Source organism: Rhinoraja longicauda, chromosome 2 (genome assembly GCF_053455715.1).
Source record: "Rhinoraja longicauda isolate Sanriku21f chromosome 2, sRhiLon1.1, whole genome shotgun sequence".
Lineage (NCBI taxonomy): Eukaryota > Metazoa > Chordata > Chondrichthyes > Rajiformes > Arhynchobatidae > Rhinoraja > Rhinoraja longicauda.
In genome coordinates this window covers 94,794,471-94,938,649 of record NC_135954.1, presented here as the reverse complement: position 1 = coordinate 94,938,649, position 144,179 = coordinate 94,794,471, and the positions used below count along the sequence as shown (strand labels likewise).

Here is a 144,179-nt window from a genome sequence, read left to right as displayed (position 1 = left end):
GCTGTCCCACTAAGCCTCTTGTGAGTGAATTTATGCACCTGGTTGAGTCCTTCAATCTGACTCTTCACACCACGGGACCCACTCACAAGTTAGGCCATACTCTCGACCTAGTGTTATCGTCCGGATTCCCAATCAACAACTGAAGCCTGTCTATCGGACCACAGCGCTATCATTTTTGACGCATCTCTGCCTTTATCTCTCGCAAAATCTCATCTCCCTGTTCGCTACTCCCGCGACATAAATTCATTGACTGCCAGTAAATTCTCCGAGGCTCTCACAGCTGCCCCCAACATCTGCACTGTTGAGGCTTCTCCCCCCCATCTCAGCATTGAGGATCTCGCCTCTTTATTTAATATCACTTGCTCTTCCATCCTGGATTCTATCGCTCCCCTTAAAATAAAAAAGCCTAAGCCCAAAGGTCGGCCTTGGCTCAATGACACCACCAAAGCCCTAAGAAGGGAGTGCAGAAAATCAGAAAGGAGGTGGAAATGTGACAAGCTTCAAATTTCCTTCGAAATTCTGAGAAACAATCTTCTCAAATACCAGGAGGCAGTAAAGTCTGCTAGAGCACAATACTTCTCCGACCTTATTTCCAAAAACTCTCATAACTCCAAGGTCCTATTTAGCACAATTACCTCTGTCATATGTCCTGCCCCCAGTACCAGCTTAGTTGGGTCCCCTGCTAAGTGCGAAGAATTCGCTAAATTTTTCACCAACAAAGTTGAGAACATTAGAATGAACATTTCCCCTCCCACCCGTGACCTAGCTGTCTCACTAGTCTGTTCATCTAAATTGGACTGCTTCCAACCCGTCACTCTATCCTCCCTTGCAAAGCTTGTCTCCGCTATGAAACCTGCAACCTGCCCCCTTGATCCTGCCCCCACTGCCCTTCTGAAGGATGTCATTGCAATAGCCGGTCCCAGCATCCTCTCTATTATCAACAGTTCTCTGGCCACTGGCACTGTTCCAACCAGTTTCAAGCACGCGGTGGTCCAGCCCCTACTGAAAAAACCTAACCTAGACCCCACCTTGCCTAGCAACTACAGACCCATTTCCAAACTGCCATTCCTGTCAAAAGTCCTTGAAAAGGCAATTCTAAACCAATTAGTGCCCTACCTGCACCAAAACACCATCCTGGAAAGTTTCCAGTCAGGTTTCAGAGCCCACCACAGCACAGAGTCTGCCTTGTTGAAGGTACACAACGACCTGCTTCTCGCCATCGACACCGGCGACTGTGCAATCCTGCTCCTTCTCGACCTCAGCGCAACGTTCGATACAGTGGACCACACCATCCTTATTGACCGTCTCCGGTACGCGGTTGGCATTGATGGCACTGCCCTGAGCTGGTTCGCTTCGTACCTCAAAGATAGGAGTTTCGCCATCAACATAGGCAGTTATTCCTCTGCTCCAGCTAGCCTCTCCTGCGGAGTTCCACAAGGCTCCATCCTAGGCCCCATTCTCTTCTCTCTATACATGCTCCCCCTTGGCCAAATCATTCAAAGGCACGGCATTTCTTTTCACTGCTATGCCGATGACACTCAGCTTTACCTCCCCCTGAAACCCAACAACCAGTCAAATTTAAACAGCCTCTCACACTGCCTTGAGGACATAAAATGTTGGATGGCACAGAACTTCCTCCAGTTAAATGAGAGCAAGTCTGAGGTCATCCTATTCGGCCCCCCCGACTCCATCAAATCGATAACAGGCAGTCTTGGAAGTCTATCCTGCCTAGTCAAACCGCATGTCAAAAACCTCGGCATGATATTTGACTCTGCATTAAAATTTGATAAGCAAGTCAACGCTGTGGTAAAAGCCAGCTTCTTCCAACTTCGAACCATAGCTAAAATCAAACCTTTCCTCCAATTCGACGACACAGAAAAAATCATTCACGCTTTCATTTCCTCCCGCCTAGACTACTGCAACTCCCTATACACTGGGATCAGCCAATATTCCCTGTCCCGCCTGCAACTGGTCCAAAACGCCGCAGCGAGACTCCTGACGGGTACCCGTAAAAGGGACCACATCACCCCGATTCTGGCCTCTCTCCACTGGCTCCCTGTACGGTACAGAATCAACTTCAAGCTCCTCCTATTCACGTATAAAGCCTTAAATGGACATCCCCCCCCCCCCACATCAAAAATCTTCTAACCCACCTCTCTAACTCCAGGTCCCTCAGGTCGGCCGACTTGGGGCTATTCACTATCCCGCGGTCTAGGCTTAAGCTCAGGGGTGACCGCGCTTTTGCGGTTGCAGCTCCTAGACTGTGGAACAGCATCCCTCTCCCCATCAGAACTGCCCCCTCCATCGACTCCTTTAAGTCCAGGCTCAAAACCTATTTCTACTCCCTAGCGTTTGAGGCTCATTGAGGAGGCGCTGTGAACTGTTTGCGTGCTACTGTATGTTTCATTTTTTTCCCTTAGTACCTAATCAGATGTACAGCACTTTGGTCAACGTGGGTTGTTTTTAAATGTGCTATACAAATAAAAATTGACTTGACTTGACTTGACTCTGTCAAAAGAAATTCCTTCTCATCTCCGTTCCGAAGGTATGTCCTTTTATTCTGACGCTGTGGCCTTTGGGCCTAGACTCTCCCACTAGTGGAAACTTCATTTGCTGCTAAGACCATCGGGCCTGAAAAGCAACACAATCTTTTCAGCTTCTGCTCCTATCTCCTTCTATCTCCTAAACTCTCAAGCCAAACAAGCAAAACATTCGTCCATATTTCAAAGGGCACTTTTAATTCCCCGTTACACCACTAGAAGAGAGGAGCACAGGGAATTATCTGCCATCAGTCATAGTGTAGGTCTGCTGCACAGCTCGGAAGCATCACAGATGCTGCTACTGATGATTCTAAGTTGCTGGCTGCTTTCTTTGCCAGTTTCATAGGGAATGTTCTGCAGGGTGCTGACAAATTACACAGATCGTTTTTGCATGCACAAGGAGGAATCAGAGGGCCAGCACAACGTTACGTACTACACTGCCAACAGATGCTTTCCTCTGTATAAAATAATAACCCCTACAGGTACGGAGATGTGCATGCAATTGCAGAGGGAGATCGAAGTTACAAAATGCTGACTGTTCTCGCCAACAAGCCTGATGCACTGTCAGATGTGATTTGTTTCCCTCTCCTGCTACTTAATATACCACCCCACTTGAAACCAGTGAAAATAGAGCACTTGCAACATTAGGTAAAGGTTACGTACAAATGATCATGGGAACTGGCTGAGCCTCTTCTTAGGCATTTAGGTAGATTTATTATTGTCACGTGTACTGAGGTAAGGTGAAAAGCCTTGTCCAAACAAATCAGATCATTCTGTACATAAATACAATCAGGCCAAACACACGCACAATAGGTAGAGCAAAGTAAACGGTGCAGAGAGAGGAAACTATATGCAGATCAGGCAACATCTCTGGAGAACATGGATAGGTGACATTTCGGGTTGAGACCCTTAGAAACATAGAAACATAGAAAATAGGTGCAGGAGTAGGCCATTCGGCCCTTCGAGCCTGCACCGCCATTCAATATGATCATGGCTGATCATCCAGCTCAGTAGCCTGTACCTGCCTTCTCTCCATACCCCCTGATCCCTTTAGCAAAAAGGGCCACATCTAACTCCCTCTTCAGACTCTTGTGTCCTTTTGTGTAGTAACCAGCATCTGCAGTTCCTTGGTTCCACATATTTCTCAGATCCGTGGTGCACCAGTCCCAGAGAAAAAGTCCAATCTCCGCAATGGAGTGGAGGTGAATCGGACAGTAGCCTAGCTAATGGAAGGAACGTTCAGAAGCCTGTTAATAGGTCCTTATAAGGTGACACAGCAGTGCAGCTGGTAGAGCTGCTGCCTCACAGAGCCAGAGACCTGGGTCTATCCCGACCTCGGGTGCTGTCTGTGTGGAGTTTACACGTTCTCTCTGTGACCACGTGGGTTTCCTTCCACATCCCAAAGACATGAGAATTTTGTAGATTAACTGGCGTCTGTAAGTTGCCCCGAGTGTGTTGGGAGCGGCTGAGAAAGTGGAATAACATCGTCTGCCTTATCTGCCTGTCATTGTGACCCGCGAATGACCAGCTTGGATCAGCCTAGAGCAACCCAACCAGGACAACCTCTGAACAACCCACTCCCCTACACAATGACCGCTTCCCAGTTGGCATCCCAATTCCTGAGGGCGAACCGGCAGAACGAGTTTGGCCCGGGTGGAGACCCCTGTGGCGTACATCTGCTCCAGTTTCCCAGGCAGCCTTGATCCACTGCAAGTCGCTGATTGCCACAAATGGCGCCACGTGGTGCAGTGGTAGAGTTGCTGCCTTACAGCGAATGCAGCGCCGGAGATCCGGGTTCGATCCCGACTAAGGGCACTGTCTGTGCTGAGCTTGTACGTTCTCCTCATGACCAGTATGGGTTTTCTCCGAGATCTTCGGCTCCCTCCCACACTCCAAAGACGTATAGGTATATAGGTTAATTGGCTTGTAAAAAATTGTAAATAATTGTCCCTAGTGGGTGTAGGATAGTGTTAATGTGCGGGGATCGCAGGTCGGTGCGGACCCGGTGGGCCAAAGGGTCTGTTTCCGCACTGTACCTCTAAACTGAACTAAACAAGGTCCAAGGTGGATGCCACCTCCCTAGCCCTACAGCCATGGGAAAGGTCAGTGGCACCACAGATGGATTAGTTGGTGAAGAAGGCATCTGAGATACTTGCCTTCATTGGCCATGGCATAGAATATAAGACCTGGGATATCATACTACAGCATCATAAAACAAAAGTTAGACCACACCAGGAGTACTGTGTGATGTTCTAGTCGCCACACCATAGAGTCTGTGACTTTTACTCTCTGATGGAATGTTAAAGATGAACAGAACTTGGTGTATTCTGTTAATTAAATGTCAATAATTAAGGAGACCTGACATTTCTTAAGCCCCTGACGCGCTGATCAACAGTAGCTTAATTATTAGTCTTGTCCAAGATCAAAGTTGTACAAGACAATACTCAATGAGTATTTCTCCTCTGTTTTTATGGGGAGAAGGACAAGAGGATTGAGGATAGACACAAAATGCTGGAGTAACTCAGTGGGACAGGCAGCTTCTCTGGAGGGAAGGAATGGGTGACGTTTGGGTCGAGACCCTTCTTCAGACTCGTTAATTGAGGATTGAGGAATTCAGGATTAAGGATCTTGGAGCAGCCATTGGAAGTGACGAGAGCAGTCAGTATTACGGTCAAAGAGGTGCTGAAGGTCCTGATGTGTATGAAGGTTGACAAATCTCCCGGGCCGGATCAGATATACCCGAGGATACTGTGGGAAGCTAGAGAGGGAAGTGCTGAAGCCCTGGCTAAAATCTACGAGTCATCATTAAATACAGGAGAGGTGCCGGAAGACTGGAGGGTGGCAAATGCTGTGCTTCTATTCATGAAGGGCTGCTGGGAAAAGGCTGGAAACTATAGGCCAGTGAGCTTAACATCTGTAGTTGGAAAGTTACTAGAGAGTATTCTGAGGAATAGGATATACAGGCATTTAGATAGACAAGGGTTGATTCGGAATAGTCAGCATGGTTTTTTACGTGGGCGGTCATGTCTAACGAATCTGATTGAGTTTTTTGAAGATGCGACCAGAAAAGACAGAGCTGTAGATGTTACATGTATGGACTTCAGCAAAGCATTCGACAAGGTTCCGCATGGTAGGCTGCTCTGGAAGGTTAGATCGTATGGGATCCAAGGAGAGATAGCTGAATGGATAGAAAATTGGCTTCATGGAAGGAAGCAGAGGGTGATGGTGGAAGGTTGCTTCTTGGACTGAAGGCCTGTGACTAGTATGGTAGCTCAGGGTTCGGTGCTGGGCCCATTGCTGTTTGTCATCTATATCAATGATTTAGAAGAGAACGTGCATGGCAAGATTAGCAAGTTTGCAGCTGATACAAAAGTGGGTGGTATTACAAATGCAGGCAGGTAGGACTAGTACAGACGGGAAATGTTCGTCAGTGTGGGAAAGTTGGGCCGAAGGGCCTGTTTCCACGCTGTATGACTCTATGACTATGACTCTATGACATTGGTGAGGCCACATTTGTAGTATTGTGTTCGATTTTGGTCACCCTATTATAGGAAAGATGGTGTTAAGCTGAAAAGGGAAGATTTAAGACTTTATTGCTTGGAGCACAGGAGGATGAGGGGTGATCTTACAGAGGTGTATAAGATCATGAGGGGAATGGATAGGGTAAATGCACAGAATCTTTTAACCAGAGTAGGGGAATCAAGAACCATAGGTTTAAGGCGAGAGGAGAAAGATTTAACAGGAACCTGAGAGGCAATTTCTTTCCACACAGAGCCACAGTGGGTAAATGGAACAAGCTGACGGAGGAAGTAGTTGGAGGCAGGTACTATAATAACATTTAAAAGACATTTGGATGGGGCTATGAGCCAAACGTAGGCAGGTGGGACTACTGTAGATGGGGCATCTCGGTTGGCATGGGCAAGTTGAGCCCAAGGGCCTGTTTCCATGCTGTATGATTATTTTACTCTAAAGATGTTAGGCTTCCAGAGGTGTTATTTTCAAATGGTCACACCAAACAAATCTGTACTTTGGTTTTATTGGGAATATATTGCATGTGAAGAAACATTGTGTTCAGTGATTCCACCCTCCCTTTCCCAAATATTTGCCCATCTAGATTTTTAACATGTGGAAGTGTACAGCTCATTTCTGAGATTATATAAAAAAAAGTATTTTTACAGGTGAAATAAAATTGAGGGCACCAGAGGTGACATCTTGCACACGACTAGGTGATGTAAGTCATCACAGGTCAACAATGCAAAGCACCTCACTTTAAATTAAATTGCAGAAACCAAGATCTCATCTGCCTCATCCGGATAGAATATCACACAACCTTCGCCTCCAAAGAACAATGCAGGATGCCCAGAAATTAATTGAAATTTCTCCCGGATAATGTGGCTATCAGCTGATGGGGGCTAGATCACAGAGTCAAAGAGATTCATAGTAATAGTAATAACACCAAGTAATAGGCATTTCACAGAATAGGGAGAAAGTAACTAACTAGAGTAGGGATATAGTCGGCAGCTCCCACGCTACCTCGTAAAGGTAGCCATTGAGTCATACAGCGTGGAAAAAGACCCAACTTGCCCACGCCATCTAACATGCCCTATCTACATTAGTCACACCTGCCTGCGTTTGGCCCATATCCCTCTAAACCTATCCCGTCCATGTACAGTACCTGTCCAAATTTTTTTTTTAAATCAGTACCTGCCTCAACTACCTCCTCCGGCAGCTTGTTCCATACACCCACCACCCTTTGTGTAAAAATGCTACCCCTCAGGTTCCTATTAAATCTTTTTTCCCCTCACGTTAAACCTACGTCCTAAACCAATCCAGCAATGGCTTTCATTTCATTACCTAATCCATGTGTGAATTTGCCTGTTCCCTGTGTCATATCCTGCCTTCTTTTTCCAAACCTTTTTCTCATTTTGACGCCTTTGTTTGAATTTGAGATGAGAGTCTGGATGCTCAGCTTTAAGACCAGAAGTTTACATATAGGCAGAGCTGCATTTCTGCATAAAAGCCATCAGCTCCGAGTTAAAAAAGGGATAGAGTTTCTATCACTTGGAGTTATTGGAGACTCTTGTCTCATTCATACATCTGAAGTTGTCTTTACATCGCAATGGTGTGGTCCTTGACACCCAGTTGGGTAGAGGACATAGAACATGGAACAGTGCAGCACAAGAACACGCCCCCAGCCCACAATATCTGTGCCGGACATGATGTCAAGACCTTTTCTTAACTACCTGTACATAATCCATATCCATCCCAAATTACCTTTATTGTCATTCAAAATGAATTGAACAAAAATCATTTGCCACGCAGCCACGACAGTACAGAGTAAAAGACACAAGACACACAATTTTAACACAAACATCCGTCACAGTGACTCCTCCAGACACCCCTTCACTGTGATGGAAAGCAAAAAAAAATCCTCTCTTCCCCCATGCTTCTCCCACGGACAGATAGTTCGACCTGCCGAGGTGACTGAGACTCCCGGCTCCATTCCCTACATATCCATATGCCTATTCAAAATCTCTTAAATGTCACTATCATATCTGCCTCAAACACCATCCCAGGTGGTGCATTCCAGGCACTCACCACCCTCTGTGTAAAAACATTGCCCCGCTCATCTCCTTTAAACTTTGCCCTCCTCACCTTAAAGCAATGCTCATTAGTATTTGATTTTTCCATCCTGGGAAAAGGCTCCGACTATCTATCCTACCGATGCCTCGCATAACTTTATATACTTCTGTCAGGACTCCCTACAGCCTCTGGCATTCCAGAGAAAAGAATCCAATTCTGAACAACCTCTCCCCGAAGCTTATGCTCCCTAATCCAGCATCATTCTGGTAATCAGCCTCTGCACCCTTTCCAAAACCTCTGCATCATTTCTGTAATGGCGCAACCAGAACTGCATGAAAAAATCCAAATTCGGCCTAACTAAAGTCCTGTAAAGCTGCATCATGACATCCTGATTCTTATACTCAATGCCTTGAGCAGTCCTACCCTCTCCCTAGATACCCTCTTGTTTTTAAGGTATGTGTAAAATACATTGGAATTCCCTTTAATCCAATTTGCCATTGACTTTTCATGACCCCCCTCTGGCCCTCTTAATTTCCCCACTTGAGTACTTTCCTGCTTTTTTAATATTCCTCAAAGGTCCTGCCCGATTTCATCTTCCCAAACCTTATAAATGCTGCATTTTCTTTTTTTGTCCAATCTCTTATGCTATGCAAGGTGTTCTTACCTTGCCATCCTTATCTCTTCTCCTAATCTCCAGAACAAGGGGCCACAGTTTAAGAATAAGGGGTAGGCCATTTAGAACGGAGATGAGGAAGAACTTTTTCAGTCAGAGAATGGTGAAGGTGTGGAATTCTCTGCCTCAGAAGGCAGTGGAGGCCAGTTCGTTGGATGCTTTCAAGAGAGAGCTGGATAGAGCTCTTAAGGATAGCGGAGTGAGGGGGTATGGGGAGAAGGCAGGAACGGGGTACTGATTGAGAGTGATCAGCCATGATCGCATTGAATGGCGGTGCTGGCTCGAAGGGCTGAATGGCCTACTCCTGCACCTATTGTCTATTGTCTATTGTCTATTGCCCATCAGAATCATATGGTGTCACATAATGTGTAGTGCATAGCGATATAGATTCTCAATCCTGGGATCTTGCTCACATCTACCTACATACTGAGAATTTCCAAATGATTTAGGCAGCCAATCAGCCCATTGAGTCTATGCCAGGCTACAGAGCTATCCCATTCCCCACTAATTTTCTCTACAACATATTCTCCCGACATTCTCAACAAATGTATCTGCACCTTGAGCAATTAATCTTCAATCCCATCTTGAGATATGGGAAGAAATTAAATCACCCATAAGAATATAAAACAATACTGCATAGGAATAAGCCCTTCGGCCCACAATGTGTGGGACTAACATGATTCCAAGTTAAACTGATCTCCTCTGCCTACCCATGATCACAGCAAGAACGTACAAACTCCACACAGAGAGCACTGGTCAGGATTGAATCTAAGTCCCCTGGAGCTGGGAGTTAGCAGCTCTACTAGTTAGTTGCACCATTGCACTATGCAAAAGAAAACTAAGTGCATGCTTTGGTACAAACACAATGTGCATTTACCGGAAAACAGAAGGATTTAATCTAATGAACTGAAAAGTTACAAAGACCGAGAGTGAGAAGATGTTTCTATTTGGATGGTCCAAAGAAAGATAGGCACCATTAAGAAATCAGAAAATCTTTTTAGTGCATTCTATGTTCTGTTACATAGAACTGTACACCATAGAAATGGATCCTCTGGCCCACAAAGTTTGTGCGGAAGTTAAACTGATCTCACCTGCCTGCACATGATCCATATGCCGTAATTCTCCATGTGCCGATCTGAAAGCCACTTAAACATCACTATCGTATCTGCCTCCACCACCACTGCTTGGCAGTGCGTTCCAGGCCCCCACCACACTCTGTGTAAAAAAACTTGCCCCACACATTTCTTTGAAACCTTGCCCCTCTAACCTAAGCAGTCCTGAGCTCCCATCTACCTCATTGGAGACCCTTGGACGATCATTAATCGGACTTTACTTTGCACCAAACGTTATTTCCTTTATCCTGTATCTGTACACTGTGGATGGCTTAATTGTAATCACTAACTTGATAGCACGTAAAAAAAGCTTTTCACTGTACCTCGGTACACAGGACAATAAACTTAACCTAACTAAAAGTGATGCCCTCTAGCGTTGGATATTTCCTCCCTGTGAAAAAGGTTCTGGCTGTCTATCCTATCTATGCTTCTTTATATACTTCTATCAGGTACCCCCTCAATCTCCAACGCTCCAGAACAAACGATTCCAGTCTATCCAACCTCTCCTTGTAGCTGAAACCCCCGAATCCAGACATCATTCTGGCAAACCTCTTCTGCGTCCTCTCCAGAGTCTGCACATCTTTCCTGTAATATGGTGACCAGAACTGCACACAATACTCCAAATGCAGACTAACCGAAGTCCAGTAGAGCCGCATCATGAAAAGAACATGGTGCAACATGAAGAACATCATGTTTAGAACACGGAATTTGCTAATAGGTTGAAGAAATTAGAAGGAATACAATGGATCTGTTTATGAAACCAAATAAACAAACAAGAGAGAAAGGAATCAAAGAATACAGCAATGTAGTTGTGTGGAGTATGAAGCGAGAGGGATTGTGTGAAACCTAATCATCAGTTAAAACCACTTGAGGCCATTGTCTGTTTTTTATGCACTTTAATTTATTTTTTGGAATTGCTAGATATTTTACTTTTTAGACTTTACTTTAGAAATACACCGAGGAAACAGGCCATGCAGCCCACCAAGTCCGTGCCGACCAGCGATCACTCCCAAACACAAGCACAATCCTGCACACTAGGGACAATTCACAATTCTTATCAAAGCCAATTAACCTACAAACTATACGTGTTTGGAGTGTGGGAGGAAACTGGAGCACCCGGAGAACACCCACGCGGCCACAGAGAGAACTACAAACTCCGTACAGACAGCACCCGTAGTCAGGATTGAGCCTGGGTCTCCTGTGCTGTAAGGCAGCAACTCTACCGCTGCGCCAATGTGCCACCCAGATAATCAGTTTGCTATTTGTCTGAGCTCTGAAGCAGAATTACTTTCTGAACTGTATATATTTTTAGATTTGCAGTTGCAAAAGCTGAATTTAAAATGACTGCTTGACTGAGTGGAACGCAACATCAGTCAAGGTGCCAATTATTAACGGGTTTGCACAATTGGCCATAGCTTGTTAAATAGACCATATCAGAAAGAAACAATTTACACCTTCTTTAATACAATTAAACGGTTCCTTGCCTGCTCCCAATACCAATTGATGTTTCTCTGTTGTTGCTGTAAGTCTTAATAAATGCTCATTAAACTTGGGTAATTTGTTAAACAGTTGATAATATGGTCTATAGCTCATGATAAATAAAATATTGGTTTTAAAGAAACAAAATGAATGAATAAATATTTATTCCCTCCCAAGAATAAAACGGTCAGCATCGATTCATTATTAAGAACCTGAAGATTTTTCATTTCTTTATTACAAAACCAAAGGGAAGACACAACACTGAATTGTTCACTGACCATACTGCTTACAACCAAATGGTGTTTCCTCTGTGTATTTCTAAAGTAAAGTCTAAAAAGTAAAATATCTAGCAATTCCAAAAAATAAATTAAAGTGCATAAAAAACAGACAATGGCCTCAAGTGGTGTGTTCTGTTTGGGTAGCTTACAACCCAACAAAATGAACATTGAATTCTCCAATTTTGAATAATACCCCTGCCCAACAACCCCCACCCCCCCGAGATCTTTCTCTGAGATCTTCTATTTCCTCCCCCACTCCAGACATACAGGTACAGTATGTAGATTAATTGGCTTGGTGTATGTGTTAAATTGTCCCTGGTGTGTATAGGATAACGTTAATGTGCGGGTGATCGCCGGTCAGTGCCGACTCGGTGGGTCGAATGGCCTGTTTCCGTGTTGTATCTCAACTCAACTAAACTAAACTAAACTAAACTAAAAATTGCCGGGCAGTAGGGAATGGCATTCTAAATCAATACAAATTAATTTTCAGTAAATAAACAATTCAGATAGCACGCTGAGCGTTAATATCCTGGAAATATTTTTCATAAACCAGGCATCAAGTGAGTCATTTCTATTTTGAATTCATTGTTATTGCATACTGTTGACAAAGTCTAATAAAAATACACCATTAAGACAGACATATTAATACTTCTGGAGATACAAGGAACTGCAGCTGCTGGTTTACAAAAGTAGACACTAAAAATGCTGGAGTAATTCAATGGGTCAGGCAGCATTTCTGGAGAACATAATAGGTGACGTTTTGGGTTGGGACTTCTTCGGATTGATTGTAGAGGGGTGGGGGGTAAAGAAAGCTGGAAGAAAAGCGGGGACGGGTGATAGGTGATGGCAAGTGATAGGTGGATACATGTAAGTGGGATTTTTGACTGGCAGATAGTTGGACAAAGGCCACAGGTGAAAAGGCAAAATTTGTGAGGTACAATGGAAGAGATGCAAATCATGAAGCCGGAGGAAGGAATATAGGTTGATGGAAGGAGGGGAAGGGGTGAAATAGGTGCAACTTCAGATGGGGCACAGGGAAGGGGGGAGGGGGGGGGAGGAGGGGGAGAAGGGAGCTGGTTGTTTGTAGTGGTGGTAGAATCTCTCATTTCTTGAGGGTGAGGATGACTGGACAAGATTGGTCTATCTTCACAGGTCTCTACCCTCTTGTTTTTTTGAGAGGTGTCCTCATTGAGACAGATAGGTCTCTGAGCGGGAGTCACAGAGCTGAAGGTGAGACATTTTTTCCTCATGCCAGTGAATGCAGGACTAGCGAACAGCCTCAGGCCACTTAGGACTGAGGTAAGGAACATTTGCTAAACACAGATGATTGAAAATCTTTGGAATTCTCCCCTTCAGAAGTCTGTGAATGCTCAGACATTGTGTCTATTTATGGGTAATAGCAACATTTTCTGGAGACCGAAGAGTCACATAGATCGTGGTAAAATATATCATGAGGATTATATCTTTGAGGATGTAACTAGGAAAATTGACAGGGGAGAGCCGGTGGATGTGGTGTACCTCGACTTTCAGAAAGCCTTCGACAAGGTTCCACATAGGAGATTGGTGGGCAAAATTAGAGCACATGGTATTGGAGGTAGGGTACTGACATGGATAGAAAATTGGTTGACAGACAGAAAGAAAAGAGTGGGGATAAATGGGTCCCTTTCAGAATGGCAGGCAGTAACTAGTGGGGTACCGCAAGGCTCGGTGCTGGGACCGCAGCTTTTTACAATATACATTAATGACTTGGATGAAGGGATTAAAAGTACCATTAGCAAATTTGCAGATGATATAAAGCTGGGTGGTAGTGTGAACTGTGAGGAAGATGCTATGAGGTTGCAAGGTGACTTGGACAGGTTGTGTGAGTGGACGGATGCATGGCAGATGCAGTTTAATGTGGATAAGTGTGAGGTTATCCACTTTGGTGGTAAGAATAGGAAGGCAGAGTATTTTCTGAATGGTGTCAAGTTAGGAAAAGGGGACGTACAACGAGATCTGGGTGTCCTAGTGCATCAGTCACTGAAAGGAAGCATGCAGGTACAGCAGGCAGTGAAGAAAGCCAATGGAATGTTGGCCTTCATAACAAGAGGAGTTGAGTATAGGTGCAAAGAGGTCCTTCTGCAGTTGTACAGGGCCCTAGTGAGACCGCACCTGGAGTACTGTGTGCAGCTTTGGTCTCCAAATTTGAGGAAGGATATTCATGCTATTGAGGGCATGCAGCGTAGGTTTACTAGGTTAATTCCCGGAATGGCGGGACTGTCATATGTTGAAAGACTGGAGCGACTAGGCTTGTATATACTGGAATTTAGTAGGATGAGAGGGGATCATCGAAACGTATAAGATTATTAAGGGGTTGGACACGTTAGAGGCAGGAAACATGTTCCCAATGTTGGGGGAGTCCAGAACAAGGGGCCACTGGTTAAAAGAATAAGGGGAACGGAGATGAGGAAAAACCTTTTTCAGTAAGAGAGTTATGAATCTGTGGAATTCTCTGCCTCAGAAGGCAGTGGAGGCCAATCCTCTGAATGCATTCAAGAGAGAGCTAGATAGAGCTCTTAAGGATAGTGGAGTCAGGGGGTATGGGGAGAAGGCAGGAACGGGGTATTGATTGAGAATGATCAGCCATGATCACATTGAACGGCGGTGCTGGCTCGAAGGGCCGAATGGCCTACTCCTGTACCTATTGTCTATTGTCTATTGTCTATAAAAATCCCCCCGGCCCACCTTGTCCATGCCAACCAAGTTGGTATATTTAGTTTAGTTTAGTTTAGTTTGGAGATAGAGCGCGGAAACAGGCCCTTCGGCCCTCTGGGTCCGTGCCGAGCAGCGATCCCCGCAGATTAGCACTATCCTACCAATTTTATTTACATTTATCAAGCCAATTAACCTACAGACCTGTACGTCTTTGGAGTGTGGGAGGAAACCGAAGATCTCGGAGAAAACCCATGCAGGTCGTGGGGAGAACGTACAAACTCCATACAGACAGCACCCGTAGTCAGGATCAAACCCGGGTGTCTGGCCCTGCATTCGCTGTAAGGCAGCAACTCTACCACCATATTGGGATAGTCCCATTTGCCTGCATTTGGCACAGAGCCCCCTGAAGCCTTCCTATCCATATATCTGTCTGAATATCTTTTAGAAAAGTCTTAATGGTACCCACTTCTATAGCTTCCTCCGGCAGTTCGTTTAAGATATGAGCTACCCTCTGAGTGAAAAAGATGAAACATCACCTGAATTTGCTTAGAAGCTAAATATAATTTTGCTTGATTACTGCCATTCTCTTTGTTCCACCCATCACCCTCCTCCACCACTTTGCAACTTAAACCAACTGGCTTTCTCTCTTTCTCAGTTCTAATGAAGGGGCTTCAATGTAACACAGTAACTAGTTTTTCTTTCCACAGATGCTGCTGGCTGAGTTCTTCCAGCAGATGGGTTTTCATTGATACCCATCTTCCTGTGCGCAAGATGTAACTACAGTACAAGCCATTCACTTCAGTTTTACCTGCGTTCCTTGATACCATACTTGGTCAAAGGCTGCCTTGCTGCCTTGGGTAGTTATCCACAGCCTGCCTCTGCAATTCCACGCAGATGGACGAGGCCTGGATCTGACGAAATCCAAACTTAACATCTGTGTGCACATCCGTGTGAACAAATGGCACCATTCTAACATTCCTTACACATTCCCACACTGACCTTTCTGTCCTGGACCTCCCCCATTGCCAGAGTGAGGCCACACACAAACTGGAGGAACAGCACCTCATATTCCACATGGGTAGCTTACAACCCAACAGTATTAACATTAAATCCTCCAATTTATGGTAACCTCTAAGTAACACCACCCCCTAACTTTCTCCCCCCCCCCTTCTCCCCCCCCCCCCCCCCCCCCCCCCCCCCCGCTACTTTCCTCCCTCTGGCTTCACAATTCGCATCTCTTCAATCCTGTCTCACACCTACTGTTTTGGTCTTTTTCCAGTCATCTGCCTATCAAACCCCGTGCCTGCATCTACCTATTGCCTGACATGCTTTGTCCTGCCTCTCCCCTCTTCCAGCTTTCTTCTTCTTCCTCCCCCCCCCCCCCCCCCCCCCCCCCCGTCAAAGATATACACAAAATGCTGGAGTATCCCAGTGGGACAGGCAGCTCGTCCAGAGAGAAGGAATGGGCGATGTTTCAGGTCGCGAGAGTCTCGACCCAAAAGATTACCCATTCCTTCTATCCAGGTTACCTATCCATGTTCTTGAGAGACACCGTCTGTCCTACGGAGTTACTCCAACACTTTGTGTCCTTTTCTCAACATCAGTGAGCAGGATATCCATACATGAGTGCCAGGACAGTGTCAGAACAATAGCAATAACAATTGATGATCGGGAGTAGACTGATTGGGGGGCAATGTATTTGTCCCGTACCCACTGCTTCTATTTAATGATGGTACATCTAACAAGTTAAAAATTCAATTCTCAAATATTTAGAATTTTGATTTTTATGCTCGTCAATTTAAAATCATCGTCTTTATTAGCATTAGTATCATTGTGTCATTGAATCATTGAATCATTGTATTACAAAAGGATTACTGAAGTTTAAAAAATAAAATTGAACCAGAAGATGGGGGTTAGTTTAGTTTAGTTTAAAGAGCGGAAACAGGTCCTTCGGCCCACGAGTCCATGCCGACCAGCGATCCCTGTATACTAGCACTGTCCTACGTACTAGGGGTAATTTCCCCGTTGTGGAACGAATAAAGGAATATATTATTATTATATTATTATAATTTGCAATCTTTACTGAAGCCAATTAATTTACAACCCTGCATGTCTTTGGAATGTGGGAGGAAACCGGAGTACCTGGAGAAAACCCATACGGTCACAAGGAGAATGTACAAACTCCGTACAGACAGCATCCATAGTCAGGATCGAACCCGGGTCTCTGGCGCTGTAAGGCAGCAACTCTACCGTTCCGCCACTGTGCCGCCCCAGGTTAAATTTCTGGGAGAAAATTATTCATAATTGTAGCTTAATTTTTAATTGATATGACTACTGGCACCTTTTTGTCTATTACCTATACCTCTGCATTATTTTTGCCTGCAAGCATATATCCAAATCCCTTTGAAATTCAATTTTAGATTTTGTTCCATTGCACATTCAAGCAGAGTATTCCAGAACAGGGCCGCTAGCTGTGTGACAGAAACCATCTTCAATACATTTGTGTTTTTGCTTAGTTTGCTTCTACAAGCTGAATCTAGACTGACATGCTCTAATGTTGATAAATATCAGGACATTGCCATTTCTTTTATAACCAGTCTGTCCTCAAAGGAAGTGTTGATACTGAGCTTGACAAGACTGTTAAGTGTGCTCTTTAGTCAAATTCAAGTATCCCTTAAGGAAAAAGCAAATGAGTCTGTCTCTACTATCAAGGAATGCCCGCGATAGGAACAATCGGTTTGAGGTGATGCATGGCTGAATTAACTCAAGCCTGCATTAATCGATAACCTTTAATCAGCAGGGCGTTCTAAAATGCAAATCACCGCTGCTTAAATATTTGAAGACTTTCCCCACCGCTAATCTTTCAGAGCAGTGTCAAAAAAACAAATTGGTGGAGTAACTCAGTGGGTCAAGCAGCATCTATGCAGGTAAAGGGATGGTAAAAGATTGGGATTCTGTCTTAGGACTGAACGGGTCACAGATTTTGCTTGACCCATTGAATTCAGCAGCCAGTTTGTTTTTTGCTCCAGATTCCAGAATCGGCAGTCTCTTGTGTCTCTATTTGTAATGGATGTCATAATATGTCTCCACTGCCCCACAAGTTGTCAAGGCAAGTTAAGTTTATTGCCATAGGAACAAGAACAGCGAGGTACAGGTATAGGTACAGGTGCTTCCAGCAGCAGCATCGGAGGTAGATCAACCACGCACAAAAACATAAATTATATACAAACTACACGTACATTCTACAAAGTAAAAGTTAAAAGTACAAGACTGCAAAACAAAACCAAGACATTAGTGTTAAAATCAGAAATCAAGTAAATGGAGTGCGATTGGAGGATTGGATTGGAGTTCCCCCTCCCATTTCTGTGCAATTGCTTTTGTTAATAATCTCTCATCTAATTACTTCTCAGGCAATATATTTCAACACCCATCTGTAGCAATGAGTTTCACAGATTCACCATCCTTAGGCTAAAGAAATTCCTCCTCAACTCCATTCTGAAGATACAGAATTTATTCTGAGGCTGTGCCCTCTGGTTCTAGTCTCCCCACTACTGAAAGCAACCTCTCCACATCCACTCTATTTGAGCCCTTCACTATCTGGTAGTTTGAGGTTGAGGTTGAGGTTCTGATTGAGGTTTGCGGATAAAGAGTCAAGGGTCCATTCACAAAGGAGGTACAGATGCCCAGGTGTTGTGTTTAGTAAACAGTGCATGTGTTCACTGCCAAGCTGTACAAGATGAACAGCAGCCTGACATGTGTGCTCCTGTTATTCAGATGGTTCAGAGCGGAGTGGAAAGACATTAAGATAGCATCTGCTGTTCACCTGTTGTGGCGATAGGTAAACTAATGTGGATCCAGGTCATTTCTGAGACTGGAATTAAGATCATAAACATGCACAAGTTCCTGAAAAAAATGTCAATAGACAATAGACAATAAACAATAGGTGCAGGAATAGGCCATTCGGCCCTTCGAGCCAGCACCACCATTCACTGCGATCATGGCTGATCATCCACAATTAGTACCCCATTCCTGCCTTCTCCCCATACCCCCTGACTCCGCTATCCTTAAGAGCTATATCTAACTCTCTCTTGAAAGCATCCAGAGAATCAGCCTCCACTGCCTTCTGAGGCAGAGAATTCCACAGATTCACAACTCCCTGGGTGAAACGTTTTTTCCTCATCTCCGTTCTAAATGGCCTACCCCTTATTCTTAAATTGTGGCCCCTGGTTCTGCACTCCCCCAACATCGGAAACATGTTTCCTGCCTCTAGCGTGTCCAATCTGTTAATAAGCTTATATGTTTCAATAAGATCCCCTCTCATCCTTCTAAATTCCAGCGTTTACAAGCTCAATCGCTCCATTCTTTCAACAGATGACAGTCCAGCCATCCCAGGAATTAACCTCGTGAACCTACACTGCACTCCCTCAATAGCAAGAATGTCCTTCCTCAAATTTGGAGACCAAAATTGCACACAATACTCCAGGTGTGTACAACTGCCAGTGTCCTGTACAACTGCAGAAGGACCTCTTTGCTCCTATACTCAACTCCTCTTGTTATGAAGGCCAACATGCCATTAGCTTTCTTCACTGCCTGCTGTACCTGCATGCTTACTTTCAGTGACTGATGTACAGGTCTCGTTGCACTTCCCCTTTTCCTAACTTGACACCATTCAGATAATAATCTGCCTTCCTGTTCTTGCCACCAAAGTGGATAACTTCACATTTATCCACATTATACTGCATCTGCCATGCATCTGCCCACTCACACAACCTGTCCAAGTCACCCTGCAACCTCACTGCATCTTCTTCACAGTTCACACTGCCACCCAGCTTTGTGTCATCTGCAAATTTGCTAATGTTAGTTTTAATCCCTTCATCTAAGTCATTAATTATATTGTAAATAGCTGCGGTCCCAGCACTGAGCCTTGCGGTACCCCATTAGTCACTGCCTGCCATTCTGAAAGGGACCCGTTAATCCCTACTCTTTGTTTCCTGTCTGCCTACCAATTTTCCATCCATGTCAGTACCCTACCCCCAATACCATGTGCTCTAATTTTGCCCACTAATCTCCTATGTGGGACTTTATCAAAAGCTTTCTGGAAGTCCAGGTACACTACATCCACTGGCTCTCCCTTGTCCATTTTCCTAGTTACATTCTCAGAAAATTCTAGAAGATTAGTCAAGCATGATTTCCCCTTCATAAAGTCATTGTCAGCAACAGGGCAGCATGGTGGTAGAGTTGCTGCCTTACAGCCCTAGAGACCCGGGTTCGATCCTGACTATGGGTGCTGTCTGTATGGAGTTTGTATGTTCTCCCCGTAACCTTTGTGGGTTTTCACCAGTTTCCTCACACACTCCAAAGAGTACAGGTTTGTAAGCTAATTGGTTTGGTAAACTGTAAATTGTCCCTAATGTGCAGGGTAGTGTTAGTGTGCGGGGATTGCAGGTTGGCGATAACTCGGTGGGCCAAAGGGCCTGTCTCCGCACTGTATCTCTAAAACTAAAATACGAAAAACATTGATAACAAGCTAACAATTGCAGCAAACCTTGAGATTAATTGGCTAATAATTTCGAAACATTCGCCAGCGAGCGCCTGCAGTTCAAAGTGCTGCAAGCTGAGAAAGAACAATGCAATCCACAAACACAGGGCATGTTACATAAACAAGATGTGCTAAACTATATGGCAGTGACAACCAAACACTAATGTTGTATTTCTTCCAATAGTCTGTAGATAGAGTCATAGAGTCATGGAACTGTGCACAGAAACATGACCTTCTGCCCAACTCGTCCATGCTGACCGAGTTCCCTAACTGAGCTAGTCCAACATGCTTGCACCTGTCCCATATCCCTCCAAATCTGTCCTGTCCATCTACCTGTCCGTGTCTTTTAAATGCCATAATTGTACCCACCGCTATCACTCCCTCTTGCATATGGTTCCATACACGCACCACTATGTCACCCCCTCTGGTACCTTTAAGTGCTTTCCCCGCTCACCTCAAGTTGTAGACTTCGCTACTCTGGGGAAAAGACTGTGGCACTTCACCTTGTCGACTTCTCTTGTGATTTTATAAACCTCTATCAGGTCAACATTCAGCCTCCAATATTGAGTCAAAAATCCCAGCTTATCCGGCCTCTCCTTCCGGAATGGATAACATCCTTGTTAAACTTTTTTTGCGCCCTTTGCAGTTTAATGATGGCAATTTGAAGTAAAATCTGAACATTATGAAGAGACATACAGACATCCTGCTTTCTACGTGGTCACAGATCTCGTCTGATCTTCTTTTCTTCCCTTCGTTATTGCATTTTAAAACACGTCCTAACTCACTATTTCCGTCACAGATGAAAGGTTTATCAGTTTAAAATGCCCGCTGTTTTCTCGCTCATGGATGTGCACTATTAAAAAGCCAAGACTTCTTTGGAAAATTCTCTATCAATCTCTTTCTCCCTGCCTCTACCTCGTATGCCAGTCGATAACAACCCCATGTCGCAAAGCTCCCCCCCAGTTCTGTGCAATCTCTTTTGCTAATAATCTCTCATCTATGACTCCCTCGGCAACATATTTCGCATTACAACAACTTTTCTTTTGAGTACGTTTTGTCTCCCTCATTTTTTTCCTCAAGTCTGTTCTGCTTAAGAGAAAATCAGTATGAGCATTGTCTTGTGATTCTCACAATGTTTTTTTGCAATTATATCCAGACCCCATCTCCACCAAATCCCACACATTGTAGAGACCCCTTAGATCTTGGATCACTGTTTTTCTGACCCATCCTGGTCTGAAGGGTCATGATTCGAGAACGTATTCCTCTTCTCCAGAGATGCTGTCCGACCCGCTGAGTTACACTAGTTTGTAGTGTCTATCTCCAGTTTAAACCAGCATCTGCAGTTCCTTCCTACACTGTTCCCTTCACCTGACTTGCCAGCTCATATCTACCTTTCATTCTCAACACTGACAAGACTAAGGAGTCAGTGGTGAACATTAGGAGGAGAGGAACACCCCTGTCCCCTGTCTCCATCAATGGTGTAGATGTGCAGTTTACCACGGAGCACAAATACCTTGGAGTTTACCTGGACAGTAAACTGGACTGGTCCAGGAACGCTAAGGCCCTGTACAAGAAGGGACAGAGCCGTCTGTACTTTTTGAGAAGGCTCCGCTCCTTCAACGTCTGCAGTGAGATGCTGCAGGTGTTCTGCCAATCGGCGGTAGCCAGTGCCAGCTTCTTCGCTGCCGCGTGCTGGGGCAGCAGGGCGAAGGCCGCGGACGCCAATAGAATTAACAAACTCATCAAGAAGGCTGGCTCAGTCCTGGGTCGGAGTTGGATTCATGGGAGGTGGTCCTGGAGGGGAGGATGCTCCTCAAACTGCGGAGCATCTTGGATAATACAGCTCACCCCCTCCATGACACACTGGTCAACCTGAGGAGTACCTTTAGCAACAGACTGGTTCCACCAAGATGCAGGACAGAACGCCACAGGAGATCCTTCGTCCATGTCAAACTGTACAATTCCTCCCCCTTCTATCGTGGGGTAGACTGACTCCTCCCCCCTCCCCAATCCTTGCACATACTCAATCTTTTCTACTCATCACTTTAATTTCATGTTTCATGTATCTTGTGTTTCATGACTGTTGGCAGATCAATTTCCCACCTGGGATAAATAAAGTTATATCGTTTTGTATCATATCGTATTTTCACCATGCAACCTGGAACCTTAACAATGTCTTAAGCAATATCAGAACTTTACCATTTACTTCATTTTCTCACTTGTTTCAACCATTCAACCATCCACTTCCAGTTCACCGCCCCTCCGATCACGCTGCTGCCTCTCTATAGTCTCTGTACTACTTGATTCAGCCTAGCAAGCATGGAAAGTGTCAAAAAAGACACAAAGTGCTGGAGTAACACAGCAGGTTAGGCAGCATCCCTGGATAAAATGGATGGTGAATATTTGAATCGAGACCCTTCCAAAGATTGAAGGTAGCTTTGGTATGTGGGAGAAAACCAGAGCTTCTGGAGGAAACCCAACCGATTTTTGGTTTTCTTGCCATTTTTGTTGCAAGATCTCTATCCAAATTATTAATTTATCCCATTCTCTGTTCTGTGCAAATTAAATATGCAAAGGGACATTTATTTCTTGCACATCATTGTTAAGCAAACCGTGGGTTTTTCCCTGGATTACTTGCTCTCTATTGTCTCAGTGCATCAAAGAAGAAAAAAAATCAGTTGACTCCTTCTAGTGGGCTAAGGCGCCTACAGTATTACAATGAATTAATATTTGAAATGGAAAATGTGCAGGCCAATGGGGAAAAAGTAAGAGAATGGAACAAACTGGACAACTCTTTCAGTGAGCTGGCACAACGACATTGAGGCATGCATTCCTCCATCTGTGAATATATGAGCGTTTCTTTGGCTGAGATCTCAAACACACAAGGAGCAGCAGGGTGGTATAGCTCAACAGTTCAACAGTTCAACAGAGCTTTATTTGTCATTCGGTACCAAGGTACCGAAAGAAACTACATAGCAGTCACACACAAAAAAGAACACAAGACACATGACCCCAACACAAACGTCCATCACAGTGACTCCAAACACCCCCTCACTGTGATGGAGGCAACAAAACTTCCACTCTCTTCCCCATGAACAGACAGCTCGTCCCCGACCGACCCGCACAGTCCCCGCAAGGGGATGGAAGTCCCCGCGGCCGAGTCGCACCGGGCGCTGAAACGTCTCGTGGCCGAGCCGGGCGATGGAAGGCCCCGCGACCGAGCCGTGCGCAGCTAAGTCCCGCGGCCGAGCCGCGCCGGGCGATGTTAGGCCCCGCGGCCGAGCCGCACCGGGCGATGGAAGGCCCCGCGGCCAAGCCGCACCGGGCACAAGGAGCAGCAGGGTGGTATAGCTCGTAGATCTACTGCATTTACATCCACCGTAACAAAAGTGCTTCGAGTGGTCAGTTATGGCATCAATCAAGTCCTGCCTCCGAAATGACCTGGATCTGTTCCAATTTGCCAATTACTACAGCCCTAGCCTGCCCAATCTCTCCCTTAAGCTGGACAGAATGCAGAAAAGATTTACGAAGACTCCAGAGACTAGGTTATAGGGTGAGGTTGGGCAGGCTGGGATGTTATTCCTTGGAGCGTAGCATGCTGAGGGATGATCTTGTAAAGGTATATAAAATCATGAGGGAAGTAGAGAGGGGGAATACACAATCTTTTTCCCAGGGTTCAGGACTCAAGAACTAGAGAGCGTTTGTTTAAGGTGAGATAGGAAAGATTTAATAGGAACCTGACGGGCAACTTTTTCACAAAGGATTGTGGGCATATGGAACAAGCTGCTGAAGGAAACAGCTAAGGCAGGTGCAGTAACAACATTTACAAAAGACATTTGGACAGGTACATGAATTTTTTAGTCAGAGTGTGGTGAATATGTGGAATTCATTGCCACAGATGGTTGTGGAGTAGGGTTGCTAACTTCCTCACTCCCAAATACGGGACAAGGTGACGTCACCGCCTCGCACCCCACGAGTCCTCACCCAGCCAGCGGCCATGTGCTCCCGCTCCACCAATGGCGGCCGCCCGGACCGGGAGGCGGGTTGCTGCACAGCCTCCGGATTCCGGGTGCAGGGGGTTTGGAACCGTCCGGGCCGCGTTCGAATCAAGCCATCAGTGGACCGTGCATAGGCTGAAGGACGCAGAATGAGCCTGTGAAAATAAACGCCCAGCGATTTTCTAAAACAAATCATAGAGAGGCCAGTGGTGGTTAAACTGAACTTGGGTGTGGATTACCAAGGCGTTTTAGCTTGTTTGGATGGATACATGAACATAGCACTGGAACAGACAGAAGGATATGTAAACGGTCAGCTTAAGAACAAATATGGAGATGCATTTATTCAAGGCAACAACGTATTGTACATCAGCACACAGAAGAGCAGACTAGATGATGTTGTAGACTGAAGATTAATTTTTGATTTGAAAGGCATAATTTTTTTAATGTAACAAAACTTTTCTTTAACTCTTTTGAAAATTTAGTTTTCTACACTACATAACTGGTGGATTCTCAATAAAGAATGATTTCATCCATATCTTAGTTTGGTTTACCAGATAATGGCTGTGATGTGTGTGTCAAATGTGATGTCTTATTCTGACTGGTACTGGTCTATTCTGGAAGTATTGTATACAATTAAAGGAACATGCATGTTTGAATGGAAGCTAATATACCGCTGAAAACATTGTGAATAAAGGACTTGATGTACATGTGAAAAGAAACCCTCCGTTGGGCGCAGGGGTGCCAACTATCTCACTCCCAAATAAGGAACAAGGAGACGTCACCGCCCCGTGCCCCATGTGACCTCACCCAGCCAGCGACCACGTGCTCCCGCTCCACCAATGGCGGCCATCCGGGCCAGGAGACAGGTTGCTATGCAACCTCCGTTAGGCAGCATCCGGGCTGACAGCGCCGCCCGGGCCTAATATGGGTCAAGTGCGTTCCTGTATGGGCCAAACCAATTTATCCCAAAATACGGGATGTCCCAGCTAATACGGGACAGTTGGCAACCCTGCTGTTGAGGCCAAGTGCTTGAGTATTTTTGAGGCGCAGTAAGGGTGTCAGGGGTTATGGGGAGAAGGCAGGAGAATGGGGTTGAGAGGGAAAGATAGATCAGCCATGATTGAATGGCAGAGTAGATTTGATAATAATAATAATATATTCCTTTATTCGTCCCACACCAGGGAAATTTACAAATGGGCTGAATGGTCTAATTTAACTTATGAACTTATGGACAGGAAAGATTTAGAGGGATGCGGGTCAAACACAGGCAAATGGAGCTAGTATATATGGGCATCTTGATCATCATTGACCAGTTGGGCCAAAAGGGCTTGTTTATGTGATGAAGGAATCTAAAACTCTATCAATCTATGACCCTTTGAGAATAATCTGGCAGGAGGTAAACTAATGTTACCACAGCTGCTCAGTTTCTGTACATTATAAGCATGAGTTGATAAGCTAAATGATCCCCTGTGTGGTAACGATAATGCTTTGATAAGTGTTGTGTGTTTGCCAATTTCATATCAGCACACACAAGAGCATCTTTTTAATCTGTATCAGTAGAAACCACAGTCCTAGTACCAAATGTAGGGAATGTAGGGAAAGCAAGGGCTATTTGATGTTAGAGAAGTCAATGTTCATACCGCTGGGGTGTAATGAATGAATGAATGAATGAATGAATGAATAAGTTTATTGGCCAAGTATGCATATACAAGGAATGTGCCTTGGTGCTCCGCTCACAAATGACAACACAAACATACAGTTAACAATTAAGAATAAAGCATAAACACATCAAAACAATAAGGATACACCATTACGGTCTAAACATGTGGGTGAAAATAAACCAGAGCAAAAAAGAGACTACAGACTTTGGTTATTGAGTAGAACTATCACTCGTGGGAAAAAAACTGTTTTTATGTCTGGCTGTGGCTGCTTTGACAGTCCGGAGTCACCTTCCAGAGGGAAGTGCTTCAAAGAGTTTGAGGCCAGGGTGAGAGGGGTCAGAGATGATCTTGCCCAGTCGCTTCCTGGCCCTTGCAGTGTACAGTTCGTCAATGGGGGGAAGGTTGCAGCCAACAACCTTCTCAATGATAGCAGTATAGAATTGGACCATCATTGCATGTGGCAGATTGTGTTTCCTCTGTTGGGCCTTTTTTACTGTGGAGTCGATGGTGGCCCCCCATTTAAGGTCCCTGGAGATGATGGTTCCAAGGAACTTAAATGACTCCACAGATGTGACTATGGTGTTGTTGATGGTGAGTGGGGGGAGGGGAGGGGGATCTCTTTGAAAGTCTACAATTAGTTCCATTGTCTTAAGAGCATTGAGCTCCAGGTTGTTGTGAAGGCACCAGGACGCCAGCTGTGTCACTTCCCTTCTGTAGGCAGATTCCTCCCCATCCTGGATCAGTCCAATCAGGGTAGTGTCATCTGCAAACTTGAGGAGCTTGACAGAGGATTCTGTGGAGGTGCAGTCGTCGGTGTAGAGAGAGTAAAGGAGAGGGGAGAGTACGCAGCCTTGCGGTGCTCCTATGCTGAGGGTCTGCAGGTCCGAGATGTGAATTTCCCAGCCTCACATGCTGCTTCCTGTCCGTCAGGAAGTTGATGATCCACTGACAGAGGGGTTCAGGCATAGTCAGCTAGGAGAGTTTGTTGTGTAGTAGCTTGGGTAAGCTACCCAAGCGAAATATGAGGTGCTGTTCCTCCAATTTGAGCGGGGCCTCAATCTGACAATGGAGGAGGCCCAGGACAGAAATGTCAGATCGGGAATGGGAGGGGGTTAAAGTGCTGAGCAACCGGGAGATCACGTTGGTTAAGGTGGACCAAGCGGAGGTGTTCAGCGAAACGATAGAGGTGGACTGAGCCTGCTCTTGGTCTCGCCGATATACAGGAGTTAACACCTGGAACAGTAGATGAGGTTGGAGGAGGTGCAAGTGAACCTCTGCCTCAACTGAAAAAACTGTCAGGATCCTTGGATGGAGTCGATGGGGGAGGTAAAGGAACAGGTGTTGCATCTCCTGCGGTTGCAGGGGAAATACCTGGGGAGGGGTGGTTTGGGTGTGAAGAGAGGAGTTGACCAGAGAGTTGCGGAGGGAACATCTCTGCGGAAAGCAGAAAGGGGAGATGGGAAGATGTGGACAGTAGTGGGATCCCATTGGAGGTGGCGAAAATGCTGGAGGATTATATGCTGCATGCGACAGCTAATGGGGTGGAAGGTGAGGACAAGGGGGACTCTGTCCTTGTTACGAATGGAGGGAAGGGGGAGCAAGAGCAGAGCTGTGGGATATCGAGGAGACCCTAGTGAGAGACTCATCTAGAATGGAAGAGGGAAAAGAGAGGACGTTTTTTTGCCTTCCATCACAGTGAGGGGGTGTTTGGAGTCACTGTGATGGATGTTTGTGTTGGGGTTGTGTGTCTTGTGTTCTTTGTTTTTTTGCTCTGTGACTGCTGGCAAATTAATCTCGTTCGGTAAAACGAATGACAATAAAGCTATTCTGTATTCTGTATTCTGTATTCTGTTCCCTAAAGAATGAGGACATCTCCGATGACCTGGTAAGGAAACCCTCGTCCTGGGTGCAGATGCGGCGTAGACGGAAGAACTGGGAGTAGGGGACAGAGTCTTTAAAGAAGCAAAGTGGGAAGAAATGTAGTCTAGATAGCTATGAGAGTCAGTGGGTTTGTAACAGATGTCAGTCAATAGTCTGTCTCCTGTGATGGAGACAGTGAGATCTATAAATGGTAGGGAGAAGTCGGAGATGGTCCAAATGAATTTGAGTGCAGGATGGAAATTAGTCATGAAGTTGATGAAGTCAGTGAGTTCTGCATGGGTGCAGGAGGCAGCACCAATGCAGTCGTCAATGTAGCAGAGGTAGAGTTCGGGGATGGGGTCAGTGTACGCCTTGAACAGTGATTGTTCGATGTACCTTACAAAGAGGCAGGCATAGCTGGGGCCCATGCGAGTGCCCATAGCTATACCTTGGATTTGAAGGAGGTAGGAGGAGTCAAAGGAGGTAGGAGTGTGGGTAGTTTGTCAGATGGTCAACTCTTTCCACTGTTTACATCAGGCTACTGTCTGCTCCTCATGCATTCACTGATGAGGCGCAGTGGCACAGCAGGTGGAGCTGCTTTCTCACTGCGACAGTGACCCAGGTTTGATCCGGACCTTGGATGTTGTCCGTGTGAAGTTTGCACGTTCTCCCTGTGACCAAGTGGGTTTCCTCCCACATCCCAAACACTTGCAGGTTTTTAGGTAATTGGCCTCTGCAAATTGCCCCTAATATGTAAGGACTGGATACGGAAGGGTAGAACTAGTGTTAACCTACAAACCTGTATGTCTTTGTAGTGTGGGAGAGAACCTGAGCACCCAGAGAAAACCCACTCCATCACAGGGAGAACATACAAACTCCGTACAGACAGCACCCATATTCAGGATTGAACCCAGGTCTCTGGCGCTGTCAGGCAACACCTCTACCGCTGCGCCACTGTACCGGCCCCCGCCAGTTGTATATTTGCACTGAACACCTTCTGAACAGCTTCTTAACACCTCTGTTGTGTTAGGTCATGGTTGATTTCTATCCTGTATTCATTGACCTTCTGTTTAATAAATGTTAATAAGGATAAAACCTATCGGTTGTCATTCTGAAATTCCCCAGAAATTCTATGCAAAACACATACAGGAGGTTACGCTCTATGTATATTCATGTGTTTCTGATTTTGTTTTCGGATGCCTTTCATGCTATAAAAATTAAATTATTTTATGCAGAGGACAGATTTGTTGAAAGTTCATCATGTGTAATAGACTATTTCACAAAGATGACACAAACTGCTGGAGGAACTCAGCAGGTCAGGCAGCAGTTCTGGAAAACGTGGATAGGTGACTACTGAGTCTGAAGAAGGGTCCCGATGCGAAACATTGACCATCCATGTTCTCCAGAGATGCTGACTGATCCACTGAGTTACTCCAGAACTTTGCAGTTTTTTTTATACCTGCATAGTCAGTTCCTTTTGTCGATATAATTCTCAAAGGTCCTTGAGCAGCATCTGTGGAGGGAATGGACGAGCGATGTTTTAGGTCAGGACCTTCTTCAGACTGATTGTGGCAGAGGGATAGAAAGGTGGAAAAGAGAAGTGGGGTCAGGACAAAGGCTGAATGTGCAGACAGGTAAATGTGCAGGCTGGGTGCAACAATGGACAAAGTGACAAATTTTGCCTGTGCCCTGGATAACACTTGTCCTTTATTCAACATCACTGAAGCAGATAATCTGGTCCCTCGCATCGGATGGTTTACGGAACCCTGATGTTCCCCACATTTCAGAAACTATTCCAATAATTGAAAAGTAATTTGGCATGCCTTGAAAATGATAAAGAAGCTCCATATAAATCTGTGTGTTTTTTACATTGTTTTTGGGATGTCGTTCATGCTATGAAAATGAAACAATTCTATGCAAAGGGGCCGAGTTATTGAAAGTTCATCATGTATCATAGACTACTTCACAAAGGTTCTTGCCTGAGGAAGCTTAATAACAAATGAAGAGATATAGTTTTCTTTCAGAAATGTCAAGTGATGAGCAAATATTTCAAAGGTGGTTTAATTTAAATAATCACATTCCCTTTCACATTCAAAGAAGTAATCCTAAAGGCAAATAATCTTAAGCCTTTGTGACAGCCTCCATTTCCCTTTCTAAATCTGTGACTGTGGCAATGGATGAGGGTACTCTCAACCAAAAGGCTGTGTTTTGAAAAGGTTACCAGCAATGATGTGTGACTGGGAAAGGTTGCAGATTAATTGAATGCCATTTTATTTTTAAAAGCCAGGTAAATTATGGAGCGATTGCTACATCAGTCCCCAAGTTTGCAATTATGTTTTCAAAGAAGCAGAAGAAGGCTTTCATTGCCAAACTTGGGCTGTGTGCTTTTAAATATAAGTACAAGGCTCCTACACCAGGCAAATATCAATACTTGTCAGATTACCCTTTATATTGCATCTTAGCTGTGCAGCTTTCACATGGCTGGATTACATTTTGTAATGTATTACAACAGAACTCCAATTATTCACCTCTAATAAAATTGCATGTTTTCATTAAATTGTTTTCTAATATGCGTTCTACATCCTGAAATACTGGAGGTCCTTGATATGTGCAATATTACTTTTGATAACCAGCCTAGTTCCAGTGTCCGTTATCACATTTAGAGAAGACACGAAAATAAATTAATTCCATTTCAAATGCAGTGATGAAACAAAAGTACAAAATGTACTATTTTTGTTCAAAGCAGTCCAGAAGCGAATAGCAAGAGCCCGAGATAAAGTTAGGAAAATTTTAAAGTTCTGAGAGGCGTAGATAAGGTAGACAGACAGAAACCTTTTTCCAAGGTTGAAATATAAAAGTCTCGAGGTCATTGTTTTAAGGTGAGAGTTGATGATGGGATGGTTCAGTTGCCTGATAACAGCTGTGAAGAAATTTTAAGGTGAGGGGGAGGAATGTTGGAGATGGGAGAAGAGGTCATCACTAGGCAGTGAGGAACCCTTCCCATAGAAAAAGGCTCAAATGCGGAGGTGACGGAAGAAAGGCTCTATGTCATGATGGGCCCAGAGCTTGTTGGGGTGGGGGTGGAGGGGTACAAAGGTAAGGTCTCTGTTGAGGACGACCTTTCTAAGTTGGAGAGAGGGAGGTCAAGGGGGATGGTGAAAATACAACAGGGGCAGAGGGATGAACGGAGGTTCAGGCAAGGTACTGTAGAGTGACGATGGGGGTTCAGAGAGGTGGGGGGGTGTATGAGGAGTGTTGTATGGGTGGGAGGTAGTAGGAGTAACGTGGTTTAAAATGGAGTAAGATCACAGGACCGCTGGAGCACCCAGTGGTACCATACTAAGGTGCCCTGTTTGAAGGAGAAATAGGAACCAGGAGATCACCAGGAGAGACAGACCACATGGTGGTGAAGTCAACAGCGTGGAGGCTCTTGGCCTGGAGCTCAGCCTGGAGCCTCCTCTCTCTCCCCCTCCTCTCTCTCTCTCCCTCTCTCTCCCCTAATCTCTCCCCCTCCCTCTCTCCCCCTTCCCTCTCTCTCTCTCTCCACCTCTTGCTATTAAAAGATATTTTATAAATTAAAGCTCGTAGATTTTTGAGTTTGATTGTGCATGTGTGACTCTCTCTCTCCCCCTCCTCTCTCCCCTCCTCTCTCCCCCTCCTCTCTCCCCCTCCTCTCCCTCTCCTCTCTCTCTCCTCTCTCTCCCTCCCTCCCTCTCTCCCTCCCTCCCTCTCTCTCCCAAACAAAAAACTACGAGCTTTAATTTATAAAATATCTTTTTAATAACTAGATTAAATAGCTCTCACCCTTCTCTATCCCCTCCTCTCTCTCTCCTGGAGCCTGGAGCTCAGCTGGACAACGCCTCTGGCCTGCTTGTGGGCAGGGGAGAGGCAAGGGTCGACAGTGTCAATGGTCATGGCCTGTGGAAGGTTGGTGCAGGTAAGGGTCGGCGGTGAAGTTGGCGTCAGTGGCCCTGGTCTGGGAGTGGCCGGGGAGGCGGTGAGGAATACAGTTATATCAGTTACAGATATGGGCTGAGAAATGGCAGATGGACTTTAATCCAGGCAAACATGGCCTGTTGCACTTTGGAAGGTCAAATCAAAGGAGAAAGCAACGAGAATATTAATGGTAAGACACTTAACATCATTGATGTTGGGGTCTTGGGGTCCAAGTCCAAAGCTCCATTAAAGTAGCAACAAAAGTAGATAGTGGTAAAGAAGGCATAAGGGATGCTTGCCCTCATCAGTTGGGGAATTGGGTATAAGAATCAAGAACTCATGTTGCAGCTATCTAAGACTTTGGTCAGGCCACATTTGGAGTATTGTGAGCAGTTCTGGTCACCCCATTCCAGGAGCTATGTGGAGGCTTTGGAGAGGGTGCAGAATAAGTTTACCAAAATGATTCCAGGGTTAGAGGCTATTAGCTGTCAGGGGAGGTTGGACACACTTGGATTGCTTTCTCTCGAGCTTCAGAGGCTGTGGGGAAACCTGTATGAAGTTTATAAAATTATGAAAGTTTATAAAAGGCAGACAGTCTGAACTTTTTTTCCCAGGCTGGAATGTCAAATACCAGAGGGCATAGTTGTAAGGTGAGAGGAAGAAATTTAAAGGAGATTTGCATGGCATGTTTTTTACATAGAGAGTGGTAGATGCATGGAACACACTGCCAGGAGAGATGGTACAGGTCCATCACAGATTGTCCGGCAACTGCTGGTCCAGCATCTCCTTTAATCCGGGCAAAAATACAAGAGCCTACTTGAAATGTCCCCGGAAGTTCCCCCGAAAGTGTGGCGCCTAAGCTGGAGGAGGGGGCTGATCTCAATCTCGTCGGGACCTCCATAGCTTCCAGGTCAAATTGGGGCTCTGGAACTCCGGCCTGGCCAGAGCCAGCAGATCCTTTCCTATAGCTGACTACCAAGGTTGACTTTGCGGTATCTCAGCTCTCCGGTGGCCAAGGCCAACCGTTCCAGTACTGTTCGACTCCTTTCGGACTGTGTGACCTCCGTTGGTCTGGCAAAACAGATAATCCAGAAAGGCTCTGGAAGCAAGGGTCCCGGAAAATCAGTGGTGGACTTGTATAAGCATATACAACAGTTGGACTTAAGAAGCTCTTAAATAGACACTTGAATAGGCAGGGAATAGAGGGATATGGAGGCAATAGGGATTAGTTTAATTTGGCATCATCCACACAGAAATTGTAGGCCGAGAGGGCCGTTCCTGTGCTGCACTGTTCTATGGTGCATGTTCTACCTCCATCTTCACCGGGTTCCAACTATCGCCTGTCAGACCCTGCCCCAACCCTCCCTCTCTCCTCTTTATACGGGTTATCGCCCTTCTGTAACGCCTGCCCTGAGACAGGGACTTGACTCGAAGCATCAATTACACCTTTGGATTTGTCACTGCACTTTCCAGTACTGTTGTTGTTCAAAATCATTAACAATTATTTACTAATGTGAGACAAGCCCTGCATAATTTAATGGTTCCTTCGAGCCTTATTTATCAATAGCTAGTGTTCTTTCCTCACCTTCAGGCCTCATACATGTATTAATAATAACTTCATGGCCAATATTTATAGAAACAGTGCTTGTTATTTACATCAATGTCCTTGACAAAGGTCTGAAAAAGGATCTCGACCCGAAACATCACCTAGACATTTTTTCCAGAGATGCTGCCTGACCTGTTGAGTTACTCCAGCATTTGGTGTCTATCTTTGCTGTAAACCAGCATCAGCAGTTCCTTTTTATTACATTAACCCACTTTGTCCTCCACTTTCTGCTGAAATAATTCATTTAAAAAAAAATATACATATAAACATTTCCTTTTATTACAGTTGGATAATAAGTTCCATTACTATTGCATTATAAGATGAGCCTAATAGTTGAGGGCAATTAGATAACATGGATCCTGTGTGTTGGGTTATTGATTAGCTTTGAAAATGACTTGCTAATAAGTGGAAACATAAGGAACTGCAGATGCTGGAATCTTGAGCAAAACGCATAAGTGCCAAAGGATCTCAGCAGGTCAGGCAGCATCTCTGGAGGACATCATTTCGGGTCGGATTGATTGTAATAGGGGGAGAAAACTGTAAAAGCCCTACTACCTGGAAAGCCCTAAACCGCCTCCACACTGGAGTGGGACGTTGTGGGCTCAACCTGAAGAAGTGGGGCTTCTTGGACTCTGACAAATGCAACTGTGGAGAGGTACAGACAATGGCCCACCTACTGACTTGCGGTGGAGAGGCATGCACTGCGGACGATCTCCGCAGAGGCACAGATGTGGCACTGGCTGTGGCAAAGCGATGGCAGAATGTCGTCTGACACACGAGCGGGAACAAATAAAGATACTGGCCAGGTGGAGATAGCATTATTTCTTCTTGTCCTTTCAACTGGGCAGTACTTAGCAACAGTCCAGGTAAATAAATGTGCTGTTTTAAAAAGGAAGCAATTTAACCATAATGAGTGTAATTTCTTCCAGTAGATTACCTCTTTGGATGGATACGATTCTAACATTTCTATTCATGGATGAAATGAAGGTGCCAAGATGAACCACTTTATTTAACGAGTGTCAAGTCAAGAGTGTTTAATTGTTATATACACTGGGTATGAACCGGAACAATGAAATTCTTACTTGCTGCCGCTTTGCAGACACATTAAGCACAACACAATAAATATACAGTAAATTATTAGTTATTCTAAGTGAACTAGACCATGATAGTGCAAAAACCAAGCACGTAGAGCGACAATGGTGGTGCAAAGTCGGTAGTGGGTCGGTGCTGAGGTAGGGTTGTGGTTAGGGTTGTGCAGGGTGGTTAAGGAACCTGATGGTTAATGAGAAGAAGCTGTCCTTGAAACTGGAGGCCACGTTCCCAGGCTCCCCTAGCTTCTTGCCAATGGTAGCAGCAAGAAGAGAACGTGGCCACGATGGTGTGAGTCACTGATGATATTTGCTACCTTCTTCAGGCAGCATTTCCTGTTTACTCTATCACATGCATCTATTTACTCGTTGATTATTTTAGGCGTGTACAAAAGGCAATTAATTCATTTGTTTCCTGTTTCTGTGGAGTATGACTCTATGGGCAAATAGGGACTAGCTTAGCGGGGGCATCTTGGTCAGCATGGACGAGTTGGCCGGAAGAGCCTGTTTCCGTGTTGTATGACTATGAGTCTATGACCTGCAAATCTTTGGGGAAACCAGAGAACCCGGAGGGAACCCACTAGGTCACAGAGAGAAGGTGCAAACTCCACACAGATGGTCCGAGGTCAGGAACGAATGTGGAGCTGCGAGACAAGAGCAGATCCTGCTGTGCAATCATGTCTAACCCAGCTGGTGGTTTGGTGACTGAATCAGATTGCCTGCCATTCTCATGTCATCACCCAAGCTGAATATACTTTATATTTTAAAAAAAGGCACAAGGAACTGGAGGAAATCCACAAGTCCAAAATTCAAAGGTATTTTATTGTCACGTGTACCAATTAAGGCACAGTGACACTCGATTTACCATATAGTCATACTGAAAAAAGCAACAAGACACACAACTACATAAAAGTTAACATAAAGATCCACCACAGCAGATTCCCCACATTCCTCACTATAATGGAAGGCAATAAAGTCTAGTCTTCTTCCTCCTTCTTCTCCCACAGTCGGGGCAGTCGAACTATCCGCAGTCGGGGCGATCGAAGCTCCCGCAGCCGACAATAGAAGCCCCCGTATCGGGGCGATCGAAGCCCCAGCGTCAGGGTGTTCGAGGCTCCTGCGGTTGGAGCTTCCGAAGTCGGTCGCTAACCAACTTCGAGCTCCACGATGTTAAGACCGCAGGCTCCCACGGTTGGAGCTCCCAAAGTCGATCCCCAGCAAGAGGCTGCAGATAAGGAAAAAGGTCTCATCTCCGTCGAGTAAGAGATTTAAAAAAGTTTCCCCTAACCCCACCCCCCACCACTCCCCACATAAAACAAAGCTAAAGAACACTAAAACATACATTTAACACATAGTAAAAAAACAATAAAGAGAAAAGGACGAGACAGACTGTTGGCAAGGCAGCCATTGCAGCGCCATCCGGTGGTTGTTAGGTAGGTTAGGCAGCATCTCTGAAGAACACATCTGGGCGATGTTTCAGGTTGTGACCCTTCTTCAGACTGATTGCAGTAGGTGGGGAGAAAGCTGGAAGAGAGGCAGAGGGGGGGGGAGGGGGGGGAGGGGGGGGAGGGGGGGGGAGGGGGGGGAGGGGGGGGAGGGGGGGGAGGGGGGGGCAAAAGTCTGGCAAGTGGTCAGTGGAGGAAAGAATTGCAAATGCTAGTTTACACTGAAGATCAGTGGGTCAGGCAGCATCTCTGGACTAAGAGACATTTAGCGCTTGAAGAAGGGTTCCAACCCAAAATGTCATCTTTTCTCCAGAGATGCTGCCTGAACCGCTGAGTTACTCCAGCATTTTGGATCTATCTTAAGTGATAGGTGGATACAAAGTGAGTGGGGGCATTGATTTGCAGATGGTTGAACAAAGGACAGAGATGAAAAGAAAAAAAGTGTGAGATAAGGAGATAAGGATAGAAGGGATGCAAAATGTGAATCCAGAGGAATAAATGTAGGTGGATGGAGATGGGAGGAATGGGAAAGGGAGAAATGGCTGGGTATCCATGTGGTATACCAGGAAGAAAAGGGGCAGGGGAAGGGTGGGGGGGTGTAGGGGGTTGTAGGTTAGTCACCTAAAATAGGAGAATTAAATGTTCATACCGTTGGATTATGAGCTATTCAAATGGAATATGAGGGACTGTTCTTTTGGGCATGAAATGCATAATAAGCAGACGCACTTTCCTCTTATCTCTTTAAAGAACAAAAGACTTTCTCTCATAAATATTCATTTGAAATCTTATTCCATAGTTATGAATATCAATTATTGCAATCTTGATTATCTTAATTATAGTTTCAAAATTTTGAAACAAATGTTTCTCTTTTGGATTTCTTTTGGTGACAGTAATTAGGATGACAGGTTTTCCTGTTTTCCTCCTGCTATTAAAATAAAGCAATTTGATTGATCCATTCGTTAAGCATTCACAATATATGAAAGTCTTCTCAATTGCATTTAATAACCCGCTTCACTGTGGCAGGATTTTGCACCTGTTGAAAAGCATTAAAGCAGACCTTATACACTCATTACTATGATGCGGGCACTGTGACTTGACCCTGTGCTTACAACTATTAATTCCCTTCTGTGGGAAGGCCAAGGCTAAGTATCAGCTTTTCTTTAAAGAGGAGCCCGTCACCAGATGACCATTAAAGACCAGACTGCTTCATTCAGTGTGGTTGTTTAACACACCCGCAGAACTGTGCAGTGTTTTTGTACAAACAGATGTTATCATAATATTCTGCCCGTCCAATGGATGGATGTAGTAAAGTATCGTAAAGCATGGAGAGACCACAATCTAACAAAATGGGTCTGCCGGCAAAACCTCCCCAGGTCTCAACAGGCTTCCATTCCAGAGAACTGTTCAAAACCCAGGCAGTTTGCAAGTTAGAAAGAATGAAGAATCAAGAGTATTTCATTGCCATATGCACAGGAGCAATGAAACTCTTGCGTACAAGGAACTGCAGATGCTGGTTCACAATCAAAGACACAGAGTGCTGCATTAACTTATCTCTGGAGAATGTGGATAGGTGACGTTTTGGGTAGACGCCCTTGTTCAGACTGCCGCTTATGTACCGAGAGTCAAGAGTGTTTTATTGTTATATGGCCCAAAACGGAACAATTTAATTCTTACTTGCAGCAGCACAACAGATATAGAGGTTCTGGTGTTTAATAGTTGATGGCTGTCAGAAAGAGGCTGCTCCTACACCTGGACATTGCAGTTTTCAGGCTCTTATACTTTCTTCCCGATGGCAGGAGTGAAATGAGTGTGTGGCCAGGGTGGTGTGGGTCACTGATGATGCCTTTTTGAGGCTTGCACGGTGTGCATCATGAAGGTTCACCGTGATTTCCCTGTGCTTATACTCTAGGCCTCCACTGATCAAGCTCAGGGTCCTTCTATCACAATCTCAACCTTGCCTAGAATATATCCTAAATTATCTCTGTCCTTGCTTCCTTTTTACAATTGTGTCTTCCCACATATATTGCCAGATGAAAAATGCCTAATTGTAGAATTATAATTTGTTTTAACACAATAATACCGCAAAAATACAATAAATGATTCTAGGCAAACCAGGGCATGTTTGTGCAAGGCAAATTAGTTTTAGTTTTTACTTTTAGAGATATGACTCTGCAACTCTATGACTCGATGTCCCAAATGCTCGTTTGCTGCTGCAGGCTGGACATCGATATCAGCATAGACGTGATGAGCTGAATGACTTATCAGGCAGGTTTGCAGCCTGGGGAACACTTAGAACAAAGAGTTGGGCATTCAGGTAGGATTGCAACAGTAGAGAAGGATGGTGGACACATTACTTCATCGATTCAATGCCACCATGACCGGGCCTTAAAGTGAACTATGTAATAAATTGCATCGCTCTTTGAAGAGAGAGTTAGTTTTAGCTCTTCGGGCTAAAGCAATCAAGGGATATGGGGAAAAAGCAGGAACGGGGCACTGATTTTAGATGATCAGCCATGATCATATTGAATGGCGGTGCTGGCTTGACAGGCCAAATGGCCTCCTCCTGCACCTATTTTTCTATGTTTCTATGTTTTCTATGTTTCTATGAACCAAGATCGGATATTTCAGAGGCTTGGAAGTTGCAAGATGGCACCGATATGTGGTGACTTTCTGCGTGCTCTTTTAGAAGACGATCTATTGTTCTCATGCAAGGTGTGATCTGATGGAAGTGCACAAAATTATGAGATAATGATGGCATAAGTAGGGTAGACAATTAGAACCTCTTTCCCAGGATAGAAATATTACACAGCAGAGGGTAGCTTTTAAGCAAGAGGGGCAAAGTTTAAAGGAGATAAGTTTCTTTTTTGCACAGACGGTGGTTGTCTAAATGCACTGCTGGAGTGGTGGATGAGGCAGATACGATAGTGGCATTTAAGAGACTTTCAGATGGATACAGTGATATGCAGGGAATGGAGGGATATGGACTATTTGCAGGCAGATCTTAGTCTTGGCATCATATTTGGCACAGATATTATGTGTTGTGTGCCTGTGCCTGAACAATTCTATGTTCTATGTTCTATGATTTGATCAATAACATGCAGAACTAGCTTTTCACCTTATCTCTGCACACGTGACAAATAAAAAAACACACTGAACCATTGAACGACCATTGAAGCAAAGTAAAGGTTTGGTTTAGTTTAATTTATTGTCACGTGTACTGAGGTACAGTGAAAAGCTTTTTTTGTTGTGTGCTTTCTAGTCAGTGGAAAGACCATACCTGATTACAAACAAATCGTCCACAATGTACAAATACAGGATAACGGGAATAACGTTTGGTGCAAGATAAAGTCCGATTAAAGATAGTCCGAGGGTCTCCAATGAGGTAAATGGCACGTTAGGACCGCTCTCTAGTTGGTGATAGGTTTCAGTTGCCTGATAACAACTGTGCCTGAAAGTGAGATATGTAATAAACTGCATTTCTCCAAGAGCCAAGTTAGGACATTTCAGAGACTTTAGGGAGAGAATTATGTACCTGGACAATTGATGACAATTGACACTGAAGAGTGGGATGCACAAGAGGCCAGAGTGAGCTGGAATGATGGGGATTGATTGTATATGGCTGCAGCCGGTCATGTAGATAGGAAATAAACCAGGAAAAGACTTAAATGTAAAATTTCCTGAGATGCTGCCTGACCTGCTGAGTTACTCCAGCATTTTGTGAATAAATACCTTCGATTTGTACCAGCATCTGCAGTTATTTTCTTACACTAAATGTAAAATGAGTTCAATTACTATGGCATAAAGATGATTAAAATAGAATACATCTGATTGTGCTTAGCTCAGCAGGCCAGTTTCACAAGCATTTACAACAGTTGCTTGATCTCGGAACAAAGCACTGTCCTGGCATCAGTGGTCTGGATGCCTCAAGGCAATTACATGAAGGGTAGGCTCAATGAAGTAAGTTACAAGTCAACATCACTTTGCATTACTCAGTTTGACATCTTCCCGGCGGTGGAGAGCATTAACATAGAAAGTTTGACAGGGTAGATGCTGAGTTGCAGACTTATGAGGCTAGAACTCAGGGACATAGTCACAGGATAAGGGATTGCTCATTTATAATGGAGGCAAGGAAAGGTTTCTTCACTCAGAGGGCATTGAATCTTTGTGGCAGTGAATGCTCCGTTTAGTTTAGTTTAGTTTAGTTTAGTTTAGTTTAGTTTAGTTTAGTTTAGTTTAGTTTAGAGATACAGCATTGAAGCAGGTCCTTTGGACCATTGAGTCCACTCCGACCATCGATAGCCTATTTACACTAGTTCTGTGTTTCCCACTTTCTCATTAACACACCCCACACGCTAAGGGCAATTTTGCAGAGGCCACTTAACCTACAAACCGACACGTCTTTGGGATGTGGGAGAAAACCGGAGCACTCCCCCGGAGGAAACAGGGAAAAGGTGCAAATCTCCAAACAGGGAGAGCATGCAAAATCCTCACAGGGAGAATATGCAAACTGCAGAAGGAGCTTGAGAAGGACATCCAATTGATCAGGGTGTATTTAAAAATGGCATCAGTAGGATTTTGTGTAGATTTCAAATTCAATGGACATGGGGTTAGTGAGAAAGTGGACTTGGGAAAGGCCTTGTCATTGTTGTATTGAATGACAAAGTAGCTTAAAGAGCTCCTCTAAGGCGCACTGTGGCCCCAGTTTCCCTGCTCCATCGAGCCTCACTCCCTGTGAGGCTTGGAGGAGCAATGGCCTCAGTTCTCCCAAACACTGGGGTCCTGGTTCCTGCAAAGATCCTCTCTTGAGACCCATTAGGACCCCATTTCCTGCAAGGACCTTATTTCTCCCGTTCCCCTGAGACTCACTGGGAACCCCGGACCGCAGGTTCCCCTGATCTTTCAAGACCCACGGGCCCTGTTCCTGCGTGGGTCCCTGCCCCAAACTCCCCCGAGACTCACTGCTGCCCTGCTTCCTCCAAGGCCCCCAGTTCCTCCGCCTCCTTCTAGAACTTAATTGGACCCCATTCTTTGCAAGGGCCCCAGTTCCCTCACTCAGTAGTAAGACTCAGTAGAGGCTCAGTCCATACAAGGCCCCTGGCTCCCCCACTACCCAAGACACACTGGGACCCCAATCCTTGCCTGAGCCCTGATGTCGCTGATCTCCCGAGTCCCACTTGTGCCCAAGTCTCTGTAAGAGCCCCAGTTTCTCCGTTCCCCTGAGTATGAATAGTGCAAGGTCTGGATAGACGGGATGTGGAGATGTTTCCACTAGTGGGAGAATCTAGGACCAGAGGACACAGCCTCAAAATAAAAGGACGCACTTTGAGAAAGGGGATGGAGGAATTTCTTTAGCCTGACGGTGGTGAACCTGTGGAATTCATTATCACAGTCGGCTGTGGAGGCCACATCATTGGATATTTTTAAAGCTGATATCGATGGGTTCTTGATTAGTAGGGGTGTCAAAGGTTATGGGGAGAAGGCTTTAGAATGGGGTTGACAGGGACAGATCAGCCATGATTGAATGGCAGAGTAGACATGATGGGCTGAATGACCTAATTCTGCTCCTATAATTTATGAACATTAACTTATGCCCCAGATTCTGCATTCCTCTGAAATTTACCGAGTTCACTGGAGAATTAGCATCTCAAAAAAATTAAAATTCTGTATTAATTAACCACCAATAATGTTTTTAAAGTTACCAGTCCAGTATCATCAAACTCCTGAGCATGCCAGATTATCAGAGTTTCATTGTAATCTCTACATTTGCACTGCAATTTTTTGTGACAAAAGTTTCCCTCAGTTCTGACCCTTCCCCACATCAAAATATTTTCTTTCAAGCCTTCTTCATAATCATGAGGAATCCTATTAAATTAGTCAGTGGTTACAACTAAATCAGCCTTGCATAAAATGAGATATTTTTAATTACTGAAGGACATTGTTAAATCCCAATGTTTCTGGGCAATTTGTTTTTTAAATTGCGCTACCAAAATGTCAGTATGATTTTATCTGTAACGGATATTAAATGCGCTATTATCTTGTGCTTCTTATATATATTAATGCGGTTGAAGATATCAAGACTGAGCTTCCAAATTATGATAGAAATATCTTTGCTTTGAGAATATTAAGGCTTTGGTATTGACAACTAAGCTAATCCAAGAATCCAATTTTACTGCAACTACATTTAATTCATAAAGACTAGTCTGATTAGGTCTACAAATAATAACAACTCATATTTATCTCACACCTTGATCATAGCAGTAAGTTCAAACATGATTCCCAGGAGGGTAAACAGCAAAGATAATTGAAGCTGGGTTAAAGGGGATATTATAGCAAGGGTCAGTTTTTACATAGCACATAATAAGCACAAACTTGCAGCTAAAAGAAAATGAAGAGTTTCATTGCCTTACAAAGAGAGCAATTTTATTTTACCACCTCAGAATTTATATTCTTTTTAATTACCTTATGCACATTCAGTGCTCATGGATGACAAAATGCAGCAAATCGAAATTACTCTGGTTAAAAGGTCATGTTCAGTTGCAGGAAGGAAGCATCTTTCACGATGATTGCTACAGCTGTATATATGTGCAGCCAGCTGTTAAAAGAAGTGCAATGCAATCTTCCCGGGTGACATTTATGTATTGTTTTGCCAGCGTCTGTTAAATGTATCTCGTACAAAGAACAGAACGAAGTGCTGACATGGCAACGTTTTCAACAAATGAACATTAGCCACTTTCGCAAATTCAATCAGCTTAGAGTGGTGTTACCTCGGCAGAAAATAGGCTGTCCCTCGTAGTACAAAAGAGAGGAATGCCCTATAACAATGCATTGTACAATAATGGCTGAAATATATGGGAGACAATAGCAGCTACTTGTATCTTTTAGTTTAGAGATACAGGGTTAAAACTGGCCCTTCGGCACTGACCAGCAATCACCTGTACACTAGTTCTATCCTATACATACACAAGCGGCAATATACAGAAGCCAATTAACCTAAAAACCTGTACATCTTTGGAGTGTGTGAGGAAACCGGAGCACCTGGAGGCAAGCCACATGGTGACAGGGAGAACCTACAAACTCCATTCAGTCAGCACCGTAGTCAGGATCGAACCCGGGTCTCTGGCGCTGTAAGCCAGGAACTCAAGTGCTGTGCTGTATCTGTAGCCAAATAATGCATACATACAAGTATTTGTATGAGAGCCCGTGCACTTTTTAAGAGGAGGTGGATATTACTTGCAAAGCCACTTTCAATTTATTATCCATCTTTAATTTCTCATGAACTGAGAAAGTTCCACAACCATTTCACCAAATTAGAATCTATTGTTGGGAAATCAGATCCGGTAAGGTTCGGAGATTTCCTTCCAAGAAAGATATTTCTGATGCGAATAGATTTTTACAGCTATTTTCATCTAATTACTAGTCCATAACAAATAGTTGATAGATTGCAATAGGACGGAACTGCAGGTGCTGTTTTTCCGCACAGAAAGCAATCACAATCTACCAACCATAGACACAAATGGCTGAATTAACTCCACAGACTGCATCTGTGGTGAGCTTGGAAAGGTGACGATTTGAAGAAGGGTCCCGACCTGAACGTCACCCATCCTGTTTCTCCAGAGATGCTGCCTGACCTGCTGAGTTACTCCAGCACTTTGTGAATATGGTTGGGAGATTGTGATTGCTTTCTGTAATTACAAGACCAAGTCACACACAGGAGGACACAAAATGCTGGTGCTACTCAGCAGTTCAGGCAACATCCCTGGAGAACATGGAATAGGTAACGTTTCGGGTTGGGACCCTTCTTCGGAACGTCACCTTTCCATGTTCTCCAGAGATACTGCCTGGCCTACTGAGTTAATCCAGCACTTTGTGTCCTTTTGGGGGTCAACCAGCATCCCCAGTTCTTTGTTTCTGCAAGTCACACAAAGGAATAGGGCAGCATGGTGGTGCATCTAGTAGACCCGCAGTCTCACAGTGTCAGTGATCAGGTTTCAACCCTGACCTCAACTGCTGACTGTGTGGAGTTTGCACGTACTCCCTGCAACTGAATGGATTTCCCCAGGGTATTCCAGCTTCCTCCCACAGCCCAAAGACACGCAGTTTGGGAGGTTAATTTCCAACAGTGTGTAGGCAAGTGGTAGAATATGGGGAGAGTTGATGACAATGTGGGAAGGATAAAAACTAGATGAATGTTTGAATAGTGTAAATGGGTGGTTGTAGGTCAGTGTGCACTAAGGGGGCTGAAGGGCCTTTTTCCATGCTGTATCCCATTGTGATTCTCGGGAAAGGGCCAGGCAATGGACATTTCACAGAATAAGGAAAAAGTAACTAACTAAAGCACGGATATAGTCCCCAATTCCCAGCCTACCTCATTGCGACCGTAGAATTTGTTTATCTAAACTCTGGAGCTGTAACACTGTAACGCTGCAGCACAATATTCTGCATTCTGTTGTACTTGTGCAAGGATTAATTTTCCTCATGGAGAGTATGATTTGACTGAATGGCACACAAATAAATGTTTTCCCTGTACCTCGGTACCAAAGATAATAGAGCAGAGCAAGATAGACCACTCGACCCTCGTATCTAAAGACTGAAGCAAAGTCTAAAATGTCTACAGTTCCCACGTTAGCATCATCAGTCATGGCAAACTCCCTGAGAATAAAGAATTAGTACATTTTTCTGCCACGCGATAACACCGATATTATAACAATCTGCAGCCCTTATTAGCTATCTGCATCAGTAGATTCTGCATGGACCACGAGTGACTGGTAAGCATTCTTATAAGTAGACCCAAGGAAAAGCAGATGGTGGTCTACAAAAACACAACGTGCTGGAGTCACGCAACATCTCTGGAGGAGACACAAGAGTTCTGCAGTAGCTCAGTGGGTCAAGCATAATCTCTGGAGAACGTGGATAGATGATGTTTTGGGTAGGGTTCTGACCCAAGACGTCACCTATCCATGTTGTTCAGAGATGCTGCCTGACCCGGAGTTACTCCAACACTTTGTCCCCTTCTGGGCATGAAATGGGGATGCATTTTCCTCTTATTTCTTTCTTTTCCTCTTGTTCTAAATTCTTTAATAGATTCACGGGTGATAACCTTACTACTGTTAACATCATGATCAATTAGATCATGTATGGCTTTTGTTTTTAAACAAGGCAAGCGACATACCTAGGTTATACCATTCGAAAGTCTCTTCGAAAAAGACGGTTTGCTTTGAACAAGTTGAGCTAAATATCGTCAGATGGATTCCAGATGGAACAAAGTTAATGCCTTGAGCAAATTTAATACAAGGGTAGTGGAGAAACAAAACATTAAATCAAGTACCATTTATAAGCAATAACTGGCGGTACAACCAGCCAATTAATTAAATTAATAAGGTGATGATATTGAGTGTGGGACTCATATTTAAATAATTACACCATTTCACATAGAATCCATAGACCAAATAAATAGTATTCACAAAAGCGCCTCCCATTTCCACTAATCACTGCTCTGGTTTTCTCAGACAATACAGTGGATTAATCATTCTATTTCTCTTACCCTCATATACTTACCCAGCACTGTTAAATCCATGGATGTTTTTATGGCTTAATTAAAGATTTCCACCACTGGAGAATGCTCTTCTGCATTCTTTGTTGGATGTATGAGTGACCATCTTATATTTACTATTTACTTACTTACTGTGGCACATAGAAACCATTCAGCCCATTGCCAACCGCCTGTAGAGCAATCCCATCAGTCCCATTCCCCGATCAGTCTCCAGTCAATCTGAAGAAGGGTCCTGACCCGATCCATGTAGACTTGATGGGCCGAATGGCCTAATTCTGCTCCTGTCACTTATAATCTTATGAAGCCTGACTCCAGGTTTCTGAAACTTTGCTGGGACCACCTCGCCCTCCTGCCTGACTTCAGACTCCCCTCGCTCTGCAGGTCTTTGTCCTTCCGCCCCTTCCACCACTCTCATCATGCAAACCCCACCCACAAAGGCAAATATACCATACGCCTTCTTCACAATGACAAGTCTAGCTCAAGCAGTTGGTAAGGATCCCCAAGCAGCTACCAACTCACAGAAACTTTCCATTTAGTTAGGCCTATAATTGACCGTGATTTATTTAGACCACTTTCCCAGAGGGAATGCCCAAATAGGACTGCAAATGGATAGACTAGGTTAAGCACTAATCCATCTTAACAATTGAATGTCGCAGTGTGCTCCAGGCTTAGTCTATTTCTGACTGATATTCCAGAAGATCAGGTAGTGATCTATGATTTCATTGATGATCGAGCGCTACTTAATTCCTGACTGATCTTTCTCAGTCCTACCAGAATGCATTATACATATTGCATTTTCGTAATTACTTTGTTTCGTTGGTTGCCTGGTGATATGGGAGCACAGAGCGTGACGAACAATTCTAAATTAATGTTTTACAACGACCTGCAGGAATACATTTCCGTGCACAGAAATCAGATGCTTTTCGGCACAAATGATTCAGAAGTTTGGCTAACCTTACAACACAGGGCCCAAGGCCTCTATATCAAAGACTTTCTTTGAAATCTCTGCTCTAATTCAACCTCAGTATAATTTGTGGCTATGTTACCTGAGTAATGACTGAAACTTGTTTGCACCAGCCAATGTCACTTACCATCAAAGTCAAAAAAGATTAGTGGTCAACTGTGTAATAACAAGGAGCTACAGATGCTGGTTTATTTCAAAGATAGATACAAAGTGCTGCAGTAACTCAGCGGGTCAGGCAACATCTCTCTGAAAAAAATGGATAGGTGACTTTTCGCGTCGGGACCCTTCTTCAGTCTGAAGGGATCTAGGGATCACAACTTAAAATAAGGGATCCACAATTCAGGACAGAGATTGAACAAAATGTCTTCAGCAAGAAGATACATTTTTGAAATCCTTGAGTCAAGAATGCTGTGGAAGTTCAGTTGCTGAGTGTATTCAAAGTGTATTCAATGCATAGATCAACTGATGTTAGGGGAATGAAGGGATATGGGATTAGTGCAGGAAAGCAGTGGTGAGATGAGACATAACCTTCTTGAATGTGAAACAGCCATGAGGGACCAAACAGCCTCGTCCTGCTTCTAATGAATTTGTTCTAATGTTCCAAGTGTCAGTACACGGTGTGGCACAGCTTACAGCACCAGAGACCCGGGTTCAATCCTAATTATGGGTACTGTCTGTATGGAGATTGTACGTTCTCCCTGTGACCGCATGGGTTTCCTCCAGGTGCTCTGGTTTCCTCCCACATTCCAAAGGGTTTGTCGGTGAAATTGGCTTCTGTAAAATTGTCCCTATTGTGCAGGATGTGAAAGTGGGACAACATAGAACTTGTATACGGTGTGATCGTTGGTCAGTGCAGACTCGGTATGCTGAGGGCCTGTTTCCACGCTGTATCTCTGAACTACACTAAACACTACAGTTACTTGATGGGCCATATGGTATCATTTTTGTGTCAAGATGTTTCTTGAACTTTTCTTCAAACTAACTTTATTGAGGAGATTAAAAATGGACAGACAGATAGACAGACAGACAGAGAGAGACAGACAGAGAGACAGACAGAGAGACAGAGAGAGAGACAGACAGAAAGAGAGACAAAAAGAGAGACAGACAGACAGACAGTCAGAGAGACAGACAGACAGAGAGAGAGAGACAGAGAGACAGACAGACAGAGAGAGAGACAGACAGAGAGACAGACAGAGAGACAGACAGAGAGACAGACAGAGAGACAGACAGAGAGACAGACAGAGAGACAGACAGAAAGAGACAGAGAGCGAGAGAGAGTGAGAGAGAGAGCTCTATGACAATTTTTTCCTCGTTTCATTTTGGGTCTCCTAAACAAGTTAATTTTGAACAAAAATCAGAGAACCGTCACGGCACAAAAATTCCATGTCTATGAACTCCCCATTGATTTTCTTGCCACTTACTACACTTTGTGGTATTTACAGCAACCAATTAACATACCAGCATGGCTTTGCGATGTGGGAGAAAGTTGGAATAGCCAGGGAAAAGATATGTAATATAATATGTAAACAGGTAGATTTCAGAGACTGTAACCAAGGTCAGGTTTGACCCATGGAGCAGGGAGGCAGCAGAACTCATTACTCCACCATGGAGCCAATGGCTAGTCAGCTGAGGGCGGCACGGTGGCACAGCGGTAGAGTTGCTGTCTTACAGCGAATGCAGCGCCGGAGACTCAGGTTCGATCCTGACTACAGGCGCTGTCTGTACGGAATTTGTACGTTCTCCCCGTGACCTGCGTGGGTTTTCTCCGAGATCTTCGGTTTCCTCCCACACTCCAAAGATGTACAGATATGTAGGTTAATTGGCTGGGCATCTGTAAAAATTGACCCTAGTGGGTGTAGGATAGTGTTAATGTGCGGGGATCGCTGGGCGACGCGGACCCGGTGGGCCGAAGGGCCTGTTTCTGCGCTGTATCTCCAAAATCTAAAAAAAAATATTTAAATCTGACTTTACTCTTAAGCAGGTTCTTGAAGAGGTTTCAGAGCTCTGTTGTTGGAGGAAATTACTGGGCGGATAGATAAAAAGATTCCAAGGATATGCTCAAAGCTTCCCTGCAACATCCCCCTGGCCCATGACTGCTCAAAGTGGAGAAGCTTTCAGAATGGAACCTGCCTCCCTTCCATTGACTCCATTTATACCTCACGCTGCCTCTGCAAGGCCAGCAGCATAATCAAGGATGAGTCGCAGCCTGGCCACTCCCTCTTCTTCCCTCTCCCATCGGGAAAAATGTATGGAAGTGTGAAAACGCACAGCGCCAGATTCAGGGACAGTTTCTTCCCAGCTGTTATCAGGCAACTCAACCATCCTACTGCAAATAGAGAACAGTTCTAAACTAATATCTACCTCATTGAAGATTGGGTTTTATCTTGTCCTTATCATGTATCTGTACAGTGTGAATGGCTCGATTGTAATCATGTATTGTCTTTTTGCTGACTGGTTAGCGCGCAACTAAAGCTTTTCACTGTACCTCGGTACACGTGACAGTAAACTAAACTAAACTAAACTGAACTGGTATTGAGGATCTCAAAGGCATTCTTCAGGAAGCATACACGGTAGAAGGCGTAAACCCTTCACGAGCTGCTCACCCTGGCAGAAAGCTTTGCCCCATCTGTGGATGAGTATGCAGTTCCAACATTGGGAAGAACATGCAAACTTCACACAGTCAGCAACCAAGGCCCAGTTTGAAGCCGGATCCATAGAATAGTGAGGCAACAGAACTAACTGCTATGCCACCGTATCAGTTTAGTTTAGTTTTGTTTACTGATACAGGGTGAAAACAGACCCTCTGGCCCACCAAGTCTGGGCCGACCAATGATCACCTGTACACTAGTTCTATCCTATGCATTACTTCTAACTGACAATTTATAGAAGCCAATTAACCTACAAACATGCACATCTTTAGAATGAGGGAGGGAAACTGGATGACCCGAAGAAAACCCACGCGGTCACAGGGAGAACGTACAAACTCCATACAGACCCATAGTCAGGATCAAACCCGTGTCTCTGGCGCTGTAAGGCAGCAGCTCTTCCGCTGCGCCACCATGTTGCCTTCAGTGTCCTCAAATCCCACAAAATTAAAATGGCTGCAAGTCATCCTTGATCTCAAGGGGTTGTCTAAGAGGATCATTCTGGACTATTAGTATATTCATCAGAATCATTAAAAACAATTCAAAAATAACTTTCAGTGGAGTGTTGAGTCCTCAACATCACAGAATAAAATGATTTGAGTTTGTTAGCTTTATTATTATCATCACGTGCACTGAGGTACCGTGAAAAGCTTTGTTTTGCAAACAATTCAAACAGACCGGGTAAACCACACATAGATACAATCAAATGAAACTCAAGTACAATAGATAGAGCGAAGGAGAAGATAGAGCGTGTGGAATATAGTCCTCAGCATAGTGCGCATCTGTACGATAGACCAAGTCCAAGTCCTCAATGGGGTAGAGGTTAATCAGACAGTGTCCAAGCTGATTGAACAGTACCCTAGTAAAAAATACAAAGGCAAATCTTCAAAGTGATTCCTTTGACTCCTCCCACTTCCTCCAAACCAGAGACGTAGCTATGGGCACTCGCAAGGGCCCTAGCTATGCCTGCCTCTTTGTCGGATATGTCGAACAATCCCTGTTCCGGGCGTACACCGGCCCCATCCCCAAACTCTACCTCCGCTACATCGACGACTGCATTGGTGCTACCTCTTGTACCCATGCAGAACTCACTGACCATACACTTCACTTCCAATTTCCATCCTGCCCTTAAATATACCTGGACTATCTCCAACATCTCCCTCCCGTTTCTGGACCTCACCATCTCCATCACAGGAGACAGACTAGTGACTGACATCTACTATAAGCCCACTGACTCGCACAGCTATCTGGACTACACTTCTTCGCACCCGGTCTCCTGCAAAAAGTCTATCCCCTACTCCCAATTCCTCCGTCTACGCCGCATCAGCGCCCGGGATGAGGTGTTTCACACTAGGGCGTCAGAGATGTCCTCATTCTTCAGGAAACGGGGCTTCCCCTATTCCATTATAGATGAGGCTCTCACGAGGGTCTCTTCTACATCCCGCAGCTCTGCTCTTGCTCCCCCTCCCCCCACTCGCAACAAGGACAGAATCCCCCTCGTTCTCACCTTCCACCCCACCAGCCAGCAGATCTAACAAATCATCCGCCAACATTTCCGTCACCTACAATGGAACCCCACCACTGGCCATATCTTCCCATCCCCTCCCCTCCGTAACTCCCTGGTCCACTCTTCCGTTCCTACCTAACCCACCCCATCCCCGGGCACTTTCCCCTGCAACCGCACAAGATGCAACACCTGTCCCCTTACCTCCCCCCTCAACTCCATCCAAGGACCCAAACAGTCTTTCCAGGTGAGACAGAGGTTCACCTGCATCTCCTCCAACCTCATCTATTGCATCTGCTGCTCCAGATGTCAACTTATTTACATCGGCGAAACCAAGCGCAGGCTCGGCAATCGCTTCACTCAACACCTGCGCTCGGTCCGCGTTGGCCAAACTGATCTCCCGGTGGCCGAGCACTTCAACTCCCCCTCCCATTCCCAGTCTGACCTTTCTGTCATGGGCCTCCTCCAGTGCCATAGTGAGGCCCACCGGAAATTGGAGGAACAGCACCTCATATTTCGCCTGGGCAGTTTGCAGCCCAATGGTATGAACATCGACTTCTCCAACTTTAGATAGTTCTTCTGTCCCTCTCTTCCCCTCCTCCTTCCCAGATCTCCCTCTATCTTCCTGTCTCCACCTATATCCTTCCTTTGTCCCGCCCCCCTGACATCAGTCTGAAGAAGGGTCTCGACCCGAAACGTCACCCATTCCTTCTCTCCTGAGATGCTGCCTGACCTGCTGAGTTACTCCAGCAGTTTGTGAATAAATACCTTCGATTTGTACCAGCATCTGCAGTTATTTTCTTAATCTTCAAAGTGTAATCATTCCGTAGCTTATTTATGATCACATTAGGCTGGACATCAATGACCAAATTTCTCACATTTCTGAAGAGGTGCTAAAGAAACTGGCAAGAATTAGCACTAATACAACAGGAGACTCAGAGGTTTCCCCCTCCCTTCCACCTATAGTCCTCCCAAGGCCCTCACAATTCACACCACTTCTAACCTTTTGTCCTTTCCTCTCTGGCCTTTGTCCAACCATCTGCCTATTAAACCCCCTCCCTCACCTGTATCCACCTATCGCTCGCCGTGCTTTGTCCTGCTCCTCCTCTCTTCTCGCTTTCTCTTCCCTCTCCCTCCTCCAGCACAATCAGTCTGAAGAAAGGTCCCAATACAAAACGTCACCAATCCATGCTCTCGAGAGATGTTGCCTGCCTGTTGAAGACTCTAGCACTTTGTGTATTTTTTCCTTACTTTGTGTTGATGATTTGGACTGAGGTGAACCAAGAAATGATTCTTGTAGAATGGATGATAATCATCACCTGACTGAATCTGATTTAAAACCAGAAGGAAAGATTTTAAAAATTATAATTTTATGTGAAGTTGATGATTTCGAACGATTAAATCATTGAGAAGAACTTTAGTTAATGATCCACAGTCATATTCTGGCTTGATAGTTAATGAGATAATTACTCATTGCCAATCACAAATAACATGCCAAGAGGTTAGAGCAAATCAGCATAAATCACTGAGACATTCTTCCCAACCTATTTAGAAAAAACATTTTTACACTTGAAATCAGGTTCAAACATAATTGCACAAAGATGTTTAATTTAATTACCCAAGACATTTCTAGCCCTTGAATAATTTCTGAAAACTATTCATTTTGTTATAGATTCATTCTTACGATATGACATTGTTAGTGATTGAGAATGATCAGCCATGATCACATTGAATGGCGGTGCTGGCTCGAAGGTCCGAATGGCCTCCTCCTGCACCTATTGTCTATTAGCAAAAGCTGATGTTTACGTAATCCTTCGTAACAGTTGTGTCGGAGGGAAAATCTGAAGAAGGATCTTGACCTGAAACGTCACCCATTCCTTCTCTCTAGAGATGCTGCGTGTCCCGCTGTCATTCCAGCGTTTTGTGTCTACCTTCTTTAGATTGACCCGCTGAGTTACCCCAGCATTTTGTGTCTACCTTCAGTGTAAACCAGCATCTGCAGTTTCTTCCTACACATAAGGAACTAGAGAACTAGAAAAGCGAGTCTTTTCGTAACTCAGCAGGTCAGGCAGCATGACCCGCTGAGTTGCTCTAGCACTTTGTAACTTTTAGGTCGTTTTGGAAGAGAATGTAAAATAATTGCAACTTGTGGACTGATGCAACTCATATACCAGTGTGCACATTGATTAAAAATTAAATGACACAAGAAAATACAGATACTGCAGTCTTGAGCAAAATACAATGTGCTAGAACTTAGCAATTCAGACAGCATGATGACAATTTATCTACTCTCATTTGCCTGTCTATATCTCACTATTCCCAGCCTGTTTGTGTATCTATCTAAGTGCATGAAATGTTGCTATCATATTTCCTCCCATCGACTTCTCCTGACAGCGCACTCTCTGTGTTCAAAAACTTGCCTTACACAGGGGCTGCACAGTGGCACAGCGGTAGAGTTGCTGCCTTACACAGGGGCTGCACAGTGGCACAGCGGTAGAGTTGCTGCCTTACACCACGGAGACCCGGGTTCAATTTTCCTGTTTTCGCACTGCATCGCTAAAGTCTAAAGTCAAGACATCTCCTTTAAACTCAACTTAATCCTAAACCTTAAAGTATTTGATATTTTCACCAAGGGAAAAAGAGTGACTATCTACCTTATCCATGCCACCTATAATTGTAGGTGATTCTATCATGACATTCCTCAGTCTCCGACACATCAAAGAAAATAAATGTATCCAACATTCCCTTATACCTAATGCACTCTATTGGAAGCAATATCTTTGTGAAACTCTTCTGCACCATCACCAAAACCTCCACATCCTTCCTGTAATGTGCAAATGAGAACTGCACACAATACTCCAAATGTGACATCACTAAAAGATTTTATACAGCTGCAACATGACTTGCTGTCATCTAGACTGAATGCCTTTACTGATGAAGGTAAGCTGCCGTATACCTTATTTACCACTTTATCCACTTGTATTGCCACTTTGAAGGAGTTATGGACTTTTACCCCCAAATCCCTTTGAACATCCTTGCTCCTTGGGTCCATGCCATTTACTCTCTATTTGACTTCCCAAAATACAACACCTCACAATTGTCCATCTGCTATTCCTCTGCCCAAATTTCCAACTGAACTTTATCCTATCGCATCCTTTCACTACCTTCCACAACTCCACCCTTTATCAAGTCTTTTGCAAGCTTACTAATCACACCACCAATATTTATATATATATATATATATATATATATATATATATTATATATATATATGTTTGTGTGTATCACAGTCATTGTCGACCTGGTGTCATTTTTGGTGCCACTATATATATATACACACATATAGTGGAACCGGGGATGACACTGGGTCAACAATGACTACACTGGCACATGCGGCTAGGGTGAACTCACGTGATATGCTTTATTTTTAGTGAATGACGATAGTGATGAGATCTGGGTCCACATGGCAGCGCAGTCCCTCACCATCTGTGTGCTTCTGAGGAGGTGCTGGTGATCTCAGATTTGTCCCAGCTGCTAAGTCTTGGCCTTGAAAAGTAGGCCCTGGCTGTCTAGGGCTTGTCCTGGCTGCTCAATCTTCCCCCAAGTGCAGGCGCAGTTCCTTGTTGTCTTGGCCTCAAAGAGAGCACTGGCTGTCTGAGCCTTGTATCGGCAACTCAGTGTTGACTTCAAAAGAGGCACTGGTGATCTCTGGTGAGATGGGTTTGTCCCAGTGGATTAGTATTTCTCCAAGCCTGCAGAAGGGAAACACACCGAGTAGGGAAGCACTTCACTTCCTCTCTTCCGTTTTGGTTTTTTTCTCACTCCCTCACTTTGGCTGAAACTGCCTTGGTTTTTAAGGAGGAGGGTGATGAGGTGCAGGTGGGTCCCTCCATTAACAGCTAATTTGATGCATCTGTTGCTCCCCTGCCCGTGGCCTCAGCTCAGTCCAGATGACCACCCAGGGTGCCGGTACTTTCCATCAAGCACGCGCTGTTCACAGCGCTGGTCTTCCACTCCTCCTGGCCTGTCCGCACCATTGCACCATTCCTACACACACACACTCACACATATCTATATACACACACACACACACACACACACACACACACATATATATATATATATATATATATACATCTTAATACTCTTAGATCTTAATTTAAAGATCCCTACTGTTCCAGGCCTAGGCCTTATTTTGCCCTGAAGAGAAAAAGCCTTGTCCTTTTCCACCTGTTCTTATGTTTCTGTAACCTGGAGATTGGGGGTAAGTATACACACACATGAGACAGCATGTTGGAATGGATCCCTGGGCTGAGTGCTAAGGTCAACCATTCCACTTTGGGAGACATGAAATTCAGCACAGAATAGTGATCAAGTCTCTTTCAATGTCCTCCAGAGATGCTGCCTGACCCATTGAGTTACTCCAGCATTTTGTGCCAAATCTGATACCCCTCCAACTTTGCGCTCAATTTAACAAATGCATCTACAGAGGCATCTAGAAAACTGTTTTAAAGTTTCCAAACCAGACTGATAAAAGAGCCCGTTATCTCTTGGCATAAGGTTATAAATTCAGCCTCAGTGCTTTGCTAACTTTGTTTGAAGCAAAACAGATTAAATGTGAAAACAACATAATCTCTGTCTGCTGGGATCATTTTATTCACTGGCAACAGATAATAATGTTGACTGCTACTAAGTTTCTTGCTAGAAAGCAGAAATCCTTCTTCTCCCTGGAGCCAAGAGTCCAGAGACCAATATTAGATGGATTTTCCCAATCGCACCTGGGAAATCAAGGTTCATAAATGTGAATGCTTATGCTTAACGAACTCACTAAAAAAGTTATGCAGAAGAATCAAGAATTATAGATTGCAGAAAAATAAGCCCCTTAAAATGAACATGAATGAAGTGATCTTTAGACTTCAGAGATGCAGCGTGGAAACAGGCCTTTGGGCCCACCGGGTCCACACCGACTAGCAATCACCCGTACATTAGCACTATCCAACACACTGGGGACAATGTACAATTTTACCGAAGCCAATTAACCTACAAACCTGCACATCTTTAGAATGTGGGAGGAATCCAGAGAACACTGGGAAAGCCTACGCGGTCACAGGGAGAACATACAAGCTCCGTACAGACAGCACCCGTAGTCAGGATCAAACCCGGGTCTCTGGCGCTGTAAAGCAGCAACTCTACTGCTGCGCCACTGTGATCTCACTGAATGCATTTTACAAAACTTGGCTTGCTCCTCAACAAGCAGAATGGCATTCGGATTGTTACTTTTTCCCTCTAATAGAGTCAGAATTGTACAGCATAGAAATGTGTCCATCAGTGCACTACAACCATGCCGACCATTTGGGCCATTTACAATGATTTCATTTATCCACTTTAAATCTGCTATTTTCTATGCCTATTTTCATGTTCCTGTATAGATATCTCTTAAATGTAGTGATTGCATCTGAATCCACCATTTTCTCAAACAACTGAAGAGCCAGGCCAAGGAATGCAAAGTTCATAGGTATATAAGTTATAGGAGCAGAATTAGGCCATTCGGCCCATCAAGTCTGTCAAATTCCGCCTTAAAAATAGCCAGTGACTTGGCCTCCACAGTCTTCTGTGGCAATGAATTCCACAGATTCACCACCCTCTGACTAAATGAATTCCTACTTGTCTCTTTTCTAAAGATATATCCTTTTATTCTGAGGCTCTGGACTCTTCCACACGTGGAAACATCCTCTCCACATCTACTCTATCCAGGCGTTTCACTGTCCGGTAAGTTTCAATGAGGACCCTGCTCATCCCTCTAAACTCCAGCGAGTACAGGCCCAGTGCCGTCAAAAACTCATCATATGTTAACCCAATCATTCCAGGCATCATTCGTGTATCCAACGTATTCAAACGTTTCTTGTAGGTGTTAACTTCAAGATATGAGGTAGGGTAATTTAGGAGGTGGAACCATACTTAATTGCAATCTCATACTTCTGAGCACACTTGCATGCAAGGCATGCACCCAAATAAGATAACAGGATCATTAATGCTGTAAAATGAAATTAAATCACTGCAGTAATTCAAAGTAAGTGTCTTCCATTATAAAAGCATATCAAATCTTATCAGAACATTTCAGCGCATGCATTTGCAATATGGTCAAGATATGAAAAATATTTCAACACCACACCAAAAATCTAGGTCATTTAGCTCAAAAAAGGATTGTACAAAATTGAATAATCTTAGAAGAATCAAGGGTTGAGGTCCATACTTTCAGAAATGCATCCAGTAAGTAGCCTAGGGAAAATTATCAGCTTTATACAGATTGAGTCATAGTCATAGAGTCTTACAGCATGGAAACAGGCCCTTCGGCCCAATTTGCCCACACTGGCCAATATGTCCTATCTACACCAGTCCTACCAGCCAGCGTTTGGCCCATATCCTTCTAAATCTGTCCTATCCATGTACCTGTCAAAATGTTTCTTAAATGTTACAATAGTACCTGCCTCAACTACCTCCTTCGGCAGCTCGTTCCGTACACCCATCATCCTTTGTGTGAAAAAGTTAACCCTCAGGTTCCTTTTAAATCTCCCCCCCCCCCCCCTTCATCTTAATCCTATGTCCTCTGGTTCTTGTTTCCTCTACTCTGGGCAAGAGAATCTGTGCATCTACCCGATCTATTCCTCTCATGATTTTGTAGACGAATACGTCTATAAGGTGACCAAGGCTGGGAACAGAAGAATTAAGGGCATTTGACATTTTGGAAGAAGATTGGGGAGTTCTGTTAATGACGAATGAGATAAATCCAATGATGTCAATGCAGAAGCTCAAGATGCAGAATCATTCCGGGTGGGGATACAAAATGGTACGGGTAAGAAGTCACTTCAGGGTGTAAAGGATAGGCCCCCTAATTGTAGCCAGAAGACAGAGTATAAATCAAGAACGCCACTGGAGGTTTGTAAGGGTGATATTGCCACAATGACAGGCAATTTTAATCATCACATATATTAGACAAATCAAATTGGCAATTAAGGATGAGTTCATGGGATGTATTCAAGATGATTTATTATGGCAATCTGTTGAGGAACCAACTAGGGAGCAAGCTCTTGGGTAAAATGGTAGCTTACCAGTCTCAGACATGCAAGGAGATGTTTCATAAATCACTGCAAAATTATATTCCGGCGAGAAGGAAAGATTCTACAAGAAGAATGCATCATCTGTGATTAACCGAGGTTAAGGATATATCAAATTAAAAGAAACGGCATACAATATTGTGAGGATTCCAGGGAAGACAGAGAATTGGGAACCAACAAAGGACAACCAGAAAATATATAAATAGTATAAAAATATATAACCTTTTGCAAGTAATTAAAAAGGGAGTAGCTAAAATATGGTGCCTGCCTGACCCTCTGAGTTACTCCAGCACTTTGTGTATATCTTTGATATAAACCAGCATCTGTGGTTCTTTGTTTCCACGTTCAAGCTAAAATATTCAGTTCAGCTTTATTGTGACGTGTACCGAGGTACAGTGAAAGAGGTAGATCAAAGAGGTACCGAGGAACATCAAATAGGTAGATCGTAGTTCAGCACTACCATGGAGTAGTCTCTAAAATGTGGACAGCACAGGTAATAAATGAATGTAGGAGGTGTGATTAGTAAGTTTGCGGATGACACAGAACCTGGTGGTTTTGTGGATAGCGAGGATGGTTATTAAAGGCTACTTTAGGATATTGGTTAGATGGAAAGTTGGGCAAATTGCTAGCAAATGAAATTTGATCCCACAAAGTGTTTGTGTAGTTATGCATTTTGGGAAGATTAAATAGGAATAAGACATATACAGATAATGTTAGGGCACCAAGGAATGTTGATGAACAGCAAGATCTAGGGGATCCAAGTCCATAGTTCCCTAAAATTGACAACATCGTAGGGTGGTGAGGAAGGCCTATGGCATGCTTGCCTTTATAGATTATAGCATAAGTACTTCATCTTGGGAGGTCAACTAGTGGTAGAATATGGAGTAGATGGCATGAATCTTAGGAGCTTTGATGTACAGTGAAACCTAGTGGCATAGGTTTATTGTTTCCCACACTGGTGAATAAGATAGTGAAAAAGACATTGGGTATGCTTGCCTTTACATGTTGAAGCATTGAGTACGAGTCGGAATATCAAGTAGCAGTTGTACAAAACTCTGGTTAGACTATACTTAGAGTATTATGTACAGTTCTGTTTGCCATACTACATGAAGGATGTGACAGCAGTACATAGAGAAGAAGAGATTCACTGGGATGTTGCCTGAAATGATGGGCTATAGTTATAAAGAGAGATTAGATCGGGTTAACCTGCCAGTCTTCTCTCCCAGCTTCTTTCCCCACCCCCTCACAATCAGTCTGAAGAAGTGTTCTGACCCAAAACGTCTTTGGACTTGACTTTAGACTTTAGAGACACAGTGTGGAAACAGGCCCTTCAGCCCACCGAGTCTGCGCCACCTCGCGATCACCCCATACACTACACATGTATCAATCCTACAAACCTGTGCATCTTTGGAATGCGGGAAAAAACCAGAGCACCCGGAGAAAATCTATGCGGTCACAGGGAGGTCTTACAAACTCCATACAGACAGCACCCGTAGTCGGGATCGAACCCGGGTCTCTGGCGTTGTAGGGCAGCAACTCAATTCGCTGCGCCACTGTGCTGGCCCTTATCTGCCTTCTCCAGAGATGCTGCCTGACCCGTTGAGTTATACCAGCAGGATCATATAGGGTAGGGTAGACAGTCAGAACCTTTTTTCCCAGAGTGGAACTGTCAAGGGCTAGAGGGCACAGCTTTAAGGTGAGAGAGGCAAAGTTTATAGGAGATGTGCGGGGCTCACACAGAGTGTGGTGGGTGCGTGGAATGCACTGATAAGAGGTGGTGGATGAGGCAGACATGATGGTGACAGTTTTGGATGGGCACATGGATATGTGGGGAATGGGGGGACCACGTGCAGGCAGAGGAGATTAGTTTAACTTTGCATCATGTTAGGCATGGACACTGTTAATTAGGTTAGTTTATTGTCCTGTGTCCCAAGGCTCAGTGAAAATCGTTTGATGCGTGCTAACCAGTCAGCAGAAAGACTGTACATGATTACAATCGAGCCATCCACAGTGTACAGATACATGGTAAAGGGAATAACATTTAAAAAAACAGATAAAAGGGCCTGTACTTTATGTTCTATGTTCTACTGCAAAATTAATAATTTCACCTGCAAAAAAAAACATTTATTGAAAATGCCAGATCAGCCTTTGATCTTACAGCTTTGATCCATTGCACTACAGTCCCTGGGAAGAAGAACCACTGAATTGCACAGCAAAATTGAACATCTCTGTCGATAATCTCGAAACCTTTTATGTTAACATCCTCCATTTTGTCCCCCCTGGCATAGGCAACTCCTATCTGTCCAACTGTTAGCGTTAACTGCAGGTGAAAATTTCCAAATGATAACACAGTGTTAAAATTTCCACAAACCTCACAGCAATTACTCAAAATATCAAGATCAGCATAATTTTACACTGCAAAGTGGCATCGCACAAACAACATTTCTGCAGTTGTAGGAACACAGGAGTCATCACATTCTACAGGGTACTTGATTGTTTGTGTTCCTAATTATCTTTTAGGAGCTTCACACCCATTATTAAGCAGGCATTTATCTTCCTCATTTTAAAAAGGAGTTAACAGAACGTAATTGGTTTTGCTGGGAGCCTGTTCCAAACCTTTGCGCAATAATGGGTGAAAATAAAAAGTATTCTAATCTCCAATAACACTGCAGGCTTGTTAATTTTGTGTTCCCATTCCTTGCACCTGTAATCAATCCAAGTTGCACACTTTAGTTGTATCGGCATTATCCACTCCTCTGAATTTTAAATGCTTGAATTGTGCCTCATTACCATTCATCTCCAAAATAAAATTTCTGGAAAGTATCTCTTACGTTGGATGACCCTGAATGCATGAAGGAGCATGCTCAAGCAAATATAGATGTCAAAAAAATTGAGATTCTTGCAACTAACTACCTTTTGCCCATCAATTTCGTGTAGAGATACTCCCTGACTTACGCAATAGGTGACTTACGTAAACTCACACTTAGGTGAACAATCCTGTACTTAGTCCCGAGTGTAACCGGGACAGTTTGTAATTTCCAGAACACTGTACGATCACTCACGTTTACAACGGAAACAAGCCACAATGGCGGCGGCGCTTACTCAGAAGGCCGCGCACTGCAGAAAGTGCCCCGGATGCAGCAGAGCGCTGCAGAGCGCTGCAGAGACAGTTAATAATCTCAGTGAGTTATATCTGGCAGGAGATGCAGATGGCGATTCCGACTTTTGTAAAATCTGACATATGCAAGAGTTCATGGAACATAACCTTTATGGTGTGCCTGTATTTTTCCTTTAAGGACAACAGGCCTTAAAGTGAGAATGTAAGGAATTGCATGTCTCTTTAGGCCAATATCCTAGATTTGGAAGTTGCAAGATGGCACCAGAACATGGGGACTCCAGCGTTCTGTTCCAGGAAAGGATCTATTGTATCACTGGATAGTATGCAGAGCTAGCTTTTCGCTGCAGCTTAGTGCACATGGTTTAATATTGTCACGTGTACCAAGACACAGTGGAAAGCTTTGTTTTGCATTCTATCCAAACAGATCAGATACACCATACTTCAGTTCAAACTCAAGTACAATAGATAGAGTAAAGGGGAAGATACAGAGTGCATAATATAGTTCTCAGTATTTATACTTTAGATACTTTAGACTTGAGAGATACTTTAGAGATACAGCACGGAAACAGGCCCGTTAGTTCACCGAATCCGCGCTGACTAGCCATCATAAACACTATCCTACCACGAGGGCCAATTTGCAATTTTACCAAAGCCAATTAACCTACAAACCTGTTTCCCTGCCCTATCTTTCACTCATTCAATTCGGCCTTTGAAGAAATTCTACTGTAACCAACTCTTCCCATCCCCTCCCCTTTCTGCGTTCCGCAGAGACCGTTCCCTCCATAACTCCCTGGTCCACTCGTCCCTTCCTACCCAAACCACCCCATCCCCGGGCACTTTCCCCTGCAACCGTAGGAGATGCAACACCTGTCCCTTTACCTCCCCCCTCAACTCCATCCAAGGACCCAAACAGTCTTTCCAGGTGAGACAGAGGTTCACCTGCACCTCCTCCAACCTCATCAATTGCATCCACTGCTCTAGATGTCAACTTCTTTACATCGGCGAAACCAAACGCAGGCTCGCCGATCGTTTCACTCAACACCTTCGCTCAGTCCGCCTTAACCAACCTGATCTCCCGGTGGCTGAGCACTTCAACTCCCCCTCCAACTCCCAGTCTGACCTTTCTGTCATGGGCCTCCTCCAGTGCCATTGTGAGGCCCACCGGAAATTGGAGGAACAGCACCTCATATTTCGCCAGGGCAGCTTGCTGCCCAGCAGTATGAACATTGACTTCTCCAACTTTAGATAGTTCCTCTATCCCTCTCTTCCCCTCCCCTTCCCAGATTTCCCACTGTCTTCCTGTCTCCACCTATATCCTTCCTTTATCCCGCCCCCCTGACATCAGTCTGAAGAAGGGTCTTGACCCGAAACGTCACCCATTCCTTCTCTCCTGAGATGCTGCCTGACCCGCTGAGTTACTCCAGCATTTTGTGAATAAATACCTTCGATTTGTACCAGCATCTGCAGTTATTTTCTTACACTACGGAAGATAATCTCTGTTCTTTTCCTTTGGGAAGACACAGCTACCACTGTAAATTATTTTTTCCAATTTACTCAATTTAAACCCTTCACATCTTTAACCATTAGCTCTCCCATTTACACCATTATTTAATGAACTGCTCCAGTCCCTCGCGTTAATTATGCTCCTCACCGATGATACATGCTTTGTTTGTGTCTCCTACAACTTTTTGTTTGCAATCTTCTAGACACAAGATGCTTGCCAGCTCACAGCATTCTAATTACAGTTGAATCAAATGACATGCATCGGATTAGAATTTGGTTCAAGAATTAATTTTCAGGTAGAATCGATTCTTCCTCAATACGTTTTATTTAATTTTAAATAAAGATGCAGTAAGCTTTTTTTCCAGAATGGCTAGCACAGATAATAAAGCATACAAAGCAAAGGAACAGGCCCTTCGTCCATAATGTTTGCATCAAACTTGATGTCAAGCTAATCTGGTCTCATGTGCCTGTACATTAGCTATATCCCTCTATTCCCTGCACTTCCAAATGCCTATCTAAAAGCCTCTTAAATGCCACTATCATCTCTGCCTCCACCACCACCCCTGACAATGCGTTCCAGGCTCCCACCACTCTCTGTGTAAAAGAAGCTGTCCCGCACATCTCAATTGAACTTCCCCCTCTCACCTTCTAGCTATGCCCTCTGGTGTTGGACATTTCTACCTCGGGGAAAAAGGTTCTGACCGTCCTATCTACCCCATTTAGAACTGAGATGAGGAAAAACATTTTCAGAGAGTTGTTAATATGTGGAATTCTCTGCCTCAGAAGGCATGGAGGCCAATTCTCTGAATGCATTCAAGAGAGAGCTAGATAGAGTTCTTAAGGATAGCGGAGTCAGGGGGTATGGGGAGAAGGCAGGAACGGGGTACTGATTGAGAATGATCAGCCATGATCATTTTGAATGGCGGTGCTGGCTCGAAGGGCTGAATGGCCTACTCCTGCACCTATTGTCTATTGTCTATTGTCTATTTAAGCATCTCATAAATTTATATACTTCTATCAAGTTCCAGAAAAAAACAATCCAAATTTATCCAACCTCTCCTTCTGGCTGAAATCCTCTAATCCTGACAGCATTATGGTAACCCTCCTCTGGATCCTCTCCAAAGTCTCCACATCCAGGGGCCATAGTTTACGAATAAGGGGTAGGCCAATTAGAACGGAGATGAGGAAAAACTTTTTCACTCAGAGAGTTGTGAATCTGTGGAACTCTCTGCCTCAGAAGGCAGTGGAGGCCAATTCCCTGGATGCTTTCAAGAGAGAGTTAGATAGAGCTCTTAACGAACGCAGTCAAGGGATATGGGGAGAAGGCTGGAACGGGGTACTGATTCTGGATGATCAGCCATGATCACGGTGAATGGTGGTGCTGGCTCAAAGGGCCGAATGGCCTCCTCCTGCACCTATTGTCTATTCTTCCCGCAATGGGGTGAGCCGAATTGAATGCAATACTCACATTATGGAAATGTGTAATGTAGTCATCAGTAGTGCTTTATTTGTGACAATACGTGCCAGTATGGTGTGCCAGCACATCTAAAAAGTTCACAAGTTCACAGGTTATAGGAGTAGAATTAAGCTAGTCAGCCCATCGAGTCTACTCCACCATTCATTCATGGCTAATCTCTGCCTCCTAGTCTAATTTTCTTGCCTTCTCCCCATAACCCTTGACACCCGTTCCAATTAAGAATTTGTCTATCAATGCCTTAAAAATATCCACTCGCTTAGCCTCCACAGCATTCTGTGGTAATGAGTTCCACAGATTAACTACCCTCCGACTAAAGAAGTTCCTCCTCACCTCCTTTCCAAAAGAGCACCCTTTAATTCTGAGGATATGACCTCTGTTAAATGTCATTAGTTTGTTTTCCAGCCATGTGACATGTATGTTTATTTATCCTGCATGCTGGCATTATTTTGTTGATTAAAAAAGCACTAGTCATTAAAAATAATATGAGTAAAAGCTGAAAATTGTCAGCAGATCACTCCGCATCACTCAACAAAGATGGCTCTGATGAAAGGTATTTGACCCATTATCTGCAGGATGTGAATTTCATGCCCATTGACCTATTTAGAGTTTAGAGATACTGCATGGATCAAGCCCTTTGGCCCACTGAGCCACGCCGACCATCGATCACCCGTTCACATTAGTCAAATGTTATCCTACTTTCGCATCCATACCGGGGGCAATTTACAGTGGGACAATTAACCTACAAACCCGTACGTCAATGAGATGTGGGTGGAAACAAAACAAAACCCAGAGTCTTTGGTGCAACCCAAGTAGTTCGTAGTTCGGAGTTTAGTTGGTAGTTGTAGTTTTCAATAGCCTGGTGGTTGTTAGGCAGAGGTTGTTTCTGAACCTGAACGTTACCGTTTGCAGACATCTTCCAGTTGGCAGGAGTGAAATGAGAGCGTGGTGCGTGTGTCCTTGATGATGCTGGCTCTTTTTGACAGACCTTTTCGATGGTGGGGAGGTTAGTATCCACAAACGACCACCATCCACCTAGGTCCTCTTATCCTCAACAACTAATGCACATCAGTGTACATCGAGTCTGTGGGCAACCTTTAGCACTTACACCTAAAACCTTGTGAACCACAGTATATGGTAAAGCTTGTGTATTGGTCCTTCGCACACTGCTGAATTTAAATTATGTTCCTGTCGTCAAGTGTTTCTAAGACCCTAAACTATTCCCTGACAACTTGTAAGGAGAGTGTGAATTGAAAAGATTGACACAGGTAGTCTATTTATCAAAGGAACAACATCAGTGCGTACACAAGCAATTGCAGATACTGGAAACGTGAGCAAAAAACACAGTGTGCTGGAGTAACTCAGTAGATCAGGCTGCATCTCTGGAGAGCATGGATAGGTGAAATTTCAGGTCTGAACCCTTCTTCAGACTGATTGTTGAGGAAGGGAGAAAGCTGGAAGAGTGATGGGGGCAGGATAAAGCCTGGCAAGTGATAGCTGTATACAGATGAGGGGCGCTAATTTGCAGATGGGTAGACTAAGACCAGAGATAAAAAGGAGGCAAAGGGCTGTGAGGTGAGGAGAGAAGAGGCATAAATTGTGATGGCACAGGAAGAGATATAGGTGAAAGGAAATGGGGGGGCCATGATAGTGGGATAAATTAATGCGCATCCAGTTGAGGCACATGGAAAAGCGGGGGGGGGGGGGGGGGGAGGTTTATGGGTTAGTTACCTAAAAACGAGAACTTAATGTTCATATCATAGGGTTGTAAGTTACCCAATTACAATATGAGGTGCTGATCCTCCAGTTTGTGTGTGGCCTCAGTCAGGCAATGGAGGAGGCCTGGACATGGTTCAGTGTGGGAGTGGGAAGGGGAGTTAAAATGATTAGCAATCAGGAGATCTTGCAGGTCTTGAAGGACCGAGAGTAAGTATTTAGCAAAACAGTTGCTGAGTCTACACTTGGTCTTGCCAATGTAAAGGAGGCCACATTGGGGTCATGTCCACTTCTCAAAGATATGGTATGAATCTCTATCTGGCAGCAGTCTTTGAGGCAATTAATATTACATATTGAAATCTACATATTGGGTTGGATTACAATACGAGTTATAAGGAGAGATTGGATAAGCTGAAACTGTTTTCTTTGGACCAAAGGCCTGATTGAAAAAAGGTTTATAAAATTATGAGGGCAATGCATAGAGTACATTGTTAACATCTTTTCCCAGGGTAGGGAAGTCCAAGACTGGCAAGCATAGGTTTCAGGTGAGAGGGGATTTGAATGGAATCTGAGGGGCAACTTTTCCAAACAAAGGGTGGTTGGCATAGGATGAGAAGCCAGAGGAGGTGATAGAGGCAAATACTATTACAAAGTTTTAAAAAAACATTTGGATAGGAAAGGTTTAGAAAGATGATGACCGAAAGCAAACAAATGGGATTAGCATAATTTTAGAGATATAGCATGACAACATTGAATCCACATCAACCATCGATCACCCGTTCACACTACTTCTACGCTATCCCATTCCCTACACACTAGGGCCCATTAACCTATAAACCCGCAAGTCCTTGGAATGTGGGAGAAAACTGGGGCACTCAGAGGAAACCCACGCGATCACAGGGAGAATGTGCAAACTCCACAGAGACAGCATCCAAGGTCAGGATGGAACCCGGGTTTCTTGCTCTGAGAGGCAGCAGCTCTACCAGCTGTGCTACTGTGCCACCCACAATAAGCTTAATCAGGGCCTGTCTCTGTGCCCGTATAACTCCATGGAAACAACACAGTCTTACAGGGTGTAAACAAGGGAAATATCTGCCATGATCATTAATTCATGCTGTGAATGGATCTAACATCCGGAAAAAACTTTTGTTCAAAGATATTGCAGTCCTGTATGGTGGCTATTGGTGTTGCTTCCTTGCAGTTCCAGAATGGATCGAGATTATGATTGCTGAATGGAGGTGTTTGCACTTTCTCCCTTTGGCTTAGGTGCTCCAGTTTCCTCACAAAGTCCAAGGAGGATGTTAAGTTAATAGCCCCAGTAAATTATCAAAAGGATCAAAGGGTAAATGATGGACCAGTATGGGAGAGCAGGTTGCAGGGCTACAGGGAAATGAGAGAGAAATGGGACACAGGGGGTTACTAGCATGGACCCAACTGTTTCCCTCTAACAAAACAATCCATAATTGAAATTCTGCATTCCTTACTCCTTACCACCAATTTGTAGAATTTGGGGAAAACTGCACAAGCAGGTGGGACTTAGTGCAGATGGGATATGTTAAGTCAGCATGGTCAAGTTCGTCCAAAAACTTTGTTTCCACGCTGTAGGACTCTATGACTTTACAACCTCAGCCACAAAATTATGTGCTATGCAAGGCTGTGTATCATGTCAAGACAGTGAAACGTGTGTTAGTGCGCCAGGACACGATTAAAATTAATCTTAATAATGGAGTTATAAGTATTTGTCCCTATGTCATGTTAGATGTATAGACCTATTGACTCGGTATCTTTTAGTTAGAATTATCTCAATACATTACTGATTATTTTATTGGATGAACAGTTAACAATAACATATATGCAAGTTGCAAGGTTCATTAAAATATTGGATTTACAAGCTGAGTTTCTGCAATATTCAGGAGTGCTCCAATGTTCTGAAATGTTCAGGAGAGTTTCTTCTGGCAATACGTAGAGGGCCCCACACGGGAGAAGGCAACACTTGATCTAGTCTTGGGATATTGGGAGGGGCAAGTGGATGAAGTGTTTATGGAGGAGTCTTTTGGGACATGTGACCACTGTTCTATTAGGCTTAAGGTAGTTATGGATAGAGACAGAGTTGGCCCACAAGTTAAAATTCTAAACTGGGGCAAGGCCAACTTTGAGGGTAAGAGAGGAACTCGCTCAAGTTGATTGGAGTAGGTTGTTTGAAGGTAAAGGAACATCAGGAAAGTGGGACATTTTTAAAAGTGTGCTGATAAGAGTCCGACATGCACATTCCTGTTAGAGTGAAGGACAAGGCAGGTGAGGGTAAGGAAGCATGGATGACGAGGCAAATTGAGGCTCTGGTCAACAGTAAGAAGGAGGCATGGGGCAGGTATAAGCAGCTGGGATCTGTATGCCTGGAAGAGGTTTGGGAACTAAGGTCCAAGTAAAAAGGGAAATTAGGAGGGCAAAAAGGGGACAATGCTATCTGGCAGAGGGCATTAAGAATAATCCCAAGTGATTTTATAAGTACATAAAGGGAAAAAGAGTAACCCTAGAGAGAATGGGACCCCTCTGCTCAACTGTGTGGAGCCACGGGAGATGGGCAAGGTCCTTGACGAGTATTTCTCCTCTTTTTCCTCCTCTTCTTCCCTTCTCCTTAGTTGAGGCAGGTGCCATCGCAACATTTAAAAAACATTTAGACATTTAGACAGGTACATGGATAGGATGGGCCAAATGCAGGCAGGTGGGACCAGTGCAGACAGGACATGCTGGTCAGTGTGGGCACGTTGGGCCGAAGGGCTTGTTTCCACGCTGTATGACTATGATTCTAATATTCTGTATGTTGAAGCAAAGTTATCATACGTTCAGATTCCAAATTCCCAACATCTGTTCCCCTCTCTCTTTACAGGGTTTATTGGGTCAGCTCTGTTCTTCCTCTTGCCGCAACCATGAGGCATTAAGCATACTGAGTTGAATAAATAAAAATAAATTGCACCGTCCTCTCCATTGAATACACAAACCCATCCTTCTTCCATCACAAGTCATGTGACAATAAATTCACATTTTACAAATTCACATTTACATCTGTCAAATGGTGTTCTGAAAACGTTTTTTCTATTTGTTTCAAGCAGATTATGGCTGAAATTAAACGTGTTTTAGCCAGTCAAACTTTACTGGATAAAGGATATGGCAAGGATCTAGAATAAACTTAGTTCCAATTTGATTATAATTTTTGTTAATATACAGTAACTGTTTTGAACTTTTTGCACCAAACAAATATATATTTGAAGGAATTCATTGAGGTATTTAAAAATAGATTTAAATCATGTCAGTCAAGGGAACATGATCTAGTTAGATCAAAATTCAATTAAACATCTAAATGTATTCTACCTTCCGACCAATGCTACAATTGAAAAGTATTTGGTTATCTGTGAATTCTAATCAAACCACATCCAACTGAAGTAGATTTAAACCATACGGGAATACAATATGTTTATCTTCCACAAATTGCATTCCCTTAATTTAAATCTTTCAGTCACTGCAGCATTTTGAGATGTGACTCATGCTATCTGATAAACTTTTCGCTGCAGTGGATATTGCATGCTCTCATGCATGGGGAGAGAGCTGCACATTTCTCTTTGTGCAATGATTTAAGTAGCACACACTTGCAGTGCTCTGTTTGTATTGGTCATCCACTGGTAAAATGCAATCAAGACACCATAAACTTATACTGATATCAAACCTACTGAATTCCTCTTCAACTCTTGGGATAAATATTTATTCTGGACCTGATCTATTGCTGATGTGTACATTACTATTTCATTTTACCCCTGACCATGCCACTTACTTTCAATCTTCTACAATAAAGGAGCATTGAATGGATATAATTTAGGTTTAGGTTTATTATTGTCACATGCACCGAGTTTTTAGTTTAGTTTAGTTTAGTTTAGAGAAACAGGCCCCTTGCGGCCCACCGAGTCTGCTCAGCCAGCAATCCCGGCATATTAACACTATCCTATGCACACTAGGGACAATTCTTACATTTTCCAAGCCAATTTACCTACATACCTGTACGTCTTTGTAATGTGGGAGGAAACCGAAGATCTCAGAGAAAACCCACGTGGTCACGGGGTGAACGTACAAACTCCGTACAAACTTCAGTCTGAAGAAGGGTCTCGACACGAAACGTCACCCATTCCTTCTCTCCTGAGATGCAGCCTGAACTGCTGAGTTACTCCAGCATTTTGTGAATAAATACCTTCGATTTGTATCGAAGTTATTTGCATCTGCAGTTATTTTCTTACAACTCCGTACAGATATCACCCGTAGTCGGGATCGAACCCAGACTCCAACGCTGCAAGAGCTGTAAAGCAGCAACTCTACCTCTGCGCCACTGCTCCACCCTTACAGTGAAGTGCCGAGTTACAGAAAAAAGTTTTGTTTTGCCTGCTATCCAAACAGATCAGATATACTGTACTATTGCAACATTTAAGAAACATTTCGACAGGTACATGGATAGGATAGCTTTATGGGCCAAACACAGGCAGTGGAACTCGTGTAGTTGGTCAGTATAGGCAAGTTGGGCCGAAGGGCCCGTTTCCTCACTGTATGACTCCATGACTGCACCATGTTGAAAAAGGGAACTGCAGATACTACTTTACACAAAAGGACACAAAGTACTGGAGTAACTCAGTGGGTTAGGCAGTATCTCTGGAAAACATGGATAAGTGACATTTCGGGTCGGGAAGAGGTCAAGGAAGAAGGCTCCTTACCTGATCAGATATACCATATTTTACATCTCTAACACCAGATATTCATTAGTTATTTGTCAATAAATGCCTTTGCTGGTCTATATTCAGAACAAATGACAATTTGAATAATACAGATGTTGAAAAATTCCTATAATGGTCACTTTTGGTGTGGAATTTTAAAAGCCAACATGATGCACATATGCTCCTTGTCACTGCAGTGCCCCTTATTGTTTTAAGGTCATATGGTCATAAGTGATAGGAGTATAATTAGGTCATTCGGCCCATCAACTCTACTCCGTCATTCAATCATGGCTGATCTATCTCTCCCTCCTAACCCCATTCTCCTGCCATCTCCCCATAACCTCTGATACCTGTACTAATCAAAAATCTATCGCTGCCTTAAAAATATCCACTGACTTGGCCTCCAAAGCCTTCGGTGGCAAAGAATTCCACAGATTCACCACCCTAATAACCCTTTGCAACTACCATTCAACTTTAGTGTCCTAGAGGTTTGCCCAGTCAATTTGGCTGCCCAGGTGATTCCATGGTGGCAGTGGAATTTTATTAAAAACTGGCTTTAGTAACTTAGAATGAAGTTAGGCATCAGGGCTCTAGAGCTCCCTGTCAACTCACGTAGATCAGGTGATGTTCTTGATCGGAGAAAGGTCAAAGGGAAGAGGTTAAGCAAGGAGGCGGCAGGGCAGCAAGAAAGGTAGTACTGTGGCACAAAGCTAATCGAGCTGTTGCCTCACAGTGCCAGAAAGTCGGGTTCAATCCTGGCCTCAGTGCTGTCTGAGTGGAACTTATGCATTCTCCCTGTGAATGCATTGATTTACTCTGGGTATTCTGGTTTCCTCCGGTGTCCCAAAGATGTGCACATTGGTAAATTAATATTCTCCCATCAGGCAAGAGGTACATAAGTTTGAAAACAAAAGACGTACAGGTATGTAGGTTAATTGGCTGGGCAAATGTAAAAATTGTCCCTAGTGGGTGTAGGATAGTGTTAGTGTGCGGGGATCGCTGGGCAGCGCAGGCCCGGTGGGCCGAAGGGCCTGTTTCTGCGCTATATCTCAAAAGAAAAATATCTAAAAGTTTGAGGAACAGAAGTTTGAAAACCTTCAGATTCGGAAACAGTTTCTTCCCAGCTGTTCTCAGGTAACTATCACCAACTGGAGAGCGGTCCAGACCTACCATCTACCTCATTGGAGACCTTTGCACTAAACGTTATTCCCTTGATCCTGCATCTGTATACTGTGGACAACTTGATTGTAATCATGTACAGTCTTTTTGCTGGATAACAGATAACAAAAAAGCTTTTCACTGACACTGACACGTGACAATAATAATAAACTAAACTAAGATAATTGGCCACTGAAAATTGCCTCTGGATGAGAAGATTCTGAAGGCAATTGATTTAGAAAGTGTGAAGATTTTTTAAAAATTGGAATGAATGTGGGATTGGTGTAAATGGGTGACAAGCGCAGATTCAGTGGGAAATGGCCCGTTTCCATGTTGTGTATGAGGGGGTCTCTGTCAGATACAATGGACAAAGGAGGCCAAGCATAAGGATTGCACTGCGGAGTAAGAAGAATGCTAGGCTGTGAAAAGACTAAATTTTCATCAAACAGTGGGAAAACAAAGCAAGGTACAAAAAAGCATAGAAACCTACAGTAATGAAAAGGTTAGGTTACAATTAAAAAGGATAAAATCAGACAATTCTTCATGAAAATTATGTGTTAAAATAAAATACAAACAGAAGCCTCTTACACAAGCATGATCAATATTCTCAATAAAAATTTAATTATCACATGGTCACCTTATGAATAACATGTTGCTACAGAAAGTTGGCTGGTTAGTATCGCCTTCGATCCTGACCTCGGGTGCTGTCTGTGCAGAATTTGCACATTCTCCCAGTATGGGTTTCCTCCCACATCCCAAAGATATGTGGGCTTGTATGTTATTCGGCCTTTGGAGATTGCCCCTAGTGTGCAGGGAGTGAATGCAAAAGTGTGATAACATAGAACAAGTGTGAATGGGTGATCAATGGCGTGCATTAGGCCTAAGGGCCCGATTCTCTGCTGTATCTTTCAATCAATCTAAATCTGCGAACTGCAGTGTTTTCGGAAGTGTTTTTTTTAGAAATGGAGAACTGCGGATGGTGGTTTATACACAAAAGGACACAAAATGCTGGAGCAACAACAGGTAAGGCAGCATTTCTGAAGAACATGGATAGGTGACTTTTCAGGTCGAGACCCTTCTTCAGATATCTGTCAGAAATGTCACCTTTCCATGTTCTCCAGAGATGCTGCCTGACCTGCTGAGTTACTCCAACATTTGGGGTTTTTTTACTTGCCACTGCACTGGGCAAGGAGTATATAGAGGGACAGTGGAGCAGGTCAGTGGGACAAGGCAGTGGACAACTTGTGATGATACCCCAGCCAGTGAAAAGTAAATAGGTGGTGAAAGGAACAAATCTCAGCCAAATGGTGGAGCTGGGCCCAGGAGAGCATAAGTGGCCACAGTGGACAGAAGGATCGATTTTTTTTTTTAAAAGGAAGAAAATATATATAGAATTTAAAAGGAGAAAAAAAAGTTAATATAGTTAAAAATGAAAACCCTATCTGCCAAGGAGGCAATATGAGATTTTTTTTAAATGGCGGCCTGACCTTGGAAACCTTGCAGAGAGGTACGAATAGCAGCCATAACTGCATCACCTCTTAGAAGTAATAGAGGCAACTGTTGCCACTTGGAGGGAAGGAAGAAATAGTCTGAAATAGCACACAAGGTTAAAGTGACCAATCCCACGAAATAAATATCAATACTGAGCAACAAGTAAATCAAGTCAAATGCTGCCTTTTTTTGTGGGCAGATAAAGATACAAAATAAATGAGGGGAAGAACATGGAGAGCATTATTGTGCTGCTTACACGGTTTTGGTTTAGTCTTAGTTTCAGAGTTACAGCGTGGAAACTGGCCCTTCGGCCCACAGAGCCGTGCCGACCCAATGTTTACCCGCACACTAGTTCTATCCTACACACTAGGGACAATTAACAATTTACAGAATCAAATTAACCTACAAACCTGCGCGTCTTTGGAATGTGGGAGGTAACTGGAGCACCCGGAGAAAATCCACGAGGTCACGGGGAGAACGTACAGAGTCCGTACAGACAGCACCCGTGGTCCGGATTTGAACCCGGGTCTCTGGTGCTGTAATCTGGTGCTCTGGGTCTCTGCAACTCCACTGCTGCGCCACCCTGCTGCGAGGTGGGGGGAAATGGCTACCAGAGTATTCATGCATCCTCTAAAATCTTTATGAGGAAAATGTTCCCAGCAAAGCAGATTTGCTGATTTAATAGAGCCCAGCGCAAAGATGATTAGAAGGTTGTTTGCAGCCTTAACATGACCCAAGAAACCAAGTTCCATTTGTGTTTTCAGTGCTTGAGGTGTTAAAATTGATGCATGGAAATTGAAGCCATGTTCAAACTGTTCAGAACTGCACATAAACACTTCTGGAATTAATATGATTTTTACTTGATGTGTACAACAAGGGTTAACAAGGATGAATATTAAATAAATTTAACAAGATGAATATTAAAGATGTTATGAATTGTTGGACAGTGATCTTCATTAATAGTTTTATGAATGGATAGGTTATCAATCTTGGAGGCCTTTTGGGTTCCAGTTCATTAAAATCTCCTGCAAATCGTTTGCCAAAATTCACTGCTGCTGCAACACATTCTTAAAGAAGTTGGCAGAAGATCCAACTCCTCAATTGTATGTTTGATGCGGTGAAATCAATCATCTGAATATTGCAAAGGTTTCATATAAAATTAGAACTGAAAGTGAGGGGGATGAGGAGGAAAGCCTAAATTATTCATCATCAGCAGTGACACGCTTTCCATACATGAGGGAAGATAACTTGTCAGCGGTCCCTAAGGAATGACGCAAACCAAAAGTGGGTCCATCTGCATGGCAAGATAATCCAACAACGTCAAAAGGAGAACAGTTCAGCAAAGGAAAGTGGCGTGGAAGAAAAAAAAGACTGCAAAGCCATTTGCAATTTTATTCCCTGGATGATTCTGATAGTCGTCATTCTGTAACAATATTTTTCAAGATACATTTCCAGAGCCATCTATGAAGCTTAATTGATAGATGCACTCGGAGTCAACCCACTTGAGGATGCATATTTTCACTAAATTGCATTACAATCTCTGTATTGGAAATAAATTTGAAATCTGAAAACTAATCCGATTTTTTTGTGCTTCAATAGTTTTCTTTGTAAATTGCTCGCTTGTACTATCTATTTCTTTCACAGCTTTTTCTTCACTGGGATCCAAGTCCTTCCACAAGTTGTTGTAGTGTTTTAGAGGAGAAAGCCAACAATAGGTACATTAGCCAAAACAATAAGGATCCGGACACGAAACATCACCTATCCATGTTCTCCAGGGATACTGCCTGACACTCTCAGTTACTCCAGCACTTTGTGTCTTATTTTCATTAAATTATATTGTTGGATACACAGGAATAAAAGGATTTGAATATTGGATGTAAACTTGGGTTTCGGTCTAATTTGAGATCAAGATAAGGGAGATAACTTGCCAGCAATCCCTAAGGAATGCTGGAGAAGCTGCTCCCTCACAGCGCCAGAGACCTGGGTTCAATCCTGACTTCCAGTGCTCCCTGTGTGGAGTATGCATGTTCTCCAAGAGAACTTTTTCAGTTTAGAGATACAGGGCAGAAACAGGCCCTTCGGCCCACCAAGTCCGCGCCGACCAGTGATCCCTGCACACCAACACCACCCTACACACACTAGGAACAATTTACATTTGTACAGGCCAATTAGCTTACAAACTAGAAACGTCACCTATTGCCCTTTGAGAGTAGAACTGGCCGATATTTTACATTTACAGGGAGATCAAAACTAATATAAGGTGAAGAACATTATTTTATAAAGAAGTTTGATATTTGAAAGGGGAGGGGGGGGGAAAGGGGAGGGGGAAAGGGAGGGGGGAAAGGGGAGGGGGAAGGGGGGGAAAGGGGAGGGGGAAGGGGGGGAAAGTGGAGGGGGAAAGTGGAGGGGGGAAGGGGAGGGGGGAAGGAGAGGGGGAAAGGGGAAAGGGGGAAAGGGGAAAGGGGGAAAGGGGAAAGGGGGAAAGGGGGAAAGGGGAGGGGGAATGGGGAGGGGGAATGGGGAGGGGGAATGGGGAGGGGGAAAGGGGGGGAAAGGGGAGGGGGGAAAGGGGAGGGGGGAAAGGGGAGGGGGGAAAGAGGAGGGGGGAAAGAGGAGGGGGGAAAGAGGAGGGGGGAAAGAGGAGGGGGGAAAGAGGAGGGGGAAAGAGGAGGGGGAAAGAGGAGGGGGGAAAGAGGAGGGGGGAAAGAGGAGGGGGGAAAGAGGAGGGGGGAAAGAGGAGGGGGGAAAGAGGAGGGGGGAAAGAGGAGGGGGGAAAGAGGAGGGGGGAAAGAGGAGGGGGAAAGAGGAGGGGGGAAAGAGGAGGGGGGAAAGAGGAGGGGGGAAAGAGGAGGGGGGAAAGAGGAGGGGGGAAAGAGGAGGGGGGAAAGAGGAGGGGGGAAAGAGGAGGGGGGAAAGAGGAGGGGGGAAAGAGGAGGGGGGAAAGAGGAGGGGGGAAAGAGGAGGGGGAAAGAGGAGGGGGAAAGAGGAGGGGGAAAGAGGAGGGGGAAAGAGGAGGGGGAAAGAGGAGGGGGAAAGAGGAGGGGGAAAGAGGAGGGGGAAAGAGGAGGGGGAAAGAGGAGGGGGAAAGAGGAGGGGGAAAGAGGAGGGGGAAAGAGGAGGGGGAAAGAGGAGGGGGAAAGAGGAGGGGGAAAGAGGAGGGGGAAAGAGGAGGGGGAAAGAGGAGGGGGAAAGAGGAGGGGGAAAGAGGAGGGGGAAAGAGGAGGGGGAAAGAGGAGGGGGAAAGAGGAGGGGGAAAGAGGAGGGGGAAAGAGGAGGGGGGAAATAGGAGGGGGGAAATAGGAGGGGGGAAAGAGGAGGGGGGAAAGAGGAGGGGGGGAAGAGGAGGGGGAAAGAGGAGGGGGGAAAGAGGAGGGGGGAAAGAGGAGGGGGGAAGAGGAGGGGGGAAAGGGGAGGAGAGGGTGCTGCACCAATGCAGGAGAGGTTAGAGCCCAACGGGTCCACTTGGTCTAGTATCTACTAAAGACGTGAAACATGAAAGATAAAATAGCAAACTCCTGGAGAATTTGGGTATGAAGCATCTTTATTAGACTGGTACAAGGTAGCATTTCATCCAACTATCAAAATCTCAAAATAATTAACACTTTTTTCAATATTCTCGCTTGAAATAAACAACCCTGAAACACTGGTAATAAATTACTGTACAGGTACCACTAACGTTTAAGACATGATATAATTAACACTCCCAACTGAAAACTGATAATTTAAGGGTAATTATATTCCGTCAACAAAAAACACGTCCCAAGAGGGAACTTTATTTTATTTAAACAAACCATCCAGGCCCACATTGCCCAAGGACCCCACATCCACAAGTCAAAATTGCTCAACTTGTATATATCAATGTACTCATCAGAATTGTGCTTGGAAACAGTTTGGCTTTGAATACAAAAATTATGAAATATAAACACAGCTCTGTCACATGATTTGCAATATATCTTTCTATATTTATAAAAGGAAACAAATCCCTTCAAGCGAACCGTCTTAATTTCATCAGAGGAAATGGAGGATAAATGCTGACGGCATTGCTTTACAAAAACTAGTATATGTACTATACCTCTGATCAAAAACACTTTGCCTATTAAGCTTAAATATAGGAAATAGTTACTGGAACATAAATAGCTGGCACACAGTGAGCTTAATGGACACGAGTCTAGACAGTGCCCAAAACTTATAGCATAAAGCATTCCAGGTACAAATGCCCAGATTTCAATTCAGTTGGGTATAAATGTGTCAGTTGGTACACCCATCCTGTTTTGTAGCAGGCCCTTTAATTCCCTGCTGAAATCATATGTGCTATTATGACATGACACCAAAAACTGGGTTGTGCCGACAGATACTAGGACCAAATTCTTCGTAATCTTTTTTTGTATGGCACACTTGGTAAAACTCAGGCTGTTGAGAGGAAAAGAAGAAAAAAACACGCAAGCATGATATTGTGAAGTATCATGATGTTTTAAAATAATACGAGTTTTTATTGTCCATTGGTTATTCCCAATATTTATTTCGCCATCCCCTTGCCTTCACATTCCGAAGTCTCACAATCATGGAATCAAATAATTATTAGAGTACGGGAGGAAGCCATTCAGCCCATCGAGTCTGTGCTGGCTTCTATTTGAGCATTCCTAGTTGAGCCCATCAACCACTTGGTGTTAACGCCCCAGAGGTGAATTTGTATCCATTAATTTAGTGCTGGCTCAGCTCTATTATAGCTTTGCCACAGAATGAAGGTATCACAATGAAATCATTGCTCGGCACTGTAACTAAAACTAGTTGTACATTGCAAGTGTATGTTAGGGGCTGCTTACATGTCCAGTGCAATGGTTTCATGTCGGTTGCGCATCAGGGCAGCACTGTGGCATTTAAAACAACCGTGCGCATTTGCTACATTTAAAAACCACATATTGAGGTTAAATCCTGGAACTTGCTACTCAACAGCATTATGAGGTAGCTTCACCACCTTCTCAAAGGCAAGTAGAGATGGCCAATAAATTCTGACCTTGTCAGTGATATGTATATACTGAAAACTATTTTTTATTTTTTTTAAACCATCACAACAAGACACAAAGTGCTGAAGTAATTCAGCAGGTCAGGCAACATTTCTGGAGAACATGGATAGGTGATGTTTCGGGTTGGGACCTTTCTTCAGACCGAAGGAAAGTTAGAAAACAGGAGGGGCAGGACAGAGTAGGTGATAAATGAACACAGGCGAGATGGGGTTTTGAGCGGCAGATTGTCGGGTGAAGGCCAGAGATGAAAAAAGCCAAAGAATCCCACCTCACTGTCTTCACCCCTTCATCTGCAATCAGTTTGAAGAAGGCTCCCGACCCAAAACATCACCTATCCATGTTCTTCAGAAATGCGACCTGACCCGATGAGTTACTCCGTCTTTGCGCCTTTTGTTTTAAAAAACATGCACTATCTATCCAAACTGCAGGGTTTTCCTGGAAGCTTCAGTCAAAACAACATTGTCACTTACCGTTGACGCGAGCATGGAGCCACCAAACCAAACTGCATATCGCTGCATTTGATGCGTTATTGCCTGAACCTCAATTGGCTTCGGCTTATTGAATAAAATAATAATAGATCATCAGTCATTAAATATATTCAGAATCAGATGCAAGGATTTACTGCCATTGTTGTACGTGAACACAGAAAAATATTTGGTTGCACTTTTGGAACTTACTCCAGTTTAACTTTTGCTTTGTGTAATTTATCAGTTTAATTAGTATGATTACATGTTGAACATTTTAAAAATTGAGCTTTTCAATTCGGAAAACTGCGTTTCCAAGTCGCCGTTTTCATGAGGCATGTTTCTGAACAACACTATAAAAGTAATTAAATGATGATCATGTAGCGACCATAGAGAATGGTCCAGGTCGTCGAACCCTCGGATTGGCCAGCGAGGTCACGTGTGAACGCGACCATGGGGATTGGTCCAGGGAGCGACATCGCTGATTGGCCAGCGATGTGATGTGCGCGTTTGGCGCCCGAAATAGTTAGTTCGGCGAAGTCTTCGAAGAAGACAGTAAGTTTTTGATGGTTGTCCTTTACCTTGTTGTTTAACTCTGTATTCGAATATTGCGGCTGCAATAAACTTCTTCTACAACCAACAAGTTTCCGGACTCGCCATATTGGTGACCCCGACGTGATCTGGACGATCACCGACTATGCAGGGACCCGACGCCTCGTCGGCGATGGCCGCGCCGGGCACACCGGAGCCAAGCGCGGTAAGCGTTCACCTTCCGTGGTTTTGGACGCACGCACCGCAATCTTGGTTTATACACACCGAAGCTCAATTTCATATAAAGAAGATATCGGACGACTCCACGAGGTATTACTACCTCGTCAGCGCTCTATCATCGGAGACGACCACGCGCGTGATGCGGTTCATCGTTAATCCACCTGCGGAAAGCAAGTACGAGGCCCTGAAGAAAGTATTACTGCGAATCTTCGGGTTTAATAAGCATGGTGGTGCGGCAAGACTTCTGCACCTACCGGATCTTGGAGACCGACTGCCTTCCGTCCTCATGTCCGAAATGATGATGCTAGCCGGTGAGCATACGGATTGCCCTATGTTCGAAAAGGCATTCCGCGAGAAGCTTCCTGAGGATGTCCGACTGCTGCTCACGGATTGTTCTTTTAAGGACCCCGAAGCATATGCAGCGAAAGCGGACACGCTCATAGCGGCTAAAAACAAGGCAAAGGACCAGGCAAGCGGTTCGATCAACAAGGTCTCGACATCAGTGACCACGCCACAGCGACGGCAAGATGGCGCCACGTCTCCCGCCAATTCTCCGAAAGCCCGCCAAAAAGATCCGCACAAGCGCGGCTGGTGCTATTATCACCTACGATGGGGTAGCGAATCCCGCAACTGCCGCTCACCTTGTACCTTCGCGGGAAATGCCTCGGCCGATCGTACATAGGGGCAGTTACGATTGGCCAGAACCGGCGCCTCTATGTCCATGATCGATTCACGGACACAGAATTTTTGGTGGACACGGGAGCCATCGTCAGTATAGTGCCGCCGACCGACCTCGAAACCAGATCGGGTAAGACAGGTCCCACCCTCATCGCGGTTAATGGCAGCCCAATTCGCACTTTCGGTATACGGAAGATGTCCCTTGTGTTAGGCCTCCGCACGTACGAATGGCCATTCATCATAGCCGACGTCAAACAAGCGATCTTGGGAGCAGATTTTCTCTGGGCTTTTTCACTGGTCCCTGATGTCCGCGGTATCGACCTCCGAACCTCCGCCGAAGATGAGCACGTCGCTCCGACAATCGCCTCCTCGCCCAGCCCTACTGTCCAGGCCGTCGTCGCGGCCCCCGACTCGTATGCTGAGATTCTGGCGGAGTTTCCAGAGCTGCTCATTCAATGTTTCGACACGTCTTCGGCCAAGCACGGCGTGGTCCATCACATCCGCACCGAAGGCCCTCCTGTTTTCGCTCGGGCCAGGAGGCTACCGCCAGACAAACTGGTGGTGGCACGGGCAGAGTTCAGGAAGATGGAGGAAATGGGAATTGTTCGTCAGTCTGACAGCCCGTGGGCCTCGCCGTTACATATGGTCTCCAAGGCATCTGGGGGGTGGAGACCATGTGGCGATTATCGGCGTCTCAATGCTGTCACCACGGCTGATCGCTACCCCATACCGCACTTACAGGACTTTTCATCTGGGCTGGAAGGAGCGGTGGTGTTCTCCAAAATCGATTTGGTGCGAGGATACCACCAGATCCCGGTGCGACCGGAGGACATACAGAAAACTGCAACGATTACTCCGTTCGGGTTGTTTGAATGGTTGCGTATGCCTTTCGGTTTAAAGAACGCGGCACAGGCGACAACGACTGATGGACCGCGTGGGCCGGGATTTACCCTTTTTGTTTATTTATTTAGACGACATCCTGGTTGCCAGCACCTCAGTACAGGAACACCAGGCCCACTTGCGGACCGTTTTCCAGCGGCTCCAAGACCACGGGCTCATAATCCAACCCTCCAAATGTCAATTCGGCCTTCCTGCTCTTGATTTTCTAGGGCACAGAATTACCCCTGCCGGCGCCTCCCCTTTGCCCGAAAAGGTGGAGGCTATCCGGGCATTTCCTAGGCCCACCACAGTAAAAGGGCTACAGGAGTTCGTAGGCATGGTTAATTTCTACCATAGGTTCGTCCCGGCAGCTGCGCGAGTCATGCTCCCGCTTTTCCAATGCCTTGCAGGGAATCCGGTAGAGTTGATATGGTCCCCGACCGCAGAGTCGGCTTTTACAGCAGCTAAGGCAGCTTTGGCAGACGCCACCATGTTGGTCCACCCGAGCCCCTCCGCCCCCACGGCCCTGACGGTTGACGCCTCTGACGTGGCAGTGGGCGGGGTTCTGGAGCAGCAGGTCGGTGGCCGTTGGCAGCCTTTGGCGTTTTTCAGCCGGCAACTAAATTCGGCTGAGCTGAAGTATAGCGCATTTGACCGAGAGCTTTTGGCCCTCTATTTAGCTGTTCGTCATTTCAGGTACTTCCTTGAGGGCCGCCCATTTGTGGCCTTTACGGACCATAAACCATTAACATTTGCTTTTGTCAAATTGTCTGACCCATGGTCGGCCCGCCAGCAGCGGCACCTGACTGCTATCTCCGAATTCACCACCGATGTCCGTCATGTCGCGGGTAAGCTTAATGCCGTTGCTGACGCCCTGTCTAGACCTGCTTTTCCCCCTATTTCGGCGGTGGACTGCGAAGTGGATCCCCAAGAGCTTGCGGAGGCACAGCTTCTAGCCTCGGGATTGAAGTTGGCCCAGGTAGCTTGTGGGTCAGAAGGCACAAAAGTCTGGTGCGATGTTTCTCTTCCCCGTCCCAGGCCGGTAGTACCGCCCTCCCTTCAGCGCCGGGTTTTCGATGCCATTCATGGGCTGGCGCACCCGTCCATCCGCTCCACCTCTGCTTTGGTAGCAGCTCGGTTTGTCTGGCATGGCCTACGGAAACAGGTAGCGGGTTGGGCGCGTGCCTGCGTTCCCTGTCAGACCGCTAAAGTCCAGCGCCATGTCCAGCCCCCCGTACAGGATTTCGAGGTCCCGGCTGTTCGTTTTTTCCACATCCACGTGGATTTGGTCGGTCCTTTGCCTTCCTCCCGGGGCTACACCCACCTCCTCACGGTGGTGGATCGGTTCACCCGGTGGCCAGAGGCTTTCCCATTGTCTGATATTTCGTCAGCGTCTTGTGCTAGGACTTTGGCCCTTCATTGGGTAGCTCGTTTCGGGGTCCCGGCAGTTATTACCACTGACAGAGGCCCACAATTCACTTCGTCCCTCTGGGCCGCGCTCGCAGAACTGTACGGGTCCAAGTTACAACCCACGACTGCATATCACCCCCAGGCAAATGGACTCGTAGAAAGGTTCCACCGCCAACTTAAGGCGTCCCTCAGTGCAAGGCTTGAAGGCCCGGACTGGGTAGACCAGCTCCCTTGGGTTCTTTTGGGCATCCGGACTGCTCCTAAGCTAGATCTCGGTGCGTCATCCGCAGAGCTAGTATATGGCTCGACACTTCGAGTACCGGAGATCTGTTTCCGGACCCTTCAGACCAGCTGCCTTCAGTCCCATCAGTGTTAGCATCTCTCCGGGAACGGGTGGGCTCCCTGGCTCCAGTTCCGACTTCACGTCATGGGTGTCCCATGGTACATGAACCGCCTTCCCTGAAGGACTGTGAGTTCGTTTTTCTGCGAAAAGATTCCCATCGCGCCCCGTTGCAGAGGGTCTATCAAGGGCCGTTCCGGGTTTTGCGTAAGGGAACGGCTACCTTCACCTTAGACATGTGCGGCAAGAGTGAGCTCGTATCGGTGTCCCGGCTCAAACCTGCACATTTGGATCCGGATCAACCAGTCCTGGTCGGTCAAACCCCTAGGAGAGGCCGACCTCCGTTAGTTCCGCTCAGTCCGGGACCCCCCGTTCCGACAGTTCCTCCAGGACCCCCCGTTCCAGCAGTTCCTCCAGGACCCCCCGTTCCGGTAGTTCCTCCAGGACCTCCCGTTCCGGCTGTTCCGCCAAGTCCGGAACCCCCGGCTCCTGTGGTTCAGGCTGTCCCTCTCCGTACTCGTTATGGTCGCGAAATCCGGCTCCCTGCTAGGTTCCGCACCTCGGGTTCTGGGGGGGGTCATGTAGCGACCATAGAGAATGGTCCAGGTCGTCGAACCCTCGGATTGGCCAGCGAGGTCACGTGTGAACGCGACCATGGGGATTGGTCCAGGGAGCGACATCGCTGATTGGCCAGCGATGTGATGTGCGCGTTTGGCACCCGAAATAGTTAGTTCGGCGAAGTCTTCGAAGAAGACAGTAAGTTTTTGATGGTTGTCCTTTACCTTGTTGTTTAACTCTGTATTCGAATATTGCGGCTGCAATAAACTTCTTCTACAACCAACAAGTTTCCGGACTCGCCATAATCACTTAAGATTCAGAGACCGTATCCAGCGGTTGAAGCCAGTTCTGAAGAATTTAGGGTAGAGGGAAGCCAAATTTCTCTACATGTTTAGGAGTTTGCATATTTTGCTTGTAGGGCCAACTATTGTAGCAGAATCCATCTTGACATCTTAAATTAGATTATTCCCTTTCCCATCAACCATTTGTCCTAATAACTATGAAAACAAGTTGGACTAATAGAATCATAGAGTCATAGAACACAGAAACAGCCCCTTCAGCCCAATCCTGCCCATGCCGACCAAAGATGCCCCCTCTGCACTAGTTTCACCTGCCCACGTTTGGCCTACATCCCTCTAAACCTATCCATGTACCTGTCCAAATGTCTTTTAAATGTTATTATAGTACCTGCTTCAACTACCACTCTCTGGCAGCTCATTCCATATAGCCACCACCCTCTGTGAAAATTGCCCCTCGGGTTCTTGTTACATTTTTCCCCTCTCACTTTAAATCCAGGTCCTCTGGTTCCTGATTCCCCTACTCTGAGTAAAAGATTTTGGGCATTCATATAGTGGGTAAACGCTAACTGATTAAGTTGGATTGTAACTTCTCTATATTTTGATTTTCTGTATGTAATGGAGGTAAGAGAAAATACTGGCAGTGTAATATGAATTGGTCACATTTTTACCCGAATGCCTTTTATTAAATGAAATAGACAGACAATAGGCCTTTTCTTAAATTAAATAATCACACATAAAATGATGCAATTACATTGAGGAGCACACTCAGAGAAAACTGATCTTTTTAAGCCACAAAATAAGTCATGAATTTTAGGCCAACCAAAATACAATTTCACTAACATTGAGGATTTCAAAATAATCAGACAAAAAGGTAAACTTATTGCTTTTCAGTGACATGTTCAATAATTGTTTAGTACACTTTTGTTGCGATTCATAACATACAGCCCCCTCCTTAAACTCAAGGGTTAAAATACATCTAGGGGGAGAATTATTTTTAATTTTCCTAATTAACAAAAAGTAGAGAATGAGAACAGAATTAGAAAATACCTCACCTTTATTCGACCAGCACTAAGCTCTTCACTAATTTTTAATCTTGCATCCACTACTCTTTTTAGATCTCTTTGCAGACGACGTCCAAAATCCCTAAACATTGTCGAACCTCCAGACAGAACTATATTCTGCAAGAAATATTTAATTCCAAATTATATTTTCATAGGTTCAGCACCAGCTGTATGAAATGCCTATTCATTTAAAGAATATGCATTCCAGTGCACAACTGTTATGATATCAAATAAACAAAGAAACACTTAATGTTTCAGTAAGCATTCACATCTCACACCCATCTATCAGCATGAACAGTAGAAACAAGGAACTGCAGACGCTGGTTTACACAAAAAGTCACAAAGTGCTGGAGCAACGCAGTGAATCAGCCAGCATCTCTGGAGAACATGGATAGGTGATGGAACCCTTCGTCAGCATAAACCACTTTCATCTCCATTCTGCACATTCAATTTACCTCAAATTGGTCCATACAATTCATTCAATCGTCTTAGGATAACAAGATCCATATTCTCACCAATTTCTGGAGAAAGAATCCCCCATTTTATTTTTACTTATCTTATATTTTTAGGCCTGTTATACAAACACTCGAGTTTAAGATGCACAGAATCCCTTTGTGGACCATCATTCGGCCCATTGGACATTTTGTTGGAATTATGTAATGCTAGTCAGACCATGGCTTGATTACTGGGTACAGTTCTGGCCACCACATAATAGTGATTGGATTGGAGCGAGCACTGATATAAGAATAGTAAAAAAAAAAGAAGGGTTGTTTACTTTGCAACTTATATCTGTGCAGATTGGCAAAGAGTATCACAACCTTACTCTATCTTTCAGTACTAGATCTGTGGCCCTGCAGAGTGTGACTCTTCAAGTACAAATTCATATACTTTTCTTTATTGAGGGATTCTGCCTCTTTGACCCTTTCAGTTCCTGTACTTTTTTTAGTGGAAAGAATTCTTCGGGAGCTCCAACCGCAGGAGAACTGCGGACTTTAACATCGTGGAGTTCGTGGTCTCTGGTTAGAGACCGACTTCGTGAGCTCCAAGCTGCAGGAGCTTCAACCGCCTCGACGCGGGAGCTTCGATCGCCCCGACGCGGGAGCTTTGATCGCCCCGATTGCGGATGGTTCGACTGCCCTGACCGCGGGAGAATAAAGAGGAAGAAGCTTTTCACTTTATTGCCTTCCATCACAGTGCGCAATGTGGGGAATCCACTGTGGTGGATGTTTATGTTAACCTTTATGTAGTTGTGTTTCTTGTTACTGTTTTTTAGTATGGCTGTATGGTAATTCGGGTAATTCGAGTTTCACTGTACCTTAAGTGGTACACGTGACAATAAACTGATGTTTGAACCTTTGAACTCTTTAATCCATCTACCAATTACTTTCAGTCAATGTCAAGTGCTTTTTGACCCTTCTGTCAGGGAAAGTAAACTCTGCCTTTTACCCTATGTAGCCTTTTTTTAGAATTGGATTGGTTTCAGTGAAGTCTCACTTGGCCTCCTTGGTTTCAAAGAAAACAAGCCTATCTATTCCTGGCAAATCCAAAAATTACACAAAGTTTCTAATCTTGCCAACATCTTTATAAATCTCCTCAGCTCTCTCTCCAGTCCAATCATTTCTTTTCTGTAGGCAAAAAGAACTGTAAATGGTGGAATTTTGAGCAATCATGGAACCTTCTTCTCTGCAATGTGGTGACCAAAAGTGTACTGATGTAATCAAGCCAAGGTCTGACTAACATTACATAATTCTAACAGAATATCCATGTTCTCATATTCTATGCCGATAAGAGAATGTGCATTATTAATCACCATTTAGGCCCACCTTCCTATAGATCTGTTGGTCTATTGTTGATGTATAGCCCTGCAAGATCCTTTTGTTCTTCCAAATGACTATTTGTTGTGCATTCCTGACCCAGATGCAACCCTCATACCAACCCCCCCCCCCCCCACCAAATGTATGCCTCATAACTCACGAAAATGTCCATTTCTGAACAACTAACAAATTCATGAACATCTTCCAGCAACCAAATGATCTTCTCGCAGTCAACCACACATTCTACCTTTATATCAATTGCCTCCTGAAACAGCTGAAACATGTTGTCTATGAAACACTCAGCCTCGCTAATGGGCTAAGAATTACTGCTCATACACCAAAACCTGGTGTATGTGATCCTGCAGCTGACGGCATTACCTGTATATGAAAGGGCGATGGAAAGAACTCATCACATTTATACTTGGACTTTCATTTGAGGAGTCTTGACTTGCAGGACAATGGACCCAGTGCTCGAAGGTCTTAGTAGGATGCAAGGTTCTTCCTCAATTGGCATAGATACAATGGATCTCATTTTCTTTCACACGGTTATTATGTTATCTCTAACAAGTATGCCTACTCTGCATGACCCCTTACACTTTTTGTTAATATATATAATCCAGTGCACTGCTGATTTATCAATAGCCATGTCCTTGTAATTCCCATTGAATCAGTTTTTTTGCAATATGTTTATATTTAAACAGCATTACTGAAAAAGCAAACAAACTATCAATGATAAATACATTTGCAATATTTAATTGTGGAGATGATCAAAAGTGCAACAGTGCCACCTAGCTCCTACACCAGAAGCCGGAAAGAGTAAATAGGGGAAAAAAATAACAATCCTGAAAAGCATGATATTAAGGGAATCAGAAAATTAGGCTTAGGTTGAAAAAAGACACAGCCAAATCTGGATTCATAAATATAAGTTGGATAGTAATAATTCCAGAATCAAATCAGAAGAAAAAGACACAAAGTGCTGGAGCACTCAGCGGGTCAGGCAGCATTTCTGGAGAACAAGGATAGTTGATGATTCAGGTCGGGCCCCTTCTTCAGACTGATTATGATGAAAGATGGAAAAGATGGAAGATGAGCAGGTTTTCATTCAGCAGATGGTTGGACAAAGGCGAGAGATGAAAAGACAAATGGTGCGAGATAAGAGTAACAATGTTGCGAAGTGTAAAGCCAGAAAGAATGTAGGTTGAAAGGGTGGGAGAGGGGAGAAATGGGTGGGGGAGGGGGTTAGTGACATAAATTCGGAAAATCCAATGCTCATACTGTTGGGTTGTAAGCTGCCCAGGGGAGGTGCTGTTCCTGCAGCTTGGGTGCAGACTCACTCTGGCAATGGAGGAGTCCTAGGCCCGAAAGATCAATATGGGAATAGGAAGGAGTTTAAATGGTTTGAAACGGGGGTTGCAGGAAGCCTTGGAGGACCAAGCGCAGGTGTTTGGCCAATTGGTTGCCGTGTCTGTGCTTGGTCTTGACGATGTAAAGGAGGCCACATCACAAACACCTGATGCAGTAGATGAGGTTAGAAGAGGTGCACGTATACCAGCATCTGCAGTTCCTTGTTTCCACAGAATCAGAAGACATCGGTTTTACCTGAGAATGATTAGTTTATGTAACTTCTTACCACAAGGAATAGTTGAGCAAATAAGGGATGGCTAGATAAAAGCATAAAAGGTTTTAAGATTAGAACCAAATTTGGGGTGGATGCCTGCATGGAACATAAACGTGAATTAAGGCCAGTTGGAGTAAAACAACTGCATCTCGCAGTGCCAATCCCTTCAGCTGTAAGTGGCAGAAGCTCAGTATGTCATAGAGCAGTATGCTAAAAGACAGCTTCTTTTAGCCCACTGTGTTCACATGAAAATTCCAGGATCCACCTACATCAATCCTATTTTCCACCCAAATTCCATCTACTCCCCTCCACCCTCACCCAATCCGCATCTCCTACATGTGGGATAATTTATAACTGGATGAAGTTAATGGGAGCTACACAGCTGAACAGACTTTGGATGCTTGAAGCTATTTCAAGTATTGTGGTCTTGTTAAGCACAAGGATGCAAACTTTTCATTTGATCTGCAACATTAGTAATTGGATTACCTTATACAATGACCGCCTTACATCAATGGGGCAATTTTGTATGGCTTCATCAACCACATCTGAAATTGGTTGTATAAAATCCGGATTTGCAAACTGTAAAAGTAAAACATAATTTGAATTTTCAGTTTATTCAAATGCACAAATACAAAAATGTCACCTACATTCAGAATCAAATAATAGCATCTCTCATTAATACAAGATAAATCTTAATTGGAAGATATTGTCAATAAATAGAGCATCGAGTCTATGTGGGCTCTCATAGCAATCCATGCCTTCACATATACCGTACAATCTATTTCACACCCAACTGCGTGAGTGGTGATTTACACTGGACAATTAAGCTAACATCCAGCACATCTTTGGGATGTGGGAGGGATGACTCCATGGGTAGGTATATTTACACTGCAGTTACATGAATACCTTCACTGCATTGTCATTTCAGACTGTAACAAGCTGTGCCTGCAAGCAAAGAATCTCACTGTGCCGAGTCACATGTGACAATAAAGTATTCCTATTCCCCCTCTTCTTGCACCATTGTCACTTCTCCTTTTGAACCCATTGAATTAACTTGTCTGCTCCAATGGCAAATGCAAAATGGAGGGCAAGAAGAATGGCTTATAGCTTATTGCCCTCCGTACTTACAAGATTGCAAACTACAAAAATAATTGTCCAATAATTTTCATTTGCAGATCAAGCAAATATGTAGATCATAGCCTGGAATTTGATTTTCATTTGTTTTGACAAAGCTGGAGTAGAATTTTTGAAGAAAAGGCAGAACACAAAAGAAAGTTCAGGGCATGGTAGATACTGTCACCTCAGGATGGAAGAAAATTTCAGGGCCCAGAAACCTCTCGTAGCCCACGTCCACAGCAAACTGGCGCTTGCTAATAGCGTTGATGCCAATGTATGGCTTAATCCATTTGCCAGGATCTGTGTCGTACTTGGTAAATTCCTTCACTACATCTGGGCAGATATAACAATATCTCTCCTAAAAAAAGAAAATGATCAAAACTGACATCAGAAAGTGTGAGCAAATAACACAAAAACAGTGACCAAGATATTTTGACTATGTCCTCTAAATGATGCAGAATAGGCGAGATGGCATATGAAAAGCAAGGTTAATCATGGGTAGATACAAAGTGCTGGAGAAACTTAGTGGGTAAAGCAGTATCTCCGGAGAAAAAGGGTGGCGTTTCGGGTCGGGATCCTTCTTCTGACTGAAAGTAGGGGGTGGGTGTGAAAAGATGGAGGTGAGAAAAGACAAGGACCAGTCAGTGCCGGCCAAAAATGACCTCATGCAGGGTGGTGCCCTGATCTTAGTCTTAGTAGCTAATCAAACATTTGAAGTTTTCAGCAAAAGACCTGCATGCACACTGATGCATTATAGAAACAGTAAAATCTGAAATTACTGAAAAATCAAATTACTCCCAAAAGAAATGTTGAGAGTTCTTTCTACTGAGAATGTTGGCAGATATTGGAAGGGTACATGGGAAATTTTATTCACCAATCTAGTGACTGCCCAGTGGTTGGTTTTAATAGACAGAAAATCACCAGTTTTTGGATTCATTACCCAAAATGTTGAAAATTAAAATCTTCCTGCACATAGCCGGTTCATTGAGTCACTTCAGCTGTGATAATGAAAGTTAACTCATCATTACAAATGAAGAGATGCAATATTTTAAATCTGGACATTAAATCAGTTTGCCATCTTCTACTTCTATTATACTACCAGTGTTTCAGATTGCGTACTGAGGTAGAAGCAGGTAATGCTGTAGTCTAAGGAACAACTCTTATTTGACCCTGACCGGAGCTGCTGTCCATGTGAAGTCTGCACAGAGGTATTCCGTTGCTCTATTTCCCAGTTGATCTAGATCTTGTTTCTACCTTGGACAACCTTCTTCACTATCCACAGCACCACCAATTTTGGTGTCATCCACAAACCTACTAATTGTGTCACGTACGTTCTCATCCAAATTTTATATAATTACCCAGTTGCAATCCCAGAAGCAAACACAGGACTCCAATCTGAATAATCCTCTGACTCCTTCCACCAAACTAATTTTGATTTCAATTGGCTTGTTCATCCTAGAACCCATGTGATCGAACCCTCCGGGCCCAGTCTACAATGCAGAACCTAGACAAAGACCTTGCTAAATTACATGTGGACAGCATCTATCACCTTGTTCTCATCAATCCTTTTGTCACATCTTCAAACATCTCAAGCAAATTCATGCCAAATTCCACACTCATGCATAAATCCATGCTGACTATCCCTAATCAGCCTTTGCCTTTCCAAATGCAGATAGATTCTGTCCCTTAGAAGAAGATGCAAATTGCTGGAGTAGCTCAGCATATCAGGCAGCATCTCAGGAGGCCATGGATTGGCGACAGTTCAGGTCGAGACCCTTCAGACTATCTCACAGAATCCCCTTCAGTCAATTTCCAAGGCCTAGAGTTCCCAGGCTTGTCCATGCAACCCTTCTTAAATAAAGACACTATGCTAACCACCCTCCAGTCTTCTGGTACCTCACCCATGGCTAGAGAATATAAAAATCTCCACTAGGGCCCCAGCGATTTCTTCCGTTGCTTCCCAAAACATCACAGGATATACTTGGGTAGATCCCAGGAATTTATGCACCTTTACTTATCTCAAGACCATCAAGACAATAGACAATAGACAATAGGTGCAGGAGGAGGCCATTCGGCCCTTCGAGCCAGCACCGCCATTCAATGTGATCATGGCTGATCATTCTCAATCAGTACCCCGTTCCTGCCTTCTCCCCATACCCCCTGACTCCGCTATCCTTGAATGCATTCAGAGAATTGGCCTCCACTGCCTTCTGAGGCAGAGAATTCCACTTTCATAACCTCAGCTTTCATAATATTAATATGTTTCAAGACATCGGTTAACTTCCCTGAATTCTCTAGCTTATCTGTCATTATCTATGGTAAATATGGGTGAGAGGTATTCATTTAAGACATGAACCATCATCGTAGATTACCCTTTTGGAACCCAAGGGGACCCATTCACTGGCTACCTTTTGCTTCTTTGCATGTTCTCCATATGATTACATGGGTTTCCCCCAGATGGTGTGGTTTCCGCCCACATCCCAAATATGCATTGAGACATTAATTGTCTACAATATTGATTGATTGAATTTATTAAAAGATAGAGCATGGAAACAGACCCTTCAGCCCACTGAGTCCACGCTGACCATCGATCACCTGTTCACACTAATTCTATGTTATCCCACTTTTGCATCCACTCCAGGCAAATTTGGGGACAAATGGGGTCTCTGCTTTGAGCTAGCATTCCCTCAATGGGCTGAATGGCTTCCTTCTGTGTCAACATAAGTAAGTAAATAAGGAAGTGTCTGCAAGTTAGAAAATAAAATTATGTCCTAATATCAGAAAGTTCTGTGGCACACAACAGTCTGATCACATCTGAAAAGAGAAAAATAGATGTTTCCAGTCAATACATCCACAACTGGAGCAAAACACAAAATGCTGGGGTAACTCAACTTGTCAGGCAACATCTGCAGAGAAAATGGATAGACGACATTTCAGATCCGGATCCTTCTCCAATCTGAAATGTCGTCTGTCCATGTCCTCCATAGATGCTGAGTTACTCCGGACTTTGTGTTTTGCGAAAGATTCCAATATTTGCAGTTACTTGCATCTTGCCCACAAATGGAAGTACCTAGAAATGTAACATCAATAAATGTAACCCAAAGATAAAAAGGTTGCAGAGAATGAGCAAAGAACAAACTGCACAAACAAAAAGGTATGCGATAGGGTGCAGGGGTGATCATACGAATAAAAAGACAAGACACGAGTATGGCAGTAGAGAAAATGCAAAGAGTGAATTTGACGTTATGGGAGCAGAGGCTATTATCTAAAGTTGAGATTAGAAAGCTGCAATATTTCTTGTCTATGGATGATGTGATCCTCCTTCCAGCTGGCGTTGAGCACACAGCAGAGTAGGAGGTTTAAAAGGACAGAGTGTGAGTATACCAGCAAATTTACAGGGCAAACCGCAGTCAGTTCAGTATCATGTTTCAGTTGACTGAATAGAGGTAATTGGCACAGCAATCAGTCAATCTGTTACTGTCCCTCCAATTTAAAGAGCACATCACGAGCAGCAATTAGTATATTAGGTTGAACATAGTTTAGTTTAGTTTAAAGATACAGCATGGAAACAGGCCCTTCGACCCACCAAGTCCACAGCGACTATTGATCTCCCATTCATACTAATTCTATGTAATACCACTTCCTACACACTAGGGGCAAAATCCCACGTTAGCAGACAGTGTCAAGTGTCTAGAAGTGCGGTACAGATGATGTTCCCAATGACAACAACATAAAAAAGGATTTTTGTTCTGGATTCCTACCTTGATGGCCTTGGCAGTCTCCAGGGATTGTTCAGGTGGTATTCCTATTTCCCTTTCCCTCAAGAGCTGTTGAATGAAGAAGGTGATATCTCGACCTGCAACAGGGATGTGTTTAATACAACTTCCAATGACATAACCTTCAGCCTTTGGTGATTTGAGGGGAGAGGGGAGAAAGGGAAGAAAAATATAAAGAACATCAGAGAAATTGCTTTCAAATGAAAAAAGCAATGCTAGAACTACATCTCATTAGCACATATCAATGTACCAAACCAGCAGATGACTCATTTGCCCTTGTCAAACAACAGGGAAATATACACTTTAGTACTCCTAAAAATAACATGATACTAAAATCTAGAACTTTAATATTGCAATATTGTTTCATGGGTTTTAAGATTAATGCCTGCAGGTGGAGATATGAGTATGGGAAATATACAAGATCCCTATGCAACGTTTAAGAAATTTTTAGACAGGTACATTGATAGGACAGGTGTAGAGGGATATGGGCTAACCGCAGGCACGTGGGACTAGTGTAGATGGGACATGTTGGTCGGTGTGGGCAATTTGGGCCAAAGGGCCTGTTTCCACGCTATATGTTCCTATGACTCAGTGCCTTGGGAATGACTGATGTAAAGAGCCAATCAATTCAACAACCAACAGTTCAGAGTTCCATGCTGGAGAGTTTTGATCCATTGAACGAACTGATCGGTACCAGAAGGCTTCAACAACGTCACTTTGGTATATCTAGCTCCACTCTACCAGAGATGGTCCCATTGTCGTATCTACCCCTCACCCACCCTCTCTGAAGCTTGAAATGATCGTGTCTTTTCTTTTTTTCCCTCCGATCCAGAAGGGTCTTCAATCTGAAACATTCAATCTGCTTCTCCCCGCAGTTGTTGCTTGTTTTAATGAGCGTATCCAGCATTTTCTATTTTTATTCCATATATTTACAATATTTCCTTAAGACTACTAATTCCTCCTGTTTAGAATCTCTTGTGCTCTACATTCTAAACATTTGCAAAATCCTTTTCAATTAACAATACAGTTTCCTTTATTAAAATAAGAAAAGCTTACAAATCAATTTGTCCTCGAACCATTTTTTTTTTTAAACATGGTGAATGGGGATATAGAAAACAAAGTGCTGGAGGAGCTCAGCTTGTCAGGTTGCATCTATGGAGGGAATGGGCAGTTTGAAGATGGGTTCCAACCCAATATGACATCTATTTATTCTCTCTGCAGATGCTGCCAAACCTGCTAGGTTCCTCCAGCACTTTGCTTTCTTCTCAAGATGCCAGCATCCGCAGCCTCTTGTGTCTCCATGAATGGGGACCGTTTACAAAAAATAAAGGGAACAGAAAATAATGTTGTCCATCCTGGTAAAATGTGGTGGTGCATTTGTAGTAAAGTTTAAAAAAAGGAGGGTGGAAGAGAGAAAGAGAAAGAAAGAAGGCCAAAGCAAAAAAGGTTACGATGGATGGTGCTGTTCACGAGTTGGCAACTGTGCAGAAAACTGCCATGAGAGTCAGTCACGCTGAACCAAGGGCCTGGATGCACTTCACATCTGACCACTCAGCCTTATGCCAACCATGACATGAATAGAGGCATGGTTCCATTCATCTGAATCAGGTTATTGACCTTGAATGAAAAACGAGTGTTTTTTTGTGTTAGCTTAGTTTAGAGATTCAGCATGGAAACAGCCCCTTTGGTCCACGAAGTCCGCGCCAACCAGCGCTCCCTGTACACTAGTGCTATCCTACACACTATGGAAAAGCCAATTAACTTATAAACCTGCATGTCTTTATAACGTGGGAAGAAATCGGAGCACCCGGAGAAAATCATGCAGTCACAAGAAGAACGTACAAACTCCAGACTGACAGCACCCGTAGTCAGAATCGAACCGGGTCTCGGGCGCTGTAGGACATCAACTCAATTGCTGCATCACAGTGCCGCCCCAAGTTACTTAAATGTAATCAAATTAATTTCTTACATATTTATTTATTCATTATTTTTTAAATATTTAAATCTTGAACATTTTTAAATGACTCTCACTGTGGGAAATATTTAAAATGAGTTCAAGGGGTTGCGTTAGGGCTGGGAGCAGGTCCTGAGCATCCACTGCACAAACATAAAACACCAGGCACAGCGCCAAGGTCTGGACAGCAGTTATACCTGTCAGTTTACGAAATAGAGTCATAGAGTCATACAGCGTGAAACAGACCCTTTGGCTCAACTTGCCCACACCGACCAACATGTCCCATAGTACCTGCCTCAACTACCGCAACTCGTTCCATACACCAACCACCCTTTGTGTGAAAAATGTAAAACCCAGGTTCCTATTAAATCTTTCCCCCCTCACCTTAAACCTAGGTCCTCTAGTTCATCATTGCCCTGCTCTGGGCAAGAGACTCCGTGCGTCTACCCGATCTATCCCTCTCATGATTTTGTACACCTCTATAAGATCACCCCATATCCTCCTGCACTCCAAGGAATAGAGTCCTAGCCTGCTTAACCTCTCCCTGTAGCTCAGGTCCTCGAGTCCTGGCAACATCCTCATTAATCTTCTCCATACCCCTTCCAGCTGACAACATATTTCCTATAACATGGCGCCCAGAACTAAACACAATACTCTAAATGTGGCCTCACCAACATTTTATATAACTGCAACATGACCTCTCAACCTCTATACTCAATACTCTGACTGATGGCCAATGTGCCAAAACCTTTTATGATCTATCTACCTATGATACCACTTTTAATGAACTATGTATCTGCACTCCTAGATCCCCAAAAGCCCTACTATTCACTGTGTATGCCCATGTTCCTCCCATGCGGAAACTTGTCGAATGCCTCAACTGATCAACTGTGGCAATAGCTCAGGTGGGAAAGCAGGCCAGATTAAGCATGATCTGGACCATTAATTACTGGTGAGATTGAGACAATCAATTGGAGGTTAGAGTTGAGAGGGATCCCCTTCTCTCCTACATTAGCAGAACTTCAATTCAAGTCAGATTAGCAGATAAAAAACAATACACGAAAATAATAGAGCAGTCTGTTTCAAGTTGCCCTACCATTCAATATGCTCCAGGATTCATCTCCTCTTCTGTGCCAATTCACCATAGGCCTCAATTTCAAGAATTTATCTACTTCCTCTTTAAATATCCCGATGATCTAGTCACCACAACCGGCAGGGTTGAGAATTACAAAGATCCACCACTCTCAGTGAGAAATTCCTATGCACCTTAGTTTTAAATGACCAACCCCCTAATCTTGTGTAGGAAGGAACTGTAGATGCTGGTTTATACCGAAGATAGACAGAAAGTGCTGGAGGGCCAGACAGCACCTCTGGAGAAAAAGGATGGGTGCCATTTCGGGTCGGAACCTTTGTTCAGAATGGATGTAGAGGGGGGGAAATGGAGGTCGGAAAAGGCTGAGCTGGCTTCAGATGACCAAGGAAGGGTGGAGCCGATAATGGCCCATTGTTACCTGGGGTCATAACAAGAGAGATACAGAGACCCCTAATCTTGTATTCACAAAATGCTGGAGTAACTCAGCAGGTCAGGCAGCATCTCGGGAGAGAAGGAATGGGTGACGTTTCGGGTCGAGACCCTTCTTCAGAGACCCCTAATCTTGTAACTGTTTGAGATTTTACCACCAGTGGAAACATATCAACATCTATCCGAAAAACATCTTCATAGTATGAGCCAACTTTGAATGATGTGGGGGAAATAAAACACACTTGCTGCAGAATCTAAATAACCTAAACATTTCTGAAGACACAAAAACCATTGTTAATTTTGTTTAAAATACAAGGTTTATCGTATTACCACGTAAAGTGCACATCTCTATTGAATAGATTTCATTAGAATTCCAGGTTGCTAATAAATCAAAGGGCAAAACGTTTTACGTTATAATCAATGAAAAATGGTTTAAAACAAAGTAATCATTGTGACTCAATCTTTCTAAGAAATAATGCCATTAAAGGAAGAACAGCGCCCCCTGGTGCAATCCCATGCAATGTGAGATTTGAGGTACTTATATCAAGTTAAACATGCACTATAATTTTGCAATTTTTTTCAAGGATGGTCAGCATTTAAGAATAAGAACTTACAGCTATCGGTGTCAAACTTGCCCTTCAATATGCTTCATGAATCATACAGTGCAATTTGTCCATTATTCACATCACAATACTGGAGGTATTTCTGACTTGAGGGCCAAAACTTGAAAGGAACATGGAAGCAGACGATTCATCCCCTTGAGCTTGCACAAACATTTAATTAGATCATTGTTGAGCAGTAACATAATTAAAGGTGCACACTTTAGTATGCTGCTATCAAAAACTTTTGAACTGCTTTGATAAGTAGACATTTAAAAATAGCCCAAAAGGATTAAAACCAGTGCAGAGTTTGCACGTTCTCTCTGTGAGAACCAGATGCTCCTGATTACTCCCACATCTCAAAGACATGCTGGTGAGTTAATGAGCTGCTCTAAGTTTGGTTTAGTTTAGGGATACGGCGTGGAAACGGGCCCTTCAGCCCTCTGAGTCCACACCGACCACTAGCTCTATCCTACACATTAGGGACAATTTACAGAAGCCAATCAACCTACAAACCTGCATGCCTTTGGAATGTGAGGGGAAACCAGAGCACCTGGACAAACCCCACGCGGTCACAGGGAGAACGTAAAACTCCGTGCAGACAGCACCCATAGTCAGGATCAAACCTGGGTCTCTGGCGTTGTAAGGCGGAAACTCTAACCCTGCGCCACTGTACCGTAACTTACACCCCAATGTAGGTTAATGACAAAGGGTAGTTAATGGGCACATATGAAGGATGTGTCGCCAACGATAGTGACTGGCTTCATTTTGAGGCCGTTATAGCATGCGAGCCTTGCCACAAACGACATTTGTGGTTGCCCTTGAACTCTAGCTTGGTCTGGAAATCCCTCTTGGCACTCCAGACGGCTTTGCGAAAAACAAAAAACATTAAGTAAAATAAAGGGCGGTGGGTATATAGAACAAGCTGCCAGAGGAGGTAGTTGAGGCTGGGATTATCCCATCGTTTAAGAAACAGACAGGTACATGAATCGGACAGGTTTGGAGGGTTGTGGACCAAGCGCAGGCAAGGGGACTAGTGTAGCTGGGACAGTGTTGGCGAGTTGGGCCGAACGGCCCGTTTCCACACTGTATCACTCTATGACTCTAAAGAAAATTGAACCACTGACCTTGTCAGTCAAGATCAGTGACTTTACTAAGTGGAGTGGGGCAATGCTTCTTAAGTCATCCATCCTTTGACACAGAGCTGAGTGGGCAAACAGAAAGCAATCTTCATCTCAACACAAGTGGCCCCACCCGCAGACTCTGTCCAGAGTACAGCAGCCAGGTAGGTAGGTCAGATTCACTGACATCTGACCGCAAGCTCATTCCCAACATAACTGCAATGTTCAAGCATAGTGGTCATGAACCGTCGGAAAGTAAGCAGCAGAATTTGTGCTACTATTTTTAAAGTTTCAAAATTAAGTGGTCTGCATTGAATTTTGAATTCTCCCAAAAACATGTTTAGTTTTACTAACCTCGAATGATAGTTTAAAATTCTCAACGTTCATGTCCTCTACTTTTATATGAGTTATGAATTTTGATGATATAGGGTGGAGGATTTGGCGGTACAGCATAGCAATAGGCCCTGCGGTCCACCAAATCCATTCTGGCCACGATGTCTATCTACATTGACCCCAATTTCCTGCATTAGAGCTGTATAGCTCTACTCCTTTCCTATCCAAATATCAGTCCAAATGTTTTTACCAACATTGTAATGGTATAGGCCTCTCCCATCTGCCCTGGCAGCTCCCTCGAAATAACCGCCAAGTTCCGTGCGAGAAACATATCCTTCAGATCTTCATGCTACTGAGGGCGTGCAGCATAGGCTCACTAGGTTAATTCCCAGAATGGCGGGACTGTCGTATGTTGAAAGACTGGAGTGACTAGGCTTGGATACGCTGGAATTTAGAAGGATGAGAGGGGATCTTATTGAAACATATGATTATTAAGGGATTGGACACATTAGAGGCAGGAAACATGTTCCCAATGTTGGGGGAAGTCCAGAAACAGGGGCCATTTAGAACGGAGATGAGGAAAACCTTTTTCAGTCAGAGAGTTGTAAATCTGTGGAATTCTCTGCCTCAGAAGGCAGTGGAGGCCAATTCTCTGGAAGCTTTCAAGGGACTGCTAGATAAAGCTCTTAAAGATAGCGGAGTCAGGGGGTATGGGGAGAAGGCAAGAACAGGGTACTGATTGTGAATGATTAGCCATGATCACATTGAATGGTGGTGCTGGCTCGAAGGGCCGAATTGCCTACTATACTGCACCTATTGTCTATTGTCTATCATCTTTAAGCTATGCCCTCCAAGCTTTAAACATGTTCTCTTCTAATTTTAGATTCCTCCACCTATGGAAAAGTAATCCACTGACCCAATCTATACTTACCAATCTTTACAAACCTCTGCAAAGTCACCCCTCAGAATCCTGCGCACCGGTGAAAATAAACCCAGCCTATTTCATCTTTCCTGAGAAATAAAGCCCTTCATTCCACACAATGTCCTGGTGAATCTCTTCTGCACTCTTCTAATCCTACCACATCCTTCCTGTACTATAGCGACCAGAACTGTACTGCAACAATACTCCAAGTGCAGCCTAACCAATGTTTTGTGTAGGAAGGAACTGCAGATGCTGGTTTAAACTGAAGATAAGACACAAAAAGCTGGAGGAACTCAGTGGGGTAGGCAGCATCTCTGGAGAGAAGGAAAAACTGACATCATATTCTACAGTAACTCAAGGATATGAAGGTCAATCTCTGCCAGTTGCAGTTATCCTCCTCCCTAGATTTATGTCAGGTTTAGACATCACCCTGCATAGTTTTATATATATTTATTGAAATATAGTTTATTGGAAATGCACTTGGTTTCTTGTACAGACTGCCATTGTATTTTCTGCTTGAACATGGCAAACTGTTTTGATGCATTTTAGATGCAACTAGACAAAGTGGACCCGTTGGGCCCAAACCACTCCTGCATTGGTGCAGCACCCTGTCCTCCCCACGCCTCCCCCCTCTCCTCAACCCCCCCTCCCCTCTCCTCTCCCTTCTCCCCTTCTCCCCCACTCCCCCTCCCTCTTCCCCTCCCCCTCCCCCTCCTTTTAAACTTTAAAATGTGAATAACAAAAAATATAACACCGATTTCAATAAAACTACTTGCATTATCACTAAAGTGACAATGGTGAGTAAGGTGGGCCTAAAATTGTCGTGCTATCGTGTACCGTTTTGGCTGAGGTTCAGTCACAAACAAGATAACAAACGAGAGTTTTAGTATATAGATAATCTAAAGGCAAATGTCACTGGATCTACTTGTCCAAAGGAAAGGGGGAGAGTCAGAGGTTCATTGACCTTCCTCCAAAGATAAAAGTTGACAGCAGTGGATTTCACCAAGGGTCACTTTCCTGCTCACGTTCGAACTCCTGCAATAGAGCAACTTCTTTTATTTTCATTACTTGTCCGTATTGATTTCATCAATAGACCAGCTTCATTTTCATCCCATGTCTCGCTTAGTAAAAGATAAGTGGGGCTCAGTACAGGACTTGCAGACCCTAAAATTTTCTTTTGGGCCACGTGCCACGTGCCACTTTCTTTCTACCATGCTAAAGTGCACCTGCAATAACAGAACTGTGACATTTTTATCCTGCTTTGTTCTTTTCCAGGTAGAGCTTTGGAAAGGTTGGAAGATATCGTATCATTATGCTCCATCTTTGCGGTAGCAGCAGTCCCTGCCCCCTCCCAATGGACCCAGTGATTTGATTTGCAGTGATTTGTTCGCCCTAAATGCTGCATTAGATTCAATCTGGCCCGCTGCTCTACCCACCAAATAACTAACTTTCCTACAACTAAAAGGGACATTTTATTCCTTTTGGCATTTTATTTCCTGTAATTAAACTAAGTGCTTTCTGAAGCGAGGATAAATGTATGTGTGCAGGAGTGTTCCACTCACCAGTAAATACTTTAAAATAGCTTTCCAGCACGCTCTGTCCTGTGAATGAATGCTTTATCTTTACTGACCTTTTACATTTAGTTTCCAATTATACATCATTAGCTCTCATCTAACACCACTTCCCATCACCCATAATTACTTACCAATCATGCAACAGTTCTATAAACTTGGCAGTTTTCTCACATTTAGCACTCATTCTGCAACATTTTACATTTTCCTCTATTCCTTTTACCTTTTACAAAAAGGTATCCATGGAGACCAGATAATTGAGCACAAAGATGCCAGTTCATCTCTCCTGGTCACTAACTTCATTTAACACTGCGTCCACCATTTCCAAAGACCTCTCCAATAGCACTCCTACATCCAGATAACTGTGGATGAGGATAGCAGACACTAAAAATGTAAAAATGCAAATTCCCCTGCAAGGAACACACAGTATCTTGTAGATAGACACAAAATGCTCTAGTAACTCAAAGATAGACACAAAATGCTGGAGTAACTCAGTGGGAGACTACATCTCTGGAGAGAAGGAATGGCTGACGTTTTGGGTCGATACCCCTCTTCAGACTGAGTCAGGGGAGATGAAAACTAGAGATATGGAAGGGTGAGGTGTAAAAACGACAGATCAAGGAAATGTAGAATGGTTCATTGTTGGCTGAGATGAAGGTCACAACGAGGCATACAAACAGTAAAATCAATCAGGACAGTGAAACTAGCCGGTGAACTAGGGTAGGGGAGGGACAGAGAGGGGAAGTAAAGGTTACTTGATGTTAGAGAAATCAATATTCACACTGCTGGGTTGTAAGGTGCCCAAGCGAAATATGAAATCCTTCCTCCACACAGTATCTTGACTTGGAAATATGCCGTTGATCCTTTATTGTCACTGGAATTTTAAAAAAAACCTGGAATCTCTATTTAGCAGGGCATTTCACCTCAAGGAATGTTGCAGTTCAACACACTTTTCTAACAATTTTGAGTGCAATTGGGGCATTGAATTAAAGCTGGCTTTGACACCCATACCCTATAATTTAATGAATAAAAGAATAAAAAAATAATTCCAAGATTTTCATCTTCAGCATCCTGCTGGAAAAGCAGTTCAAAATATTCATTACTCTCTCATAAATCTTCCCAATCGGAGTCCTGAAATTCTCTCCATTATCTTACAAGCCCCAAAGAAACAACCTTCACCAGAAAAGTTGTTTCTTTTCAGAAGCAGCAGAAGGGCGTCACTTCAAAAGCAAGATTGCAATGCATCTACAAGTTGATTTCCCAAAGTGCAAACATTCATTAAAGAAATGCATGTCTCAGGCTGCATCATCATTTTGCATTGCAATGGTATGGATTGATATTTTAATTTGCACTCTGGAGGAAAAATCCACTTCCGTTTGCTGCAAGCAGGAAGAATATTAATAATCCTTGGTGCAAGTAGGAATACAAATGATAAGATCCCATTTTATTGACTCATTTTTCAGGATGTAAACTTTACTAACAAAGCTCAGATTTATTGCTTTTCTTCAATGGTCCTTGAGATACTACTGATGAAATGCTACCTTGCACAATCATAGTCCTTGTGAGATTATTCACTCAATGCTAGAGGGGAGGGAGTTCCAGATATATACCTGGTGATACTGAATAAATTATGATATTTGTAGCACTGCGGCACAGACACAGCAGAAATGCTGCCTCAGGGCTCCAGTGGCCCAGGTTCAATGCTGACATCTGGTGCCATTTCTATGGCATTTGCATGATCTCACCATAACTGCCCAATTTTACTCAGGGTGTTCTGGTTTCTTCCCACAAACGTGTAGATCAGTAGGTTAAATAGCTTCTCTAAATTGCCTCTAGTCTGTGGTTGAGTGGTTGATCCTGGAGGGAGCTGATGGCAATACGAGAATAAAATGGATTTGGGTTGGAAGAGTGTAAAAATGGATGCTTGATGGTAAGCATGGGCTCAGTGGGCCAAAGGGCCTGTTTCTGTATTGTTTCTCTATATGTTTCTATATTTTCAAGTTAGGATGGTGTATGGCCTGGAGAACCTACAGCTGGCGATATTCCTTGATACTCATTTCCCTGGTCCTTTTTGGGTTTTGCGCCACCCGCACTACCATTGACATGGACCAGGATATTGAGTGCAAGGGATCACCAACATCGTAGGTTATCCTCCATGTTAGAGTACCCTATGTTGATGACATCATCTCATTTTGTTGATGATACACTTGGAGGAAGGAATGAGCGGCGCCTGTTAGCGCAGCGGTAGAGTTGCTGCCTTACAGCACTTGCAGTTCAATCCCGAGCAACCCGAGTTCAATCCCAACTACGGGCGCTGTCTGTACGGAGTTTGTACATTCGCCGCATGTGGGTATTCCCCGAGATCTTCGGTTTCCTCTCACTCTCCAAAGACGTACAGGTATATAGGTAAATTGGCTTGGTAAATGTAAAAATTGTCCCTAGTGTGTGTATGATAGTGTTAATGTGCTGGTCGGCGTAGACTCGGTGGACTGAAGGGCCTGTTTCCGCACTGTATCTCTAAACTATAAATGGATCTTTAGGGTGATGGATTGGATAGCATTCAAGTGGGCTGCTTTGTCCTGGAGATGGTGTCCAAATTCTTGAATATTATTTGGGCTGAACTTATCTGGGCAAGCAGAACGTATTCCATCATGCTCCTAACTTGTGCCTTATAGATGGTGGAAATTGCAGAGAGTTGTGGATGTAGTCCAGTCCATTGTGCAAACCAGCCTCCCCCTTCACTAACGTTATCTACACTTCTTGCCGCCTCTGGAAAGCAGCCAACGTAATCAAGGACCACTCACACCACAGTCATTTCTTCTTCTCCTCTCTACCATAGGGGTAGAAGGTACACAAGCTTGAAAGCACATACAACCAGGTTCAAGGACACTTCTTTACCATTGAACATTGACTCTTGAACAGACCTCTTATAAGCTAAGGATATATTCCGAGACCCTAATTTACCTTATTGTGGCTCTAGCCTCAATGCTTCTTTCTATCTACACTTCCTCTGCACTGGTAACAGTATATTCTGCATTGTGTAGGGAGGAACTGCAGATGCTGGTTTAAACTGAAGATGGACACAAAAAGCTGGAGTCACTCAGCGGGACAGGCAGCATCTCTGGAGAGAAGGAATGGGTGACGTTTTTTACCTGGACAGCACGCAAAACAAACGTTCTCACTGTATCTCGGTACACGTGACAATAATAAACCAATACCAAAATTGTTAAAACACTAAAGCAAAACAAAATTGCTTATCTGCAGGACTGCAACCCCCGATGAAATCAAAGGAGTGCCAGGTTCTATCCTGTGTCAATTCAAAAGCTTTGGGGCAAGTACCCCCAGATTCAGGACAGCTTCTTCCCCGCTGGTAGCAGACTACAGATGGGTCCTTTCATAAGCTAAGGCTGTAGTCTCGATCTCCCAACCTACCTCATTGAACCCCTCATACTTTTTTCTATCTGCAATTTATCTTTAGCTGTAACGTTGTACGAGAGATATTCCGCACTCTGGCATTTTTCCCTTTGCACTATCTGTTGTACTTGTGTATGGCTTGTTTGTACTCATGTATCGTATAATTTGACTGGATAGCGTGCAAACAAAGCTTTTCACTGTATCTCAGTACACCTGACAACAATAATCAAAGCCAATAACAATGCTTCAGCAAGATTAGGCCTTGCTGTTAAACTTCAGATTGACTCAACGCCAAAGCATAGTGATGGATTCATCACCCACCCGACCCCAAATATCTGTCAGTTAATCCTAGGTTCATGTGCATGCAAGCGTAGAATTGATTTCAGTTTAAATGCCTGAATACCAATAGTTCCATATAGAACTACCAGTTATCCCCAGAATGATTTGGGCTAAATAATTAATTAATTACGTGTTACAAGTATTACCAAAATCAGTTTAGATTTTTTAACCGAACCAAATCTTTATCCTTTTAGAGGTGTGATAAATATTTGGGTGCATTCAACTAGTATACTCACCACTGGAATACAATGAGTCACTCCATCACCACTGTCGACCACTATGCCCGTTAGTGTGCGTTCTCCCACCTGCCTTGAGGTCCAGGATGCGGCTAACGCTAGCACAGCCTGCAATTTAAAATGAACCCTATAAGATTACACATTGTTGTATATCCAATGGAATTTACACTATTTTAATACACACAATATCCCCCCTTTTTTTGTAGGTTAGCAAAACTATGCTTTCCAAATTGTAAATGTGCTGCACATTTACAATAAGGTAAAAGAGAAAAATAAAAGCCTAACAAAAAAGTAAAATAAAGTAGAAGGTGGAGAGAACAAGGAGGGGTGGAATAAAAATAGTTAGATATTCAACAATTAATTTAAAAATCAAGTTTAAAGGCATTGTATCTTGATCCATAATGCATCTGCTCTCTACTCCACCAGTCCAAAGAAGGATCCCGACCCTGCCCCACAGATGCTGCCTGACTCAATGAGTTTCTCCAGATATTGTTTTTTTGCCCATGGAGCATTTGCAATAAATTCAATGAATTAACAGCACAGGTAGATAAAAAAGGAAAAATATATTATAATTATTACAGAAACATGGCTGCAGGGTGACCAAGGATGCAAACTAATCATCGAGACATATCCAAAACTCAGGAAGGACATCCAAAAAGAATAAAAAGCTAACGTTGTTAGTAAAGATAAAAATCATTGCAATGGTGAGCATGGGCATTAGCTAAGAAAGTCATCACGTGGAACCGAGTAAGAGGAGCACACCATACGGTATTCGTCTTCTATTGTTATGTAGGAAATTGAAATGAACACGAAATCGGAGATGTCCGCAATAAGGTTACAACTGGTAACCTTACTGCAGGCGACACTGATTACCTTACAATAAGATGATCAACGTTGAATTTAATCTGCGTACAGAATGGTCAAAGCAAATTCATAATAATAATGCAGGCACAATATTCCTGAAATGTGTACATGATAGGTTTTTTTAATCAATAGATGAGAGAAAATGACGCTTGAGATGCATTGTGCATTGAGAAAAAAATAATTAGCATTCTTGCTGTACTTTGGCCTGAAAATATGAGTGATCACAATGTGATATATTTAGATAGTGAAGAAATATAAGCAGAAACCAGGGCCCATGTATCTGAAAAAAAAAGAAAATATGAGTCATAAATTGGACAAGCAATGGTCAATATTTAAAAAATGATAACTAAGTAAGACAGGAAATAGGTTCAATAAGACCTAATGAAAGAGATTAGAAATTGTATTGAATTCAAGAGTCAAGAGTTCTAAATTGTCATATGTACCAAAATTTGAACAATGAAATTCTTACTTGCAGCAGCAGCAGCACAGTTCAAAGAGAAAGCATGTGAAATTACCAGAGAAAACAGCAGGGTTGAGGTTTGAGACCAGATAAGAATTGAGCATAGAATAAAATGAATGATTAAGTGGGGAAAGATAGATTATGTGACTTAGTTTAAAAGAGAGCTTAAAACTATAAAAAACCTCATCCTTAATTGGGAAGAAAAAAAGTTTAGTGTAGAGAAACATAGGTAACCTACGATTAGGAATGAGGGAGAGTGGAGTAAGAATTATAATGGGGAACAAAGAAATAGCAGAACTATTCAACATATTGTCCTCACAAAGGTGTTCCCAAATAATCCCCTAAATCTCTCAAAGCAAGCCGCCAGATGCAGCACTTAGGAAATAAATGGTATGTTGGTCTTCTTTACAGGTACATTTGAGTGGACAGGACCTTGGTGAGACCCATCTGGAGTCGTGTGTGTAGGTTTGGTCACCTTGTCCGAGGAAAGATATCTTTACTGTGGAGAAAGTTTGACAGAAACTTAACTAGATTGATTCTGGAAATGGCAACCAGGATGTATGAGGGATTTGGTCAGGTAGACCTATATTCACTCGAAAATAGAAGAGTGAGAGGGGATCTTGGTGAAACCAAAATTATAATGGGATTTGACAGATTAGATACAGGTAGGATGTTCAAAACAAGTGGAGAGTCCAGAGCCAAGGATCCCAGTATACAGGCATATTATTTAGAACTTAAAACGAAGGTAGACACAAAATGCTGGGGTAACTCAGCGGGTCAGGCAGCATCACAGGAGAGAAGGAATGGGTGACGTTTCGGGTCGAGACCCTTCTGCAGAAGAAGGGTCTCGACCCGAAACGTCACCCATTCCTTCTCTCCTGAGATGCTGCCTGACCCGCTGAGTTACTCCAGCAATTTGTGTCTACCTTCGATTTAAACCAGCATCTGCAGTTTTTTTCCTACTTATTTAGAACTTAAATCGGGCAAAACAAAATTCACACAAAGTGTGGTGATCTTGTGGAATTCCCTAACATAGAAAGCAGTGGAAGCCAAGTCATGAAATGCTTTTGGGTTGTGGCATAGGGGATGATGCCAGGTTCAGCAATGACCACACCGACACTCACAGTAGGGTGGATTCACGTATATCATTTATTTATAGTGGTAAGAAAGTCCATGACCACATGGGGGCGCTGTCCCTCTCCGTCAGGGCACATATGCGTTGGGTCTGACGATCTCAGGCTTGTCTGGCAGTTCAGTCCTGGTCGTGAAAGAGGAGGCATGGCGATCTCAGGTTTCTCCCTACTGTTCACCCTTGCCTCGAGATGAGGCACTGGCGTTCTCAGCTTTATCCTGGTGGCTCAGCTTTGCGCTTGAAGAGGTAGTTCTGGCAGTCTCTAGATTATCCTGATGGTTCAGTCTTTGCCTCTGTGTGTGGGCGCAGTCCCTCGTTGTCCATGGGCATGAAGAGCCGCTGGCATCTCAGGCTTGGCCTGGCCACTCATGTCTTAGCCTCAGTAGAGACTCTGGCTGTCTGGGGCTTCTTCCCGGCAACCTAGTCTTGACAACGTGGTGGCGCTGGTGGTCTCGGGTTTGTTCCAGTGGCTCAGTCTTCCTCAAACTTGCGACCGGGGAGCACAGCTAGCAGAGAGCTGCCCCACTTTCTCTCCCATCCTCTTCTTCTTTCTCCATCTTTCTTTTCTGCTTCTTCTGTCACCCTTTCCCCTCTGGCTGGAATGCCTAGGTTTAATAGGGAGTAGGCTGACAAGGTTCACAAACCAATATCAGCTAATTATACCCGGCTGTTACCAATGATGCTGGGGGTTGGCCTCTCCTGGCCTGTCAGTTAGTGATAGGGATCAGAGGGAGAGGTGCTGTCTCGAGGTAGATATATTTATGAATGGAAAGGGGAGCAAAAGGTATGGCAGGTGGCAGAAACAAGTTGGTGAGGTGGAGGAGTATGGCCAAAGAGCCATATGACCTGCTCCCATTCCTTTATTCCATGTTTCTGTGAGTGTTGCGGGTAATCAGCAGAAAAAGTTAATTCAGACTAATGAATGGGGAAGCAGGCACATTGGGGCATACAGCTTTGTTCCATGCCATTTCTTATTTCAGGAGCAAGGCCAAATCATACTCAAAAGAGAAAAATTGGTTAGACAATAGACAATAGACAATAGGTGCAGGAGTAGGCCATTCAGCCCTTCGAGCCAGCACCGCCATTCAATGCGATCATGGCTGATCACTCTCAATCAGTACCCCGTTCCTGCCTTCTCCCCATACCCCCTCACTCCGCTATCCTTAAGAGCTCTATCCAGCTCTCTCTTGAAAGCATCCAACGAACTGGCCTCCACTGCCTTCTGAGGCAGAGAATTCCACACCTTCACCACCCTCTGACTGAAAAAGTTCTTCCTCATCTCCGTTCTAAATGGCCTACCCCTTATTCTCAAACTGTGGCCCCTTGTTCTGGACTCCCCCAACATTGGGAACATGTTATCTGCCTCTAATGTGTCCAATCCCCTAATTATCTTATATGTTTCAATAAGATCCCCCCTCATCCTTCTAAATTCCAGTGTATACAAGCCCAATCGCTCCAGCCTTTCAACATACGACAGTCCCGCCATTCCGGGAATTAACCTAGTGAACCTACGCTGCACGCCCTCCATAGCAAGAATATCCTTCCTCAAATTTGGAGACCAAAACTGCACACAGTACTCCAGGTGCGGTCTCACCAGGGCCCGGTACAACTGTAGAAGGACCTCTTTGCTCCTATACTCAACTCCTCTTGTTACGAAGGCCAACATTCCATTGGCTTTCTTCACTGCCTGCTGAACCTGCATGCTTCCTTTCATTGACTGATGCACTAGGACACCCAGATCTCGTTGAACTCCCCCTCCTCCTAACTTGACACCATTCAGATAATAATCTGCCTTTCTATTCTTACTTCCAAAGTGAATAACCTCACACTTACCTACATTAAACTGCATCTGCCATGTATCCGCCCACTCACACAACCTGTCCAAGTCACCCTGCAGCGTTATTGCATCTTCCTCACAATTCACACTACCCCCCAACTTAGTATCATCTGCAAATTTGCTAATGGTACTTTTAATCCCTTCGTCTAAGTCATTAATGTATATCGTAAATAGCTGGGGTCCCAGCACCGAACCTTGCGGTACCCCACTGGTCACTGCCTGCCATTCCGAAAGGGACCCATTTATCCCCACTCTTTGCTTTCTGTCTGTCAACCAATTTTCTATCCATGTCAGTACCCTACCCCCAATACCATGTGCCCTAATTTTGCCCACTAATCTCCTATGTGGGACCTTGTCGAAGGCTTTCTGAAAGTCGAGGTACACCACATCCACTGACTCTCCCTTGTCAATTTTCCTAGTTACATCCTCAAAAAATTCCAGTAGATTTGTCAAGCATGATTTCCCCTTCGTAAATCCATGCTGACTCGGAATGATCCCGTTACTGCTATCCAAATGCTCAGCAATTTCGTCTTTTATAATTGACTCCAGCATCTTCCCCACCACTGATGTCAGACTAACTGGTCTATAATTACCCGTTTTCTCTCTCCCTCCTTTCTTAAAAAGTGGGATAACATTTGCTATCCTCCAATCCACAGGAACTGATCCTGAATCTATAGAACATTGAAAAATGATCTCCAATGCTTCCACTATTTCTAGAGCCACCTCCTTAAGTACTCTGGGATGCAGACCATCAGGCCCTGGGGATTTATCAGCCTTCAGTCCCATCAGTCTACCCAAAACCATTTCCTGCCTAATGTGGATTTCCTTCAGTTCCTCCATCACCCTAGGTTCTCCGGCCCCTAGAACATTTGGGAGATTGTGTGTATCTTCCTCAGTGAAGACAGATCCAAAGTAACGGTTTAACTCGTCTGCCATTTCTTTGTTCCCCATAATAAATTCCCCTGCTTCTGTCTTCAAGGGACCCACATTTGCCTTGACTATTTTTTTCCTCTTCACGTACCTAAAAAAACTTTTGCTATCCTCCTTTATATTATTGGTTAGTTTACCCTCGTACCTCATCTTTTCTCCCCGTATTGCCTTTTTCTTATACTATATTCCATATAGGTGTTTCAATTGTATCCTCACAAGATGAAGAATTATATGAAAGCTGCTCCTTCTGTTACACTTGGTCTGGCTCATAATAAAACAAAAAGAAAAGTCTAATTAATACATAGGAATATTTTATTGGCCCATCTCATTCAATGGATTTCATAGGCTTATTTCACTGCCGTTGATGAATGAGGCCAGCACCTTAAATTTCGGGACAGGTTGAGGTTGTGAGGTTGAGGTATGCTCCAAAAATCAAATTTGGCCTGTCGAGATTTATCAACCTTAACTTCTGACCCATAATAATTAGCAGAGAAAGAAGCCTGTCACCCCATCTGTATAAGCCAGATTTGACTAAAACGTGCAAGGGCAAATTTGAATGAAAATATACCTCTTCATTTGTGACCGTTCTAATTGCGTGTTCTCCCTCCACCCAACCCACCCAACTGATGGCTTACATTTATTTCTCAAAGTTCACAGAGGACTGTGTCAAGAGGGGGAGCAAAACACTTTTAATGTTAACTATATTGGTTTATTTCTAGAACTTATTAATTCTTTGTTGGCTCCTCGTCAATCACCATACAAATGCAAACACTACATCCAGCCAAGAAACCTGGCAAGCAAGCTGCTCCCAAGCTACTGCCAATGCCACAGCTTCCAACCATTGAAATTTGAGAAATTGCAATATGGACCGCAATCAATTCACTGCTCCCCCGATGAGATTGACGTCAAGAATTTGGCCCCAGACTGCGATTGCCGCTGCCCATGCAAACTTTGCTATTTGCAAGCTTTTTTTTTACCTGGACTGCAATGTAAAGTCCTGGGACATTAAAGGATTCAAACATGATTTCAGCGAGGTACTCTCGGTTCTCTGGTGTGTTGAGAGGTGGTTCTGTCTGCAAAACAAAAAAGTAATAACTTTACATGCAGAGCTAATGCCTTCAATTGAAAAAATGGTTGCTCTGAAAAGACTTCAATAGCACTCCTTTTGATGACTCGACATAGTCCTTCATGCTTACTATTTTTAATCTCATTATCTCCTTTGATTACAAAAGTCCTGCATTTTCTTCTTCGTGCTGAATGGCTTTTTCCATTTCTACAACCAACTTCTAAAAATCTCAAGTTCCTTCTATATTGATTCCCATGTTCCTAAGGAGGCTTCCAGCATCTATCTTATTCAAGAACAAAACTGCAGCTCCAAAACATACCCAAATTGATTTCGCCCTTGGAAAAATACAAAGTGCCGGAGTAACTCAGCGGGCCAGGCAGCATCCCTGGAGAACATGGATATGACATTTCGGGTAGGAATCCTTTTTCAGACTAATTGCGAAGGAAGGGAGAGGGCTGAAAGCTAGAAGAGTGAAGGGGCAGAACAACGCATGGCAGGTCATAGGTAAACACAGGCGAAGAGGGATTCATAGGCAGATGGTTGGATAAAGGCCAGAGATGAATACACACAAGATGTGAGACAAAAAGATTAGAGTTGGGAATATTGAAACTTGAGGATGATGTGCAAATTGTTTAGGAACGTAGGGGGAAGGGAGGGATAGGTGCAAGGTCAGCCAGGACTCACAGGAGGGCAAGAAAGGGGAAGTGGTTAAGGGGGAGAAAGTTTATGGGGGAGAAAGGGGAGGAGGAGTGTTTTGTAGAGGTTATCTAAAATTAGAGAATTCAATGTTCATACCGTTGGGTTATAAGCCCCAACCACTTGCCCCCCCCCCCCCCCCCCCTCCCTCCCCCAAATCAGTCTGAAGATGGGTCCCGACCAGAAACATCACCTATCCATGTCCTCCACGGACACTGCCTGTTCCACTGAGTTACTCCAATATTTTGAATCTTTCCTCGGTAAACCAGAATCTGCAGTTCCTTGTTTCTGCCTTTTTGCTCTTTCCAGGCCTGGCAGTTATGGAAATAAATATGGTGGAGTTTAATATCTATTGTTTTAAATCGTCCTCAATCAAAAAAATTACCAGTTCTCTTTCACTATTTCTGCCTTGCTTTCTCCTAAAACCTTGCCACAGTGCCTCAATTGGGAGCACTTAGCTGTGTCTTAGGGTTGTGGGTTAGGCTTCACCCTTTATCATAAACTTAAAACTAAAAGCTACACTCTAGGGGAAAAAAGTCCTCGTCTAACCAGCCTCCCTTTATAACTTAATCCATTCAGTCCCAATAATATCCTTGCAAATTTTTCCCTGCACCCTTTCCAATTTAAAGACCCTCCCTAAAGCAGGGCGGCCAGAACTATACACAGCACCTCCAAATGTAGCTATACCAACTATGTACAGCTGTAACATGGCATCCCAACTCCTGCACTCAACATACTAACTGATGAAGCATGCCAAATGCTTTCTTCACTATCCTGCCATTGTGTGTAATAACTTTCAAAGAAGTATGTACCTGCACCCTAGATCTCTCACTATGCACCTGCATCTCTAAGTCTTTCTTGCCGCTCTGCCACTTTTTCTGTTTAATTATCAAGACTCCAGAATTATTTCGAATATATGAACTATTGAAAAATAAAATGAATATATCAACACTTAGATAAGCTAATGTTGAGAGAGTTCAATGCTCACTATTTCTAGCAGTGCATAATGATAATACGTTGCGGCCATAATCTAAAGATATCCAGAATCAGTCTTCCAGGATAGGGAAATTCAGAACTAGAGGGCACAGGTTTGGAGAAGGGAGAAACTGAAAGGAGATCCGAGGATGGTGAGTCTTTGGAAAGAGCTGCCAGAGGAGAAAGCGGAGGCAGATACAATGACAACTCCTGAAAAGCATTCGGACAGATACGTACAGAAACGGAACAGAGGGATACTGGTGCTTTTTGCAGATGCATTGGGAATAACTAAGGCGGAATAAATATTAGTCTCATTGTTAATGAATCCAAAGTAAAAAGGTGGCCATTGTGTAAGCTTTAATGTCACTGGGCGACAGATAAAAATAGGAGCTTTTATAAAAACTTTCTGCAATACAAGTAGAGAAAAGTTATAACAAAACAAAAATCAGCTCATGATGATATCTGGAACAAAGATGAGGACACTTCATGCAAGTACAAACATCATAACAATGGTTATTAAATAACAACAATCCATCATATGATTTACTAAATATCTATCTTCACTTATCAGTACCAACAATCTTCTGCATTGCTTTAGATTTCTCCTACAAATGCTGGTTTTTTTCCCATAATCTTTCTTTATTTTCCCTTTCTTTCATGCTCCCTAAATCAGTTCCCTGACCTCTGGTCCAGCTACATTCTTCAACCCACACATTCAATTCCCATGTTATCATCATGGAGAGGTAAAATAATAATTGATTATAACATCATTTTGCTTTATCTTCATCTACCACTAATTTGTACCTTAAGCAATTTCAAAATGGACAAAACAATTCATAATAATTAAGCCACAACAGAAATAAATGCAGGAAATACAAATTTTAATGGCAAGTTAGACAGTGTTCATCTAATAAATTTATACATTGAAAAAACTGAAATCAGAGAAATTTATATATCTGAAGTCAAGGCAAATTATTTATCTCAAATCAAAGCACAAAATGCTAACACTCAGCAGCATCTGAGGAAAAAAGAGTTAACATTTTGAATCTGGGGGCCCTTCAACAGATAGAAATGCAAGTTGGTTTTCAGTATCATGGAGCACAGGAAATTGGGAACAGGAGTAGACCAGCTGGCCCTGAAGCCGACCACACTATTCAATATGATCTTGGCTGAACTGCCTCAGGTCTCATCTCTTCTGTGCAAATTCTCCATAGCTCTCAATTCCCTGATCTTGGAATGGGGAAATAGCTGGTCTTAAGAGTGGAAGAGAAAGGGGTGACTCAGGAGCTGGCATGCAATAAGTGGATCCGGGTGATGAGGGATTGATGGCAGATGGAGCCCAATGGCACAGGAGGGGGTGGAAATAGTGATGGAGGCTAGGAGGTGATGTAGAAACAACAAAGAGCTAAGAATTATGAAATCTGATAAGAATAAGAGCTTTTCCAAGGACCCGTGCTCTGTCCGCAATGTCAGTCTTGACCTCTCAGTTGCAAACCCTTTCAACTCCCCTCCCCATTCCCACACTGAATTTTCTTGGTCTCCTCCATTACCACAGTGAGGCCAAACTCAAACTAGAGAAATAGTACCTCATATTCTACCTGGGTAGTCTACAAACCAAAGACATCAACACTGAATTCCTCAATGCAGGTAACCACCACTCCCATTCACAGACTAATTTCTTTCCATATCCTCCCTGCAGCTCATTGTTTTCTGAAGAAGGATCCCAAACCAAAACATAACCTATCCATGTTCTCCAGGGATGCTACCTGGCCCACTGAGTTAGTCCAGCACTTTGTGTCTTTTTTTGTAAACCAGCATCTGCAGTTCCTTGTTTTGACCCAGTATTTTTCGCTCCCGCCTCTGGCTTCACTTCAAATATATAGCTCCCGCAACTGAGCCTCAAAATTCGATGAGAAGCAATCTCCATCCTCCTCTATCCCTGATCTGACCTATCACGGGCCCGCACCATCCTTCCTCCTAAATGCTCATCCCTTCCATCAGAATCCCATCCCTTCCACTTCTTTCCCTCTTCTCCTGATTACTTTCAATCTAAAGAAGGGTCCCAACCTGAAATGTCACCAATCTTTTGTCTCCAGAGATGCTGCCTGACCTGTTGAGTTACTCCAGCACTATGTGCCTATTAATGGAATACTCCAGATCACTACTTGTACTACCATTATTTTTTTCTAGTTGTATCATGTGGGTTTTTTTCATCTCTTATTTAACAGTCTTGCAGAATTTTAGGTGGAATTTGTGTATAAAGTATGTTTATGTGTTTGAGTTGATGAGGCTGTGATATTGCTGCAATACTTTCATTCTACCTGAACCTCACCGTACTTATGCGTTTGACAACAAATGCAACGGGAGCTTGAAAACTGGAGCAATATAGACTCCAAGAACTAATAAACCTACTTCATGGCATCTTGATCTTGACCAACAAAACTCAAATAACAGAAGTCTGGCTCCGCTTGTACCATCAAAGAGCAAAAGGTTGCAGATACTGCTCATTTGAAATTAAAATCAGATTCCTAGAAATACTTTTTAATGTTGCTTTTCATGGAAATGATCAGTATTTCACCAGTGTTTATGAAAAGTCAACCACCTGATATATTAACGTTTTTCTCTCCACAGATGCTACCTGACCTAAGTATTTCCAGCACAAATACGAAGGCTTTGTTCCTGTCATAGAATGCTCCATATGAAAATTTGTGTAAAGTTTCAATTTCTCCTCTGCCAAATATCAAAATGGGTACAATAGACAGGAGATGACGTGTAGAATCAATAGAATAATGAGATAAATTGGTTAGATTTTAAAAGTGAGAAAAACATTATGGTGGGGAATCTAGAACATGAAGGCATGACCTTGATATTCTAGTCAGATCATTTGGTAAATGTAGTTTTTAGCACAAGCAGACTTGCATAGTCTATTCATAAAAGCAGTGGTTGCAGTTAAATTGTGGCTTCCAAAGCAGGGATCCATTTTTTTAATTCTTTAAGGCATTGTGGATAAAAAGTAGATCAAATGGGGTTAAGCTGCAGATCAATTAAGATCTAAATGAACAGTGGGACTGGCGCAAGGAGCAGAATGACCTGCATCTGTTTTTATCTTTTCATAAGGATGCCTTTGGAACTCAGTTTATCTTCATCACAGCTTGACAAGCTGGAACATGTATAATTCAGGAGCTGCTTTACCATATCAAGATGGGGGTGTAATTGCCACTTGATAAATTTATCCTGGAGAACAAAAGGCTGAGGGATGATCTTGTAGAAGTATATAAAATCATGAAAGGAATAGATATGGTGAATACACTGTCTTTTACCCAGGGTAAATCAAGGAGAATCAAGAACCAGAGGACATAGATTCAAGACGAAAAGGAAAAGATTTAATAGGAACCCGAGGGTCAATTTGGTGGGTATAGAATAATCTGCCAGGGCTCTCGACACAAGTCGTCACCTATCCATGTTCTCCAGGGATGCTGCCGGACCTGCTGAGGTATTCCAGCACTTTGTGTATTAACCAGCAGATACAGTTACATTGAAACATAGAAAATACGTGCAGGAGAAGGCCATTCGGCCCTTCGAGCCAGCATCGCCATTCATTGTGATCATGGCTGATCGTTCCCAATCAATAACCCTTGCCTGCCTTCTCCCCATATCCCTTGATTCCATTAGGCCCTAGAGCTCTATCTAATCCAAGTTCTCCGTTTCGACAGGGGGAAATGGGATTAGTTTAGATTGGGCGGTCAGCCTGGTCGGATTGGACCAAAGGGTCTGTTTCCTTGCTGTCCAGCTCTATGGCTCCATGACTGACAGCTTGCAACATAATCAGAATAAATACACCAGATTGTGGCAAAACATAAGTATAGAAATTTGGTGGTTAAATTACTGCACTAATATTCAAGATGAACCATTAATCCAGAGATGTTTAACCCCAACTGCTGCAACCAAGCAATTTAAATTCAAATAAATGTGGAATTAAAAAAGCGAGACACAAGAGACTGTGTATGCTGGAATCTTGAGCACCAAACAAAGTGCTGTATGATGAAGGGGCCCAACCCAAAATGTTATCTTTCCATTTCCCTCCACAGATGCTGCCTGGCCTGCTGAGTTCTTGCAGCACTTTGTTTTTTTGTGCTGGAATTATAGAAACCACCTGGATCACTAATGCCCCACAGGAAAAGAAATCTGCCAATCTTACAGTCTGGATAACACTTGTTTTCGGATCTATCAAAGTAGTTGACTCTGAAATGGCCAAGCATTTAGTTCATTGAACAAATACAAATGAGCATTAAATGCTAGGCTTGGCATCTACATCCCATGAACAAATAAATTTAAACCAAATTAATTTCATAAATGTTAATCTAATTACGACATTTTCTATGGCTAGCTTGCCTCAACCCCTCCATAGCTTTGATCCAATATTGAATTGTTCACTTGACTACTTCCTTGAATACTCAATAGCTAGAAATTATGCAGAATATGCACATAACATCTGCAATCTTAAAGGAACAGTGAAATATGATAATTGGCTACTAATATTCCAGCTGTATTACTACCATTAAAAAGTGATGATCTTCAGGTTCTGCCCGCAGATATTTGAATATCACATGTTCCATAAACCTTTCCATTAGATCCCAGTCTTCAACTATACCATGTCGAATGGGCCACTAGAAATTTGAAAGGAAATCCATTGTCAGTTATGCCTTTGTGCACCTGCATTTAATATTAAACATAGTTTTTGTTCAACAATTTTTCAATGTCAATTCCAGAAATTTTCACAACTTCACAACACATGAACAGAAATAAAATGAATTCTCTTTGACACATTATGCAGCATATAATGTGAATTGTAATACATCTCCGCAATAAGAATTTTAGTCATAAAATCAAAAGAATTATATTATTAAGAACACAACCGCACACAGAAGCAGGTAGATTATCCAACTGTGTACATATAATAGTCTTTCTCATCGATAAATGATGTTCTTCACTTGCCATGGGCACAACATAAAGAACAATGGCTCATATTATCATATCATATCATATCATATATATACAGCGCGGAAACAGGCCTTTTCGGCCCACCAAGTCCGCGCCGCCCAGCGATCCCCGCATACTAACACTATTAACACTATCCTACACACTAGGGACAATTTTTACATTTACCCAGCCAATTTACCTACATACCTGTACATCTTTGATATTGTATGATCACATGCGTTGGCCAAAAGGACCTTACTTCTATTTGTACATATAAATCTTCAATCCATTATGTTGCTTCCAAAGGGATAAAGAAGTCTTTAAAAATAAACCTGAGGATTCCTGAGGCAATCTCCATATAAATATACACTGGGGGAATTGTGTCAATATAGCTACAGAACCAAAAATTCTTTATTTATATATACGTTGACAGGTTATGCATTTGAAATGGCAGCATACAGTGAGTTTGGAGAGCTCTCATGCCAATGAAATAAGATGAGATTTCCAAAATCACATGAGATAGGAGCCGTTGTGGTGGATGTTTATGTCAATTTTTTTGTAGTTGTGTGGTTTGTTGCTTTTTTGGTATGACTGTATGGCAAACCAAATTCCTCGTATGTTGCAAAACATACTTGGCTAATAAATTACCAATATGATAATCAGAACTAGACTTGTTTAATCAATGTTCCAGTCCTTCATAAGTTCATAAGTGATAGAAGCAGAATTAGGCCATTCAGCCCATCAAGTCTACTCCGCCCTTCAATCATGGCTGATCTATCTTTCCCTCTTTACCCCATTCTCCTGCCTTCTCCCCATAACCACTGACACCTGTTGAAATCCTTGCACCATACAATTACAAGGAGTTTAAAGTTTTAAAATAACAGGTTTTGGAATTACTAGAATAATTTGTCTTTAATATGTTTATGGGTTTCAGGATAGCAAAGGTGAAATTCAGAAGTAACAGAAGGAAATTTAGACTATGTCTGCAATGTTCAGAAAGGGATCAAGAAGTGAGATCTGGCAAACTGTTTACTCCAAGGGGTAGATAAGTAGGGAGTTCTGCACAAAATGGATTTAAGGTGAGAAAATGGACTTCAAAACTGTGTAAATTAACTTTTCAGGACAAAGGAAGAACATGCCCTGTCTAGCCAATTTGTGGGAAGGAAGACTGTAGCAAAATATAAGGACATCATAATAAATGTGCAGAATACATTTGTAAATGACAAATAAACCTCTCCAAAATTAAGTGCAAGGCCCGTGTACTTTGTTGGGAAATAGTTTAAGGATAGAGATGCAAAAGAATATGGAGGCCTAAAGAAAATGCAGACAAAATCCATGGTTTTATGTGTTATAAATTCTAAGATTAAAAAAGACATCCCAATGTAGGGAAGACAGACGTCCCATTATATTGGGATTGCTGAGATCGTAAGGCCTTTGCTGCAGCACTTTGGATTCTAAAAGGATGTATGGTTAACCTAGTTTTTATCTCACACTTGAGTGATCAGAGTCTAGTAAATGTTGTGCGGATGTTGCAGTCTAATAAACTAGTAATTTACTGAATAAAATGAATTCATCAGAGAGAGGTATCCAGGTAAGCACTTGAATTATCAAGGCATAGCAGCTATGAACCAAGTACAGGCAAATGGAATTATAGATGGATGTTTGATGGTTGGCATGGACATGGACATGGACATGGTGGGTTGAAGGGCCTGTTTCTAGTGCCATTAAGTCGCTATGGCTCTTTATAAGATAATGCACAGGCTGACAGCGCAGTTTGGAATAGAGAACATGTATGCACTGAATAGTCCAAAAAAATTGGAATTGTCTGAGAGCCACCACCAACTGCCATCATAACAAGCAATGTCCTTGGTTAATTCTCCTTAATGAAGATGAGCCTTTGACTCCTTCTCTCATTCAAAAGAGAAACAAACATTAGAAACTGCAGCCAGAGAAAACGAGAAAGAGTACTTTTTAAACAAGCATAAAACCAGCTAGGCTTGTTTACCTGGAGAACATGGATAAGTGACGTTTCAGGTCAAAATGTCACCTATCCGTGTTCGCCAGAGATGCTGCCTGACCTGCTGAGTTAATCTAGCACTTGGGTCCTTTTGTGTGAACCAGCATCCACAGTTCCTTGTTTCGAGATATGTTTCCGCAATTTCCGCAATTTCCTCAAAACCATCCACTGTTTCTTCAAAAGACCTGCTCCACACATCGGTTGAACCGATGGGAACCACCTACATGCACATTGGTTAACTTTTATTGGACCAGATTATATTTGCTTTCGGCCAGCACTTCCATAGAGCATGGACATATTGACAGGGGGGCCAAATGTGCTCTCCATTCAATCCCTCAGCTTCAGATCTGGCATGAGAAGTCAAAACCAATTATTTTGAATGAAATCCCTTCCCACGAGTGCAAAGAGAATTGTAAGTTTTATTTCTTTTTGATTAAACTATTATGCAAAATAAGTAACATTTTACTTTATATGTAATTTATTAATAGTTATTTTAATGATATAAGTTTATTGAACAACTTTTAAATTTCTCCATGAGAAGCATTTACAATTGGCTTAAAGACCTTTGACAGAGGCAAGGAATCAAAAGGACACTTGGGTTTTTCAGGAGCAGAGCCTTACAACAGAGCCTGTGGCCCAACCAGATGCCATTCTGAAAAGCTTGTGCTCATTTTCATATGTTATCTGGTTACCCAGTGCCCAGGCCTTATATTCTTCTACAAGTCATACTGTTGTGAGAATGATAAGGTGGCAAAGGGCAAACATTGAGAGATTCAGTGGGCTTGTAGAGAAGAACCTACTGAGGCAGAAGAGCACCTTTGTTTACTTAGAACCTTCCCATTCATCACATTCCTGTATCAGGATTTGTTTGCAACCTAGAGACACAAGAGACTACAGATCCTGGAATCTGGAGCAAAAAACAAACTGCTGGAGCAACTCAGCTAGTCAGGAAGCATTTGGGGAGGTAATTGGACTGTCAATATTTTAGGTCAAGAACCTTTCTTCAAAATAATTTTCAGTAGCAGACCTTGAGCTACTGTGGTAGAGGCATCAATGAGCCCTTTATTTTCTTATTGGAATTAAACAAACCACTGTTTGCCATACTTCCTTCCCAACCCTGATAAATTAATTTAAGCCACGAAAAAAAAGAAAATTTGCACACAACGCATTTTCTGCCTCTGATTTGTGTCGGACAGTGGCAATCTTTTGGCTTACAACTTTTAAAAGACAAAAGCAAGATATTTAATTTGTATCCTGCAATGTAATGGCAGCAAGGTAAACAAAATATTTGAATTACCTTTGTGGCATACGTAGGTTTATCTACAGCATCATCTCCGATATAAAAGTCTAGGTCATCCACTCCCCGCACCAGTCTTCGTTGCGCATAATCACCTACCTTGGCTGATTCTTTGATAGCTATGCCTGGTGAGATACAACATGCAGAGGGTCAATATGAACTTGCATGCAATCAATTATATCCATTTAAATAGTGTTACTGTACCACTTATCGCAATTTGACATCCTCTTAAAAATCTAATGGTTCGAGGTAGCTATGGCAACTAATGTACATGAGTGCTGGATACATATTATCTTGTTTGTTCAGTTCAGGGGAATAAAATGCACATCCACTGAAGGAAGAGTTTTCACAAATTGGAACTGGGGGCGTAAAAGCCACTTAACTGGACCCCATCAATAACAATACAACCCATGTCAAAATTACTTCTTGGAGCTTTGTGTGTTAAAGTTAAATTTGCCAAATAAGTTTAAGAAATAGACTTGAAGAAAAATGAAAATTCCAAGGGTAAAATTCGTGTAATAAATGTAAAATGTAGCTAAACACCCACATAAACTGAAAAAAAACTATCAAACTGAATGCATAGCATATTAGCAGATAAATGCTATTCAGCCCATCGGGCACTAACCCATCCAATTTACCTCACATCCTAACCGTGTCTCCATAACTTTCCTAAGATAGACAAAAAGTGTTGGAGTAACTCAGCGGGTCAGGCAGCATCTCTGGAGAAAAGGAATAGGTGACGTTTGGGTCGGAACCCTTGTTCAGACTGAAAGTAGAGGCGGGGGGGGGGGGGGGTGGAAATAAACCGGAGGCGAGAAAAGGTCAGAACAAAACAGGCCTGGCAACAGATGACCGCAGGAATAGTGGAACCCATTATGTCCCATTGTTGGCTGTGGAAGGCGTGATAACAAGAGGGATACAGGGATGTGACCAGTAGAACTGGTAGGAGGACTAGGGTGTGGGAGGGGGGAATTTTTACAGCAATAAATCCACTTCCATGATCTATTAGACGCAGCGTTCTAGACCATGGCTACATAATCTGTAAAATAAAATCTTATGGTGTCTCTAAACCATTCGCCTATTGCCTCAAATGTGCAACCCTCTGCCAAATAGTTCCTCAATGTTTGCTCTGCCAAAATTACTCAATATTTTGTATACCTTCATCAAAATATTTCCATGAAGAGCAACCACAATTTCTCAAGTCACTGCACACAACTGCAATCACACATCTCCAATATGAGTTGAGCAGATATTTGCAGCCTATCCAATATCCTGACATTTTGAGAAGTGTGGAGACCAAAGCTGAACACATTGCCCCAAATGGAGTCTCATCCATGTTTTTGTAAAGATTCAACGCACTTCCTTGTTTTTGTACTCATCGCCTCTTTAAAAACCCATGGGCCCCTTATGCTTTGTTAATAAACATTAATATTAATAAACATATTAATTTTTAAAAGCATATTAATAAATGTGCCCTGCCACCCTCAAAGATTTTTGTGCATATATTCCCATGAGTTTGGCAACCACAATGTGTAAGCATTAGGGGCGGCACGGTAGCGCAGCGGTAGAGTTGCTGCTTTACAGCGAATGCAGCGCCGGAGACTCAGGTTCGATCCTGACTACGGGTGCTGCACTGTAAGGAGTTTGTACGTTCTCCCCGTGACCTGCGTGGGTTTTCTCCGAGATCTTCGGTTTCCTCCCACACTCCAAAGACGTACAGGTTTGTAGGTTAATTGGCTGGGTAAATGTAAAAATTGTCCCTAGTGGGTGTAGGATAGTGTTAATGTACGGGGATCGCTGGGCGGCACGGACTTGGAGGGCCGAAAAAGGCCTGTTTCCGGCTGTATATATATGATATGATATGATTCTGACCAGTAAAAGAGAGATTGGAGATGAGACACATTTTTTGCAAGGATAATGGTCTAAATGGTCTCAAAAATCTAGTGATGGCAAATTTTAAATCAAAGCTGATCAAAAAGCTGAAGAATCCAACACACCAGCTGATGACATTTTGCTCTTAAATGGAAACTAGTCAGTCAAAATTGCAATCAGAAAGGAATCAAAGGATTAGTAATATAAGGCAGAAGCCACGGAACTCCCAGATTTCAGCTCCAGGTTGGTAGGGAACATTAGGGTGGCACAGTGGCGCAGCTGATAGAGCTGTTGCCGCACACAGCGCCAGACACCTAGGTTCGATCCTGACCTCGGCTACTGTCTGTGTGGAGTTTGCACATTCTCCCCGTGACTGTGTGGATTTTCTCTGGTTGCTCCAGATTCCTCCCACATCCCAAAGACATGTGGATTTATAGATTAATTGGCCTCTGTAAACTGTCCCTAGTATGTGGGGAGTGGATGACAAATTGGGATTACATAGAATTAAAATTATCAATGGTCGGCATGGACTCGGTGTGCCGAAGGGCCTGTTTTCAAGCTGTGCAGCTAAAGTAAACTAAATAAATTATGGGATCCAAATACACAGAGTGCTGGAGTAATTCAGCAGGTCAGGCAGCATTCTTGGTGAACCTGGATAGTTGACGTTTCGGGTCAGGAAATTATGAGAAATTTGTTGGAATGGGAAAGGTGTGGATAGCCATGATGTTTGTGGCAAATGAAACCCCACAGGTTTCTCACACTTGTGATCAAGATGAGGATGGAGTAGGTAAGGAGGGCAGTACACAAAGATTATTTGTGCAGAGAAGCTGGTTATCATCTTACATTCATCATTTCTGGATAATTGTAAATAATTCTAGTGACAAAGCATAACCACAAGATGCTGAATGTGATGAAAACAAATCTATTGATGGTTCTGTTAGATTTCTACTGAAGATAACAGCTTGAATGCAGCTTAATCTCAAAACATTTCACGGATTTTAGTCAGAATTTGCCACCATGCCACACAGAGAAATATTAGAGCAACATTAGAAGATGAAAAGCTTGCTGAACAGAAAAGGAGTTCAAAGACGTATCTTAAAAGAGAAATGAGAGGGAGGGGCTCAAAGGAATTTACAGGTGGAGTTCCAGATCTTAGGGCCCATACAGCTGAAAGATAGACAACGAAGGGTGGAGTATTGAAGGAAAAGACATAAAGAAATGGAGTAACTCAGCTGGTCAGGCAGCATCCCTGGAGAACATGACATTTTGGGTCGGGGCCCTTCTTCGGGAGCAATGAAGAGACTGGAAATGGGGGGTCCAAATATCTAAGTGTGTTGTGGGCCCGAAGCATTTTAAAAATAAATAAGGAGTTGCTTAATCTAGAACCATAACAAGCACGGTGCTGAGGGTGCTAGGTGCAAGAAAGTTTTGTATGACTTGTTTACAGAGGGTAAAAGAAGAATAACATTCATCTAAATTACTTGGACTTCTGGAGCAAAGATGAGAGGTGTACCCTGTGGAAATGCTCTTCGTGGGGCCAAACTATGCAAGGAATGTGCCCTCACCAATCAGTAACTGCGATAATGTCATATGAATTTGTGGGATCAGTTGTCACTCCACCCAGGATGCACTACTGTCGAGGCCATATTTGGCTTCCAATAGAAAACTTCCAAATTACTACTGTCTGTTACTAAAAGTTAAAAATATTCCATTACATCACACACTCTGTTTATCTTCCTCGATCCCTTCATTTATATCCAAATTGACACACTTGAAAAGGGACCAAATTTATTCTCCTTCAGTACCTTGGCAGCCTTCAGCCAAATAGCTCTTCTCAACCTGCACCACTGTAACATCATATGTATCTCCTCTGACAGAAATGTATGCGCTTGTTTTTGGGTATTGATGCCACACACTGTGCCAGCCTGCTGCCAAATATACTGTTTCTCAATGGCATCATTACAAGTAAAGTAATCGATACCATGCTCTTGGAAATCAGACTACAACTATCAGATAAAATATCAGATAGTTGTCTATCAGATGGTTTATCAGATACTCTTAAACTATCTGATAAAATAACAGATGTTGCAGCAAGTGAACACAGATTCAAAAAGTAGGTTTATTTTCCTTCCTTAGTAAATGATTGAAATTTAAGAACAGCAATAACTCTTAATCTGGTATGTAAAGATTTCATCATTTGACAAAGAGTGATTTCCTGGAATGGTCCAGACACGGTCTTTTTAAAAAAAGGACTATTTAAGAATATATTCATGGCAAGACCAAATAAAATAAATCCTGTTGAGAAACTCCAAATGAAGGGAACTTCTAGCCCATATTTAAAACTCTGATTATAGTTCTCTTGAAGCTAACTAATTTATTGTTTGAGAACGTGGTGCAGTGGTTAAGTTGCTGGATCGCTGGTTTAGATGCGAGTTCAAAACCCACCACTGAGGATGGGGACTTAAAATTCAAATGGGCAGCACAGGGGCGCAGTGGTAGAGCTGCTGCTTACAGCGTCAGAGACCCTTGCTCGATAGTGACTACTGATGTGGTCTGTACGTTCTCCCTGTGACCAGGTGGATTTTCACCAGGTGCTTCGGTTTCCTCCCACATTCCAAAGACGCACAGGTTTGTAGGTTAATTGGCTTCCTGTAAAATTGTCCCTAGTGTGTATGATAGAACAAGTATACGGGTAATCGTTGGTCAGTGCGGACTTGTTACCATATATCTCTAAAGCTAAACTAATTTAAATTATTGATGGATTATTAATTGTTGTACACCACGTAGTATTTGGTTATTCTGGGGCAAGTCATAATCAGACAACTGTTGCACCATTTAATGGAAAGAAAGCATTGCTGATGTTTAAAAATTAATCTCTATTTAGAAGGCAGGGGTAGAAAGGATGAAAAAGAAATTTGAATAGGTCAAACCATACTGCTCATTGAGAATACGAAATAGTTATATATCATAGTGGGTGGAGGTGGGTGAAGGATGGAAGGAAGGAGTGGCGGCAAGATATTTACAACAAAATATTGAGGAAACATAGAAAATATGGCCAAAGTCAAAACCTTTGTTCTTTACAAATCTTTGGGGACTCATTTATTTTGAATGATATGCAAAATAGCTCCCGTCAAAACTGCAGCCTGTATTACACTTTTCCAACATTTGATCTGACACATAAAATAGCCTTGTAACCATACAGAACATCAACGTTTTGTTAGTAAGTTAATTGGCCGCTAAATACTGCTCCTTGTATAAACAGATTGCAGGATAAATTGGAGTCAAGTTAATAGGCACATGACAGAAACTAGGATACGGGAAATTAAGTGTGGGAATAGGATTGCTGGGAATGTTCTGACAACCAGCAATGACTTGACAGAGAAAATGGCCTCCTTCTATGTCATAAGAAAATATGCAAGATGTGACTTAATTTTATCGTTCAAGCTTCCTTCTCGAAAAGCAGATTATTGAACCTGAGGAGTTTTTTATGACAATCCAGTAGCATCATGATCAGCTTTATTAATGCAAGTGTTTTATTCCAAATTTCCTTAATTCCTGGGATTCAAATTTTCCAGTTGACAGAGGGATCTATGGTCCATGGCCTCTACTGACTATCAGAATGATCAAAGAATAGGGCGAGCAGCTTATTATTATCTACTTCTGGGCAGCATTGGTTAAGGCAGGAGAGCAAATGTGCTTCTTGCTACGTACAGTAACTTAATCAACATTCCCATTTCAGTGGAATGCCAACTGGGTCAAAAGCTGGGGCATGCAAATTTTAACTTCCTTGGAAGAATACATTTTATTTGAGGGCAATTTTCTGGGAACCACAGTACAGTGTTGTGCCATACCATCATGGAATTCTCTGAATGATTTTACTAATGCAAACTCGTATTTAAAGTTAAAGATGATAGGGCGGCACAGCAGTAGGGCAGCACAGATGAAGGGTGGTGCAGCGGTAGAGTTGCTTCCTTACCACCCCAGAGACCGGGGTTCGATCCTGACTATAGGTGCTATCTGTACGGAGTTTGTACATTCTCCCTGTGACCTGCATGGGTTTTCTCCGGGAGCTCCAGTTTCTTCCTACGCTCCAAAGATATACAGGTCTGTAGGTTATTTGGCTTGGTAAAATTATAAATTGTCCTGTGTGTAGGAAGAAACTGCATATGCTGGGTTAAACTGAAGATAGACACAAAATGCTGGAGTAACTCAGTGGGACAGGCAGCATCTTTGGAGAGAAGGAATGGATCGCGTTTCGGGTCGAGACCCGGGCTCAACCCGAAACGTCACTCATTCCTTCTTTATAAATTGTCCCTAATGTGTGTAGGATAGTGTTCGTATGTAGGGATCACTGGTTGGCACGGGCTGAAGGGTCTATATCCACACTGTATCTGTAAACTACACTAAAACTAAATGATAGGTCCTAGGGCAAGGAATTAAAAAAATAGAGGTCAGCAATGGTCAGAAAAGCACCAAACACATTATGAAAGTAAAGTCAAAAACTCAACTAATATACCATACACAAGCTCCACAAGCATTTCGGGTAAAATTTATAAATGTTCATACTTCCCCTCTAAATGAAAAAAAATGTTTCATGTCATTAAACTAGGATAAAACTGTAAAATAGAACTGAAAATACTTTTAAAAGGCTATTCATAGTACTTACATGAAGGAATGATGAACTGTGGTTCTGTGTTACCTGCATAGCCAAGCTTTGTATATCTGAGGGGAAGACAGGGGAGACAGGGAGAGGGGAAGAGAAAGAGAATAAAAAAGAAATATCCTCAGAGTTCATCTTTCATGTAAATATATTTGGTAAGAGGGAATGTCTCCTTTCACTATGTTTTCAAAGGAAACGATTTGATAGCAGAAGGGACTTTGAAACTATTCAAACTTAACAGAAAAATTACCTCAGCAAAATGTCATTAAAAATCTTTCCTTAATCTTTGAATTCTTTGTGATTAGAAGTGTAATATTTTTGTTTTAATAAAAAGTACAATAAATGTAATTAAAAATTGAAATTTAAAAAAATTCTGGCGTATAATCTTCTTGTGACGAAAGCACAGAATAATGAGTAATTATCTGAAAACATTCACTTTAGTTTAGTGATACAGCACGAAAATAGGCCCGTCAGCCCACTGAGTCCGCACAGACCAGCGATCCTGCATATTAACACTATCCTACACACACTAGGGACAATTAGTTACTCCAGCATTTTGTGAATAAATCGATTTGTACCAGCATCTGCAGTTATTTTCTTATACATCTTTTTGGAGTGTGGGAGGAAACCGAAGATCTCAGAGAAAACCCGCGCAGGTCACGGGGAGAACATACAAACTCCGTACAGACAGCACCTGTAGTCAGGATCGAACCCGGGTCTCTGGCGCTGTAAGGCGCTGTCTGGAATTTTCTGTAGATCCTTTAACTAACTTTGTATTTAGACATGAAAATGTTGCCTTTCTTTTTCACAGCAGACATTGCCACCTTAAAATAAAAGGGTGGGTACACAGCTGAAACAGGGAAGAGGGCAAGACAGCGTCATTGGAGCTATTGAAGTCTGAAAGGAAGGTGTCAATGTGTCTTCTTCTTACATGCAGGATTCAGGATGACTAATTTTTACTCTAGTTCTCTGGATTCTTAGGTGACTACTAAGGCAAACATGGGACTGACACAGATGTGGCAAGAGATGCTTGCTAGAACAGGCAAATGGGTAGTTTGGAAGGTCATGGAGCATAGAACAGTACAGCACGGGAACAGGTGCTTCGGCCCACAATGACTGTGCCAAACAAGATGCCAAGATAAACTAATCTCATCTGCCTGCACATTACATATCCTTCCTGTAAAGGGACGACCGGAACAACACCAAATGTGGCCTACCAAAGTCCTAGAAAGCTGTATCAAGATTTCCCGACTCTTATACTCAATGCCCCCACCAATTAAGACAAGCATACCATATCCCTTCATTACCAGGAAAAGGTCATGCACTCCTTACCCAATTTTCACTTGGCGGCTGTGTGTTACCAATGCAAGTGCTTAAGGCTCGCAAGACCAAACCAAATGCTCCTTCTCCACTCTGAGTCATCACGGCTCAAGACTTCCAAAGAGCCAGTGGGAATATTGTATCATTTACATGAAGATTTTGAGTCTACCCTTGGAGCTTTTCTGTCAGCTTGGTAATCTTTCCCATCACAGTGCCCGTAAAAATCTGTTTCAGAAGTCTGGTATCGGGCATGCAAATGACATGATTTGTCTAATGGAGGTGACTGGGCGCATTAAGACATCAAAGCTGGAGAAATTCGCTCACTGATCCTGCCACTGGATTTGAAGGATCCTGTGGTGATTGCATTGTAGATCTCTTTCCAATGTCTTGAGATAGCTACAAGTACTCCAAATTCCACAAGCATATAGGTAGGAAAGTATTCACTGCTGCTCAGTCTACCTTTCCTTTTAACAAGTTTGTAATCTTTAAATTGAAATGTTATTTTCCTCAGCAGCTAAGGGTTGCGCTGGTGCACTGAAGCCAATGTGAATTGCATATACTATAGCCAATAAGCAACTTCTGAGATGTGGGAATTGTGAACATTATCCAGGGGCTTACATAAATCTATATTGTTGAAAGACAGTGTTGTGCAGCAGTGCAAGCTGGTAGCGCACACTTTATTTTTTTTTCAGAATTTAGAGATACAGCACGGAAAAATGCCCTTCAGCCCAGCGAGTCCGTGCCATTTAACGAAGCTGCTGGATTTGTGAAGTAATGGGACCCCAAGAAGGAGTCACACTTCATGTGAACACTAAAATCACTGGTCAAGAAGGCAAATGTAGTCAAGGCAGTACATATATTTTTATGGAATCTCAAAGGGATACCTCTGAGTTAAGTTATTAAAGCAATTGAAGAGAGCCACAGAGCGAATAAAATAAATAAAAAAGTAGAACCTAGTCCTTATCAAAGGCAGTTCTGTGCTTCATATGATCTTATCAAGGGGATGTGCTTTAACAGTAGAGGAAGGGTGAAAAATGGATTTCACAAAAGGATATTGATATTGCAGAGGTTGTGGCTTCAGAGATGACACCAGGTTCAGTGGTGACCACACCAACACTCACAGTAGAGTGAATTCAAGTGATATGTTTTATTTACAATGGTAAGATAGTCCAGGACTCCACTAGGATGCTGCCCCTCGCTGTCAGGACACATGTGCAGTGGTGCTGGTGATCTCGGGCTTGGCCTGGCAGCTCAGTCCTGGTCACAAAGGAGAAGGCATGGTGATCTCAGGCTTCTCCCTGCTGTTCACCCTTGCCTCAAGAGGAGGAGCTGGCAGTCCCAGACTTATCCTAGCAGCTCAGCTTTGGGGTTTGAAGAGGTGGTGCTGGAGGTTTCTGGGTAATCCTGATGGCTCAGTCTTTGCCTCTGTGCGTGGGCACCGTCCCTCGTTATCTGTGGTAAGGAAGAGCCCTCAGGCTTGCCCCAACCACTCAGTCTTGGCCTCAGTAGAGGCACTGGCTATCTAGGGCTTCTTCCCAGCCACCCATTCTTGACCACACGGTGGCACTGGTAGTCTCAGTTTTGTCCCAGTGCCTCAGTCTTCCTCATACCTACGACAGGGGACCACAGCTAGCAGGGAGGCGCCCCACTTTCTCTCCCTTTGGCTCTTCCTTCTGCCTGGTTTTTATAAGGAGTAGTCTGACAAGGTTCAAGTAAGCCAATCCGATGACAGCTAATTGGAACCAGTTGTAACTAATGATGCCGAGGACTGACCTCTCCTGGCCTGGCTGCCAGTGATAGGGATCAGAGCAGCAACCGAGGGAGGGAGGGTGGTGCAGTCACAAAATGAACAGATTGCAAGAGCCAGCAGGGAAATATTTGTAGATGGAAAGGGATATTTGGCAAAAGAGGTTTAGCAAGAAAATTATTTTATGACTAAGTATCTCCATTTTGAGGTAGAGACCAAGACTGTACTACCAGATGCCAGATGCAGTCTCTTTGCAAACCCCTGCACAATTTCAACATGGCCATCATCAAATTCTCTCATACTGCGCAGCTGAGCTCACAGATGTCCTCACAGACATCTTCAACATCTCCCTGAGCCAGGCTGTTGTTCCCTCGTGCTTCAAAGAAACCACCATCATACCTGTGCCCAAGAAGTCTTCTCCATCCTGCTTCAACGACTACCGCCCTGTAGCGCTGACTTCAACCATCATGAAGTGCTTCGAGAGGCTGGTCATGAAGCAGATCAGATCCAACCTCCCCCCCTCCCTGGACCCGTTTCAGTTTGCATATCGAGCTAAGCGGTCCACTGAGGATGCCATCTCCTCTGCTCTGCACCCAGCCCTCACCCACTTGGACACTAAAAACTCATATGTTAGGATGCTGTTCATAGACTTTAGCTCAGCATTCAACACCATCATCCCCCAGCAGCTGGTTTGTAAACTAACAAATCTGGGCCTCAGCCCCCTTCTCTGCAACTGGCTGCTGGACTTCCTCACTGCCAGACCCCAGTCTGTACGGGTCGGCAGCAACACATCGGACACCATCACGCTGAGTACGGGGGCCCCACAAGGATGTGTGCTAAGCCCCCTGCTCTTCACCTTGCTGACCCACGACTGCACACCCACCCACAGCTCCAACCACTTCGTCAAATTTGCGGACGACACAACCGTGGTGGGTCTCATCAGCAACAACGACGAGACCCACTACAGGAAGGAGGTGAACCAGCTGGCCGCGTGGTGCACAGACAACAATCTCTTCCTGAATGTGGAGAAAACAAAGGAGATAGTTGTCGACTTCAGGAGAACGCACACCCAACACCCCCACCCACTGATCATCAATGGTGCTGCTGTGGAGCAGGTGAGCAGCACCAAATTCCTGGGGGGTGAACATCACCGAGGATCTCCCCTGGAGCAACAACACCACGTCCATCGCCAAGAAAGCCCAGCAGCGCCTCTACTTCCTCCGCAAACTGAAGAGAGCGGGAGCCCCCACACCCATCATGTACACTTTTTACCGAGGCGCCATTGAGAATATCCTCAGCAGCTGCATCACTGTGTGGTTCGGAAGCTGCACAGCCTCCAGCCGTAAGACCCTGCAGCGCATAGTGAACACTGCTGAGAGGATCACTGGCGCCTCACTCCCAACACTCCTGGTCCTTTACACCACCCGCCTCACCCGCAAAGCATTGAGCATTGTGGGTGACCCCTCCCACCCCTCCAACAGCCTCTTCACCCTCCTGCCTTCAGGGAGAAGGTTTCGCAGCCTGCGGTCGAGCACCACCCGACTAAAGAACAGTTTTTTCCACCAGGCTGTCAGGATGCTGAACTCTCTCCCCTCCCTCCCTCCTCTCTCCCCTCCCTCCCTCCTCTCTCCCCTGCCCCCATTGGACTTGGACTTTAATACCCCACACACACGCACATCCAGCACCAGACATTTTTTTTTTAACGCTGCTATGGACAGGCTTTGCACTACTGTTCATTATTATTTTATTGTAATATATTCATCTTCATCTTTTTTTCATTGAAGTGACTATATTTTATATTGATTGTTGTTTGCTGTGCCTTTTTAATTTTAACTTAATTTAATGCACTTTATTCTTCGGGATTGTGGGAAACGGTATTTCGATTTTCTGTCTGTGTAAACTAACTGGAAATTGACAATAAAGTTGACTTTGACTTTGACTTTGACTTTGACTTGATACTAAAGACTAATACACCATATTTCTTCCTAATCTCCTGATGAATGTGTATATAGGTCATAGAGTCTGACAGAATGGAAACCGGTTTATCAGCCCAACTTGTCCACACCAGCCAACATGTCCCATCTACATTAGTCCCACCTGCCTGCATTTGGAACCATATCCCTCAAAATCTCTCATACCTGCCTAAATGTTTCTTAAACATTGTGATCGCACCTGCGTCAATTACCTCCACCAGCAGCTTATTCTATCTACCCACCACCTTCTGTGTGAAAAAGTTACCCCTCAGGTTCCTAATAAGTCTTTCCTTCTTCACCTTAAACCCATGTCCTCTGGTTCTCAATTCCCCTACTCTGGGCAAGAGATTCTATACATGTCCAGCTGATCTATTTCTCTCATGATTTTGTACACCTCTGTCAGATCACCCCTCATCCTCCTGCGTTCCAAGGAATAGAGTCCAAGCCTACTCAACCTTCCCTATATCTCAGGCTGTGACATCCTTGTAAATCTTCTCTGCACCCTTACCAGCTTGAACATAAACATTATCCAATTTCTCACCATTTAATAAATACACTGATTTTCTGTTTTGTGACCAAAGTGGATCATCTCCCATTATTTCAATAGCCATATTTTTACAATCATACTTTCGATATGTTTTCCCAACTAGCCGTAGCCAACTCTCCCCTCACACATTGTTTGTTTAATTTAGATTTAAGACAATAATTTTGTATCAAACTACTTCACTTTCAATTTCAATGTAAAACTCTAAATTATGAACGCAGTTCCCTGAAGCCCCGTTTCTGACAAATCATCGATTGCCACTTTCTCACTGCACAAGGACAAAAACAAGCCTTTTACCAGTTAGTTCCTCAACATATTGATCTAGAAAACCATCTTGTATTCAGTTCATGAATTCATCCTCCATCTTAATACTGCCAATTTGACTTGTTCAATTTTCATTCAGATAAAAGACCTCCATAACCAAAAGTGATACATTATCCCTGGCAGAGGCAGACTGGAGCCAAATTATTCCCCAAACCTGGTCAACTTCATTTGAGATACACTGGACTAAAGAGCTCCTGGATGGCAGTGGCTGGTTCAAGAGAACCATGGGTTCATTACCAAGGTTACATCCAATTGGCAATTGCATACACAGTGGATGTTGGGTGTGGAGGTGGAAGCATATATACAAGAAGATAACTGCAGATGCTGGTACAAATCGAAGGTTTTTATTCACAAAATGCTGGAGTAACTCAGCAGGTCAGGCAGCATCTCGGGAGAGAAGGAATGGGTGACGTTCCAGCATTTTGGGAATGGAAGCATATATATATGATAGTGGTGTTTAAGAGACTTTTAGCTCGGCAGATGGAAATGCAGGGAATGGAGGGATATGGATCACGTGCAAGATTACGAAAATTGATGTGTTGCTCAAAGACTGGTGTTGTAGATGGGGCTTCTGGTTCATGGACACTGGCACTCGTACTGGTGAAGTGGGAACTATACCATTGGGATAGTATGGACAAAAATATCTATGCATTAGAGAAACACATGACCAGGCTGGGAATGAAGGGGTACAGATTGTGTACGGGCAGACGGGATTAGTTAGACTGGCATCATGCTCACTGCAGACATTGTGGGTCGATATATAACTTGGATACATTTTATGATTTGGCCTCTACAGCCTTCTGTGCCAGAGAACTCCACAAGTGAACCACCCCAAAGGGGAAGATATTTATCCTGAATTATACAACCTGATCTCCCAAGGCTGTAAACTGCTTCTAGGAACAACCTCCATACATCTCATCAACCTAGAGCTGTTAGAACGTAGGTTTCTACCAGATCTCCTCATTCTTCTATACTCCAGTGAATATACGCCTAATATTCATTCTATCCAGGCATTCTATCCTCATATTTCAAGAATCATTCTCGGTCACCTTCTTTGCACTTCCTCCATGGCAAGATCATCCTCAGATAAGGAAAACAAAATTGCGCACACAAATCGAGATGAGGTTTTTTTTTTAAACTGTAGATAAAAAATCTAGATAGGCCTTCCCTGTACAGCTATGGTCAAGCATCTTTGCTCAGGTACTCAGATCCTCTTACAGTGAAGCCCAACATACGATTTGCCTTCTGACCTGCTGACTGACCTGAACCTTTGCTTTTAGTGACTGCTGGGCTTGCACAGCATCACATCCTACAAGGTGAAACTAGGGGGCAGCTCATGCGACAAACATATATCACTCCCGGACGAACTCACATGCTTCGAAGGGATCTACATGAGGCGCCACCTCAGAAAAGCAGCCAGCATCATCAAGGACCCACACCACCCTGGCCACGCTCTCATTTCACTCCTGCCATCGGGAATAAGGTGTAGGGGTCAGGACATATGACAATAAAACACTCCTGTCCCTTGACTCTCGATGTACAAGGACATCCAATTCATCCTTTTGCAGAATCCATCACCATGCAGATAGTCATATATCCTTCTGCTTTTAGAACCTAAGTGGATAAACTTACATTTACCCATGTTAAATTGATGTGCTTTGCCCACACACTCAGCTGGTTTAAGTCACATTGCAGCCTTTTTAGGTATTCCTCACAGCTTACATTCTCTACAGCTTTGCACTGTTTACAAACTTGGAATTAGACAATAGACAATAGACAATAGGTGCAGGAGTAGGCCATTCGGCCCTTCGAGCCAGCACCACCCTTCAATGTGATTATGGCTGATCATTCTCAATCAGTACCCCATTCCTGCCTTCTCCCCATACCCCCTGACTCCGCTATTTTTAAGAGCTCTATCTAGCTCTCCCTTTAAATCTTCCAGAGAATTGGCCTCCACTGCCTTCTGAGGCAGAGAATTCCACAGATTCACAACTCTCTGACTGAAAACGTTTTTCCTCATCTCCGTTCTAAATGGCCTACCCCTTATTCTTAAACTGTGGCCACTGGTTCTGGACTCCCCCAACATTGGGAACATGTTTCCTGCCTCTAACGTGTCCAACCCCTTAATAATCTTATATGTTTAGATAGGATTCCCCTCTCATCCTTCTAAATTCCAGTGTATACAAGCCTAGTCGCTCCAGTCTTTCAACATATGACTGTCCCGCCATTCCGGGAATTAACCTAGTAAACCTACGCTGCACACCCTCAATAGCAAGAATATCCTTCCTCAAATTTGGAGACCAAAACTGCACACAGTACTCCTGGTGCGGTCTCACTAGGGCCCTGTACAACTGCAGAAGGACCTCTTTGCTCCTATACTCAACTCCTCTTGTTATGAAGGCCAACATTTCATTGGCTTTCTTCACTGCCTGCTGTACCTGCATGCTTCCTTTCAGTGACTGATGCACTAGGACACCCAGATCTCGTTGTACGTCCCCTTTTCCTAACTTGACACCATTCAGATAATAATCTGCCTTCCTATTCTTAGCACCAAAGTGGATAACCTCACACTTATCCACATTAAACTGCATCTGCCATGCACCCGCCCACTCACACAACCTGTCCAAGTCACCCTGCAACCTCATAGCATCTTCCTCACAGTTCACACTGCCACCCAGCTTTGTATCATCTGCAAATTTGCTAATGGTACTCTTAATCCCTTCATCCAAATCATTAATGTATATTGTAAATAGCTGCAGTCCCAGCACCGAGCCTTGCGGCACCCCACTAGTCACTGCCTGCCATTCTGAAAGGGACCCATTTATCCCCACTCTTTGCTTTTTGTCTGCCAACCAATCTTCTATCCATGTCAGTACTCTACCCCCAATACCATGTGCTCTAATTTTGCCCACTAATCTCCTATGTGGGTCCTTGTCGAAGGCTTTCTGAAAGTCAAGGTACACTACATCCACCGGCTCTCCCCTGTCAATTTTCCTAGTTACATCCTCAAAAAATCAGTTTCCTTATCCAAATCATTCATATTGCAAAATAGTTGGAGTCCGATCTTACTCTCCCTCCAGCAATCCACCTATCACAACCTGCCACCCAGAAAAAAAAATGTTGATTTCTCTTCTCTGTTTTCTGGAACAATGTTGAGCTTTTCTGGAATAGGGTTCAATATCAAAGTAATTCTGTTAAACCTGTAAAGAACCATGGTTAGATCACATTTAATACATGCAAAATTCCCAATGCTCTATTTTATAACAAAAGGAACATGGAAACATTGAACAAAGTTTAAAAAAAATATTGGGACAATACAAGAAAGGAAAGAACTTTAAAATGATAAAGGTATTTGATAGCTTGAACATTGAAATGTTTCTGCTTGCGAGGTCATGAACACATACAGTTAATAAGTCAAAGAATGAACTTGGGACAAAGTACATTATCCTACAAGAACAACTTCCCAGGTATTTAATATCATGGATGCATTTAAGGTAAAGCTAGATAATCATATGAGCAAAATTGGTATCGTAAGGTTAAATGAAGCATAATCACCCGGATAGATATGTTAGGTAAAAGACAAGGTGCTGGAGGAACTCAGCAGGTCATGCAGCATCGGTCGAGGGAATGGCCTGATCGGTTAGGTAGTCTGGACAATATGCATGTAAGCAAATTCTCTGCAATGAAAATCTGTAGCGATTATGGGGTTACAATAGGGAACAGGCAAAAGGATTAATGCAAAAAAGTAGCTTCCTCAAAATTTTAGTGGTTCAAATTCTGGATCAAAACTGTTTTGATGCAATACTATAGCTGCATCAATGCAATTAAACTACCACTAATTATTATAGCAATGACCCTGAGGGACATAACGGATTTTACTTCTGAACAAATCATTATTGAAATCATAATTACACCACTACATAGTTTTAAAAAAACCAATCAGGGTGTTGAACTATTCAGTGATTGAAGTTATTAATATTATTGTTCATTCCTTGTGAGGCAAGGAAAAATTATATTAATTTCAATGGTACAATGTTACAACAATGCACGTTCCACATTTAGCTCACTTTCATGTTCATTGTTACTTATCCAGTTTATGGGATCAGGACATTGCTGGCAAAGCCAGTACAGCCACTGTGTCCATTGCTAATGGACTTTGAGAAGGAGGAGATGGACTGTCAACTTGAACCAAAGCTGATCTTCTGATGAAAGTATCCTTAGACTATGATTTAAAGGGTTCCAGCATTAAGACTCAACAACATATTTCCCATTCAGGATGGCTTGCTGGGAGGAGAAACTGAAGGTGGTGGTGTTTACATAATCTTACTGGCCATACCCTCTTTGATGGTAAAGAACATGGGTTTTAAAGGTACTGTCAGAGCAGTCCAGGTGAGTAACTGCAGTGTCTTTTTCAGAGGGTACACACTTCAGCCATTGTGTATGGCAGTGTGAATTAATGGTTAGGATGGGGGATTGGGTACCAATCAGGCAAGCTACTTTGTCCTTGATAATATTGAGCCAAGAGTGGCTGGAGCTGCATTCGTCCAACTTGCTTCTTATTTAGGCATTGTAGATGGTGAAAGAGCCTGATGCTATCAGGAAACACATCTCTCATCACTGAATACACAACCTCTGACCTGTTCCCTTAAGTGTAGTATTTATGTGACAGGAACAGTTGACTTTCTGGTCAATGGTGACAAACAGGATGATGATGGTAAAGGTTTGCCACAGTAATACCGTTGAATGTCAGGGTAGACAGGAAGACTCTGTTGCTTGAAACAATGATTGTTTTCCCACTTTTGTGGTGTTAATGTGACTTGCCACTTATCAGCCCATGCTTGAATGTTAAAACCACATAATGTTTCATTTATTGAGGATTTTCAAAGGGTATTGAACAATCATCAGCCAATATCCCCACTTCTAACCTTCTGGAAATTAAGTGATTGATAAAGCAGTGGGAGATGTTTGGGTTTACGACCTCCAACAACTACAACCTTTTTCTTTTGTCTAAGATATAATTCCAACCGAAGGAGTGTTTTCCCTATTTTCACTCCTCATTTATCTCAACAAATGCAAACTGCCTTCCCTTGATTAACCTGCACTTTCCAAAAAATTGATTTATTTTACCCATCAAAAATGTTTGCAATAATTACTCTACCACCTATGGAGAATGACTGGTTCATGTTGACCAAATGGTCACTCTAGGCTAGTCCCATCTACCTGAATTTGACCCATATCCCTCTCTTATTTACACAATCTACCTTTTTTTTAAAAAAAACAGTAAAACCATATTAGCCATTTTCCAAGCAAACATACAGCTAAGGAGCAGAATTAGGGCATTTTGCCTCTCAAGCCTGCTCTGCCATTCAATAAATTCACAGCATATCTGATTGCTGCATCAACTCTGCAATATAGGAAGTGTTTAGAGGGATAAGGACCAAATGCAGGCAAATGGGACTATCCCAGATAGCCAACTTGGTCCACATGAACAAGTTGGCCGAAAGGCCCGTTTCCATGTTGTTTTGCTTTATGACTCTATCACTCTATGTTAACCTCTCTTTTTTCTCTCTCTACATTTCCAATACTTGCCGTTCTTCCTCAACTTCCATGCTCACTTGCTAAACCACAACCATTTATCTAGCATAAAGGTTTCAATTTGTCTTGGAATTTATCCCATTGTGCCAGGCGTTCGACAATGTTCGACAATGTCTACAACAAGCTACAACAGCCTACCACCTAGTCGATGTCAAGCTACGGCAAGCTACCGACAACCGGCGACCCAATTGTCGCGAGTAGGACGTCCACCTACGACAACACATGCGACAACCTACAACAACCGAAATCAACCTACGTCCACTGTGACAAGCTACTACCCTGTCGGCGACAACTGAAGACAATTCACGTAATTTTCACCTCCGGTTTTGACGCCGGTATCTGTCGCCGGTTGACGTAAGTTGATGTAGGTGGTCGCCAATGGAATTCATCGGTCAGCACCGGCGACAACTTATGTCACCTGGCGACAACCTACGTCAGGAGGCGTCAAGCTATGCTCATTGGCATCAAACCCACTGTCGGCGAAAAATTTTCAACATTTTGAAAATCCAGCGGCAACCGGAAAATGCTATGATTCTTTGGAGACTACTCACAACCATACAGGCGACACCCCAGCGACCATGTGGCAATAGCCTAGTCGCCTGCAGTCGCCTAAAAAAAAAAAATTGCCCAAGTGGGACAGGCCCTTATGTGTATATATACACACTGAACTTTTTTTATCTCTCTCGTTTATCATATTGTTTACAATCTACTACGTTTACATATTCTGTTGTGCTGCAGCAAGAACGAATTTCGTTGTTCTATCTGGGACATATGACAATAAAACACTTTTGACATGCATTCAAGCGTTTGAGCCATCCTGCCAATCCTCCATCTTATGTAAAAAGCACTCAAGACCTCCTCATGTCAACATGTAATATCTAGATACATTGCTAGTCTACCTAATTAAATAAAAATGTTTGTTTCCTCCTAAATGTAAACCTTTTTTTTTTAATACCAGCATCATCACAGCAAAGCCCCTCATAACTCCAGTGCCTTCCTTATTCTTCTACATTAACCTCCTTGCAACAAAGGCTAATATGTAATTTAACTTCCCAACTGTTGGCTGCACGTCAGGGCATATTATTGAAAAAGCACGGCTTGACACCTCTGTCAACAATTCATTCCAACACCTTGTTGCTGATAAGCCAGAGTTGGGTTTGCCCTCATTTATGTGAACCAGGCATTTCTGGGCAGTGTTCCACTTTAATTTATAAGACGCCAAAATTACTTGAACAGCTTGGCTGGAGATGTAACTTGTTCTGGATCACTGATATGCAACATTATGGCCTTTATTGTTGCCGCTTCCTCTGCTTCTTGATTTAGTTTAGGTTATTATTATCACGTGTACAAGTACAGTGAAAAGCTTTTTGTTGCATGCTATCTAGTCAGCGTAAAGACTATACATGATTACAATCATGCCATTCACAGTGTACAGATACAGGATAAAGAGAATAACATTTAGTGCAAGATAAAATTCACAAAGTCTGATTAGAGATAGTCTGAAGGTCTCCAATGAGGAAGATGGTAGGTCAGGACCGCTCTCTAATTGGCGATAGGATGGTTCAGTTGCCTGATAATAGCTGGGAAGACACTGTCCCTGAATCTGGAGGTGTGAATTTTCACACTTCTGTTGCACTTGCCTGATAGGAGAAGGGAGAAGAAGGAGTGACCGAGATGAGACTCGTCCTTGATTATGCTGGTGGTAAAACTTCCACGTACCTTTAATTTAATAAAACATCCCAAGGTGCTTTACAGGTGCTGCATTAAAGATGTTAGGCCAATGGTTAAAAAGCATTGCCAAAGGATGTAAGATTTAACAGTGACTGAAGGGGAAGGCATGGAAGCGAGGTGAAAAGTTTAAGAATGTTGTTTTAATTCTCACTCAATAGCATCTGAAAACATGGCTCCTAATGATTGTAAAACCTGGTAGACACAAAATGCTGGAGTAATGCAGCAGGACAGGAAGCATTTCTGGAGAGAAGGAATGGGTGACGTTTCGGGTCTGGGTGAATGCAGCAGGACAGGAAGCATCTCTGGAGAGAAGGAATGGGTGACGTTTCGGGTGACGCTTCTGTTGTGGAACAATTCGTCAGTCCTAATTTGAGAGGGTGTTCCATTTTAATGTTGCGGCTGCACTTTGCTGTAGCTCGGCTTCCCCCAAACCCTCCGGTTGGTCTTCTCCCTTCAGCGCGTCTCTGGCTCCTTCTCGGCGCTCCGAGTGTCCCGCCACCTCTCCCCGTTCCTGCGCTCCTCGCTCCTCCAGGCTTGGCTCCCCGGCTCCACACCTCGCTTCCTGCGGCCCTTCAGCCCCTGCCGCTCCTACTGGCCCTCCAGCACTTCTCCCCGCTCGCCCTCTCCATCAGCCGGCCTGCCGGGCTCCGTTTCCACTTGGCCGGCGCTCAACACCTCGTGGCTGGGGCCGCAGAGCAGAGCCATGCCCTGGCCCAGCGCCTCCGATCGGCCTCTCCCCGGCTCCTCTTAGGGCTCGACACTCCACTCCTCCTCCTCCTCTTCCACCACCTTCTCCTGGGCACAGCTCCCTGGGCCCTTTGCCCTCAGGCCCTGGCAGGTTCCCGACCTCCAGCGCTCGATGCTTCTGCTCCTGCAGACCTCCATGCCCCTCGGCTCGGGTTCTTCCCACTGCTCCTCTCCCAGGTCGCTCAACCCCATCCATTGCACCTCCTCCTTCTCTTCTTCTCCCCCCACCAGCCGGCCTCTGCTTCTCAGCCTTGCTCTCCTGCCTCCCTTCCCAGCTGCGTTTCCCCTTCTCCCGCCGGCTGGCCAGACGTCTACCCCTATTTCCACAATTTTTTTACAGCACAAAAATTGACCATTTTGGTGTTTTTTTCAAGGTAAAAACATACGTGTTGCATGTGTTACTAGTGTATGCCGGAAGCTTGGTTGTCCCCCAGAACACTTGAGCGACTCCATGCGTCTCGCATTTTTGACCTTCTGACATTGCAAGGGCTCTGCTAAATTGTCATCTACTGAGCCACAATTGACAATTACACTCAGTACAAGAGGCAATATCTTTATCAAGACACTAACAGATGCAAAGTCATTCACATGTGTTAAATTGGATTCTGCCTGTACAGATACTGCCTGAATTGCTGAGCATAACATTATAGGGGATTAAAAATAACACAAATGCAATTTGCAAAAACAGTAGCGGCAATTCATATATATATACATATATAAAAGCTTTATATATATATATATATATATATATATATATGTATATATATATATATAAAGCTTTTATTTATATAAATGAGTGCACATTACCAATAGCTCTTGTTAGCACTGCAATGGGTGTAACTATCTATATGTGTGTATATATATATATATATTTTGTTTAATATATATATATATATATACACACACACACATATATATAGAGATAGTTGCACCCATTGCAGTGCAAACAGGAGATGCTGCCAATGTGCATTCATTTTTTTATATATATGAGTGCACATGTCTGAGCAGCAACTCCTCCTGTTTGCACTGCAATGGGTAATCAGCTGGGCTGGGCTGTGTCTGGCAGCGGGCAGCGCCAGCGGGAACGGCAACTTACCCGGTCCCGCAGTCAATGACACACGGAGGTAAATGGCCGGCCATGCTGTCCGAGCCCGTCAGATCGGCGAGAAACTTTTAATTTTCTCCCTGCCTCCCACTATCGCGGGGCGACGAGCAGCCGGAGGGATCGCCCCCTTTAAACCACGCGACTGGCTGACTGACTGACTGTCAACCGCCGACCAACCGCCGCGTCTCCACAGTAACCAGGTGCCGAGACGAGCACTTCCTGGGTCAGTGCCGCTGGGGGGCGCTGCTATCTGGATCCTGCCAAGGCTGGGAGGCAATGGGGACCCTGGCTGTGGAGAACAGGGTGATACCTAGAAACAGAGAAAATGGGTGCAGGAGGAGACCATTTGGCCCTTGGAGCGTGGAAGTGTGGAAACAGGCCCAACTTGCCCACACCTGCCAACATGTCCCCACCGCACAACAGGTCCCACCTGCCCCGCATTTGGCCCATGCCCCTCCAAACCTGTCCTATCCATCTACCTTTCCAACAGTTTATTACATGTTGGGATAGTCCCTGCCTCAACTACCTCCTCTACCAACTACCATACGCCCACCACCACCCTTTGTGTGAAAACGTTACCTCTCAGATTCCTATTAGATCTTTTCCCCTTCACCTTAAACCTGTGTCCTCTGGCCCTCATCCACTTGTCATCTTCCATTCTCCTGCCCCAAACCACTCACTGCCCCAAAACCCAGACTCACCAAAAGAGCACCTCATGACAGCACAGTCGCAGCATGGGTTTATGAAAGGAAAATCATGTGTCACTAATCTTCTGAAGTTCTTTCAGCACATAGAAGCAAGGAACTGTCACCATAGAAGCAAGAAAATGTCACCATGGATAGGTGACATTTTGGGTCAATTTGGGCCTGACCTGCTGAGTTATTCCAACACTTTGTGTCCCTTCTTTCAGCACGTGATCAATAGAAGAGCAAAGGAGAACCAGTGGATAGAGTTTAATTGTGCATACAGGTTAGTTTATCGGTGCAATGATATTCCTTGCTCGCATGAAGCTAATAGTTTACTCTGTAATAATGATTTGGAGTATTGCATGCAATTCTGGCCATCCCATTATAGGAAGGGGGGTTTGAAAAGGGTGCAGAGGATGTTTACCAAAATGATGCCTGGATTTAAGGATATTAGCTCCTGTCAGAATACTTTCTATAGCACATCTGTAGAGGTTATCATGAACATGGCGAATCTTCTCAGACATCAAAGGAAGTATATATACTGATACACTTTCTTGATCATTGCATCAGTGTGAAGGAACCAGGTTGGGTTGCTGGTGATGTGGAACTTGAGCTGTTGTCCATCTCTACAGCAGTTCCATTGATGAGGATAGGAATATGTTCATCCCCTTCTTGGGTTAATAACTAACTCTTTGGTCGTGTTGACGTTAAGGGCTAGGTTGTTATTCTGAGACCGTGGCACACGGTTCATGATCTCTTTCCTGTGTTCTCTGTCTCATCATTGTTGTGATCCAGCCAACAACAGTGGTATTATCAGTGAACTTACAGATCGAGTTGGTGTTGTACATGGCCACGCAGTCAAAGGTGCACATGTAGTAGAGCAGGGGACTGAGCCACAACTCTGAGGAGCAGCGATACTGAGGGTCGGTGGAGGAATTGTTAGGACCAATTCTAACTGACTAAGGTCTGCCAGTCAAGAAGTCAGAAGCCTGTTGCAGATGGAAATCTCAAGACCAAGGTCCAGAGTTTAGAGATGAGCTTATACAATATTATGGTGTTGAAGGTTGAGCTGCAGTCAATGAACAGCATGCTGACATTGATGTTGTTATTGTCAAGGTGATTCAGAGCTGAATGTAGGGCAAGAGAGAAGGCGTCCTGTGTAGACCTATTTTCCTGTGCGCAAACTCCAAGGAATCTAGGTTGGCTTGCAGACTGGTGCAGATGTGGGTCATTGTCAATCTTTCAAAGCACATCAATATGGTTCTTCAAACTCCTTACAGACAAGCACCCGTAGCCAGGATCAAACCCGGATCTCTGGCGC

The 144,179-nt window shown here is 43.6% G+C and overlaps 1 protein-coding gene across 3 annotated transcripts; it reads right to left on the bottom strand.

Moving 5' to 3' along the window:
• Positions 1 to 34,982: 34,982 nt before the first annotated feature.
• actr3b (actin related protein 3B) lies at positions 34,983 to 142,358 on the bottom strand. 3 transcript variants are annotated; one of them, XM_078429334.1, is made up of 12 exons: positions 142,164 to 142,358; positions 127,093 to 127,148; positions 120,555 to 120,679; positions 116,817 to 116,927; positions 110,501 to 110,596; positions 104,301 to 104,408; positions 92,275 to 92,418; positions 88,698 to 88,871; positions 87,884 to 87,976; positions 83,957 to 84,082; positions 77,976 to 78,059; positions 76,015 to 76,891 (listed from the first exon to the last, which is right to left on the bottom strand). In XM_078429334.1, the coding sequence occupies exons 1-12, from the start codon at positions 142,205 to 142,207 to the stop codon at positions 76,796 to 76,798; spliced, it is 1,257 nt and encodes a 418-aa protein (XP_078285460.1). In that variant the 5' UTR covers positions 142,208 to 142,358; the 3' UTR covers positions 76,015 to 76,795. The 3 variants fall into 3 exon arrangements, with proteins under 3 accessions (XP_078285470.1, XP_078285460.1, XP_078285479.1); XM_078429344.1 differs by lacking the exons at positions 76,015 to 76,891; positions 77,976 to 78,059 and adding an exon at positions 34,983 to 35,272; XM_078429353.1 differs by lacking the exon at positions 127,093 to 127,148.
• Positions 142,359 to 144,179: the final 1,821 nt, after the last annotated feature.

Excerpts from the sequence above, each read along its gene's own strand:
- actr3b (XM_078429334.1), bottom strand. The coding sequence starts at position 142,207 with ATGGCCGGCCATTTACCTCCGTGTGTCATTGACTGCGGGACCGG. Across the intron at positions 84,083-87,883 it reads TAAGGCGGTCATTGTATAAG|AATATAGTTCTGTCTGGAGG; the intron begins GTAATCCAATTA and ends TATTTCTTGCAG. Across the intron at positions 78,060-83,956 it reads TTAGTGCTGGTCGAATAAAG|CCGAAGCCAATTGAGGTTCA; the intron begins GTGAGGTATTTT and ends TTATTCAATAAG.